At 38.6% G+C, this 133,137-nt stretch overlaps 1 long non-coding RNA gene across 1 annotated transcript; it reads left to right on the top strand.

Annotated features, from left to right (window-relative positions):
- Positions 1 to 11,547: 11,547 nt before the first annotated feature.
- LOC116958949 lies at positions 11,548 to 71,478 on the top strand. Its single transcript, XR_004405561.1, has 4 exons — positions 11,548 to 11,632; positions 38,367 to 38,446; positions 70,670 to 70,751; positions 71,389 to 71,478. It is a non-coding gene; the product is annotated as an uncharacterized LOC116958949 (long non-coding RNA).
- The last annotated feature ends 61,659 nt before the right edge of the window (positions 71,479 to 133,137 follow it).

The following is a 133,137-nucleotide window of genomic DNA, read 5'->3' as shown; positions in this document are numbered from 1 at the left end:
CTGTTCCCCCAATGAGCCATTTGGTTTTTAGCTTTTTAACTACCTTTTTTTTTATTATTTATATTGAGGAAACAATCAAACTCTCATCTGGGACTTTTTTTCATTGACATCAGTATGATTGCTTTGGGCTTTTATAAAGGAGAATTAATTAAGGACACTGATTCATGATTAAATTGGATTCAACTTTGGTGGCTAAAGAGGTTACTGCTGAGGTGATAACCTCAGCTCTTCTGAACCTGACAGGAGTCATGAACCAGAGACCCCTCCTGCGGCAGCTCACAGCCCATCATGTTAACATAAATTGAAATCAATGGCTGTTGGAGTTAATACACCGTGCTGTGAACTGGGATGGCCCAAGAGCAGAGAAACTACCTCTTCTGCCACCCCTGCTGCAGTAACTCCTGCCAGAGGGGTGGGATGGCCATCAGGAAGCAATAGCTTTTTCAGTGGTCCAGAGCCTGCAAATCCCCTTCTGTGTCTTACCATCTAGCTACAGTGTGAAAAGCTGGATATTAAATATTGGACTGCACTGGATTTTTGTTAGCTTTCTGCATCCACTAGGCTTGGCTAGTGCAACTAGTCCGGTTGATCTCAGGAGGAGTTTTGTGGAGGTTTATGGCTCTGCAAAATAATAAGTTATATTCTGTATAATTTTACTTTGAAATAAGCCAGGCAAAAGATGCTCTTCCCAGCTCACATCACCATCCCCTGCACAATAAGTATTTTACGCATGATTTTAACTCGGAGGTGGGAAAAGAGCCAAGAATGAGTTCCCAAGGCATACAAAACCTTACTAAATTGGAGCATAATACTAGGAAAAAAGCACACATGCAGATGTGAATTCAACTGATCTTCAAGGGAACGTTTGCTTTTGCAATCCTATTCTCATTTCTACAGCTGCTGGTGATTAAAGCCTAGACCATTGTAGCTACTGTCAGTAAAAGAAAAGCCTACATTTAAGTAGTGTCTCCAACAGAGGCAAAATTGAAAACAAGGTGCTAGTGTCTGGTTGTTAACACCTTAGACAAAAACCAGAAATACAGCTGGAGAATTTTTTCAAGTGAAGAAGAGACTTTTCATCAGAGAGGAACATTATAAAAAGCACAGTTCAATCTCAGTTAAAGTTAATTGTGAATTTGTGCAAAGTTCAGTGAAGTAGGTTCTGCAGATTTGCTTGGAAGAAAACAACATGTGACTACACTTTTGAAACGTTTCCATTTTTGTTTCAAACTCAAGTTAAATATCTTCATAATGAACCAGGTAAAAGACATCCAAAATAAACTAGATAGTTTAGGTACTTTTGAAGGAGAGCAGACAGAGACAGGAACCTTTTTTTCAACTGCTTTTGCTTTTAGACCCTGACTTGCACACATATAGAGTACCAAATTGCTGCAAGTTGTGCCCCTTTGCCATTCAGCTCAATTTCTAACAGTTTTATATGATGCATACACAGCTATTTATTTTCTTAGCTGAATTTGTCCCAGAAAATTCTACAGGAGATTTCACCGGATATCTGCAGACTGCATTTGATCTCATACCTGCCATGTAGTTATTTCAGTAAGAATATGTCATCGCAAAAATGTACAATGTTCTTATAATTAGGCATCATAAAACATTTGTAGCCATTAGCAACTTCTTAAGAACCGTATCGCAAAGACTCACCCAAGAGAGCAACCTCCATCATTCTTTCTAGCTCACACCAGTTTCTGTCAGGGATTTGGATCAGGTGTGGGACTGATTTGGCATTAACTTATTACTAAGGGCAGCCCTACCTCTGCTTGCTTTTACTGGGAAGAGTGAAGTAGATGAGACACATTCTAGTTCTGACTCATGAATGACGAAATCACTGCAAGTCTGTTTGTTTTTGACAGCCTTCTCAAGACTGCAGTTAAGGACCTTTCCCTGGGTAGTCTTGCATGACTCACCAAACTTAGTACCACTCAGGCCATGGGATTCATTTTAATTTAAGAAATCTTTAAGGTTTTACTGTTTACAGAGGACTGCACCCATAGCGATCATGTTTATATCTGCAATGAGCAATGATGCAATTCTTATTGCTTTCCGAGCAAATGGGAAGAGGTACAAGGAATGGCACTACATTTCTTATTTTGGTTATGAGTCATCAGCTCTTACCTTAAATACTAAGGCAAGGTCTCTCCATCGAAGAAAAAATTGCTCTAATTGGGAGAGAAAAGTAGTCAAGCCTGGAAAGAAGGCTTAAATTGATAGTTATGAGGGGGTTTAAATAATCCCCATGTTAATGAAGCCAAAACCCCTAGAGCAGGTGTTATTTTCCTTCTCTACAGCGAGAAGTCTGTCGAAAAAAAGCAAGGACTCTACTTGCTTAGGCCATCAGGACCATGCACACACCTGTGACTGTGGCGTCTCAAGTGATCAGAAAACTTCTTGGTTTAAGCTATATTCTTGCTGAAAAATGAAAACTTCTGTTTCTCTCCCCTATTACCGAAATCACAGACAACTATATTAGTTACTTCTAGAGCTGCTACTTCTCAGGCTCTGGAAATAAATTACCACTATTCTGAAGCAGAGTATATTTTGGCTTGCTAGACAAAAGCCCTGTAGGATCTGTTGCTTGTATAGAGCTGCAGACAGAAGCCAGTGAACCAGCTCCTCGATGGTGCAAACCTACACTGAACTGTAAGAAAGGCAGGCAGGAACACTGATTTATACCACCTGAAGAGCTGACCCAGAAGCTGGAGTAAATGGGCTTGAGCTAGCAATTCCCAGCATCCTCACACTGCAGCAGTATTAACGATCAATTAGGAGGCACTTTGTTTCCATACAGCATCAGCAATAGCTTTAGCCCTCCCTTGAAAGGGCATGAAAGGGCAGAGGGCAATAGTAGAGCAGAGAGATGACAAAATAAAGTGGGGAAAAACCAGGGACTTTTAGGAACCTAACTGCAAACCTTGTAACAAGATGCAATTGGACAGAAGGGACTTGGTTTCAGATGTAAAGTAAGCTAAATAGGTGAAAGAGTTCTCTTTAAACTGTCATCATTAATTTAAGCCAAACTTAATTAAAAAAATAAACTGAAACAGCTGGGTGTAGGAAGTGGGTGGCTGACCTCGGTGCTGGGGCCATTTTCCTTTTCTCCTTTCAAACCATTGTTTATCAGCTTCCACTTAAAGCAAACCAGAACTGTCTGACTAACCACAATCAAAACCATAGGGCTTGCTTGCATCTAATATTTCTCCTTATGTTATGACATCCATTAAAAGAAAGAAAAGCGTATCATCGGAAAAGTCTCTCTTACACATTCACATGGGGCTGTGCTGTTACCTGAATGAGAGTACCAGTGAAATATTTAAAGCCTCGAAAGCATCTTCTATCCCAAAGGATCCTTGAATGTTCTTATGTGTTTATGACATTTGGAAAACCCAATTTCTGTTCCTCATCCTACATAAACTTCTGAATAAAAGCAAAAATACTGCTTCATCCCTGCCTCTTACCCTAGCCATCCTTTGTCAGCTTAAGATAAATAGTAAGGTCTTTGGGGTAGGTACCATCTTATGTTGTGCCTTTTCAGAGCATCTGCCCCTACATTTCTACCTGGTTTATCCATGCAAAAATGCAGTACAAATACATGCTAACAACTGAAAGGCAGCGTACTTCAGCTCCAGAAGGAGAACAGTCCACAGTTCCTCTTGAGGCTAAAGAGCATCATACAAAGCATCTAATTTACCTGATTCCCAAATAGCAAGAATTTGATAAGCCTGCCATGAAAATTTGCTAGTCTTAATGTCACTCTGCTAGTCCAGTCCAATGGTGAGGTCAATCCTGTATGGCTATCACAGCAGAGCCCTCTCAGAGAAAGGCCTACTTATGGCTCACCTACTATTGATTTTCTGTTGTAGAATGTCCAACTGAACATCTGTTTCTATTTGAAAATACTACAGTGTTTTTGAAACTCATCAATTCTGCAGTAGGAGGAGATTACTAACATAAAGCTCACTCCTATACACTTCAAATACAGATCAAGTGATAGTTTCTGAGAGAAGTTATTCCACAGGTAATCAATTACCTTTGTGAAGGAAACAAGTCTCTCAGCTTTTTTAGTAACTGATGGTCATCAGTGCCCTAAAACACATTCTTTTTAACCTCAGTAGGACTTACTAATATGCCTGAAGTTAATAATATGTTTAAGACCCATATTTTGAGAGTCTGAAAGACTTATATAATGTAAATAATCATCCTACCTTTGCAGGGCTTGTCTTAGCTTAGTTGGAGCAGGCATCAGAAAGTCAGTCAGGAGGTTATGTTTTACCCCACAGAGAACAGAACTTAAAAAAACATATAACACCACACACAAAAAGCAGAACGGACTAATGTGAATTCTTGTGGTAGAGAGAAACCTTAGACTCATTCATCACAGTAACAAAATGGTGGTTAAGTCACAGCTCCCACCGCAGAGGGAAACACTGGTACATACACAGATGCCACGTACAGACAACAGATTACAACATTTTGCGGTATCTCAGTAACATATTGCCACACTTTGGAATTTTTGAAGACAATTCAAACCAGATATCACAATTTGCAAAATTTGGATGTTATTTCAAAGTCTGTTGGACTTTTTTTTTTTTTTTTTTGGGTTCACTTATGTCTAGATTGCCAGTACCACTGTAGAAAAGCAGGAGTTTCTGGCAGTTTTGTGCAAGTTCTCCATCCCTTTTAAATTACTCTAGTTAATTCATTTTCATCTCAGTGACACTTGTCCTCCCAGCCCACTGCCATGAGCTACCAGAGTTATCTAATGGCTTTGAAAAACCTACTGTCATATCTGGATCATTTCACACATTTAAAACGACCATCTATCAATTCACTCTTAAAAAAACCCACATCAAATTCAAACCCATGCTAGTTCTGTCTGTAGAAAGGAAATAGTGATCTGCCCATCCACAAGGTCGAAGTTACCCCATTTCTTTCTGTTCTGGTTAACTCCTAAAAGTCAACTGTAATCACTATGGATGCACTCAGAAATGTGCAAGCCACAGCAGCGGGTCATGCTGATGGAAACGGGAGCTTGTGCTGTAATGGGCAAAGTGTTTTTCACCGCAGCGCCTGGGCGGTGTCCCACCGTGGGCTGAGGGAGCACTTACCTGCTGGAGCTGCTGGGTTGGATCAGTGATGGACAAGTCCCAGAGCTTCTGTTCCTTCAGTGATGGGGGCAGAAGCTGGGCTTTAAGCCACCTGAAAACATTGGTTTTGCCTGGCCCTTGCTGCAGGGGATCCTAGGAACCATGAGATGAACAGCATGAGCTGCCTTCCCAGGCCCTGCAACACCTAGCGTAGCTGAAGCAGTGGCAGAAAAAACAACTGTGGGATTTTTCTCTAAGAAGCTTTGAAATCAATATCCCAGTAAATCAACAGATTCCAAAGAATAAACAGGTTGTCCCAGAAAGAAGCAATTAATTTATTTTACTCTTTGACCTGTTAAAATGCAAAAATTGCTGTGGAATTTACTCTGAGGTGACTTGTTCTACCAATGGAGCAGTCTCCATTAGTGCTAGTGTTTTTCTAGTTACAGCTATAAATAAAAGTTAACCTCCATCCTGATTCAAAGTAGATTCCATGGGCTGTCAGGTGCATAGGTGATGCAATGCAGAGAGATGGATGCAGCAGCATTTGCATCATTGCATCGACTTACAACTTGAGGGTTAATTATTGCATTCTTTTGCCATGTATTTGAGCAGCCATTTTTAGTCATTTCCAAAATGCTAAGAAGAAACTTGACAGCTTCTTATTAGATTAGAATAGACAAGCTGCTTGAATCAACAATGAAATTTTATTAGGGATGCTCAAGTATAAAAACAAGAGCTTTTCATTTTGATATTGTAGACGTTACACTGTATTGATTTGCTTTTATTGGTTTTTAATAAAAAAGTATAAGTGTTTTTCCAAATGGTGTAAATTAATTGTTATTGTGCCACAGAAAACAGAAGACTGCACCTCAGTAATTAACATTTCCTGGCAAGGAATCTAAGCAAGCTTGCTGCTGAAATGGGCTTTAAAGCATATTTTGACAGTACCAGAAATGCTAGCATATGTCTGTGAGGTGGCGGCACGGCAGGCATGGCAATCACTTTAACAACTCAGATAGAAGCAGATGCCCTGCTGGGTACCCAAGGCCTCATGTCCGTGAGCTCAGCTGAGCGATGAATAGGCTACCAGCCCTCCTCAGAGCATCTTTCCACAGCTGTCTGAGGGCAGCTGTGTGGATGAAAGACAGAGTGCACCATTCATGTACCAGATACTTTGGAGACTACTTTCATCAAACTGCGGCGGTACTGCCACTCTACCTTTCTGTTGCCTTCAGTTCTTGGCATCTACCCTCTTATCTTTTGCCATATTTGAGTTGCCATCTTTAGGCAAAGGGGGCTTCCTGATTGCCGGGCACACACAGGGGTCCTCACGCCTGGCTGGAGCTGCTGGGTCCTGTCATGGACTGAGGAGCTTGGTCCTACCAAACGGGGGGAGATGAAAAAGCTGATACAGCAGGCATCTCCAGTGTCAGCAGGAACATGGAAACTGAAGGGAAGCGCCTCTTCTCCTCCATGAGGCACCTTGAGAAAACATTGATAGAATGAAGTCAATACAGCTAACTCCTACAGGAATACAGTTTAAGAAAGAAGATAAAAAAGGCACCTTCTTTCTATGTAATCAGTAAGGAAAGGGAGGCACAGATAACTGAACAGATTAATTAGCAGCTGGGAGATTAATGCTGCAACTTAAACACAACACAATCCCTTCTTTTGAGACCATCTAAGTTGCAGAGTAATTATAAGATATGTGTTACAAGAAAGGAAGGTCTCCTTAAATAATTTAAAACACATCAAGTGACAGTGATAAATCAATTAATAAAAAGGAAAGCTCTACATACCTTTTTTCACACAAGCAAGTTTTCTTATTTGGTGCTAAGTAAGTTAAAAAAAATTTTAGTCAAGTAAATAATATTTTATCTTAGAAAAATGGCTCCAAATCAGTTTATCAGTAGAAAAACAGGACCTGGTCTTCATATACTGTCAGACAGAATATAAAAAGTGTTGGAAAATACTCACCCTATAGCTAGAAGTAGCAGGGCATGTCTTCATTCAAAGAAAACTCAGTATGACTAGAGAATCTTTGCAGGAAGGTAGAGCCCGAAACAACACTGACTGCTGTAACCATCCAGGTCTTCAGACTCACAGCTAAAAGAACAGCTAAAATCCACCATTTAACTCAGCATCCTTTTGCATCTCAGGCACCTGGTTTATATCTCTTGTCCTAATCTCCTGTGCCAGGGATGCTCAAACTATTAACTCTTTGTTTTCTAGTTATCAGATGAAGACCCTACATATAGACAGAAACTGGAAGACATTCCGTAAACAGGCAGAAGATGGCCATAATCATGGGTTTTTTTTTCATTGAAAGGGATATAAAAGTGAAAATTGGTAGTGCTTTATATTTTGTTTGGGGATAACGTGAATAGGTAAATTTGATCTTTCACCTTCTTTTCCCAAAACTGTAAATAAAGCTCAGGTTATTTCTGTGTACTCTACCCCACAACCATCTTTCCTTCTTGTGCAGATCCCATGTGAGGGTCTTGCTGTGGCATGAAAATCAGACTCAGAAAGACTGTCCATATGTTATTTATACTTTGGTATGTTTCATCCAAGCAGTACCAATCTTTTTGTAAGAGCACCAGCGTGGTTCAACTATCTGGAGCAGAATTCAGTTCTGGGATGTGCTAGAGGCTCCTTTTTGAAGTTTCTATTAAATGTGTTTCAGTAATTTTGGACAATTGAACTAGATACCTGTATCAAAACAAAATTCTCTGGTAAGGTAGTATTTTTCTATATAATCTTCCTATCATCAATTGTTAATTTTTGCATAAGAAGGGCAGTTACTGGTGTACACATACTCCCAAATAGTTCAGACATCCTGCCTCTTGGCTGTTTAGAGATGATCCCAAATCAAAGACTCAGATGCCCAAACCTTGAAATTTCAGATAGATTTAGGAATGAAGGAAAATAAACCTTTACACCATCAAGCTAGTATTTATATTAATGAGATTAGTTATAATAAAAAAATACTATTTTTGAGTACCATTTTCTGCTCTCAGTGAAGTTTCCAAAAGCCCTGCTACAGCGTGAATAACTCAGAAAGATTTAGACCTGAAAATCATGGGCTATATGAGCAGCTGGCACAAATTAAGGGAGTTGTGCTGTATTATGTCAGCTGAGAATCTGACATTCATTTTTTTGGTGTCTTTTTTCATGTAGCTGTATTCAATATTAGGAGCGTAAATATGAGAAATTATCAGCCAAACTCTTACTGATATCAGTGGAAGACTGAGATGGGCAGGGCTGCCTTCAAACAGGCTTGATAGAAGTTATCTGTCACAAAAGTGACAGAAAGTATTAACAAGCACATGAGCTAGAGGAGACCTATATGGCAAGAGCAAAGCAATGGGTGGTTCTTACTCTGCTTGCTAGAGCACTGCATGATCACAACTTGCTTTAAAGTTTAGGAAATTGTATCCCAATGGGTTTGTACAAAATATATCTACACTGTTAAGTGGATTAAGACATTATGGTGTTAGTCACGCAGATAAGGTTTTGTTACCCTTATGGTGATCTGTAGGAGAAAGAATGTTTGCCTGCAGAGGAGATAAGACAGTAAAACTGCTCTGCTCTTGTATTGCTGTGATTTAGTGGTCAGGAGGTATTTCCACTACTGAAAAGTTCAGGTCCAACAAAAATCCTCTGGCAGTCTTAGCTAGTGACTTCATGATGGCTTCAGACAGAGCCTTTTGCTCGAGATAGGATATGAATTGAAACAATCTGGTAAAGAAAAACATTGAGTCAAAATTCAATGCAAGTGCAGATTTAAAAGTCTCCCCCCACCAGCCATATTTAATGAATGCATAGTTACAGGTTGACTATGTTATCTCACTTTTCTTGTGTCATTAACTGAGAAGAGAGTTTTAAAAAAGTGTCCCCACAGAAATCTTATTCATATGTTTTATTATATGCTTCAGCACGGGCACCACTTTAGTTTAATGGTGTGTTGGATGATGGTACAAATTTATAGCCAAAGGTTTACATCACAGACAGCTGGAATGAATAACAATAAATTAATTTAAAGTGCTACAAAAGTGCTCCCCATAGTATGCAGTGCTTATGTGCTCAAGGCTAATAATTTATAAATGCACATCTTTTATAATCCTGATCTAAAGTCCTGAAAGCAGCTAGTTAAAAAGCAGTCACATGACATAAATTATTTTTATTAATATTTCAAATGCATGATTAGGGTGGGCACCATGGTCATTAGCATTAGATAGCTTTCGTTTATGACCAAGTGCAATGAAGCAATAGCCAGAGACAGAGAAAGTAGCTAAGCAATGGCACAACAACCATTGGGAGACTGGGGGTGGTCATATGCTGCTTCTTCTTCTGCATGATTTTTATATGCTAGCAATCATCTCAGCTATGGCTGTTTCCTTTCCTTTTGCTGCTCTGTTGTGTTTATCACATTAGATACTCGTAAGGCCTGAAGAATAAAACTATGTGCTGCTGAGTGCAGGCAAAAGCAGTTGTGCTCCTCTATGCGGTTTTCCTTCCGTCCCTGGACAGTGACCAGCAGCAATGCGTAACGCAGTGAGGGGACTGGTCAAAGGATGCTGTAATGACTTCCCTCGTTACAGCAGCAGTGCTAATTTAACCACTGAGCTAATACTAAACTATAATACAAACTCTTGCTTGGATAGGGTAGGTTGCCTTACAGCATTTTACTTGGTTTGAGAGGAAACCACCATTTTTGTCAGGAGATTAGAGAAGAGTCATGCCTCATGGCAAACAAGTATTTGCAGAAAATCACTGTGGAGACTAAGGATAAAGCCAAGCCATAAATGTTCTTTTTGGTGTGAGGGACTATTTTTTTTCATTAGTGTAATCCAATACCTAGCTGCAGTCTTCTCTACTGAAAGAGTATATTCACTGTTACTGGTGAGGGTAAAAGAGCAACCGGCTCAAATAACTTGGGTAACATTGCATCTTTTTCCCCAGTGCAGCTCTTGGGCATACCTCACTGCAGGGATGTCACTTGTCTTAACACCACCCTTATTTTCTCCAGGCAATTTTGGCTGCCTCTCACTTTTCTTGGTGAAAATCATTTACTTCTTAAATGCAGAGTCATTAAGCTGAGGTTACAGAAGGAATCTTTCACTCTGAAAGAAGGATCATGAATAATTTCTGTGTCTCTCTTTCTGGGCCACTGCCATATATTAGACTACATATTTGAATCCTGGCAGACTGAAAAAATATGCACCACAAGCAACCCCATTCACTTCAGTGGTTCTTCTAGCAAAGCAAGCAGAGTGAGACACAAAGTGGGCAAGGAGTATCATCATCTGGTCACTCCAGTCTCTCTTTAAAGAATATAAAAAAAAAAGCTTTCTGTATTGCACAGAATGCAAACTTCTAAGTAACCATTCATGATTAATTTTTTTAACATCACAAACCTCTGCAAACTCATACTCTCTCTCCTCTTCCTTTCAGGCTTTGAAAGTACTTTGTAATGTACCACATTTTTCCAGAGGTCAATGGGGGCATATTTGCATTTTGATACATTTTAAATTTTTGCCTCCAGCACACCATTCAAATGCACTGTGCTAATCAGAAGCAAGTAATGATCTCCTAGATACTTGAACCGGGTGACTAGGCGTATAAAAGCACCTCAAAATGCAAAATTAGTGAAAGAGGAATACACAGTAAAAATAAATAAATAAAAAAAGGGCAATGATGCTGGCAAAAGCAGTTTAGATTTGTAAGCTGAGGGTTGTGCCTGGAATAAGCAGCTAATGTGTTTATGTGCACCACTGAAGTGATAAGGGGATGCGGGGGGCTCCTGCATCAGCTGGCTGCACTGATGGGCTGCGGGTTCCTGCGAGCATATCACTTGTACTTCAATATATTCAGATGATGCATAAGCATTTCTGAGAGCTTTTTATATTGTCAGCAATACCTCGTGTACTGAACCACTCAAATCCAAGAATAGGCAGGATATAGAAAAAATGAGGCAGTCCCCAAAGCAAGGGTTTATCTGTGTGGAGTTCTTTTATTTTTAGCACTAGTGGTACGTTAACACTCAGATATACCAGCCCTAAGGGGGGAAGGGTGATGGAGGTGTGTGGGAGAGAAAACCCACCCAGAATGCAAGAGATCATTTAATTTTTAAATTTACTTTTGTCTAAGCATGAATATCTTTGTCGGACAGAGTTGCAAGTAAACATGAGCACTTCCTCGCTAACCACCGCATCAGAAGAAAAACTCCTGACAAGCAGATGCTGCTTCGGCAGGGATCAGCTAGGCAGCATGTGTGTACGGGGGACAAGGATGGAGATACAACCAGGCAGCGTATGTATTAAAGCACTGCGGTGAGTGTGTGTGTGGCTGCAAGCGATGGCAAGCGTGTGTGAGAAAATGACACATGAGCAAAACAGAGCTGCTCCAGTGAGTATTTTGTATGTATTTTTAAGAGAAGACGAGAAGCAGCCAGGGGAGAGAGACTGAAAAGATGAGGTAGGAATGACCAGGCAATTGCGTGGCTGGGCTAACAGCAGCACAAGGTAAGGAATCCAGGCATCAGGAAAATAATTTAAAGCCATATTGATTTGCTTTGGAGGTGAGAAAAAGCAGATGCACCCAGCTACTATGGAAGGGCTCTGACAGCAGCCACAGCCGCTTGATTTTATTTATTTATTTTTATTTTAACGAGTTGCATTTGCAGAAAGCCCGCACTGTAAACCAAAACCAGCCTGCACCCCTCGCTGCATCCCTCTCTCCCCCCAGCACCGGAGCTGGGATCAAAGCCTGCCCACAGCAAGGCAGCCCTTCAGCCAGCCAAGTGAACCCTCAGGCAACGCAGGGAAGAAAGAGGGAGAAAGAGAGGGAAGGAGGGAGGAGAGTGGATCAATGGCTGCGATTCAGCGGCTCTGGCCATTTCGCGGGAGCTGGGAGCATTCAGAGGCGGCTGGGCAGAGCGGGAGCAGAGCCCATCCATCTCGGTTGACAGACAGCACAGCGGCGTCCATCGGGAACGCCGCCCGGCCTGCCCTCAGCAGCGCACAAAGCAAGGCTGCAGAGAGAGAAGGAACCAACCCTGGGTGGTGTTGGTCCTTGCATCTAGAAAATAGAAGGGGAATTAAGACATGACATGGGAAAATGTTTTTTTTATATCCTGTAGGCGTTTTATATTCTGTGGGTAATGTCATGTTTTGGGGGAAAGAGCGAGCGAGGTTTGCCTCTGCGGAAATACTGGCAGGTGTTGCCTGCACTGCTTCCAGTGGAGAAAGCACTGCAACACGTTGGGGCCCTGCTCTTTAGATTCGTGCACATACCTTAATTCAGCCAGTCCTTCATATATTTATCCAATGATATAATTATAGAATTAATACAGAGACGCTGTGGCTGAAATCTTCAAAATATTGCTTTTCTGGGAGCCAGATACCTGTCTGGCCTAGTTGACTTATCCTTAACCACAGAGTGAGCCTGATCCTCAGCTAAGGTTTCTGAGTCTTCTTCAGATTCAGATTTTTCTCATGCAATCACCTTATTCACTGTGAAAGGCAATTCAAAAATTCAGTTCAAACTTCATGAACAGTTACAGCTATGCAGTTCAACATTTTCTAACTTTAAAAATTGTTATTTTTCATTTAAAAAGGAACATGACTTCAAAACAGCTAGGGTAAGGGATGCTCAGGAAGGTTTCCTTAAGAGTTGAAACAGTACTATTTTATTTAATCTGAAATGAATTTTGGCATGGTTTTATTTTCCTGCAAACAAAAACTAGGTGCACTACTCAATTAAACCCCAATTACTCTCATTGCTCTCATACCACCTTAGCTACTGTATCCTCCTTCCTGTTTTCTACACCAAGAACCTCAAAGTGTAACCACACGGGGATGCAGATGTGCTTGCTCACTGGCTTGCTCTTTCCTGAACATCTGCTGAGCAGTGTCTTATTTGTATGAATTATGAGTTTGGCTTAAAGCAGGTCAGAAAACTTCCATCAGAGTAGTTTTCCTGAAGAAAACAGCTTTCAGGTAAATGGAATTCTTTGTAAAAATATAACATTAGGTTTTCCACAGAAAATTGGAATTCTGTTCAAAATTTAATATACACTTCACTGAAGATGTGTGAAAAAGATTAGAAATTTTTTTATTGGAAATGAAGAAACTTCCATCATATTTTCAGTGAAAAAATAATCAAGCAATGTCCTAAGTGGTATTAATTCATGTTTTATATTTGTTACACCGATGAATGTAAATCCGGAGTAACTCCCTTGGCCTCAGTGAAGTTACTTTGATTTATACTGTTGTAAATAAGATTGAAATCTCAGTCTGGGTAGTTGGTTGTTGTGATGAATATCTTTGCCGCCTAGGTGTATACATACAGAAAAAAACCCGAACCCAAAATACCAGGCTTGAAGGATTCTGGGTCAGGACTGTTATGAAAAGTTCTAACTCCCTGTGGGTTTGGTTTCAGTAGCACTGGTCAGAACATGTCAAAATGTGGGAGCTTATACATAAAGGTAAGAACATATATACAGCCAACTATTTTAAAATAATTTAAAACTATATTTTTATCAGCTATAGTTTGAAAATTATCAGTTATACATAATACTGACTCAATTTTAAATGTGTAGGTCCATTTCTTCCAGTAAATTGAACACATTCTAAAATACCCTTAGAGCTGGTGACAGATGAGTTTAAAAGCATTTTAGCAATACTGAAAAGTCTTTATAAGTCTTTAGATTTATTTGTAGACCAATATATTTTGTCTTTTACTTGTTTAAAAAAGAAAAAACGATCCCCCTTTATTTTAGATAAAGAAACAAAAATTGCTACAAGCAAAGGTGAGCATCTTGCCTTCAGAAAGCTACAAGCCATTCCCACAGAAGCCAAAACACAGGGTACAAAGTCTTTGTATTACCAGAAATACTTCAGGATCTGGATTATGAGTCAATGGTAGTTACACTGCATAGATTCAAATGGAGAAATTAGGTAATTAATATGTAAATGCTACTTTTTATTTTTAATTCAGCTGGTTTGCAGGCCGGATCATTTAATCTAGAAGTATCAATTGAAATAATCACTAACGTTGCACTGCTTTAGGTTAACAGATATCAACTTGAGCAGGAACACTTGCAATCAACTTTTAATGCTTTTTTGAAGTGGTGCCAAAGTTTTAGACCCGATAAATAAGTAATTGTGGGTAAATCTGGTTTTCACGGGAAAAAATCAAGTGAAGAAGACAAGATGAGGGCAAATTCATCCTTGGTGTAAATGCACTGACTTCAGTGGTGTTACACTAGAAACATCTGTGGAGTAGGATTTCTTATGCAAACGGTAACACGAATTGTGTTAAGTAAGAGTGTTCCTTAAATCATGCCTTGGGCAAAATAGCTCGGTTAATCCTAAAATGTTGTTTCAAGATAATTCCTTCCTTTCCACAGTGTTCTAGGGGGAGGTATAGGGCATGTTACATAGTCAAGCTTTTCCAAAGTATTTCAATAAATTATTTCCTTGTTTGAGATCAACACAATTTTTGTGAAGTATTTTATTGGTTAATTTTCATATCTCCCCTCCCCCCCAAACCCCACAACCACAAACCAAACAGATTTACAAGGTTACTTAATGCAAAACTTAATGATTTTGCCAGTTAGCTCTTGCATATGTTACAGAAAATGTCAACTCTGCTTCCCTGTCTGTAAACACCTAAAATAATCTGGTGCCCATGTTAAATTTGATTGTATGAAGTCAAGGGACATTTTCCTAAAGTTGCCTGAACACTAAATAACACAGCTGACCAGGAATAATATATATATTTTTTTAAAAATTTATTTCAGTATATAACAAAACCGAAAGAAAATGGAGTGAAAATGCCTGGAGTAATGAAAAGTTGACATTGTTTGCTTTGACTCACTCAGAAGCTAGGTGCTGATTTTTATTTTCACTTTTCTGCTATACACTTTCTAAAATCGTATGAGAGGAAATAAACACTGAGATGCCAATATTGAAATAAACCCTGAAACATTTCAGAAAAATCTCTACTGTGATTTTTTTTTTTTCTCCATAATTGACATATCCAGGGGTAAATTTTTTTTGACAAAACAAAGTTTACAGACAAAAAGAAATCTGTCAAATAATTTTCAGCGAGCTTCCAAAAGCAATACTGCTGTGGAAAAAAAAAAAAAAAAATCAAGATTTTTATTTCATCCTGCTTCAAGAGCCTGATGTGTCTATGCTGTGACCATACCCCTTTGTGACTTACCCTAGAGCCTGACAGTTTCAGGTATGCCCCAGTGCTGAGTAATCTCATTCTTTCCTAGTAATTGCTCTTGTTTCTGAACATGGTGGCTTTGATGCAAGCAGAGCAGCCTGCTCCCTGTTCCCTTCACAGCACTTCCATGTGCAGAACAGCAACCACAAAAGTCCACTCGGCTTTGCTAGAGGTGTTCCATGCACCAGACCTGCTCACAATGCCATCAGTCTGAAATATTGCTGAGTAGGGGCAGCAGGAGCTGGGTCTTAATGATTTGCTCCCTCCCAGTCATTTGGGTTCATTGATTTCTCTAATTAAATATGCATTCCACTTCACCATTATTCCCAATGATCCCATTTAATCTCAACAACAGGGCCAGAGACATGAAGGCCTTTGCTTACAAACTGCTTTTGGCAAGCCCTTCTATTCTGTAGGGGCTCTTGGAAACCTCCAAGTATTAGTCCAGTGCTATTTGGCTACATCCTCCTTTCCTCATTGCCCTGTTTCCACCTGCCTTTTCAGGCTTCTCTTCCTTCTCCCTTTCAACCGAGCCTTCCAGCTTAGCTTCAGAGGGCTGGAGCTGCAGTTCTGATTGACAGTTGTGTATGTAAAGCTGATTTATTTGGCTGGCATGGCACTGCGCTGGGGAAGAGGCCGTCTCAATGGTGAAGCTGTTAAGAAACTAATGGTGTGATGAACTGCAGTTATAGGAGAGTCGTTTAGAGTGTTTGCTTCATCTAATCACATTTTCTACCAAGAATTTTTCTTGTTTGCCCCTTTTCCATTGTTTGAATTGGAAGAATACCAGGTTTACACCAGGGAAGCACTCAGCTGATCAACTCCCAAGCCTTTAATGTTAGCTTGTAGGTCCCTTCATTTGTTAAAAGACTCAAACACTGTCACTGCTGTGAGTGTTTCCTTGCTTTCTCATCTTGGACTGGGAGGCTTTGAACTTGCTAAGATCTAAGTTCAGCTCTCTGTGTTTGTTCTGCTTGTGCTGATGAAGTCACTAATCCCTAAATGAAGGGCAGGGAGCTGTTGGTGTTAGCAATTTCATCATCTTTAACAGAAAAAACAGAATCCCTCACAACACAGGTGAGTTAATGTGAAAATTATTTCCTTCTGCCCTGCTTTCAAATGTCTTTCTGAACAGTGGGTCTAAGCTGAAACACTGGATTGCAAAATACAAGCCTGTGGGAAGAGCGAAATCAGGCAAGAACTCTGTGCCACCAGATCACCTTAAATTAGGTCATGCTCAGTTCCTTTGCAAGCAAACACACCTCATTAGACATTTACCTGACAGAAAAGCAGCCATACTGCAGCTTGTCTTTGCTGTTTCTACCTAGGGAAGATGTGCTGGTAAAGGGTGGACCTAATGATGTGCTAAACACTTCCCATTCTCAAACTACAGCTTCCATGGGGCCAGTGCCAACCACTTTTCTCCAGTCACGGGTGCCCTGCAGTAGCAGCAGAAACACCGCCTCGGATAGTCTGTCACTTTGCTTGCAATGCAGCATTGATGCTGTTTGTGTGTGATCACATTTTTCATTAGAGAGCCTTCTGTTGATTTTGTTTATAGATATCATGTTCAAGTCAACATTCACTCATTCTAAACTAGACCAGCTTGAGGTGAAAACTTTGAGTTTCTCCTGATTCCAGTGCAGAACTTTCTCCCCAGTCACTGCCTGCCCTCTGGGAAATGCATACTGAAGCCTGAGCCCAGGCCACACACTGGCACGGGGCAGTGGCTGCAAATGGCAGTGTGGATATTTTGCAGAGCCCTTGTAAGAAAGAGCTTTAGAAGACAATCTTATTTAAGCCACTTTCAGGTAACCTTTACCTCTTAAAAGTATGTTTCAAATTTGACATGTGTCATTCAGAATCCACTTCTTAGATGGTGCTACTCTGTATTTTCCTTTGCATACAACAGAATTACCCTGCTCATGTCATTCCTTATGCCCTGCTCCTTTCCTTTTGAGGCCAATGGAGAGTCTCCAATTGACTTTGGTGAGCAGTGAACCAGACCTGCTAAACTTCAATTGTTAGGGCAATTTCCTCACTCCTTCATGGTCTCATTCGGCAAAGGCATACTGAAAGCAGTGTGCTTGCAGGAGTCTGCCTGAGCAATAGGAGTTGCATCCTCTCAAAAGCCAAGAGCTTCAAATGGGAGCCTGCACTCAGTGCTAAGAAACAGCAGCAGGCAAAGGAAAAACGACAGCTGGAGCTCAAGGAATATGAAAGACTTGGGGAGCAAGGATTTCTTAGGAAAGCAGAAAAAAGGAAGTAATTAAAACAAGATCATGACTTGAGGCCTACTCTGATATATCAAATCATAAATTATAGTGGAGAGGCAAAGTTTGGTTGTCTTGTGACATTGCACATTAATGAGCCAGGACTGCTCTGTGATATTCTGCACAAACTAGACCTTGCGTGGCCCTCCTTGCCCTAACCATGATATTTTTCAGCTCAAAGAGAGATTACAGATTTGATAAACAGGAAAATTATACAAAAAAGTCAGTTCAGGAAGGAAACCTATATGCTGCCTGGTGGGATCGTGGTAATAGTAGATGTAGGCTTTGTGGAACACTGTAGAAACAGCACAGAATTGAGCCGGTGGCCATACCACTGCACTGGTGGCAGCTTTGAAGAAATCAGATGAATATAGTAGATTTCTTCTAAACAATCAGTACCAAAAGTACAAAGTGAACAGACATACAGAAACCCATTTTCCATCAGTGGCTGTTTGTGCATCCCCCTCCAAGCCCTCACATAGTTTGACTTGCACATCCTCCTCACATACCACTCTCCCCCAAAAGATTAGAGGCGTTTATCTCACACATGAGCAGGTTCACATGCACCCAACCAGCTTGGGCAGGGAGTTACTGTCCAGCCCCCAGTCATATTTCTGGGTCCTCCTTAAAAGCAATTAGCAGCTACCTCCTTTAACATCAGAGAGCAAATTCAATCACGGAATAACTCTCCTGCAATCGGTACAATTAGCAGGAATGTGTTTGACCCCGGCTTCACCTTCTCTGAAATGCAGTTCCTGGTACAAAGCGTTGCACTGCATTTGAGAGTGACATGTTATGAGTAACTGGATGTCAGGATCATTGTGTGAAAACAAACAAATCCCCAAATAACTGGGAAGTCTTGAACCAGAAATTGGCATAATAAAGGTAGAAATAATTCCCATTGTCACATGTTACTTCTCCTTTCTCATGATACAAAAATAACAATGTGCACCACAGACCTAACCCTGAACATGCACTATTACCTGTAAGATCTTACAAAAGCACAACCAAAGGGCAGGTTTGGTGGCTGCTGCAACGTGGAAACGTAAATCTCTACTTGCACAGAGAGAATGTCTGAAACACTTCTCCCTTATGTCACAAGGAAAGTAAAAATATGTATGAAACAAAAGGTTTTCCTTATGGAGAAGGATATTTTTAAATTTTCTTTTTTAAAATATATTTTTAGGAAACAACAACAAAAAAATTTTCTGCCTAGGCTTGCACTGCTTCACTATTCATATGTAGATAAGAACCATCTATCTTAGAGCTGGGAGACTAGGATTCCTAAGAAAAAAAGCTCTGGATGCCCAGCAGACCTGCATGGCTGCAACATGCAAGCACATCTCACCCGTGATTTACTCTGGGAACAATATTCTTATTTCTTTAGAATGATATGGCAATATGTGAGGCACTTACTTTTCATTAGAGGGAAAAAAAAAAAATCCTAGAGGGAGCCAACTCTGTATCTGCAGGGGAGTTGAGGTCAAGATGACAAACTATCTCTCTGAGATACCATTATTAAATTATTGCTCAAAGTATTTGTAAAAATGGTAAACTAGTAAGTGGCACAGTGCTCTGTTCTGTCTGAAAAGTTTAGGTGCTTGGTTGTAGAATAAGCTGTACTTCTTTACTTCAAAATACAGCCATTTATCTCTTTCTTTACTTATTTTTGCTCATGTGAAGCCTTGTATTCCAGCCTCACTTATACAACTGTAGTCCCTCTTCTCATTTTCTTTCTGACTTTCAAAGAATCCTTTCCACTCTGTGTCACACCGCCCTGCTCCTTCCATGATGTAGGTACAACAACCTCTCTTCTCCGCGTCATATGCGCTCTAATCCTTTTCCTTGAGCATCATTTGCTCAGTAATCCTTTTCCTTCTGCGACACAAACACAAAACTCCCTTTCCTCCACTATCACTTGCAGAACAATCCTTTACTTCTAGTGGCAGCAGGCAGTAACCCTTTATCTTCTGTGCCAAACACAAAACAATCACACTCTATCTTTCCTTCAATATAAGATCAACAACTCAGTCTTTATGTTAATGCTGTGAACACACTGCTGTCCTTTTATTCCCAGTTTATCCAACTATTAACCTTAATCTGACCAGTGAGCAGTATGAAATACCATGGTGAAAAAAGCAAGGTATACAGCCCATTTTTTTTTCTATGTTTTGAAAAACCTCAAGAAATAACCCCAACTTTTTGAATTGTTTAAAGAAAGAGACAAAACCAAGTATATGGATATTCTAGCATTTTCCCTATTACTCTTTTTTTTTTTTTTTCTCCCTTTTTCTTCCTTCTTTTTTTCAATGATATAATGAAAGAAAAAGGAAGGGGATGGAAATAGGAGGAAGGAACAGAAAACTGGAAGTGACTCAGAACTTGAACCCAAACTTAATCTTCTAAATAGCTCTGGCTTGTGTACTTTACAGGTGAAAATCTTTTTTTTTTTTTTTTAAAGTTAAAAAAAATGAAGTTAAAAAATGTTTTGGCTTAACACCCACCTTCTACTGCAGCAGACTGGTTGCCACAGCAAAATCCTAGTGAGAAGGCAAGAGACTAATGATCAGGCCTGCCAAGTATCATCAACTGAACAAATCTTTTCACCTCCTTTGTTTTAAGCCTTATCCAAACTCAGACATATACCTGTTCAAACTCAGTTTTGCAGCCTCCTCCAGCCAGGACAACCTTGTCCGTAGCTCATCCCCAGGGCAGCTGCAGCAAGACAAGAAGCTGATGAGGCTTGGTAACAATTACCCTAATTTGATATCCCTTTACACAGCAGTGTTGCATTTGGTGATGATTTGGGTTTAAAATTATCCTGTTTCTTTTTTTGGCCTGCCTATTTCCAACCTAATGCCACAACTTGCTTTCAAAACAGGGCTCCATTAATTAAATGCTAAGTCTGACCCTTTGCAGAAAGCTTACATTTAGACTCATTGATTCCAAATTGGTTTTGTCTGCTATTGGAGTGGCGTATGTTTGCTGGGATTGGTTTGACACAGTATCTTTGGTTAGCTACACATGAATTCCTTGTAACAGGAACACTGGCTAATACCTCTAGGTGTTCCTGTGTTTGTAATATGCTGTGACATCCTATGTGGCTGGTGCATTTGAAGCACAAGATTTACTGTGTTTGCTCCTACAGTACCTGCAGTACGTGCCATTAGCTCCTGATTGGTATTAGCCACAACGGCTGCTTGAACAAAATTCAGGGTGGAAAACCACCACCACATTTTTTGAACAAAGATAGTAATTATGGTAATCATATCACTTCAGCATTTCTCTTGCCTGTGTTTATGAACAAGTGGTGTGGGCCAACGAGAACAGCAGCTTCATCCCTTCACATTAATTCCTGCTTTGGAATATCAGGATAGATATGATAAGGCTTTCAGTTTGGTATGTTTTTTCCTGCATCTTTTCAGTGGTGCATTACACATTCACCACAATTCTTCACCTCTACTGTCACTTTTATGGCAGTGTTTTCCTTTTCCTCCTCTTCAGTCATGGGCATGCTAATCTTTTGTGTCACAAGCAGCACAACCCCTCCTTTATGTGGGCCCCCTCCTCCCTGTGCACAGTCCTGGATTATGTAGTTAAAAGAAAAAAATAATTTCACCTATGAAACGTAAAATAATGTAATTGTTGCTGTTGCTGTTTTTATTTCCATTAACCACTAAACCCAGTCTGGACTGAATAATTAAGCAGCTATTTGTGTCATGGGTTTCAAGGCTGAATGTAACCCATTAACCCCATAGGAGCAAGGTCCTTGAATTCTGAATAATTCTGGGAGTAAACTGTGATGAATCAGGGATGAGATAAGAGCCAGGCATCTTTAAAAAAATCTGGAGCATGTTCTTGGCAGTCAAGGTTTGTTCTGTGTTGCAAGCAGTTTCTGCTCTTCCTTTTTTTTATCTTCCCCCATTCAAATGAATCCCATGGGAAATGTAGAGAGACTCTACTTAGAAAAAGTGTTTGTTATAGTTAATTCTATTATTTTCTGATTTTTTTTTTTTATCCTCACCGAAAATATTTGTATATAAAGAGCACCTTACCATTCTTTGGGGCTCATCTGTTCGTACTGCTTATTCTGTACTTGAAATCGTCATAAATCTCACTCTGGTCTCATTTTTTCTCTCAAATAGAGCCTTCTTAGCTGTAACTAGACTTGGACATGCTCCTCTGATATGGATGCAGCTGATATAACATGGTTCAGTGAGCACAATCAGTAGCAGTATTCCTGGTACCAGTGTAAGTGTGCTGGCCTGTCCTTACCTAGCAAGTTGTGTAGCCATACTGGTCTGTAAACTAAGGGTGGGCAGCACTCTCCTACTTCACCAGCTGCTGATGGAAGCAAAAGACTGAACGTTTTTCACATGAAACAATGCATTTTAGGATCTCTTCCTGAGCAGGTACTTGGGAGGCAGAATGATAGCTCTACCTGCAGATGCACAGCTCTGCAAAATGAAAAAAAAAAAAAAAGAGTACTCAATTACAGTCTACAATGCATGCCTATGGACATACATACCACCCTCCTCAGACAAAAAAAAAATGTGAGGTTAAGAGACCAGCATTTAATCTGCATAAAAGCAGCCATACAATTAATTTGCCCCATAATTTCTGTATCGGTCCAAACCAATTCTAGTTGAATCAGACTGTCCCTTTCTGAGAGACGATTGGCTCTGATTTAAGGAATCTGACTGATGGAGAAGTTTACCACATCCCTTTGTGATCAATTACAAAGTTTAGTGACTTGACTGCTCACTGTTCTCATGGCTACAAAATACGTATCAGTCACCTTGTGCATTGACATAAACCTCATGTGTAGTCAGCAATGTGAACAGGGCTCTGTACATGGGTAATGGTGGTGAGAGCAAGCCCTGTGCTGGGCCTGTTGATTCAGGAAATGCAGACTTTCAGGTTCAGAGGAGGAACTCAGCCTGGGATTGCTGCTGGTCAGAAGGACTGACACCACCGCTTCAGCCAGTGCTCTTCAGTGTTGGAAACTTTTGTCCTTACTAACTCATCTTCCCTTTCTCTGTCTGAGACCACAGGTTATTTCTCAAATTTAAAACTGCTTACCTACTCTGGTTGGGGAGCAGATCAAAAAAGAAAAAATGAATAAAAATGAAAAGCGCATTAGGTATAATATCCCCATCTTTCAATGCTAGCTGTGTCACAGGGTAGACTATCAGACAAGGGGCCAAATCCTGAGCTGTGGGGAAGCAGAACTTGAAGTATGCAAATATTCTTTCTATAATTTAAGAAAACAGGTACAAACTGAGAAAAGTAGCTACAACATTAAAAGATAATGTTACAAGAAAAATCACAAGCATATTTAGATGTCTGAAAATATATCCTTAGTTTGAAAAACACAGCTAGATATAATCAGTTAACATTAGTAATGCTATGTAACCTGGGAATAAGCGCCAACATTTGATGATTAGTTATGAGACATATGCTAGAATAGAGTACATAATATTGATCTTTGGTTTTATCACAGGAACATAGTAACTGATAGGGACAAAAATACTGAGGACAGGTAAAGGAAGAAAAGGGAACCACTGCTTTTCAGGTCACAAAGGGTCTTACATTTTCTTATATTATCTTTAAATGCAGTCAGTTTTGAGCAACTGGTAACCTAACACTATGCTGGACAGCATAGAACTGCGGCCTAATGATGAATGCAGGAATAAGGCCTGACTAAGGAAATGTGTGAACATCTGCAAGAGAGGGACCTTTGTTTCTTTATGAAAATTTTGCATTATAGTAATACAAAGATAAGTCACTTGTGATATCTAACATGAAATTGATGAGTACGCTGGTAAAATCTTGTAGTGAAGTTTAGAGATCTTTGCAATATCCAAAAGCATGCTTACCCCTTTGTCTTTCTCTCTCTTCTTCAACATCTCCTTTTCTCTCCCTGAGGAAGAAACAATAATTTCACTCTGACTAATATACAGAAAGTCTCCTATGGCCAGGATGGTTAATTTATAATGAGATGCTTTATGAACCACAGCCTTGACTTGACTAAATGCCTTCTGTACACCTTTAGTTTTGCTTTACAGTCCTGAAATAACATACTTAAGGCCTTACCATGTAAGCAGGAGCTGTAGTTGGTGCTGGAGAGTGAAGGGGCCTCCTGAAGCAAGTCACTGACTTGCAAAAGACCACTCCCTTGGGAAAACTGCACTGGTGTGAAACCTAAGAAGAAAACACAACCACAACAGAAACCAGCATGCACATCTGTGAGCTGCCTCCTGCTCCTCAGAAACAAGAGCTACAAACTCATTGCCAAAAACTGAAAAAGCCCTCAAATAATCCTCTAAAAAAGACCACTGTAAACAGCTAAGAGAGCTGTTGTTTGACTTGTACAGGAAACCCTGTTTCCACTTTCTTCATGGAAAGAGCAGGAATGGAGAAGGTCTGGTGCTAACATGCCCCATCCCCAGCTGTCTGAGCCCACCCACTTGCTAGGAAGGCTTTCATTTGACTTCAGCCACCCTGGAAACACAGAATAGCTGAATCAAAATGCTATGAAATGAAGCTGCTGATGTACTCAATGCAAGTTGCTAGTGGCCAATGGCTGAGATGGCCAAACTTCATGAACCCCAAAACAACAGGAGTAGTGCCAAGCTGGGGTCCCCCTGCGCCCTGCTGGGGCAGTGCTGGGAGGGGTGGGTGCTGCGCTGCCATGGGGCTGTGCCAGGGCAGCACTTGCAGGTTGGGTCGCCCTCAGTGGCTTGTGTGCTCAGGGTGACCCCCCCTGATTTTTGCTTCTCTAAGAGCCAGCTCATCCTCTGAAGCAGTAGAGGCCTGTGCTGCTGGCTGAGAAGGACCCTGGCTCAGCCTTGGGTGAAGATGGCAGGTGCCACACCTCCACCTCTGGTGCTGCCAGAGATGTCACGCCCAAGGACCTGGTGCCAGTGGGTGTTTCACTAAGCAGGGATGCTGTGGATGCTTCTCGGGATGTAGGGTCAGCAAGCTGTGCCTTCACGCAGGGAAATGCAACACATGCTTCTGAAGGGCTGGAGATTACTAGTGAGTGTCCCTAGGTTGTACATTACCTGCTGCAGTGACAGGTTCATATCTAGCCAGATAGATGCGTGTTTCTCAAGGAGAAGCTTACAGCCTGGGGAGGCACTCTGTGGGCTCAGTGTTTACTGCAAACAGAAGAAGGCCTCAGTGTTGGAGAAGAATCACAGCACAGTTGCACATGAGTCAGTCTGGTGTCAAAGTATTAGAGAATAAATTGCACTACCCTCAACCTTAAGGACTGCAGTTAATGTGCCGCAATGAAGTTTTATCTGTGCTCAAGTACATATTTTTTATGCAGCTAAAGCTATGTTGCAGATATTCTTCACTAGAATAGCTTTTGCCTTTGCTAATCCTGTATTAATCTGCTGGTAGAGCTGTATCTGCGTTATTACCACTGGGCTCCTTGCGGAGAGGAGCCACTGCTCGCTGGGGCACGGTTCCTCTGCATCTCCCTTTGCAGAGCAGCAGCTCGGAGTTCAGGCGGGCTTGTGCTGGGGGGAGCACCTCGCACAGCCCCCGTTTCTTTTACCACTGCGGTGCTCTGCCAGGAGAGGGAGCTAGGACTCTGAGATTCAGTGGCCTTTGATGTTTTCTGTTCACAAATCATGAAGGTGTTACAGCTGTCCAACACGAACATAAGCTTTCCTGTTCAGCGGGGTGGATATTCAGGGGGCTCATGATTTTCCATGGAGACTACACACTGCAGAAGGGGTTCGGTTCCTGCTGGATCCCAAAGGACTCCAATGCTCCAAACTGTTTTCAGGCTCCCGGTTGCTTTTTCTGGCTGTTTCCCCAGGTGAACTCCAATGGGAGTTTGGACTCCGTGAAAATGAAGCCTACAGATGCTGGCATCATGATACAGGTGCAAAACCACTGAAATGCAACCACGGCTGGAGTGGAGGTGGCAATCAACGGATGCATAGCAAGGCAAGCAACAGCTGGGAGGAGGGAAAAATTTTGTTTAAGGCTACCAGGTGGCACACAGATGTTTGACAACATTTCTTTTAACTTAGAAACACATCAGCCTTCTTCCCCCTGCAGTGTATGTGTTTCATTTTGAACAAGTAACTGGCAGCTGGAGAAAGTTATTAGAAAATGCTAAGTCTATGTTCCAGCACTTGCAACAGCAGCAGAATTACCTGTTTCCTATTCTGCCCAAGCTTTCTGTCTCCTTTTTCAGATATTGTTGGCCTCAAGTCAAGCTTTCCTTAAGTCATGTATCAGAAGAGGAATAAGTGGAGCTCTAAGCTTGTTTAAGGAGTAGAAAAGGGAGTTTAAACAAAGCTGGCAGAGATACCAATGCAACTATTATCTAGGTTCTGGATGTGGTTGGGCCTGCTGGTAAGAAAACAGGAAATAAGTGAGAAAACAATTCTTGAAAATGTGAAAACCAGCCAATTCTACAGGGTTCCACTCTGTGCTCAAATGTCTGTAAGTGCTGATAAAAGAGTGCACGTGATGAGAATGTGCTGTGTCATTATCAAAGGCCCTTTCTGTCTTATTTTCATTTCAGTTTTCTTCAAGTGCTGGAGCCTGGCAAGGGAGGGAAAATAACCTAATTTCCTCTTTGACTAATGAAATATGGTCACTGACCAATCTACCCTCTTTTCATTCAAGGTGGTTGACAGAGATTTGAGCTTCCCTCCTATTTTCTACCTGATTTGAAAGTAAGGACAGAAACATTTGGTGACAATTTTGGAGGCTAGAAGAAGAGCTCCTCAAATGGTGCTGGGCTCTGTTAGCCAGGATGTGCCTAGGAGCCAAGCTAGAGAAAGGATTGTTGGATGATAACGCGGTATGAGCAACCACTGGAAACTGTGAATAGTGAGGGAGGCTCCTTCATAAGAAGTACATTTCATTGGATCTGTTATGAGTCAGAAATATCCTGTGATCTTCGGATGCCCTCAGCCTACGTTACCCGACGGTCCAAGGGGTCGGCTTTGCCTGCTGGCTGCTGGGAGGCACCAGTGGACACAGCAGGAGGCTGGGGCACAAGCTGCTGCCAGAAGCATGGCAGGTGGCCATCAGGGTGCAGGAAATGTTTGGTAGCCAGGCTCCCATGTTTACAGTTCTTACCATTTCTGTCCTTGCAAAGGGCTCTAACTGATAAGGATGAATGAAGTGGACTTTTGCATGCAGGAGCTGTGGTTGTGACTTCCCATCTCTGCACCAGCCAACAAGTTATTATAAAAATAAATACCTCAGCGGCAGCAGCAGCATCCCCAAGGGCCTGTTAACTTCCACTGGCATAAACTAATTCCTGCAGAGGCGCTCAAGCCAAATCCTGCAGAGACCAGCAGGAATCTCTCCAGGCTCTTGCAAATGCAGTTTGCACACTGGAGAAAATGTTGGTGCTTCATCATACTTATCGCTATGTCAGTTAAAACATGTTGTCAGTTAACACCTTTTCTAACACAACATATATTTTCTAAAGCTGAAGGGAAGTGAGCTTTTTTACCTCCTTTTATTTTTCAACTAGTTATTCTGATTTACTTCTGAAATTGCAGAACACACTAAATGGTGGTTCATGGAGTGGCCAGGGATCAATTATTACTTTTTCATGTGCAAACTGATCCTAAGGTGTCTATCAATCTCTTATAGTCTTATCTCCGGAAAATATGCCCAATTTCAGAAAACTGAAAACATATAAAGGAAGCTAAGGTAGGGCGACATTTGCTTTCCTTGGCTTGCTCTCTAGAAGATGCCTGATGGGTGAGTTTATTATCCTCAGGAAGAATGAACAAGCCAATACACCCTTTTCAAGGTTTGCAGGTGCCTTAATGTAACTTGCTCATTTAATTTGGATCTATATACCTCATGAGAAGGGCAGAAGATTTTCACTTTCAAGGCCTTATTTAACCATAAAACGTGTATCACGTTAGGTGGGAGCAGGTCTATGAATTTCATTTTATTTGGTGACAGGAAAAATAAGGATGTATATATCACCCTTTCCATAACTGCTATTAAAAGGTGTCTGCTTCGTGAAGAAACAGTGTATTCCATGTCATAACATCTTTTGTGAAAAAATAATTCAGGGTATTTGTAGTATATATATATATGAAAATTATCAGTTCACTCATATGTTAAGAGTATGAGGAAAATATAAGCCCCTTTAGTGACTGGAGTTGGTCACACTTGGAAAATTAAGATGGATTTTGCTGTCTCCAACAAAGTCAGTAGGAGATTTTCTATGGCCTCAATGGGGCCAAATATTCTCCTAGATTTTATACTATTACAGATATTGTACAATTTAGCCACCATTAAAATGCTATAATCCCCAGTGTGATACATGATGGGAGAAAAACATTTACAAAGGTATTGCTTTCTAAACTGGTGTAATTATGGTAGTAATTCCCAAAGAAAGCATATGCAAAAGTTTCTCAATTTTTTTGTCACTGTTCACTACAGTAGTGATATGCTTGTGTCTAAATCTTGTTGATGTCCTTCCAGACGGCACTAAAAACCCTAGAGTAAGTAAAGAAAAATTTAGTTGGTTATTCTGACTGACTGCTGAATTGCTGCCTTTCAAGCACTGTCCCTCAGCTCATAATCTATAATGCTCGCTCTTATACTACACAGACTACTTGCTCTTTGTTTATATTAACCCACTTACAGTTTGTCTATCATAAAGGGAATTAGGGGAAAAAATAAAAGAAGCAGGCCCTCCCCTCACCAAACTTGGAGGAATTGTGACTAACAAGCCTAAGAGAGCTGTCAACACTTTGCTGTATTTCAGTCCTTGGGAAGTTTGCAGCTGAGGCGAAGCCACTCTTTGGGGCAGTGCAGTGTGTGGGACAGTGGAGCCTTGGTGGGATGGAGGGCTGGCTTTGGTGGGCTTCCAGTGAGACTGCCTGGGGCTTGGGCACCAAATCTTGGGCAGAGGGTCTACCCCTCCTGGCAATGCACAGGATAGGGTCCTGAAAGCCTCTTAAGGCACCAAAGAAACATATTGATTCATGAACCTTCCTTTTCCAGTTTTAAGAAGAGGATGGACATACAGGTCTCTGAATTATGGCAACAAAAGATTCAGGCTGAAATAAAAACCAAAGTCTCACATGGAGTGAGAAGAGTACTTGACTGTTTTCTGACAGCAATCTTTTCAACAGTGATGAAAATCAGCTAGAGGCAAATAAAATTAAATGTTCTCTTTATGATGAATGAAAAACCTGATCTTAAGGCCCACTTACTTTTAACCTCGCAATTGCATTGTATTCCTTGACAACTGGCATGAGGCAGAGGTGCTAGAGGCCCTGGTATTTTGTTTTTCCCAGGGCTTGAAATTGGCCTTGGTTGCTGTTTACATGGGTGATAAATGTGTTTCCATCTTCTCTGAAGATGTCTAGCATCTGCATTTCTCTTTACTCTGTAAAGCCACCTCCTTTACACTGCTTAGCTAAGCTCTCAGATGTTATTTGAACAAAGATAGTCCTGTTCTTCAGTCAAGAAAATCAGAAAAAAGCCCAGCGTATTTATTCTCTTCCTTTGAGTGTGCCAGTCCTTTGACTAATGATGACAAGATTTCTGTTCCTGTTGAGTTGCTAGCTTCTTCACAGGTGCTACCAAATAAATACATCAGTTTGGGAGATGGCTTCTTACAACTGTCTGGCAAATTGCAGTGACACAGTCAAGTAATTTCTCAGATGTCTTGATGAGTTAGCTACCAGATTAAAGACTAAATGAATGACATCTCCTTCGATTAGATACCAGATTAAATATCAAATGAACAATACTTACTTGGGTTAGATTTGAAATGGTCAGTGGGTTCACTGTGATTTTATATCTTCTCATTAACCCCTGGAACTATCCAGTCACCAGCATAACACATTGCAAAAAGGAGGTTGGTGTCTTCTAAGCTAGAAGGAAACCTGCAAATAACATCTCATTTAAATACATCCCCTGAAATCCTGGTGGTGTCTCATATAGATTACCAGTTTGGACTTTCAGAAACCATGCAAATTAGTGTTTCTTATGATGTTCCCAAAAAATTAAAAGCATACATTTATATCTCGTGATCTGATAGAATCTTTTGTAGTAAAGAAACCCAGGAATTTCTATTTTTCTAACAGAGAATTTTGCTGATGTTTAGAACATTAAGTGCATATAGTACACAAACAGTAATTCATGTTTGCAACTTTTTTGAAAGTCCACAGTTAAAGAGACATGGAGGCGACTGGATGTATTACTGAGCTGGGATTCAAAGCGATGTTACCATGCACGAGAACAGATAACAATAATCTGTCTGTAACAGAAATATTTCTTCCACAGTTTTTTGGATTAAAATTTTTTTTCTTTTTGACTTGTGGTCTTTTGGTTAATACTGCCAAGAAACAACTGCATTCTAGGCCAGGATCCCCAATATTTACATGGCAGATGTTGCAGCCCCTTGGTGAATGTGGCAGACAGTAGCATAACCTTCTGGAGGACATGACAAGATTTAGTGTGAATAGTTCTATGGTTTGATCCTCCAAATAATAATTAATAAAATACATAGTAATATAGGTTATCAGCATTATTCTCCAGCCTACAGGCCTTCTACACTGAAAGAAATTTTGGTGAAGTTACAGGTGGCCTAAGGCTGACTACAACAGCTGTTTCTTTGGCCTGAAAAAGCTGTGCAAGCATCATTGTTAACATCTCTGAGTACTTGATTAACCAAAATGCTCGGGTAAAGATTAATTACCCAAATCTTTACTTAATGAAAATGAGAAAGTACACATATCTCAATTGCTTCTTACTTCAAAAGAAACGCTCATACCAAAAATATTTTGCAACAAAGCCTCCATCTTACAAAGACTTACAGAAGAGCTAAAGTTGTGGCCTCACCAAAGAATAGGAGATGACTCTGAGGGCCCAGCTTCACAGCAAGGATTTAGCAGGTAGTGACGGCCACATAGCTGAATAGTACATAAATCAAGCATTTTAAGTAAGACACTATGGAACAGAGGGATGAAGTATATTTTAATGTCATAAAAGGGCTCAAATCTCACTACTGGTGGCTTTGGTTGCTATAATAACAATTATACTAAAATTAGTGCCTGCTATATTAAATAATTATTTAATGATAAATAATCTGATCAGTTCTATGAGAAGGACAGAAAACCTCATAGGATATATAATCTACTGGGACAGCAGGAACTCTCTGTCATTACTAATGTATCTACATGGGAAACAAGAAAGCAAGAAAACATAGTGCTTCAAGCATATTCTAAAAGGATTGTTGTGCAGAAAAATTCTCTCAACGCAGATATCAAAAGATTTATAACAGGGAGAGGCAGTACCTGCTCTGCAGTGACAGCTTCATGTTTATTTATTCTAGAAAAAATAAGAAGGAGATACAGAAGTAAAGACAAGATAATTTTATTCCCAGATCAAATAAAGGAACACAGAGTGTGTTCTCATCAAAGTGATTACTTTAGGGGGAACTAATACAATGAATGTTATTAAATGAAACAACTTCTTTATAGGGCATCTCACATTAAGGATTTTAGTGTAAGCAATATTTCTGTCAGGCAAAGTGATGCAAGACAAAACATCTTGTAGAAAATATAAAAAAGACCTTTAAAAAGGAGCTAAGTAACAAGACGTGACTATGAACCATTGTGAGAACTCATTTAAGATGGCATTTTCTCAGAGTGCGCATCTATTTATGCATCCTTATAAACACATTCTTGTAAAAATGTATTCTATTTACTATACTTCCTCTGCAGAAAATTATTCCTTTGCTTAACAGTTCTGAGAAACAAGGATGTTAGGAGCAAAAATTACTATTGTCCTTTCACTAGTTGCTTGAAATCTTTTATTTGAATTCAGCTTTTAGGTGCTGGTATGCATAGAGCTAAAATAAATGGCTGCTCATCACAGACAGCTGGGACAAATCCTCAGCTCTGTAGGAGCTGTCTTCAGTGCAAATCTAAAAGACTTGCGTGTCTCTCCTTCCATCACACTGTAAGCCTTAGGAGTAAACCTTCACAGTGCTGGGCATGAGGTGCAGCCAAGAAGGTAAGTTTGTACAGATACTATGCTTTCTCAGTACATGTACACACATTAGCACTGGCAATCAGAGCTAAGATATGTGGACTTATAGTATCTTTTTGTATTCTGAAATGGATATCCATATATCAGCACACTTGAAGACCTACAGCTACATTTTATTATCCTAGAATCTGAGAAGTCTCAAGGGGTAATTACTTATAAAATGACTAAAACATCTTGCCTCAGGTGCAGAGTTCTGGAAAGCCATGTCTTCTCTAAGGGTCATGAGAGTTAGAGATGAAAAATCCTGACTGCATCATCTTGTATTGTTCCCTTCAGTGCCTTTGCTAGTAATTTATCAAATCTTTATTTATCTTAGTATTTATATATGGCTCCCATTGCACCACTTTGCAATATTCAATTCCTTTAATCTCACAAAGGCCCTATCTGGTATATTATGCATCATGTCTGATACAGTCTTGAAGAGAAGGTTCATAGCAACAGAAAATGTCAGGGATGTAGTCTCTTTTCCTTAGTTGCTACCTCACTCATTAAATGGTGGATCGATTCTCATCTGACAGGACTTCCAACTCTCACACAGGAAAGATGAAATGAGTAGGAGAGTAGGTGGGAACTGAGTTTTGAGATGTGAAGGGCTCAGAGTTGTCCTGTTTTCTGCTACTTTCTTTCACAATATTCAGGACTTTGCAGGAACTAGAGAATTTTCAATATACCTCACTGCAATTATATGGTCAAGTTTTATGGCTTTTATTTTTCAGGAGGTTTGATAGCAAAATGAACATGTGCCTTTTGTGCTGGGATATAATTTTGTTTTCTTCAGGTACTTGCTGAAGTAAGACTTACATGTTTTAACCCAAATTTTTTGTTTTCTGTAATACCTTAGATTTCTCAATAAAAGTCTACTAAAAAAATAAAACAGAAACTCCAAAATAAATAAGCAAGCAAGCAAATAAATAATCCTTCAAAGCTTGTTGTTTCTCTCTGCATTGGGAAGTTTTTATAGATCTTTTAATCCTTGCTATGACCAAATATTGCTAACTACCAGTGCTGACATGAAATCTTCAGTGGCCAGATGTAGAGATACTAGAGATTTCCTCTCCAATCCAACTCTTCTCTGGAACAAGAGATTTTGAATCTAGGTGTTTCCTGGTGGTACCAGAAAACCCCAGAGAAAGGCTGTTTAGGTTGGGTACAGAATCAAATCAAATTGTTTGGCAAGTCACTGTTTGCCTTTTTTCTTTACAATTCTCACAAGGAGGGAAGCACAGCACATGCTAATAGCCATTTGTGCTCATTCTGACTTGAAAATATCATGGATGGACACAGTCAAGTGACACATGGGAAAACAGGAGCAGAGAACTCTGCTGCCCTAGGAGAGCTTAAATGATAAAAACACTATCCAAGCATAATGGAGGGTGTATGGAAAATATGTCTTCTGTAGATGTAGACCCACTTCATTATTAAACTTAGAATTCCCTATTGCCAAAGAGTGCTATCTTCAGTTGCAGCACTTACAAGTAATGTCAGAACCTGCTGGCACAAACCACCAGTTCTGGCTTGAATGGCTTATCGGTCACTTGTAGAAGCCATCAGTGGAAGTACAGGGGAATAATAAAACAGAATATAAGAAAGGCTGTTAGGACTCTCTCAAAAATGTAGGAAGTTACCTACAAATATAGAAAAGGAGGTGCAAACACTGGCACTTTCACATCTAATGCTCAAACAGTCATTATTTCCATGTCAATTTGATAGTAATACAAATTTTGAATAATACATTGAAAGGACTGTGATCTTAAGGACTTGTTACAGACATTTTCTCAACAGCCACAGTCCAAACTGGAGGCTGGAGGCTTTGGCTACAGACTGATGGTTGATACTTGTTTATCCTCTGGGCACTTTTCACAGTTCTGGCAGTAGAAAACAGCCTTGCAGTGTTTGTAAAATGTGGTATACATTTGCATTGTAGCAAGTGAGAAATAAGTCCCAAAGTCTTTAATGCTAACGTTGGTATGAATGTAAATTTAATAGACTTGCAGCTTTTTCATAACAGCCCCCATACTTTCTCTTTGTGAGTCACAAGAGAAAACAATCATTTGATAAAAAACATTTTTACCTTAGAACCATACAAAGAAGTATTATCATTCATTGGGAAGAAAAACCCATAAATTCAGTGTTATTTTCCATTTATTTTTTATTTTACTTTTTACACATAACAATATAAGTCTTCCTATTATTCCTATTATTAGCATACGGAAATGTTCAACAAAAAAATTGGCTCCAGTGATGAATCTCTCCAACTTGTTCTAAACCACAGATGTTAATTCCAACACTAGTCCGTTAGCTGTATTTTTCTTTCATTCATGAATGTGTAATGATAATTTCTGGGGATACTTAACCTCCTTTGACCACATATTTTGAGATGAGATGAAGAGGAAAGATGCTGATCTGATTTAAATGGTCATCTTTGCAGACTTTGTGTTAAGGGTTTTGCAATGCACATAAATGCTTTTATTATAAATAAATGCACCAAAAGTATATGTTAAAAAAATATCTAATTTCACATATCCATTTCACATCTTGTATCTTATTTGAACTTAAATTTAATCATGATGAATGAAACTGGATAAAACATTCTCACTAGTTTTGTAATTTCACACAGATTATTAAATTTACTTTGTTGGAATTTTGTCATGGACAAACCTGAAGGAGTAGGATAAGAATTATAGACTACTAGGTAGTCAGTGAAAGTTTCTTCATGCCACGTAAAGAACAGACCTAAAGACTTTATTATTGCCTTAAGGGCCACTCTTTTCCATCCTAATTTTTAAAGTTCATTCCTCAATTCAGGCAAAGTAATCATGCAAATAAATAAAAAATGATATGTAAAGTTTGTAAATTTTCTGTACTTAAAGCAGGTTAGCTTTGTCAGTACTTCAAGATGCTTGAAAATTGAGCTATAAAGGCAACTAGACACCCAATCTGCAATGGAAATATGTAAGATCATGATTTGGATTTAATGGGCTCCAGTAAATCATAACATTAATGCTATTGCATGATACTTCACCTTAGCACCAGATTAAAGAAAACCCATCTGAAGTTGAAAAACATATGTTCCAAACCCTGCAAGTTTGAGAATAGAGCCGTGCAAGCCATTTCCTATGAAATCTATAAGCATATGAAGCACATCTGACTTGGTTTCAGTACAGACATGAAACTTTGACGAAATATTCTTAAAAATTTTAGTCTTTAGAATTTAACATAGGAATTTTCAAGACTAACAGACCTTTACAGATTAGCATATTCATAGCAGTTTTAGAAAGAACTGAAGAGAACATTTGCTTTTTTGGATGAAGAAATGTAACCAATTTCACAAATCCATCTTACCAAAACATCAGTCCAGCAGAAAACACAAATATCACGAAGAGAAATAACTTAAAAATTTATGAGTTGTGAATCTTGGATTATTAACATCTTAAAAAATTTTGCAAAGACTCAGTACCTTTATTAGATTCATTTATTTTGCCTGTATTTTCTATCTGGAACTACTATCCCTTCTTTGAAATCATCTATCATCAAAACAGAATAAAACTAGATGATAAAATAGGGTCTCATTTGTTTAAAGTCCAGTGTAGATTATTCAGAGAGCTTTTTCTTCTGTCTTGCTTTTTTTTTTTTTTTTTTCCCCTCTCTTATCATGACTACAAGTGAACTATCTAAAACTGTGGTTGCAGTAGAAGTTTCTGTCATGTGGAATGGAAAGGAAAAAATATTTTGGGAACTGACTGAATAACTTTAACCCAGAGTGTCTCTGTTATTTCATGTTTGGTCAGAGTATTATTCCTAAAGTTCATTGACGTGAAAATGAAACCACCTCTTTGGGAGCTTCCAAGTGTGAGCCGAGAAGGAGTTTCATACAATTTTCCAATTGCATTTTGAAGGACAAGGAAATTGTAGCATTCACTTATTTCTGGCATTGAATCTCACTTCAGAACTATAGAAGACAGTTTTTCAATCAAGTGTTGCACATATCATTAAACATAACTCTGAAAAAGACAATTAATTTGTCAACCTGGAAATCTAGCAAAGAGAGAGAGATTAAAAAAAAAAAAAAAAGTAACAAGCCATAGAAAGGTTTTAGAAGTACAGGCACAATTACATAATACATATGGTTAGGAGAACGATAATCCAGAAATTCTCAGTTGTACTAAATATAGAGATTCAAATGAGAGAATGACGTAGAAAGCAAAGCCTCCAGGACCAGATTGCAGTGAAACAGAAAATTTCATCAGCCCTAAGCTTATGTTCGGAAGGGCCAGGCATGTGCCCTGGCACCTCTGAGCTTCATTGGAGTGTGCTCAAAAAGCAGTTATGTTTGAGCACAGAGAAGGTAACTCCTGCCTCTACCCACGTAGGCTCTGGCTGTGTTTCTGGTCCGTGGTGTCTCCCAGGAGCCACAGATCCATTCCTTCCCCCACTGGAAACCTTAGTCACTTATGAACAGTCATGCAGAGGTCTACTCTTTTCCCCTTGTTACCAGACCAGTGTGTTATTAGAGACTACCTAGCACACAGAAAGGGAAACAAATAGCACACGAACCTCATGGAGGAAGTTTTCAGCTACAGTGGAAAAACCTAAGCCCTCAAAAAGTCTTAGAACACAGGTCTGCACATGCACATGCTGTTTATGAGCAAACACTCAACTAACAGCCACGTTCTTGGATGAAGTGGGCATCTTTTGGGTTTGTAATTCCTCTGAGGGATGCTGAATACGTGGCTTCCTCTGCAACAGGACAGATTTCCTGAAACAGCCCTTTTCCAAGGTTTTGAATGGTTGGATGTGGGAAAGACAGCATCGCTATTTAGTAAACTTTGGCTGAAGGAGATTGTTAAATAGCCATAAGAGTTAAAGAATTCACTGTTTCTTATTTCTAGTAGAAATAGAGGAGTTTCTTCATGCTGCTTCAGAAAAGGGGAATCTTTTCTGGCAGAGAGGGAGTGGGGAAATGGGCAGCAAGGACAGAAACACAACAGCTGACTGTTCAATTTATGGCATGATTTTTCAGAGAGAAGTACCCTGTCTGTGCAGACTAAAGAAACTGCCAGCAGTAGAAACAGGCAGGGCATTTTTTTATACTTGGAGTTCCTGGTGACATTTCCCACTTGAAGCTAGGGACAGAAATGTGGGGTGGAAAAGGAGTGGTAAAAGTACTCCCTGCCATGTTTAAACATGGTTTTATCAATGCTAGGGTCAGTGCCACCTAGGACATCTACAATTTTACTGCAACTGGGCATTTGGTTTTAGCATGTTCTGAGAGTTCATGCTGAGAATTCCCATACTTGTTTCATCCTCGCAAATGCCAGCCTGATTTTCAACTGTCAATACATGAATGGTGAATTTGCACTCTGATTCGTGTGTAAGAGACATACCAGAAGGTGGATGAGTTTTATCTTTGGCAGTGCAGCAGAGCTTTTAACATGTGGCTCATTTACTAGCCTGGCACCAGCCTTTAAGAGCTGCTGTGGTTATTCTTTATCCCCCAAATGTGATGTCTTTTCCAACTGTCTTGCTGGGTATGACAGAAAAAGACATTACTCAGGTTTTGCCTTCAACATCCAATTAGTTCAAACGAGTTAAAAAAATCAATAATTACAAGCAGGAAAGGGAAAATCTCAAGCAAAACCCATAATTGTTTTCTCCCACCCAAATAGACTTGCTGGCATTGTTACCATTAGGATAATATCTGGATTTCCCTTCCCCTTATACAGTTTAAGCTTTTTACAGTTTTTGTGCACCCAGAACAGGAATATCTGCATCTTTTACCTTGCAAATACCCTATAATAATTAGAAATGAACTGACATTATAGTAGGATGTTGGCAGTTTCCCAGTGAAACCAAAGATGTGAATTGCTGGGAGAGTTTGTGGTGGGGACCCAGCTGGTGGATGCTGTGACCACACTGGGCCGACAGCACCACTAGAGCATCGATTGCAGGGTGAGGTGGAGCAAATGAGGGGGGGAGGTGGCTCTCAGTCAGTTCAGAGGTGGGAGCTTGGGCCCTGCTCTGCATGTGTGACAGGTGCTGCGCTCAGCCATGGTCACCATGCTGAGAATGAGGAGGATGCTGGCCATATAACTTCTTTTTCATGTACCACCAGCCACAGAGTCAAACCAAGCAAACCCAGAAGACTGGTTAAGCTTTGGGCAAGATAGAACAGTTATCATACCAATAGATCATATTGTAGTCTGGACCTTGATTTAGGAAGACAGTGTTTTTTGTCTAAGTCACTCCAACACTGAAATATGTGCTTGACTTTAAGCATGGAACTAAATCCCACTACAATACTGTTTAGGACACATAGTAGTCACCATGAGCAGTCCTGCTTAAAGCCAGAGTAAATTTAGAGTGAAGATATACACAGTTTTTAATAAACGGAGGTAATGAGACCTAGCAGAACAGCAAGAATTGTGCCTAGCCGGATGTGTTTGTGCAGCCGAGTTATAAGAAAGATCTAAATTCAGATAAGAGCAAACATAGGCAATATGTAGGAAGATTTTCTAGCCCACTCATTTATATATGCCATACTTTTGTCTCACTCAGCATCCTGCTCCCATCCCAAAATGTCAATTTGGGTGCTGCTGTTTTTTTGTTCTCCACTGAAAGCACTTAGTTTTCAGGAGGTGCTGAAAGTAATCTATTCAAATTTATCTTCTGCCAGGCATCCACACAATGGGGGACTCCAGCTATGGAAGTGATGACCCTGTTCTTATAACTTCATTACACAGACCGGTTCAAACTGTGAGTGAGTTGTTCTGCGATCGGGAGGTATATGTTCATGCCAGCAACATGCATTCAGAAATCCAGATTTAGTCTTCCAGAATGATAAACCTAGTCTATAATGTTCTTTAATAAACAGATGTTTGTCTTGACTATCACAACCTATACAGAAACTGAGCTCTTAGTAAGAGAGAGAAGCCTTTGTAGGTTAAAAGAAAGAAAAAAATCAAGGCATAGTTAAAACTATCTTGACATTTAAAAAATTAAGGAAAGAAATGGGAAAAACAACATTATCTATATTGTAAATATTCTGAATTCTTTCCTGGAATGGGAAAAATGAGGACAAAAGGCTCCTCTGTAGATATATGTAAGAAGATGAAGGTTTTGATTTGATCAATTACTGGCACGATGTCATAAATGACAAGATTCTTCAGTAACTTATATTATTCAACACTAAAATCCTGATATATAGGATTATTTAGATCCAAAGTCTTGCTGAAACCAAAAGAATGTAGGATCTAGTCCCTAATTCTATTTAGATTTATAAGGTAGGAGTCTCTGTAGAGCTGAGAAATAATCCTGCAGACAGGTAGTTCTGGCACTGTTCCAGCTCTTGTAAAAGCTATGATGTCTTTTCTGAGAGGTCCAGAAACCCATGCAGTTTCTGGAAGTTCGTCCTTTTGAAGATACCTACTGTGGTCACAATATCACCTGCTTCTTAGACCCCACTGAAAGAACAGCAGCTCTTAAAAAGTCTGCTGATAATAAAGCCTCTGTCTTAAATGGGGATTTAGCTATAAAGTACAAAATGATCTGAAAATTCACAGCTTTTACTATCTCCTTCTACATGCCCAGGACACACAGTTCCACAATATACCTCTTCTTACAGGTAAAACAAATGGTGCACCCTGTTTCTTAAAGCTCCCTATCTGTGCACTTGCCTTCATTAGGAAATTTTGTTGTATTTGGACTTGACATAATGATGATCATAACTGACCTGTCAGTGTAGATCAGAGCAAGTCATATTCAGCATGGTAGGTAATTGTGATTAAACCTTGGTCCTATTTCATAATACAAACATGCATCTCAGGACCTGACTTGGAAGTGTCCTAATAATCCGACATCAATTTTCAGAGGTACAGAAACTTTGTCAATATAAGACAATAATAGAGAGATGAGAATTTTAAAAATCAAATTAATTAATATGATGCATATACTGCAGACTGTAGTTTAATATTCGAGAAACACAGGTATCTGCAGTATTTTTAGAGAGGAATATGAGAGATTTTTAACATAACAAACGGGAAAAGAAGGTATAACTTCCTTTCAGAACATCATCCTGTACCTTTAAAATCACTGTTGGAACAAGCCAGTGTTTTCAAGCTGCTCTCTGCCAAAATGCCTAATGTGTCCTATTATCTGCAACAGTGTGTGCTATTCTTTCCCAAATCAAAGCAGGTATTCAAAACTAGACACATATGAGTAAAAAGTAGAATTGTCACATGCAGTATTTTCTGCATGTGAATGGAGCAGGATCTGAATATAGCCTAGGAAGGATTTTCAGTATTTTAAGATCAGAGCATTTCATTCTTTAGGAATCTATTTGTTGGCACTTGTTTTCTGTGCAACATAATATTCTCAGGTATGGCTCAGAAGATAGCATCGCAACATATAGGAGTGAATGGATCTACGTCTACATGGGTTGACTAGATATTGATCATGTCTTCTGGGAATATGCAAGAAAAGAAAAGAAGGATTTTTCCCTTTTAAATCTGCGTTAGGAATTATACAGTTCTCCAGTAGAGCCTGTAGCTGGCTGTATGTGCTTCTTTGTTTCCTGTAGGGAGAGGGATATAAAAAGTGCAGATAACGAAACCTAACTAGAAGGGTAGGCCTCTTAAAAGTATTCATTGTCTGGGGAAAGAGGGAGGAAGGAACTCACCTGACCTTGACCACCCAAGCTTTTAACACTCAAAAAGACTTTCAAAGCTTTCTGAGGGAGTTTTACAGCCATGAAGGCAGAAGGAATATAATTCGCCTTTGCTTCCTCCCCTCCCCCAAAAGCACCCAAGTCACTTCTGCATTTTTAGAAATTTAAATACATTGTTTTGGGAACTGATCGTCAGAATCAAAGGAATTAACACCCTCACACAGTCTCTCCCTCTAAATTTCTAGCACTTCTCTTACACTGGCTGCCTTTGCTGTGAGAACCAGTGTCTATGTCCCATCTCTCTGTGCTCTCTTAGAAATTAACACATCATCCAGGGTCTGTGGCTGGTGCAGTTAACACATTACAGCCCTGACAAGTTCCTAAAAGCCCTTTTCTTGCTGATAAAGGTAGCTGTTGTGGGCAGGCCATAGTTCTCAGCATTCTGCACTCTTGTTACCAGTAACAGTTCTGTTTGGATGCCTCCTTACTAAACTATGGCAATATTATTGCTGGCATTAACCAGGTTCAGATAGGGTTAGAAGTCCACTGTGCTGCACAATCAAAATTCACAATGTCTAAATTTTGTCTGATATTATCACTGTGCTAATACGTCCAAATAGCAATAATGAACAATGATATCTTCTTCCAGAAGTAGTGAGAGAATTACTCCAGTCACAGCAGATTTTCCTTGGAGCAAGTTCAACCCTCTGGTCAGACCTCCAAGAGAAAGACTTCTTGAATAATGGGCAATACACAAGCAAAGCTCCTTGAATTATCAGCATCTAAGGTTCATGTTTCACTTTTAATATACACAAACACAGGATTGTTCTGGTGGCAAAAGCAGGTGCTTTTTTATTCATATTGTATCTGAACAATTTCAGGGTCTTTGGGGTTTTAGTGCCTCAGGGTACAAAATGATGACTCAGTGCCTTGGAGAATGTATCTCTAGCAGTTTCTTCCAGTCAGAGATGCCACAAAATCAGAAGTTTTATTTTTTACACTTCTTTTCACGCATCAAGGAAATGATTAGAGACTCGGGCAGCTTCTGGCAGGTGCAACTCCCAAAGGGGCCCTGTGCTACTTATCTCCGTGGTAGGTGATGTGTCAGATACCATGCTTAACTTCTTCACAGAGTCCCAGCCTGTCTTACCATGCTCCTGTCCAAAGAGATGTTTTGAAGTTCACTGAGGATATGAAAAATCATGACAAGCTACAGGAATGTGATCTCTTGCCTTCTCCACTCTCTGCTATGATGTATTTTAATGAACATCCTGAGGTAGATCAGTAGAAAATCCCTGAATATAAGCCTGTGTGAAAGGCAGGAATTGGAGATCTGAACTTTGCAGCTGACTTGTACACTTAAAATATCAAAATCACAGGTAGGATTGTGTTCCCTGATTTTTGCAAAAAATTGTACAAATTTACTTGCAAACTTTACAGCTAGTATCTTCCTGAATTATTTTCTTCATTACCCTGCTTCTTCACAATCAGTATTCATTTCATAAGTCAATAACATATGGGATGTATCAATATACTCAAGTGAAGATGTCATGTTCATAACTCATGCAGCTGTTTTTTCACACCTGAGACAGAATATAATGCTCCATATCAGTGCTCATCCACAGCTGTACCACATAAATAAAAAAGTAGAGTGTGAGGAAGAAAGAAACAATGATTTAAAAGAAAATTCAGCTTTCTAACCACATGTTTCTGCACTCTTAGTTAGGAAAGCTAAGAATCTGTTAAGCACAGTTGTGAGAAGTTATTATTTCCAGATTAACTCATTCTCAGGGAACACTGCACTGCTGACTATAATCTCTGTAATTAGAAATGAAACATGTAAAGTGACACATGTGAAAGAAAGTATCACGAGAAGAAATGACTGTGTCCCAGGCAGGGAGTGCTCTCGGGTGCCATGCTGCATCCTCCAGCGTCAGTGCTTTTTAGACCAGGAGAAAGGCATTGTAGATTTTGCTGCATGTGTCTGGCACTTTACTGAGGCTCGTGTCTTCAAGTCGTGAAGCTTATGTCCTCGAGACCTAGCTGCAGTTCTCTGTGGGGACTCAAAGAGCTGAGACCCACATCCCTCACTGCCTCCCTTCCCAGAGCAGAGCAAACTTGTCTTTTCACCATCAGCCACTTCTGCCAAATGCTAAAACCTCCCCTTTCTTCTCTTTCCTCCCCTCTCTTCAGCATGCCTTGCACCTCAGACAATGCTCAGAGACTTTGCTCTCCTGGCAGCACCCAACCTTTCCCCTGCCAGTGGCCCTGGAGCGGCAGCAGCTCTGCTGTGAGCGGGTGGGCAGAGCCGGGACGGGGCCCCCAGGCCTCGGCCCCCCCACAGCTCCCGATTTCCAGCAAGGCTCAGTCTCCTCTTAATATTGTCACTTGGCTATTCTACTTAAGCTTCTTCATCCTGTGTAATTGTGGGGGGTGATCACTACAGATGGAATTCAGATTATTTTGTTCAAAGTACACAAACACTTCAAGATTTTTTTTTAAAGTGGTTTCCACTCTTTTTTTTTTTTACCAGCACTCTTTAATTTAGAAAGATCATCTGTGGACAGAAAGAAAAGAAAAATATGTATTTTAAAATATATGCCAACTCCGAGATTTTAGAAGAGAAAGAATTAGCCACTGTTTATATCAAACCTAGCCAGGACCAAAGCTGTATGTTCTTGCAGCAATTATGTTAATAAATGCCCTGATCTCAGAACAGCACTGGCCTTTGTTGATCATGTTCGTGAACAAATAAAGCAGCAAACAGAAAGCATGGCAATGATCACACTCCAGCAGGAACACCCAGACGGGAATCAATATTTGCCAAGTAGATTGGGAGACAACTGAAACTGACCTTTCTCCAAACTTTTTTCAGGGTCTAACAAAATAACAGAGGCAAAAATAACCACTAGTAAAATTCATCTACTTAAGGGAAAAGAAAAGGTTTATGAAACTCCTTCCTGTTCCTTGTTCCCTGCTGTCTGTTAGAATCTATTGCGGGACTGTGACAGCATTTAGGAGTTTAATGCCCATGGAATAGCAAGTTGTCACAGGTTGATGGGCTCCTGCTGCTAGATAGTGTCCACATCATTAATCATGGACACTTATCTCCTTCGCCTCACAGGAGAGCCAGTACTGACACTTGCTCACTGTACAGTGGAGGACACCAAAAACTATAATCTACCAGTGCTAAATTTACCATGAGATTGTGACAAGGATCATAGACAAATACGGGCTGCCTCGCAGCTCAGGAGCACATTTATCACTCGGTGACGAGGACTCTGGCTGACCTCTGCCCTTCCCTACACATCCCCACTCACACCTGGAGACGCGACACGGTCGCCTGGCCCCCGCGCTGGGAACTGCACGGGGCGCAGCTGGGCCTGCTCCCGTAACCGAGCATCTCTGTTCCCAGTTCGAGCTGATAGACCAGTAAAAACAATAGACAAGTTTACTTTTGAATAGAAAGGAACTTTCTTCTTTGCATTAAAAAAAAAAACCCCTTCACTTTCCTTTGACATAAAAGAATTATTGTGTGAAAAAAAAAACAATTTGCTTTATTTTCTTAAAGACATTCCTGATGAAATTAATACAAATGAAATTGAAAGTTTAATTTTACGCTGCAATCACAAGACTGAGGTGGAATGAGGGGTTCTAATACTTCTTAGACTCAGTACCCCAGCTGTGTAGAGAAGTAGAAAATGAGTCAAAGATGCTGGAAACCCAGATTAGCTGAAGTTCTAAATAGGAATTGAGTTTACAAGCACATTTTCTAAAGACTATTTTAACTAATGTATTATAAAATATTCTAAATGCTGTTAACAATTTCTCTTCGAGCTGCTCAACAGTATAGGGAGATTTCTTAAATATTCATTTAGTAAGAGAAGAAGTGGAAAACAGGTACTCCTCTTATAATCTGGTAGTCAAGACTTTGAGATCTGGGAGACATGCATAAAACTCCAGCATCTACATAAACCAGAGTAAATATCTTAATCACATTTTACCAAGCTACCAGGAAAATATGCAAAAACACACATTATAAAATATTCTCTGTATTTCTTTAGCACTACCTAGAACGGGGACAGGAACCCATTGCATAACTTATTCATCATAAAGGACAGAATAACACCACTGTCATTCCTTCCATCTCTGTTTTTTGGTGCTCATCCACAGAACTTTAAAAACCAAATTCTTCTGGCAAGTGCAACATAAATTATCCAAATGAGATGAGTTATCCTGAAATCATAGTTTCAGCAAATACAATGTGGTTAAGAAGATAAAAAACCCAGTAATTATCCACTTCTATGTCTTATTGGAAGGAAGGTATATAGTAGTATATTCTGTTTCTTGAAATATTGAAATCAAAGTACTTCTACACAAAACATACCCAGAAATTTAAAACAACTAGATTTGAATATCTGGGGAGAATTTTCCCATAGGAGGTTGAGCTAACTCTCACCCCTCAAAGGTTTTTTAATCAGTTGAACAAGACTTTGTTTCTATATTTGAAAGTTTTAATGTTCTGTTGTATGACTCACTACTTACTCAAAGAAAATGAAAAATCTTATGCATTGAAACAATGTAAGCCTAACATATTAAATGGTGTTTTTTTTTTTTTTTTTTTTTTTTTGTTCTAGAAAATACTTTTTCTGCAGGCAATACTTATTTATAGATAGCTGCTAATTTACCTTGGACGTTCCCCATTACATGAACCATCATTTCCTTAAGGTCTGGCAAAGTACTAATGAAATATGACATGTTAGAGGCGAGCAGCTCTCTTGATACTTGCAGCTCCTATCAAAGGGCTGGTCAGTGTTTCCTTGAGCTCCTTTGGATCAGCTTTTGCATTCGATAGGCAGAAACCAGACATCTTGAACACCAAAGCGTGTCATAACTGATTATGTAATCTCAAAGGGAGTATTATTTTTCTTCTTCATTATTGTATTCTCTATTGCTTTTACCTGCTTGTATGATCTATAATGTGACCCATAAATAAAAAAAAAAAATAAGCCAATCCTTATTGCTTTTTAGAATTGAAAAAAGATCATGTTAGATGACTGTTCAAACAAATGTAAAGAAGAATACATTGATGAGGATAAAGTACTTTGAAATGATTTTGCTTAGAATTTACTGCTACAAACACTGAAGGTGGGATTTTGATCCCACTGTGGCTTAAAATTGGTATAATTTTGCAGAGTTAATTTGGCTATATTGAGACATAATGGAGGTCAGAACTGCATCTTGATGCTGTTGTGAGTGAATAAAGGATGAATCAATATTAAGTTTGTTCTTTCCACGTTTGTGGTTTTTGATGGCCTGTAACAACGAGACACCAGTGTGCTGCCATTATCCTTCATAAGGAAAACTTATGTCAGCTCGGACTTTACATTTCAGATGTTCCTTTTGATATTTCCAGATAGTTTCTCTGCAAAGATATGCATAACAGTTACATTGAAAGGGAGCAATAAGATATTGTTCTAGCTGAGATGCTGACAAAGCTAACTGATGCCATTTATTTTTTTCCCAATTTTGCCTTCATGAAGTTCACATTACTTGATCTTTTTTTGAAAATGAAGTAAACTCGGTGATATCAGATCATAGAAATAAAAGATCATTTTTCTTTCTCTTTGTAAAACACTTAATTTTTTGCTGTATAGCATAAAAGGAAAACATGCAAAGCACACACAAAAGAAAAAAAGATAAAAAGGGGTATGTTCTTAGGTGATTCTGATCTGATCAGCTATGATCATTTAGATACAGCATATATCTCAATCTTTTGTGCCATTGGATATCCATACTGTTATATTACCTAACTAGAACCAAAATAAGTGACTAGAGAGAAGACTTCTTTATAGCAAAAATGAAAATATATAAGCAGAAGATAATCATCAACCTTTTAAAAATTTTTGAATGTTTTGTTATGAACTAATGTTGAGGTTACGAGAAAAATTCCAGTCACTTCCATACTTTCCCAATTTTTTCACTAGTTCAAAATTTTCAGACATATTAGCCTGCTGTAGATATGTTTGTAACCCCCCCATGCAAACACAGCCTAATACAGAAACTCATTTCTTGCCACAAAATTAATCTGAAAGATCTGCTTTGCACATATTAACCTATTTTAATGTCAAACATATTGAAAACTTTTATTAGTGATTATGGGTCAGAGTGGTAATGAAATAGTCAAGGCAGAAAGCAGGAATACTTGTTCACCTTGAATTTATTTCAGGTTTAGTAATTTTTCCCATATTTGAGTCTGTCTCTCTTCATATCACAAACCCATGAATGAAACTTAGAATTAGTGCACATGAATAATTTGATGCAACTGCATACAGTATGCAAAAGCAAAGTCCAGGAAGAAAGAATAACATGGCATGAACACACCTGCCTTTCTGACTTCAAATGTTCCCCTGTACTCAGCACTGGTGAGGCTGCACCTCGAATACTGTGTTCAGTTTTGGGTCTCTCACTACAAGAAACACACTGAGGAGCTGGAGCGTGTCCAAAGAGGAATGAAGCTGGTGAAGGGCCAGAGCACAAGTTGTGTGAGGAGCGGCTGAGGGAACTGGGGTTGTGTAGCCTGGAGAAAAGGAGGCTCAGGGGAGACCTTATCGCTCTCTACAACTACCTAAAAGGAGGTAGTAGCGAGGTGGGTGTCGGTCTCTTTTTCCAAGTAACAAGTGATAGGACAAGAGGAAACATCCTGAAGTTGTAGCAAGAGAGGTTTAGATTGGGTATTAGGAAAAATATATTCACCGAAATGGTTATCAAGCATTGGAACATGCTGTCTAGAGAAGTGGTTGAGTTGCCATCCCTGGAGGTATTTGAAAGATGTGTAGATGTGGTGCTTAGGGACATGGTTTAGTGGTAGACTTGGCAGTGCTACGTTAACAGTGAGAATCAATGATCTTAAGGGTGTTTTCCAAGCTAAACAATTCTGTGACTCTATATATTCCACTGGTCTGATAAAATGTTATATTTGTAGTGCAATGCTCTGGTAGCTATGTGCTCCTATATAATTCCATCCAATTTCTTAACCACAAAGAATACACCAAATCAAGGAACTGCTCATGCTTTCTTTATCATATTTTACTTGAGATATTTTATTTACTTCTAGTTATTTTCAATGCTTTTAAAGATTAAAATGTGGGATATCAATAAACTGTTACCATATTTTGGGATAATTTTTTTTTCTTTACCATATTCTGTGACACTCATTTGCTCTCAAGTTTAAGAGAGCTGGTGAAAGGCAGAAAAGCTACATCCCTGGAGAAGGAACAAACACAAATCTCCATTCCCCCTGGTCACCTGCAGCATTTCAAGCTCTGTATAACTGTCCTGGTTGGGGCTGGACTAGAGTTCCCGTTGGTCTGGCAGCTGGAGCAGTGCTGCAGCACCCTGAGACCCCAGGGGCTCCCCAGGTCCCAGTGCCCTCACCTGTGTGTGGGGGTGGGGGGAGCACAGCTGGAGGGCTGGGCCCTGATTGGCGGATAGCCCATGTCATGTGACCTTGTGCTCACTATATAAAGGCAGGAGTGGGCCAGGAGGGGCTCTCACTTCCAGGAGCGTGGCTGTGGGGCCATTCTGTTTGGGATCGCTGGCCGGGAGCAGGCAAGTGGTGATCAGCTGTGTTGTACATTACCTGCTGATACTGCTGTCAGTGTATTATTCTGTTACTATTATTAAACTGTTTTTATCTCAACCCGTGAGTCTCCCTTTGCCCCTCCGATTCCCTCCCCATTCTCAAGTGGGGGGAGGGTGGGTGAGCGACTGTGTGGCATTTAGCTGCTGACCAGGCTCAAACCACAACAGTCCTTTTTGGCGCCCAATGTGGGGCACGAAGGGTTGAGATAATAACAGATTTGATCTGTGGGTACTATCAAGTTTGTTATAATGCTGACTGCCCATCCTGTTATAATGTCATTTGCTTGGCTCCTAAAATTGTGGGTTTTGTTGCTGCAGTTGTGTTATACATCACATTACTTACCATATGTAGTCCCCATGTTGCTGCTTGTTACCCATGGGAATTGGATTAAGATTTTTGCCTTGCTGTATTATGTAACTCTAATTTATGGCATGATAAAATCTTCCGTCCTGGGAGTAGTGGGGCACCTACTGGAATGGGTTAGTAACTATACCCTCCACCTTTTCTCCTTGGAAAGCCCACCCAAGGGGGAGATACCTTTTGCCATCTTCCCCTTCTCCAAGCTACTTGCAAGCATACTTGGGAATTCTGAGAACTCTGAATATCCATGGAATGCTCATATTAACGTTGTTGTCTTGTTTCTGGAAGCTGTAGTGTTCCTGAATGTGGTTCAGGTTCTGTTTCGGGTTAAGCAACTGTTTCTGAATACCACCCAGAGGTCTACCCCAGGGTTGCAGAGTTATGAGTGGCTGGGAGTGTGGGGTAGCATGGGCAAGTACCTAGGACAGTGGGGGCCTCCAATGTTTTGGAACTTCACCCCTGAAAAGTGTGGGATCCTGAGAAATTAGTAAAATATTTAGAAAAGTTGTGCTGTCATCCTGACACCTCAAGAGAGACGCAGATCATTGCAACGTGCTGGGGCCTGGCCCATGCCTACTGAACTCTGCTTGCCACCATGCAGTATCCTCAAAAGGAAGATGTCTCGGCATCTGTGAGCAAAACAACCGGCACTGCAACCACTCTGACACCCCCTGAACTATCCTCCTTGCACTGAGGTGCTCTAGATTGTGACCACAGGGGTAGGAAGTTAGTTCAGTTTCTGTCTATTCAATTTTAAAACTCATAATTGTGTCTGTTTAATCATGGCTTCTGCTGAGATATGATCTTTTGATCTTATAATTTTCTCATAGCCTGACAGTAATTTTATAAATCATCTGAAAAATTAAGATAATACGTTTCCTAAACTCTCTGGATTAAAGAAACCCCTAAAGAGCCAGAAAGGTAGATGTGACCAGAATAAATCCTACTTTACTACTCAGACTAGAATTGGGGAAACTCCGCCTACTTCTATTTACCTTCTATTGAAATATTGGTGTAGTCTGTATGGTAACCTGCTGGACATGTTGGCCAAGCACCTGCATTTCAAAAAGGATGCTGAAAAGCATTGGAAACCATTTGGAAAAGAAATACTAGAATGATTGAAGTATATAAGTATGCATTACGGGTATACAGAGAGGTAGCATATAGAAACTGAAATCTCGCTAATTCTGACTAACAGAAAGTAGAGCTTTTAAATTTACAAGATAATTAAGTTGATTTACTTGTGAATGTGGTAGATTTTCAAGTATCTAAATCCCATAAATTAACACTTGGTGTCTTGCTAAGAGATCTCTAACAGGTTAAATGTAACAAGGTACTAGTGAGAAAGAAGTAATAAAAGGGGCTTAAAATGTAGCACTGTGATATCCCTTTGGGTAGGAATTGATATAATTCTTTAAACTATCTGAAAGATGTGTCCATCTTATGTCTATTCATACAAGAAGCCACAAACTCTGTATCATCAGGCAGGTGCCCAGCAGAACTGGTCCCCAGCCTCCATGTATGACTGCAATACAAACAAGACAACAGATCCCAATGACCACTCCTGGGATTTGTTTTCACCAGAAAATCAAGCAGTCCTGGAGGAATGCCACTAGCTAATACTATGTGAAGCACAGCGTTCAGTGCAGAGAGGTAGAAATTTCATTTAATAGGGTATCATCAGCTACTTTTATTTTAAAAGATCAGCTGCGGCATAACTAGCAACAGCATTTCTCGTGCTTTCCACCAGACTCTCAGGCAATCAAAATCCCAGAGAATTTAGTGCATCTCACAATACTCACTTGATTTCAAAGTTTAAAGATTCACCCCTCAAGAAATCACTACTCTTTAGCTGGGTTTTGATACATGAGTGTTCCAGGTCCATCTCAGCACAAAATAAGATTGCTTAAATTATCTTTTCACAATAAGTGAAAAGAGAATAACTTTTTAAAGAGCTACAGCAATTTCAGGAGTAAATATGGAATAAAGCAATAGAGTTTTAGGTTGGGACTTTCAAAGACACTGGGGAGAATTTAGCATCTTGATTTTATGTCATTTCTGCAGGCTTACTTCTCTGAAAACCAGAGTCATGTATGTGGAAAAACTCACCCCATATTCTTCTGAATTCTCACAGAGATTGTACTTTATACAATTCTTTTACGATCCCACTACTGATAGGAATGAGGAAGTCTGTCTTATAGAGAAACCATATCATGTTGGATGCTTACAGCCCTCCATAACAACAGTGTTACATGTTCAAATACTGAAAAATTTTTGACATCTTATCTATTGTTTTCCTGAGAGACCAAGCTCACTTAAACTCAGATAAATATTTAGTTTATCTCAAGGAAGATTGTGCCCTAAGGAATAAAAACTAATATGAAGCACCAATAATCAGAAGGTTATTTGTGAAACCTAATCACATTTGCATTTTTTTCCTCTGTCAGTTGATACAGAGATGTGATGTAGCATTTTAAGTTTGCAGATAATTGAAGGGAAATAACCACAATAATGAAATCACTGCTGGATTACATTTTGATAGGTGACAAATCAATTCATTTATGATACTACCTTTGTCATACTGAGCCATTTTACTGTGCAGAGGAAACCTCTCAAATTAATAAAACTGTTAAATCCATAAAGTCCCATGTACCAAATAGCACATAACAGAAAAAAGTATCAATCATTAAAAGAATAAAACTGATCAATGCCAACAGGAAATCATCTGGGAAAAGAATCTTGTTTTTAAGAGGATTATGCTATAACAGTAATACACCACAACTTGTATACATGCTTATGTCATCAGCGTGTATACATCTATAGATATATACACATACAGATATGTACACACACTGTTGTGAGCATCCATTATGTATTTGTTTCATAGTAGCTCTGCAAGCGGGTACTGAATACATGGTACAGGGAAAGAACATAGTGAATTCCAAATGTTTGCGTCACAGTGTTTTTTAATAATGTTTTTGTGGTGCTTTTGATTTTTAAATGAAATATGAATTAATATCAAGAAATAAAGCTGTTACTAGTCTCCTTCTAACATTTTTTAGCTCAAATGGAATTTTGTGAAATTTTTAAACTAGCATGAAAAGGAAAGACATTAGAAAGACTTAAAAATTATGTAATAATGTATTAATTCATTCCCCTGCCCACCTCAGCCTGTGTACATTTGCAAAAGACTCATTCATGTTGCATGATACACTTTAAGATGTTGTAATGAAGTCATGACACCAACCACCTTATCAAAGATACTGCACAGACAACCCTTGCAAATGTAGAATACAAAAACCTCTAAAGCAATGGCCTTAGTATTAATGGTCTTGCTTTGGCTATCCCACTACTAACATTCAGTTATTTGGTAACATTGAAGGAAATCTTTTTTTCTTTTCTTTTTTTTTTTTTTTTTAAGACGGTGCAAAGAAACAAAGCAATAGGGCACAAAGGTGGGTGTAGGCTAGGGTAAAAAGCTGAGAGAAATGACATATCCTGAAGAAACAGAATTATTAATTACTGAAGGATTGAAACCGTGTAGCAAATAGGTCAAGATTAACTCCTAATTATCTCTTTAATGCATAGTTAATGTTTTTGCAGTTTGAAGGCTTTCGAACTGCTTGAGACAATAGTGCTCTCTAATATTTTTCAAAGAATAGCTTTTGTGCTTTAAACAACAACAACAAAAGACAAAAAGGCTTTTAGTTCTTTAATTTCAGTACTTTTTCCCAGATTTACAATTTTTCCAATTTGTATGATGTGTTTTCAGTTTACCACTTTTTTTTTAATGGAGTAATGGATGGGTGGACAGATAGAAGGGGAATAAGGAATCCCAAAGCTCACTCTCAATCCTGACTACACTTCACAGTTGAATAAATGATGAAACCTACTGAAATTTGCCCAACTCTTAAAAATTGAGATAGAAATGTCTTGGGAAATCTTCATAGCTCTTTTCTCCATTGTTCAGACATCTCTACTTAGATTATGTGCTTAATAACTCACCTGAACACCAGGCTCAGCAGCAGTATGAATTCTGCTGGCCCAGCCCATGGGTTGTCTGAAAGGAAGCAGCAGGGTGTGAGGAAAGGCTGCCCAGCTCCAGGCAGCTCTCCTGCCTGCCTTCACTTGAAATCTCAGTAATGGGGGCCTAGACTCTTCAGAAAGGGATGAGAGCCTCAGCTGGAAACAGCCCAGTCTCCTCTGAGGATGAAGGAGTTCCTTACTAAACCAATAGCACTGCTTTCTGTTGGACTCACACCTATGAAGCTGTCAACAGAGGTGGGATTTATCCTGTTGCTTTCCAGTTTGTGTGCAAACCCTTATTATGCAGAGACAGAAATCTGGATGGCAGGGATTCGTACACTTGTTAGAGGCTTTTTGTGATCCTTTTTGGATCAGGCATTCTTATGTTACTTGTCATGTCACAGGTTTACCTTTTAAGTACTCTTTGAAACTGTCATGTCCTGTTTGACACTGATATATTCCCAAGTCGATGTGTATAAGGTGAGCAGATAGGAAGAGCAGTATTTTTTACCATATGCATAAAAATTCCCAGCACTGGCAAAAAGACCAAAGACAATGCATGCATTAACACACTGAATAGGCCATGAAATTTTTTTTCCACAAATTGGAAACACTTGCTAGATAATCAGTAGCTTCACAGAAAGTAAACAACTAATAGTTTCACAGTGATCAAATGATTACAGTATCCATCCATCAGCCCTAAAACTGAAGCCTTGTAGTGCATCCTGGGCCATGGAGACCAAATCTTAATCAAAGAGAATATACATACACTCAATAAAGCAACAGCTGAAAGATGAGAAATTTCTATGATTTCTCTTCATTAAATTGATGCTCTGTAAATATGCTTAAATATGATGTCAAAAGAATCTCAGCCTAACTTAAAAACAGTCAAGCTAAACGTAAATTGTACTGTGGCACATCTGTTGGTGCTGCTGGTACAGGAGGCTTGGCTTGTTGGACTTTGCTGGGATTCCAGGTACCATGGTCAGCCTCAATTTGCACAGACATAACTTAATTTGTTGAGTTTTAAAACAGCAGAAGCATATATAATTCACAATTAAATACATTTCTGTTTCTAAATGGCACCATAACAAAGGAAATGCCTTTATGCATTTTTAAAAAATTATTTGTATTATAAATGAAAGCACAAATTTTTTTCCATGTGTTTACTTCTAATGAGGCAGTAGTGGCAATTGATCTGATTTACAGGAATCTATAGGCACATCTTTTGTAAATTCTACTCGCAAAAGTAGTGAGTTAAAAGAATTAAGAGTAGGGGAGGCTCTACTTTGCATCACTTGTGGCAGTGATCTGAAGGGAGGTGACAAATAGGCATATAATGAGACACATAGCTTTATACCTGACAATCTCACACATAAAAAGAGTGTCAAGTGTATTTGACAGAATGAAATGAAACTAAAATGTTAGCATTAATTGCTACTCAGTGCTGTATTATCAGCCCCACAATCCAAATCAATTATGAAGATTTGTACCAGTTGTGAGACAAAAAAGATTTTGGAAGCCTGTCAACTCTAGGGTGTCATTACCTAATGCTGATATGACTGCTCTGGGCTCTGTTCAGAACAGGGAGAGTCACAACCACCCACTTTCAGGACTGTAACCAAAATGGCACAACTGAAGTGTTTTAAAGGAAAGCTGACAGGTGTACGGCTAAACATCACAGGTTCGAACAAAAAGATGTACTTCCCACATGGAAACCTCAGATTGCTTACTGGAGTACACCCCATCCCCACCCCATCTAAATTAAATGAGAATTACTTCTGTGTGATACTTCAGCAGCCATTGCATTTATTTGATTATCAAAATTATAACATTGATATACTAAAAATTTATATACATATTTTTTCTTAATATTGGGTAAAATTTTGGTACCTTAAAGAAACAGTTGTGTGAGAACTTATCTAGGTTTGCTGCCTTGATGAATTAGTCAAGGGAGTAGCTAATCAGTGGTGACAGTAGAGCCTGATAAAACCTTATAGCACATTCCTGTTAGGTGAACTTCAGGCTCGCTTTTGTCACTGAAAAAAAAATCCATCTTAGGAGCCATGATATGGGACCTTTGTCACTTCATTCCATCAGTGAGATTGAATAGTTGGTGATTTAGGTAACAAGAGGAATGTTTATGTTAAGGATGCTTATGGTAGATGTGGCTCTTCCCATGGGTCATCCCACTGTGTCTGCAAAAAGATACATAGGACCATACTGAAAGGACTGATTTTATTCAAAATGAAAAGTTTCCTCCATTTCAAGGGAATAAATTGCTCTCATTTTGCAAATGTGAAATGCACAAGACTGTCTATGAAGTGTTGACTCCACCATCCCTGGTGGGCAGCATCTAATCTCAGTGCACTGAACTCCTCTGTGTCCCTACTGTCATGTTTCTTTTGAGAGATGTCTTTCTTGTACATTGAGAAGAGAATATTAAGTAGAGCGAAACATTTTCTGCAGAATGGAAGAAAGGTAAGAACAGAGGCCCACAGGCTCAGCTACTTCCCACTCTCAGGGTTTCCCTTCCAACTCAGCTGAGCTGTGATGAAACAGCAGTGTAGACAGTTACTGTTGTGTTGATCATTGGCCTGATGCACCAAACATAATCTAGTTTGAAACTGCGGCTTACTGCACAGCATTAAACAAAAACAACTAGTTAAATTACACAGTCTCTGTGTCCTAGTAAGAATAACACACCTACATCCACAGGAGAAGGGAAAGGAGAAGAACCTATCATCGAAGCATTATTTCCTGAGTTCCCAGTGGTTTTTAATTCTTTTTCTTCTTCTTTCTTTTTTTTTTTTTTTTTTTTTTAAATTTTCTTATTGTAGTATCTGAGCCTAGATATGTCCTATCTTGTGAAACACGTTTAAACTATCCGTATCCGTCTCTCATCTAGACTCTACATAAAAAAAATAGAAGTGCCAAGGGAGCAGTCTACCATAGGGCGAAAATATCCATCAGAGAGGGATTATAATTTTAGAAATATGTATCTTAAGAAAAAGAATGTTTAGCTTTTCTTCCAAGTCATCAATGCATATATTATTCTTTAAAGGAAAAATGAGGAGAATTACTTCATGTTATTTTAGACTTAGAGTTTACCCAGAGTTTACCAAATAAGGATGTTATTTGGATGGTGCTGGCAATGAAAGCATTAATGTCAATGCTGAATGAAACAGTGTTTTACCATATTTGATTGTTGTTATAGGACGCAGGCTCTTGATTTGTAGCTTGGGACTGGCTCATTAGCACTTGTCCCACCCATCAATTATCAGCCTGCAATATTTTACAGATGTTGACACTATATTCTGGAAGACAGCAACTGTTCAGGAAAGATCACTGAGTGAAGGAACAGTATCCTTCATGTACCGTAGCACAGAAGTCCACTGTGCATTTCATCTCCCTTCACCAATGTATATAACTGAGGTCAACAAGATCTAGTATTTTAGAGTATTTTAGTCAGCCAAAGAGACACTAGGAAAAGTCAGAGAGAAAATGAAATCAAGAGCCATATAACTTATGCTTGGACCATGTTCAGTGGAAAAAAGGACACGAGCCCATCACATGGTAAAGCTAAGTTAATGTTTATATATTTTCAGTGGTTTTCAATATGTAGGCAGAATAAAGACTAGTCACATAAGACTTGATTTTTGCCCTTCAAAGCCTCTACACAGACTAGCAGTATAGAATACTGATTGTTGAGCCCTTGTGACAGCTGGTTTCTGAGACTACTACAAACCTTGAGCCCTACTGAAAATTGTTTTTTATTGAGCTACATTCAAAACCTGTTTTAGCAAAGTTTTCTAGTTCTCCTGGCTGCTTTTCTTCTGAACTGCAAATTCATCATTAGGAAAACACAGACAGTTTAATTAGGATACATATAAATAGTAATAAACCTAATAATTAAAAAAAGGGATAGAAAAAAAAAAAGTAATTGCCTTTTAAATAGCATGAAAATAAGATACAAATGTACAAAAGTGAAAGACTTACAGTTGTGCCTTCCAAACTGTATGCTACAAAATGTACTAGAGTCCAAGTCTGAAACCCGGAACTTATTAATTCTAGTAGTCAAGGACATAAAACTATGTACCAACTAAAAAGTCTTTCAAAAATTTACCAAATCTTCATAATGCCTGTTTATGCTTATATTTCAGAGTAGTGTTACTAAAGTGATCAGAGCTAACTGACACTGGTTACCTTTGAAATTTACCTCGTGATCAAAACAATAACAAATTTTGCACATGTTTTCATGATAAACAGCACAACATGGCTGGTTTTCTGGTAAAATTACCTACCTACTCCTTCCTCCTCTACTCCCCCAACTCCATAAAAAGTTAGCACTGTTCCTGAGAAAGATTTTTAATGGTTACCATGTAATTTTTTTTTTTTTATTATTTCTTATCTTGCATGCTTTCAGAGAATATCTGGTGCTTAACAAGAGACTCTAGGGAGAATGGCTAAAACCATGTGTCCCACTAACTTTCCTGTGATTATAGGGTATTCTACTAATCAAGAACACATTCATTCATGAGTAATTACCTTGTTATAGACTTGCTAAAAAACCTTGTTATATAGGGTTAAATCTTCAGCTAATAAGTGACTATTTAGGTTTCTTCAGTAATTCCTGAAGTCCTTGGGGCTTCTTTTTTGATTACATCTTTGAGTTAAAACCAAACCTAATGCAGCAAGTACAGCTGTTTACTAGAAGTAGAGTCATTCAAATCTGGCTACCTCTGTGTGCACAAGAACAGACTCTGAGGCACAGCAAATGCTTCAAACTACCTCAATTTTATGGCCTCTCAAGATTGAACGGTGCATTTTAAAGAATAAGATTCAGAAATGCACCCAGTTTTGAGGAACTGAGCATCGTAACACTGGGTAAAACAACAGAGTCTCAGAAGGGTGAATAAGAATCTTTGCCCTGGCCTTTATTAAGTCTCAAGGGCTTTGTAAAATTTTGCCAGGAGGGCAAGTGCAGTTATCTTTTCCATTATAGCATTTGAGCCTCATGCATCCATTATACTTCTGGGCATTATTCACACACTGCAGGTGACAAAACTTGGCGTAAGCCTATTCCAGGGAGACACCAACTGCTTTGCGTAAACCCCTGCACTGGGATCCCAGTGCTCCTAAACCCAGCCAAACCTGGGACGTGGCTCTTGGCAGGCACAGGCCAAGGGGTTGCTGCAGCAGCACCCACTGATCCCTCTTGGAGCACAGCTCTGCCTTGTCATTGCCTCAGATCATCAGCAAGCACTTTATTCCTTCAAGCACACATCTGCTTAAGATATATTCCCTCTGAATTTCACGTTGTGTTTGAAAAGATTACTCAAAATCAATGTGGAAGACAGGCTAGGAAAACAAGTGTAGCCAAGTAATTTCTTAAGCACGGTTATCTTTACACGGAAGAGAACACTAGGGAGTTACTAATCTTTACAAAACAAAAAAGATCCCTGGGACATGCTGTTTCACTCTGCAGCCCTTCAGCTGATATATGAGCCCAAAGCCTGGTCAACACTTAAATCCAGACAGACTCCCTCTTGAATTTTCTGCTCAGGCTGGCTGTTTTTCTGGCAATTTGCAGTGGCTCTGTATTCAACCCAGACAGCATCTTGTCTTAAATGCATCTTTTAATCCTCTTTTGCCACATATTCAGCCTGCATAATTTGAATCCTGAGCCTGGGAAAGCAACCCAATAGAATAATTACTGAGTCTTTCATAAGCAATGCATCGGGCCAGGCTGCCTCAGTAAAATCAATGTCTAGTATCAGCTCCCAGTCTCTGCCCGTCCTTCCCCCAGCCTCTAAATCTAGCTAGTTTTTCAATAAAAAAATGCCCAAATGACTCTTCAGACAACCAAACAGTGGATTAAGAAATAGAATTTACAAACCAAAGCTGGGGTTCAGTTTGATACAAAAAACCCGGCTAGATGTACAAGCTTTGCTCAGCGTACTTGCTGACTGCTTCTGGTCAGTAGAAGTTCCCAGGAGCATTGGTGCCTTTTCTAATCCGCCATATTTCAGTGTATCTCATAAAATTCTCCCTTCCAAAACTGTCTGTTCTCATTTCAACTAGATACAGTATTTATTTATTTTCAGAAGAAAAATTTCTGTTCAAATTGACTGTTGCAGTGTATGTCAACAGCTTCTCCATTTGATTCCAAGGGGAAGAAATAGATATGAAGAAATTCTGCTTGCTTCAGAAAGAGTTTTGAAACTCTTTAGTAAGAGAAATCCTGAAATAAATAATTTCCATTAAAATGGCCTCTACAAAGAATTTTATCACAATACAGGCAGTTTCAAGAGAAGTTTACCTTTAGGTCAACTAGGTAACAAAAGGTATTGCAAAGATTTTAGTGATGACAGCTAGAATGGTCTGAAGAATGGATAATGTTGATGTACAATTTATTCAGCGATCTTTTCCTATCAATTTTGAAATAAAGGGGTTTGTGAATAAACATTACTGTTTCAGACAATATTTCTTTGTGGATTGATATACCTACTACATGGCCTATTATTTGAGGTACTGTTCAAATGGATGCAACAATGCAGTCACTGTCTCAAAGAGCCTACAAATAACCTTCCCCCGCAACGAACCTACTTATTTTTTGTCAGTTTTATTCTCAGTATTCAACCAGTTTGTGGGGCTAATTCACTTCTTCAGTTCCTATAAATTGGAATAAAAAAGGTGAAATTCAAGACTGCTCCAATATCCCTAATGCTCATTTTATTTTTTTCCCACGTTTCAGGACAGTGATGGTTAGAATAAGCACAGAACGCATCATTGTTTTAACTCACCTCACTAATTATATGTTTTAAAGATATACAAAATCACATTGTCTTGTTACAAGTGTAGGGCCTAGAATAAACTGTTGTAATGAAAAAATAGCTTCTAGATTATCATCATAAAATAGAAGTTTAAAATCCATTGAAAAATGCAAGTAATTTAAAGATCCTTTTGAAAAACAAGAGCTACTCTGGGCAGATCAGCATTGTATTTATTATTGTAACCATGGAAACAATATAAATTCCCATCTGTTGAGGTATTCGTTTGCTGCCTGCAAATGATGAATATACTGTACTCAATAGGTGAATGAAATAGTTACAATTTCAATAAGTAGCCAGATTTGTGATTTTTGTTCTCTGTAAAACAGAGAAGAGAGCTCCTTGTTATGTTTTAAAGCTCTATGAAATATTATTTTCCTGGTTCCAAAGCTTTGTGACAAACCAGAAACTTGGACTCTGTCTTCATGAAGGTTCATGCTAAGTTTTGAGAACCTAGGGGGAGAGGGAAGGGAAAATAAAAGGAAAGAAAGGAGGGGGGAAAAAAAAAAAAAAAAAGCCAGTTTAAATAACTTTTGTGCCATCACAAGTTGTGTTCAGTCAATCTGGTCTGCTTGCCTGAGTCCTGCTTCAAGAGTTGGACTCTCATGCAGTGTGTGACTAGATCAGAAGCGTCTGCTCTAAACTCTTTTCTGAACTTTCCAGGTGCTCAGAGCCAGAACAGAGTTTGGGATTTTAACTCCACAGCTCAATCGCACTGTAATGGGCTGAAATGAAACAGTTAAACTCAGAGCTTCAGAAGTGCATTCAGATTGTGGAATTCAGGCCTATTTCTGATTCAAAATTCAAGTCAGAAATTCAGCTATGCACTTTTTATTGCTCTTCTGTGGGCACATTTTGAAATATGTGGCACCTTCCAAACATTCAAAAAGGTGTAGACTTCGTCTATCTGACAAAGATAGACTGTGTTCATCTGACTCTTTTGTCCTAATGGAGCCAGAAGCTAAAAGATACGGAAGCTGACAGAACTAAAGAAAGAGGAGAAAAAAGAAAAGAAAAAAATAAAAGCATGTTTATAAAAGTCACTAAATTCTATGTAAGCATAAATGTTTCCTTGAAAGAGATTCCTGGCAACTTTTGGGATTTTTCAGATAAACTTCATATTATAATACAGGTGCAATATGGAAAAAGGGTGGCATTTAGAAAGAAGCCCAGAACTGTTGTGTAATAATCCTTCTCACTCTGTGTACGTACTTATTTTTCTTAGTATGGAATAGTGATACAGGATGGAGGGTTCTACTGGGCAGGATTTTTTTTTTTTTTTAATGTTTAAAAAGATTGCTATTAGTGATCAACAGTCCCAGCTTTGAAATACAGTACTTGTTACTTCTGGGGGAAATCAATGCTGCCAGCAATGACTCTGGAACAGTCAGAGGTGAAAATGTTGAAACTGTCTGAAGAATGCATCGATCGACAACTTCATTCCCTTTCATAATATCACCAATGATATTTACTGTTAAAAAGCTACTTTAAATGTACTGTGTGATGTTACACACTCTCATTTTACAGATTATTTTTGGTTAAAAAAATTTTGAATGTCAAAGAATATGAGATTGAAAAATAGCTGAAAAATGACAATGCAAAAATTATACATTTCTTATATGCAAAATCTCTTTGTGTTTTTCAATCAGCCTAAGAGTGAAGTTTTATGATAACAGATAGTCCCATATAAAAATCGTAAGTATAGACTTGCAAACTGGAATCTGTTTTGCTTTTCACATCAAAGGAGTTATCAATGGAAATCAGAAATGATAAATATTTTTGGTAAAAATTTCAATACAAAAAGAAAACAGATTTGTTTTTATGGAGTCTAGGGATCCAGAATCTATGGAAAAAAACCATAATCCTTGGGTTTTGGGATAGAGCATGGGATCTGATAAGCCACTTGAAAATAAGCAAGCATTAAAAACATTCTTTATACTTATTGTTGTTTGAGAAATCCTCCTGCTTGTTCTTACTGTACTTTTAGTCTCTGCATATATACAGAACTTGAAATCTAAAAATAGTTGGAAGGAAAAAAAAAGAGTGCCACTGGAGTGCTGAAATCCACATCCATATTTAAAGTTAGAGGGAGATTTAAATTTAATGGTTTTAAGCAGATAACTTTGAGAGTCATATGCATCATAACAATCCAGAAAGTACATCAAGATCCTGTTGGCTTTGGTCACACGTATACTATTAAATTAGAAAACACTTTCCTTAAATAACTGTCAAACTTTTCATGGAACATCTTCGGAAAATTTGTTGAGCGTCTATTTGTACATTCTCTTTGAATACAAATGAGTATTTACATGTGTTAATGTGCAGTTTAATGTATAAAGATGCATTTGGGGAGCAGCAACAGATTTTGTGGGCATATTTAAGAATGTTAATTTGAAAATGTGTGCTATAAACTTTGGTAATTTCAGAACAGACCCTAGAGAACTCTTAAGTGGCAAACACAAAACACCTACTCGAAAAGAAAAACAAAGAGCACATCAACTCCATTATAGCCAAGCAAACGGATCAGAACAGGAACATTACTGGGGACAATTTCATAAGACTGAATACCAGAATGCCTTGAAAGCCATCATCTACTTACCAATCGCAACTGGTTTATTGTCTGTGGAAGGACATGCTTAACTAATATAGAGGGAGGTTTTACATCCAGTGATAATTGCTACAGTAAACATGGAACAGATACTGGTACATTTTGATTTTCAAGAAAAACCCGATATTCAGTTCCAGATCAGAGATTTCTGGCTTTGTTACTGAGACATTAGGTAAGGTACAAAACTGTTGGGTAGGGAGCTGTATTTAGCAGCATCTTGACAGAAACACGAAGAGAAACTAACACAGGATTAAAGAAAGATTCCCCTCTCTTTGGAATAGATACTATTGAATGAGCCAAAGAATGACACTATTAGCTATGAAATATGAGCTAATGACAATTTTAATGTTACAACCAAAATAAACTGTGTCCCAGAATATTTTCTTCATGGTGCTAGTTGTACCAGGTGAGGAAACATAGGACTCCAAATATTTTATGCACTCCTTTCACTGAAAACTACTCATGCATTTTAAAAGATGGACAGGCACAAACCTTGTTCAGATGTAAAGACTGAAACAGGCAGTCCAAGTAAATAACAAAGGTGGAATTGAAATACATAGAGGCTCTTCTGAGTAGTCCTATCTATTCTTCTTCGAATCAATATACCATTACCATTTCCCTCTTACTGCAAACTGAAGAACAGATGCAGGTTCATTTGTCACATCAGCCACGTAGACTTGGTAGCACTTTCAAACTGAATTCAAGACCTCTAAACCCTTTCTGCATCCACTATCTCTTTAGAAATCTTTAAGTGTATGAATGTTAGATATAAGTAATACAATCTTTCTTCAAAGTAACTGGAGAGAGAAAATCACTTTACTTCTATAAGATCGTGGAAGAGGGGATTACAGTAAGTCAAAGGCTTTTATCTTGACTGTTCTGATCATGTGTTCTAATATTTTTTTTTCTCTTTATAAAACACAGCCGCTGTGTCTTCAGTATTTATTACTAGTAAAATAAATTATTTATTTTTAAAATAAAAGGTAGGGCTAAAAATAATGCCTGCCTTAAATTCACAACGTATCTGTAAATCACTAATACAAAATATGTCTCAGACTCTTAGCTGTTTTATAATGTACAGGAATTCTCACAGGGATTCTTGCTCCCAGAGTAACTTTTTTCTGTACATAGCTAGGTTATCCTCTTAGTAAGCTGTTACCTCCTTTTTGCCTCATCAGGTGTTACAGGCTGTTCTCTGTCTTTCAGGGGTTTCTGAATAAATGTAGTCTTTGAACTCAAAGATTTTTTTTTTTTCTCATTAACATTACAATCAGTTAATCTCTCTTCTGCTTCTTTCTTTCAGAGAACCAAATTTGTTTTTCTCTATTCCAAAACCTGGAGAGGAAGGGAAAGGACAAGGTCTTATGTTGCAACACAGATGAGTTTTTTAGAGATGAAGCATGCTCTCTAATGCTTCTAGAAATCTCTCATGTTTGCATTCTAATGGAAAAAACAACTCCTCTCTCAAATCCAAATCTCAGGCATAGGGACTTTAAGCAGACTACAAGGGAAGAGAAATGAAAATTTACTTGGGTTCTCTATGACCTGGTGTCGGGAGAACTGACAGAGTCCCTGCTGACTGATGGCATTTCTCTGTTGGGCTTGGCTCTGCGATAAAGGCAATAGGTAGGTAGTCTCCTCTGCTTTCAGCCTTCTTAATGATTTATTGCATGTTTTCTTTACCTCATCAACTGGCAAAGAAAGTAGAAGTTTCAGATGAACCTGACTTAGGGAGTGTGTGCAACATGTACTCAGCTTGCACAATAATAAAGACATGTGCAGGCTAACATATCTTCACAGAACAATAAACCCAAACCCATTAGCTTACTCTCAAAACCACTTCTGATTTCACAGCTAGCATAGCTTCTGTTTTGAGTCTCTGTATTGCTCACCACTGCAAGACATGCACGCACCCTCGTAATAGGTTTATGTCTGTAAAATGCTTGCAAAAACATGTTATTGGTCATGGTTGCTGAAGGAGCTTTTGCTAAAAGTAGAGCTAGCAGTTACCTAAGGCCCCCAAGACCTGGGGAAATAGTTTGTACTCTGACAAGATGCTGAAGCTGTGAGATAGGGCTATAGTTTTTCAAAAGACAACTATACACAACTAAGCAGATGCTCCAATGTGTGCAGGAAATTGCATAAACTCACATATCTGCCATGTCTTCCTCTCCCTGGCCCTTGACCAAAATGTCAAACTGTCTCTTCATGGAAGCCAGATAGCTGAATGCTTACTTGGACCCTGAAGTGCAGAATCACAGAATCTATTTAGCAGCTGAAGAACTTCAGCTCTTGACTGATCCAGTTTATGTAGTGTAACTCCTAACAACACTGAGTAACGTTATTTAACATGGTGGTATTACAGGTTGAAGGCTACAGGGAAAGGTGTCAGAGGGGTATTTCTGGATAAACACGAATGCCCTGACAGCCAATGTGTTCCTTTGAATTGCTAGGGAAGAAATAGGGCAAGTCTGGGCAAAGCTGAGACTGAGCCAGCTGTATTAATGTTTTTAAAAGCCCAGTAAGAATGAGCTGCTTTGATGAGGTCACTTAGCTGGATTTGTGTGGCACGGTGCTTGAAAGCAAACTGTGGGAAGAATGAGAGAAACTGATATGATACTTCCATGCTAAGAGGAAGGGGTCTGGTCAAGGGTGCTCTGTAGCGGCTCCTGAACTATACCAAGTTCCTGCTTGAGGAGCAAGAGTCAGGAAAAATGGGGACCCACTGCTGGTTTTACTTATCCCATCTGGTGTGCAACAATGGGTCATTATTGGAGTAAAGCCAGAATTCAGAATTTACTTTGGGTGACACAGCTAGGAGAGAGTGACAGATTTCTCCTTATAAAAAGAAAGTTAAAGGGCTTAAAAAGACAACTGGATCTTTGCAGAGACATAATTAACTATGAAGGCCAGAAAATATGAGAAATATAGATTCTGGAAGGAGGGAAACTCCAAAATATAAATGCTAAAAGCAGACCTCCTGCATGCAGCCCAGTAGGCAAAAATCAAGAGATTTACCTGCCACAAATGCTTGCTTAAACACTGACATCACCAGCGGATAACAACTTGAAAGTTCATTTGGTGTGTCAGAGTCTGACATACCAAAAATTCATATGTATAGAAAAGAACCACCAGAGGAAGGAAACTGGAGACATCTAATACCAGGCAACAAACCAAACTTGTGTTATGATCACAGAATCAACAACCAGTTTCAGATACCTTCTAGCTAGCCTGTGAATTACACGCCCTTCCCCAAATCTCCCATACCTCAAGCCATGTCAAGACTGACTTATTTCTGACACTGTGCAGAAGGTGCATTTATCAAAACATGTTTTATTTCAACATGAGAATATTTGCAGGTGATGCAAATGTGTGTAAAATTCTCAAGAAGAAAAAACAATGTTAATATAATTAAGGTTATGGCCAGTCATAATTAAATGAAACAAAATCAAATAGCTGGTCAAGATACTTTCTAGAATTACATGTGAAAGTCTATGAACACGCTAATTTTGGCCTATTCAAGTTGTGAGATATTGATGGTGCTACACAGAGATGCCATTGAGGTTGACATCTATATTGTATTCATTCAGGTGTGTGGAGCCAAAGTAAAAAATACCAACTTCTTCATTTTCCACCAATCCCCACCCCTCCCACCTCCCATCTAGCCCCAACAAATCTAGCAGTTTTTACTTGTACCAAGGATCTGGCATAATTAATTTAGAAACTTAACCAACTGCCCAAACATCAACTAAGATATCTTTTAGAAAATTATTGCACAGTGCTAATTTGCTGCCCTTGAGACCTAGAGAGTATGAGGAGGCCAACAAGCAGAGACAAGCAACAGATTCTGTATTGTCCTTCTTGGTTACTGAATGAAAAGACTATCAGACCTTTCAGAAAAGGCTGTGACAGTATCAAGTTGCGACAGAGAAGCCTAAGGGTCTGTATTACACCTCCTGCAAGGGGTGCATCTAGCCATGCATTGACTTTGCATTCTGCTTGTGTTTTTGAGGGTATCACACTGAATTTTGAAGGCATTACAAAGCAGGAAGGCAGAAAGTGAAGATGTTCAGCTAAAGAACCTAAAAGTTCATACAGTGGGGACCCTTTCCGTTTAGCTAAGGCCTGAGTAAAATCTTCCTTTGTGCAGTTATCTATATGGCAACTCATATTCCATTAGGACCGCCCAGACAGATATGCATGTAGTTCCTCCTCTCTATGACATTTCTGGGACCACTGCTTGTCACTAATAGGGATAGTTCCTACCCTTATAGGGGTGGATCCTGACATAGCACTCTGAAGTGATGAGGTAATGCTTCCCCTTCCTGACACACAATATACAAGGCATGAACTAATAATTACTTGGTGTTAGAAACGCCTAAAAGTAGTCCCTAGCAACAATTTCCTCTTGCTACATTACAAAGCACTAAATTTCATGTGTCTGTTGCCATGATTTACCAGCCCCAACATCAATAATTGTAATGTGCCTTCTTTTAAGAGAAAAGCAAAAGATCATGACCTCATTGTTATTTCTAAAACAAGATTGTTTTTTTTGCCTGTGTTTTGTAGTGGAAATCCCTGGTATTACTCCCACACAGTAAAAAATACATCTACTCTTGTATTAGCTGACAGTTTCTGTATCAGTGTGAATAGCAATAATTTTATATAACAACAGAGGAATATTGCTCAGGCTCTTGCATTCCTAGAAAACACATTCTTTTTAGAAGCTCAGATTTTTAAATGGAAGTAGGGTAAACACAGAAGATTAACATTTAATACAGGATCAAATCTCTCGTAGTTGCAAACTGTTGCCACTTCCTTCGTACTTCTGCAGTTAGATACTGGAGAAGTACCTACTGGAGTTAGCTCATGCTGTTTTGTTCTGTTAGTACAGACAAAAATTACCATACTAGATGAGAAATATGGTCCATTCTAATGTACTGCTTCAGGACAAGGATATTCAGGGGACAGTGTAATTGCTTTGTATAAGGTACTTACAAACTGTTTTAATCAATCACTAATTGTTGGAAATTCTATGGAGGCTAAGGACTGTAACTGCCCATCCATTTCATTTAGGTGCTTCTCAAGGCTTGCTTGATTTGTTGTGAAATGTTGCATATGAAAAACAGATTAATGTCTTGAGCGTGGATGGAATTTTTAACATAAAAGATGATTATCTAGATTATTCTGCTACACTGTATGGTGGTATAATTTCATAACTAAAAACTGGAGATATGGCTTCCTTATTTTTAGGAATATTAAATTTATTATGAAAAAAGAGTTAAGATTGCAATAGTGATGCTTATTTGAACCAAGAAATTGAAAATTCTGTGGCCTATCAAAGTTGTACAGAAAGACACTACTGTTTTGCCTGCAAGAAACCTTCTGATATGCTGAAAGCCAGTGATGATTTTCAGCAAGAAAAAAAATGTAGACAGGATGGTTCATATAACTTTATAGTCTCTCAGGGAAAGCTTTGTACAGAGCAGAAATTACAGAAATATTTTTCCCCCCAATTTACACAGTATCCTGGAATTTGAACATGAAACTTAAGTAATTAAGAAAATATGATTCATGATAAAAATATTGTTTGTTTGTTTGTTTTTTTTTAAATTGTACAGAACACATCCAAGCATCATAATTTATACTGATAAAATTTTCTAGAGGTGTTTATGACTTTCTCTTGCTTTAGATTTTTCTTATGATCCCATAGTCTTATTTAACATCTTTCTATCATATTTTTCCAATAAATATTAATTTGTTTTCAAGAACTGCATACCCTGAATAACATTTGATTAAAAAAGACAGGTGATGAAAATATAAAAACATTTCTAATTTTCTTTTGTGATGATGTTATTTTTTTTCCCTGCAACTGCCCACATCAGATTTGAGGGCTAAGTTACCAATGCATATCATCTTTTCAAACACATGCTCACAATCATACATAAGTATGTCAGAGAGAGAAAAGATGACCTAAGGATTAACAACTCCCATAGTATTTTCTTAAATTTCAATGGCCTTTGACTCAAGCTCTAGACCCACTGTATTCCATTAATTCTAAATAGGTTTCCTTTAAGGATACTCTATATCTATATGTTTTACGGTATGTGGGTACTACCAAGTCAGTTGAACAAATGGTGAGGTACAATTAATTTCTGTTTCAGTCTTGAATTCCCTCAAATCACAATTTACCATCAGTAACATCAACCTATTTCCCTACTAATGCTTTATTAAACCAACATTAATCTATTTTTAACACTGTGCATACTCCTTATTGGCCTGAAAAAGATAGTAAAGTTTTTGAGCATGAAGAAAAGGAGTAGTACTGATATAGTTTATTACTAGTTGTTCTGAAGAACAATTTCTTAGACTGTTTATCTTGGCTTCCAAGTTACTTTTGAGGGTAACTAAATTTGTGTAATTTAAAATATATTTCTTAGACTGAAACAACAAGACTAATGATTCTCTCAAGTGAAACCTTCCATTTTGCTCAGTTATCCATATCTTCAAAAACAGTCCATTACAAAAGCCCTCATAATAAGTCTCACAGTACAGTATTACTTATTTCATTGCTCTAATCCACTTCTGAAGGATGTTTAAGAGGCACATGGATTAAATTTTGTTAACAAAATAGACCTGATTTGATCACATTTCAAGAAGGTCCCTGAATTTTTTTTCCCTTTTCTTTCCATCAAATATCCTATGATTATATCACGATCTAAAATCAAAGAGAAAGTAGACTGAACTCCGCATTTCTAGTACAGTAAACAAAACGTTTAAAGCATGATGATGATTTCTTTTTCCAAAATCTGAATTTAATGTATAAACTGGGAATTCCATTGTAACTCCAGAGTTAACTGAGATTGGGAATTAAGAATTTAAGCACAGTACTCAAACACAGTAAATCTGTACCTCTTCAACAGAGATCTTAGTGGCTGTCTTGTACCTTGCTTACTAGACCTTCAATAGGAACCTGAGGAGTGTTTTTGCTGGTGCAGGCTAAGTTTTCCCTGTATCCTCTTTCTTTACTCCTCTCCTCCTTGGAATTCCTTAGCATGAATGGAAAGAGACCACTTGCTCCCCTATTGCCTTTGGGCTTGAAAACTAGGTTTACTAGAGAAGAACTTCTCTTTGAGACAGATGTATGATAGCTACAGCTCTGGGATTTTAATTCTTTAGGAACAAAGTCCACACCAATGGTTTAACCTTAATGGTGAAGTTCCTGAATTCTTGTCACTACCTTTACCCAGTCTTTGCTTTTGATTTTTTCCAGGAACTAACAGAATACTCCCCAAGCACTTACTAAAGCCTCTTTTCAAGTATTTACCCAATTCCTTACCCCCACACTCAGAGGACCACCTTCATCTCAGCTGCTATAACCCTTTTCTGCACTGATTTCATGACCAGGAAGCAATAACAAAATGGATACAGCTGCTGGACTATTTATCTTTCACTTCCCTCATCTCTGACTTTTCATGAATAACATTCACTGCCAAAGACATAACCGCACTAACCCTTGTACTGTGAAATGAACAGCAAGTGCTGCTACAGATGGCCTCGGAGTGGTTAGCCCTTAGCAATCGTTGGTGTACATGCTGACAAGTGTTATGATTCATTTCTGAGTGCCTGGTTAAGGCAGGTCACTTATTGACAAGGGAAAGAAAAAGCAATCTCTTAACATCCTACCATGTGGAAACAGTAAAGAATTAAATAAGAAAGGCAACAACATTTCACTATCAAAAAATTCTTGAGCAAACACATGCAGATGATCCTTTGCAAAGGGTCAGGGAAGGCTACTGGAGAAATACATTTCAAAAGCAGATGGTTCACTTAAAAGATTCAGTCTAATTTCTGTTCGCAACCCTCTTATGAAAGTAATATATTTTTAAAAAGTGCTTGAGAATTTGGGTAGTCCTCAGTTTCAGGGTTCCCATTTTAGCAAGCTTTTAAAGAAACTTATGTTTTAGAAGAACTGTTTTTTCAGTGTTTTCTGTGAAAAAATAGGTCGCTGGCTTTCTGTCAGACTGGGAGCAGCAAAACGGAACTTAAAAATCCCTAAACCAGGCAGTTCTGAAGATGATGGCATTTGGGGGCAGTAGTTCCCAACAAGCAAGGTGTGATCACATCACAGGAGAGGTGTGGAGTTCCCATCCAGAGCTAGGAGATGACAGACTTGGGGCCAGCAAAGATGGGAGCTGCAGATGGGGTAAAAGCCATGGTGCAGGGCTGGGGAGAGGACTGAACCTGACCAGGTATTTGTGCAGAGTTACTTATCTTCTCCAGAAGGTTAGCAATCACTGACTGAGGGACTCATACCACCTCTCCTTGAACCTGATGAAAATTATACCATTCACAGTAGGAACTAGATCTGCAGTTCAGTCAGTTAACTTTGAATATGCAATATCATGTCTTTTTCACTGCAGCAAAAAGAAGGAGCTACACTATTACATTTTACCATTTGACAGCACTCTAGTAAACAGTGCTCAATAGTAAAAATAGGAACACTTTTAACCAAAATGTTGATTTACAACTCCAGAGTAATAGAAAGTAGCCTTAACGCAAATAAAAATCAAGTCCTACATATTGACTTTTTTTTTTTTTTTTTTTTTTAATGTTAACAATCTCCATAGCTTTAAGAGAAATAAATTAATTATGCCTGGCCTTACATCATGTTCAATGTATACTGATGCAAATGCACCCTATTTTAATTCCTCTGAATGTTAATAATAGAGTAAATGAGCACTAGATTATGTTATACAAAAGCAATGGAAGTAATTAAACTTCATTTAATAAAATCATCAGGGATACGGAAGCATTAATGACTTATACTCTTCCTCTGCAGGGAGTGGAAGACGTGTCGGTACGTAGGAGCCTGAGTACCACTGAGATGAGAGCAACGTAAATATATAAACAGGAATACTAAAGTAAGTAGTGTATCATATATGAAAAGTCTTAGAGTGAAAGCCCCAAGCTACAATAAATTATTTACTTTAAAGCACCAGGAAATCGTACCATCTCAGGCAAATGACAGCAAAAATATTTTCCATCCTCTGAGAGGCAAAGCATCAGCACTGAATTACTTTTCATGTTCAGAGATGGTTAAATGTTGTACTAACAGTGTTTGAGAAAAAATGTTTGAACTGTGAATGGTTTTTCTCTTTGTACAGCCTTCTGTCCCTCTAAATTTATATTCACAAATAACATTGTATTTGTATGACTCTTGTCTGGAATAGCTGTTAGCTCTGTGAATGCTCTCCCTTGGCCACAAAACCACATATTAATTTTTTTATGACCATGGACACTGCCTGATCACCATTTATTCCTCATTTTCACCCATCCACAGTCATCATTTTTCTGTTAAAAAATACAATAACTCTCCTAGTCAGGAAGAAAGAAAAGTACCATCTAACTTAGTTGATCAATGGTGTACCACAATTGATAAGCTGTAAAAACTGCTTATCAACAAGATCATTTAAAATCAAAAGGAGTTAGATTTGAAAGAAAAAAAAAAAATTAAAAAGCCTCACATTAACCAGAAGTACTATTTTGTCTTCATTATAGTAATGGAACCCACTTCTCTCCCACAGAAGCATTCCTCCAAAGCTTCCTATGAATATTAAATCTCCAATGAAACCTCCAAGAATCTGCAGAAAACAGATCTAAGTAATAATAAATATTTATTTTTCTTTGGACTGTGTGATTCTGTTATAAGTGTCTTGACTATCTACAAAGGATTAATGGCAATTGATGGTAGTAGTGATTGCATTTCTTTAGTTTTTCTGTAGAGAAAAGTCTTCCTATAGGTATGAACCATTCGTGGGAATAAAAAGCCTACCCAGACCGCAGACGTCAGCACAATGCTTCACATTTTTAAAGGTTCTATATAAGTCTGGTTACAAATTTTACAATTCTTTTCAACCCTTTTTCAGAAAGTGTATTCACAGTCTGAATCAGTGCAGTGGCACTTAGCTTCTTTGGCATTTCACTAAGGAAGAGCTGCACTTTCTATTTTTTCATAAATATGGCAGCCACCACCAACTGCTATGAGAACCTGCATATTTTTATTTGATTTCTAGAGAAAATAGCCTTTAATATTTTGTACATTATCTGTCTGTAGATAATAATATTAACTGATAAGATTTTCTTAAGTCTCTCCTCTATCTCCCTAATTTTTATTTTTTTTAAAATGAACAAATGTTTGATGTTTATCTCAGATCAAGTTTAATCTACCTTTTCACATTGGATATATGACCCAAACAAAGATTTACAGACAGGGCTGAAGGGATTTGTCCTGAGTTTAGCTATGTCCATATCCGGCACTTTCTAAAAAGAATTGAAGTGACACAAACTGAGCATAAAACACCTGTTGCACAGTAAGTGGTAGCTGTGTTATGTGATGAGGCTTTATGTGATTTCCAAAAAAACCCAACCAAACAAAAAAGCTTTTAGGAAAATTAAATGTTGGTATTTCTGCTAATAACGTGTTGCAGAAATATCAGTACCTTTGGCATAGATATGACTATTAAGAAAATGTATTGAGACTGTGACATACATCAATGTTTTGCATTATAAGCATCAATAATAAAGAACAATAAATTTTCACTCCTGCCAAATGGCTCAGCACTCTTTGTAGGACTGGTGCATTAGATATACTGCTTCTCATTAGGCAAGAAATAAAGCTTGGAGGCCAGTGGCTGGAGTCTGACCCCCGTTTCACAGGCCAATGTTTGGAGCAATTCCTTCAGCTCCCAAGGAGTTACTTTTGGTTTGCATCAATGTGTCCAAGATCAATATCTGTCCCCACAAGTACAGCAAAGGGTGATTTTCCTTCACTTGATGTGTAAAGAAAAAGGGGTCATGCTGGGAGCACTGTTCTCTTGAGGAAAGACAACAGCAAAAAAAAAAAATAACATCAGGGAAATGTTCAATCAATCCTGTAGCATTAAGGTGGCACATCAATTTTTGCAGCGCTAGTTGTCACTGTGTGGAAGCTGGCATTCATGCCATTGCTTATCCAAAGAAATTTGACTTATTTTGTGAGATACAAAAACTTACAGCACCTAGGACCCCCTTCTCCACTATGAGCAAGCTGCATTATTATTTCTACAACGAGAGAGATCTATTTCAAGCTTAAAGTAGGCTGGATAAAAAGAAGAAGCTCAATCAATAACAGGATTCCTTTCCCACTTATATTAAAGAATGACTGAGAAGTTGTTAAAGTTGGTAAAGACAATTTCAGTAGTATTGCTGAACTGGTGAGAGACAGTATCTGGCTCTTTCAGCTCCCTTTAATCAGGAATTAAATGTCTTCTATTTTGTCAAATATGCAGAGCATGAAACAAGACTGTGGAGGTATCCTTAGATCTACATCAGTGTGATTGTGATCTGTATTATTATCAGGATAGTGGTTTTTATATTGCTGTGCTTCTGTAATTCCCATTGAAGGGCATCTGTTTGAGTAGGTACAGTAAATAGTACCTATTTTGAGAAGCTCCTTACATTTCTCTACTTGAAATATTGATGACTGTTTTAAACTGTTATAATAGCATATCATATTTCATGAAAGTATTGCAAAACTATTCACGCAGATAACTACCTAAAGCAATCTTCAAGGTAAAGATTACAGAGGCTTTTAAGAATAGCAAGAAATTGAGAGAGTTAGTGCCATTGGTATGACTCATTTCAGAATCTGCATGCTGAAGCCTTCCTCCAACACATACGTTGTCCTTGACTCTGCCCCAGTGGTGCAGCGTATCTGGTGTGTGAGGCACCCACTGCCTGGAGAACCCTGTCAGTTCAACCCAACAGAGGAACAAAGGGTGCAGTGTCGGAACAAAGGAATATACATTGAGTCTGAACTGTATAATTCTGTATTTCTGTAGTTTTAACACTAACATCCATTCTTCTACCTCATTTGTAACGTATGATGCTACGTGTACCACTAGATATTTCAGACACTGAAATGGTGGGTGATTTTACAGACCATATGTGCTGTAATCTCTAGACACATCACAGCATGTTAAGGATGGAGAATCAGATGCAGTCCTTAGATTAAGTTTTTGGTTCTTTTGATTTTGTATGTTTATAACAGATTCTCCACAAAGTTAATTGAATTTTATTTTCATAAGGCTTTACACAGACGGGTAAGTAAGAATTTTTCATGGAATTTATCAAGAATGACTTGAAGAAAGAGGTGAGTTAGCCAGCAAAGAATTGTTCAGAATTCAACCAGCATCAGGATGAATCAAGTTACTGGTTGTTAAGTCACTTAGTTTCAAAGTCATCAACCTCTTCCATGTTGCCATCAGAATGCAGGATACTTAGCAGATACTATTAATTTCTATTTTTGTGCACTCTGGCATGCATGACTGGCTCATGAAGTGAAGACTCTTTTAGATTACAATGTAGAAAGAAATCAGTATTACTCTGAAGTCTTAGCCAATTTTAGAAGCAATCTGTAGCCAAATCTTTCTTGAATTTTTGGTAAGGATTTCAGCTTGATTTTAAAGCATTAGCAATGTTAAGAGCTTCACATATGTTTTAGAGAACAAACTGAAGTGTACAGGATTCTTTGCATGGATCCCAGCTCACTTATTTTCATATGTGGCTGCAAGTAATTGTAGATGATTACCTTTTTCATATTTTGCTTTTTACAGTGCTTTTCAAAAAAAGTAAAAAGATTTGACAATTAGTCAAATAATTTTAGATATCATCTTTAAATTTGTGTAGCTAATTAAAAGGTATCTCCATAGACTTAAAAAGGGATTTCTCAGAAGACCCATGAACAAAATCTCCAGTGGAAACAGAAGCTCATCTTGATAACAGTTTTGCAAGACTCTTTCATATCATCATTTTATTACAATAAACATACCAATGTCATGCAGATATAACTCTAGTCTCCACTCCAGACTAACCTGGATGTTAATGATCTATTTTTGCCTTGTCTTATTTGGTCCATTTTGGTAGCCTTTACTCAGTCTAAGTAGTTCTTTTATTCCTTTCAAAAGAACTGTTTCTAGAAGAACACTTCCAGTGTGGTTAAACAGGTCTTGGAAGAACACACTGAACATTTAATAGAACTAAGTATTATAAATATTGAAAGGAATTCCAGATGAAGGAATACAGAAACAGAAAGCTTAAAGTGTTATCAGAAAATTACAACCTAAACAGATTAAAGAAACCAGAGGATTCTGATCTAAATGAGCATTTAGAAGTGGGGTTGTTACCTATTTATACTAGGCCATATCCACTGAAGATAATTTCAAATAATACAAACTCAGCAAGGAAAATTGCAAGCACAGGTGTAAAATCTGCATGTTGAATATTATTCATTTAATGTTTTATGTCCAGTTGTACAATGCTAAATGGTACAATGTTAAAATTGTTGTGACTTGGCAGGGTTGGGTCCCCCTGCCCCCAATGCTTCACTTACACCTGTCTCTTATTGTTGAAATTATAAACTGCACAACTTTGTCAGGCTATCAGCCTGTCAAGTTATTGAGACTATTTATATTGTCTTTAGATGATTATCAGTGCAGCAGGTGGAATGAGGACAGTACACCATGGGAGTGCAACAAATCTGTGGTTCCCAATTTAAGGAAGATGACTAAAATGTATATGTTTAAATGAGACTGACAGTAAGGACATAATTCTCTGTAGAAAAGATTAGACTTCAGTTACAAGACCTTTCACACCTCACATCCAAAAATATCTACACTGTAAGGCAGAAGATATTATTAGTATACTAGTGAGACATGACATGTTATCGTATTATCCATCAAGTGTAGTTTGTTAAACATGCCCTCTACTAAGAAGTCCTGAGCAGAGTTTGTGTATTTATTTAAAAGCACCAAGCCAACCTGATCAACCAATCAAAACCTCAAGCCACCCACACCATCATGATCATTCATTTCATGAATTGCCCTGGACAAATATAAACACAGTAAAAAAAAAAAAAAAAAAAAAAAAATGAAGAGAGTACAGGAAACCTACTCAATATTTCACGGCTGCCACTGTAACACCATTAATGGTATTTCAACAAGTGTGCTGGGAGTAGGAATTGAACTTGGCTCCTTTAATTAAGATATGAATGCTGTCAACCAAGCTGCTGTTGTACACTGAATCAGAGCACCTATTTCTGGCTAGATGATAACCACACACAGGTATTCACAGACGGAGGTTTGATGCTGATGTTCCAGTCTCCAAAAAGTGCTACTAAATAAAGCCCTTAAGCAGTGTTTTACCAATACAGACTGTCCCGATGCTCCAACCCACCAAAACATACATACACGTAAACAGCATCCATCTAGTTACTACTGAGCACTGTGGAAAGGGGTGCTAAAAAGCTTATCAAATCTGCATATGGGAGGCAGCAATCTAGCCTGTGGAATTTCTATCCAGCTTAAGCATTTAAGGCATCTATCACTTTGGTACACAAGTGGTGCTTAGGCGTTTGTGAGCCAGTGAGACATTTGTGGACCAGTGTTATTTACAGAAGCTACAGAAGCATTTTTGCTGAATGCATGCATTTGGTCAAGACACTTCATAGATATTCTGTATATGAGAAAATTTTCCTGACCATGCAAGAACACTTATAGGAAAATGCACATTTATATTCAGCAACATGAACTGGCACAGCTCCCTCCCCCATGCCACAGCCCAAGAGATGCAAGAAGCTGCATAGCCAGAGAACACTCCTGCCCCAACTACACCATCTACCTTTGGATGTTGCAGGTTGCCTGTCCACTTTAATCTGGCCCAAAATAGCTAGGCTTAATCTGACATTGCTATTATCACATATATCAGAATGTTCTTCCCTCTTCATCCTCCTTCCCCCTATTTCCCCTCCCCATTTTTATGTTTGTGAATACAGACTAGAAAGTATAGCTGGCTAAGATGATGTTCTTAGCTTTTAATGTTATTCCATTTTGATATATGACAATTTCAGGGTAGGACTATGCCCCTTATTAGACACACTCTTAAACTAGATGCTAGGTCTTAAATTAGTACAACTTCTTTCTCTAGAGATGTAAGTAAAGCCACATTTTGAAACCAGAAGAGTTAAATCAGCAAACCCCCATATGAATACTTTTATTTTAAGCCAAATACCTTAGGAATTGTTTTTGGCTAAGGTAAAATATGCTACTCTTACAGTACAATCTAGGGGATTTACATCTGTTGAACCAATTCCACAGAAAAACATAAAATGCAGCCGATGAAGCAGTAGACAAGAGTCCTTAATGCAGTTATTTTCATGACTTCCAGTGTTGGTTCAGGTGGTTTCTCACAGTGTAACTCTTGCCCCAGAGTACACAAGGATGTAGAAGCTTTTATTCTGGTGGTGGGAAACAAAAGGAAAGAAGTCAGCTAAAGAAGTTTCACAAGGAAAGAAGAGAATTTCTGGAAAAAATTTAGGCTAAGGTTTAAGTTGTGTGGCTGCCTCAAGTACATTTAAGCATATGTTTGTCACCTGGGAACTAACAGAAACAAGGAAGTTCTACTTACAGCATGAAAAGAAAGAAAAATTATAATTGTAAACTGTGCCCATTGTAAACTAGGCCCACTCAATACTTTTGTAATTATTAATTAACTTTGCAAGTGCTCCAGCAGCACATTCATAAAACTAGTAGGGAAAAAGAGCATTCCCTACAGACTCATGTCTCATGATTCAACTGCGTGCTTCAGAGACCTACAGATCTGATACTTTGACAGAAACAGCTGTGGGTGGGTTTGAGGACTTGCCCTTGTCAACTGGTGCTGGAACTCGGAAATAACATGCCAAAAATCTGGATTTAAAAACTGGAGAAAAAGGAGGAAGAGAAAGGAAAATGCTAACAATACTCTATACCTCTTGCTCACACATACAGCTTAGTAATTTTATTAAATGCCATTAATTTAAAAAAAACCCAACATATTAACGGAAATGGAGAGAGATATATTTAGTCCAAGTTGAAGATACAAGGTTTCAGGAGGGCTTGGAAGCCCACAGTCAGGAAAACACTATAGCTTTTAGGTTTAAATATACATTTATAACGATCAATATTTAGCAAAGCTTACTGTAACACATAGTAAGTTCCACTGACATTAACATAGACTTTGTCCATTGCTTCTGATCTAAGCATGTGTTTAGCTGACCTGAATGTACAGAAGGATTAAGCTTGCAAACAGGCTTAGGGAACATATCTATTAATGGTTTAGTGTATAAGAACACATGGAGATGGAATTAAATTTCTGTTTGGTTTTAATATTCTTTACCATAAACCTAAATGCAAGCATCTCCATATTAAAAAAAAAAAAAAAAACAAAAAAAAAAAACCCAAACAAACAAAAAAAAAAACCAAAACCCAAAACCAACCAAACAAAAAAACCCCAAAAAGCAAAAAAGCAAAACCAACATGAATTTGAATTAGAACATTTCCTCCAGACTTCTCTCCTTAGGGGCAGGTTCTTTGCTGGTGCAAATTTCCATAATTCAAATGAGTTACAACTGCTTACACCAGCTAGACTTGGTCCCACCTATCACCTCTATTATCTAGATAATGTGGAAAATAATCTGTTCAGAGTTTTCATTTCCAAAACAATGTCATGTTACAATTCTCAGCAGAGTCAAAAGGCTCCCCAAAGCCATGTATGAAGAAGAAACTGTAACCTTTCAAGATTTCCTAGCTGCGTGATAAATAATACTGAACTAATAATAACTCAGAGAGAAAGAGAAGTGCTGTTTATCTTATTTTTCTGCTTTAGGGGAAAGAATCTAGGTAGCAGATTTTGTCATGATTTTATTGCTCATTTTCAGTTCTGCAGGTTTCTTTCTTTGTATTCATAGATTGTAATGACTTTTGCAAGAGAAATAAATTGTATTTCCATGGGAGCCCGGAGCCAGGGCGTTAGGCAAATTGCAAAAGATGATGATGAAATTTGGACTAAGCTCACAACATGCTCTAGGTCTTGATGATTTAAAAACATTCCTTTAGTAATAAAAATCAAGTCCTTAAGTGCAATCCTAGCAGCCTGTGTGAAAACAAAAACATACAGAGGATTATTCTGGTTCGATTTATAATGCTTTTGCCTACTGGAAAACTTAGTGTGAGAAGCTTGCCAAGGTCAGTGCTTCTGCTTTCAGATTTCTTTATGAAAAAAGGAGAAAGCAAGCTGCATTTTCAATTTTTTTTAAAGCTCTGGCACAACGCCAGCCACTAGGCATTCAAGAGGTGTTCTATAATGCATTCAACTGCAACATAAAGTTTTGTTATGGTACGCTAGCATATTCTGTGCCCGCTGTGTTAATCAGTAATGTTCCATTAAATTGGTCATTGCCATATTAAAGAAAGACCTGCACCCTTTGTACCCCCTTGTAACAATAATATTTGACAATAATTATAGTGATGCCAAGATGTAGGTGGTCCAGGTGACAAGAATAGCACAATATTTCTCTTTAATAGTGACTTGATCAAACACGTATGGGTGTTTTGTTGAGGCTTGAAGAGGATTATGATAGCCAAAATAGGATGAGATAATTTGCTGACAGAGTTTTTTCTTCTTTAAGAGAACACATCCTTCTGTGTAAGTGTGTGTGTATGTACATGTACATATCCACACACAGCCACCTCCCAGAAAAAACAACCCTTATGTAGCCATGCACTGAAAAAGCGGGTGAGGTGGAGCATTCTGCCAGGGGGAAAACAGAAGGCATGCCAGGCTTTGTCTGTTTGGGAAGAGGCTTTAACAAATAAGGGCACTGCGTTGAGGTTTCTGCCCTCAACTTAAGAAATGAGGACTGTGACATGGCAGATGTTGTTCAGGATATACTATTTTTTAAATACCACAGGGCCACCTCTGGACAGTCATGTCTACTGTGCACTACAATTTGCCATAGGTTACTTCTGCCAGCACAATAATTAATACAAGCCACAGCACTGAAATTATCAACATTTAAGAAGACAACAAGCCTCTTTATCCCCACTGCCCCAAGAAAACAGGAGTGAGCCACCAGCAGCAAGAGCTCCTGAGCCAGGGTGTCCTCCCAGATACATGGATTGCCTCGTCCTGTGCTTGATCCTGACATGCAGGGACATAGCTGTCACCGAGCCAGACTGCTCTACCGTGCAGTCCCATGGCTTGGGGCCAATTCTTACCAACAGTTGAGCTCAGAGTTTCTAATGGTATTCTTAGACTGCTGTGCGACAAGGTCCTTCTGTACCCTTAGTCTGCTTTGGTATGGGTGGTGATGCCAGTGAAAACTGGCAAAAAGAAAGGCTGCTGCTGCTAGAATACGCAGAGTAACAGAAATGGCGTGAGTGGTGGGAACCGGAGTTGTGGATTCGGTGTTGTGTGGAGTCATGCATGCATTCAAAATGAGAGAAACCTAAGCTTTTGGAAAAAATTCTTCAAGAAGACAGAGAAATAGAGAATGGTTGGGGTCCGCAAGGACCTCAGGAGATGATCTAGTCCAACCCACGTGCTCAAGCAAGTCCATCTAGAACTGGTTGCCCAGTACGTTGTTGTCAGGTTTTGATTATGTCCACAGCTGGAGACTCTACAACCTCTGTGTTAAACTCATTCCCGTGTCTGCCTACCCTCACAGTCAGTAAGTGCTTTTTTTGTGTTCAGATGGAGTTTCATGTGTGTCAGTTTGTACCCATTGACTCTGTCCTGTCACTGGGCACACACAACTTAAGACAGATGAATGCTCTGCCGATACACACTGTGAGCTCTGGCTTCGTGGAAACCTGCACAGACACAGCAATTGGCCTAATGAAGAAACCTGCACAGTTACAATCTCTCAGAGGTGAACTGTGTTTTCTCCTCCATTTCTCTCTACTCCTTTCCAGTATCTCTTCTGGTCAGTTTATCAGGAAAGTTTAGTGCAGACATCTGCACAGATGACATCTTGAACATACTGTAGTGCATGGAAGAAGTGCATGTGGGGGTTTATTCATTGGTGCAGCCTGGTAAGGATGGTATGTGGGGCATCTACGAAGATGTCAGTGTTTCTTCAGCTGTACATAAAAGGTGAATCAAACCAATGCTTCAGACTTTAAGTTGCATAGTCAGTTCACAATCTAGAAACTAATTTATACCAGGATGATTTAAATTTGCTGGTAATTTCTTTTTTCGTGACAGGAATAAAAATTAGTATTCTGGCCATTTCCAGGTGTTTTATGCTCTTCTTAAAACAACACCATAACTAAAACTAGCTGCCCTATTTCAATGAAGCCCAGTATTCAATCGCTGGTAGTGTGTACCCACCATCTCTAGCATTTTGCAATGCAAAACAGTCATTAGTAATCAGAAGAGAAACCTTAGCCTAAGCTCAGTAACTAGTATTTCCCATTATACTCACTGGCACTCACAGTACCTTATGGAGTTATTAAGAGATAATGCACAAGTTGTTCTGTGATTTCGCCTCCTTTTCCTCAGTGTCTCACATGCATACTCTTCATGGTATTCAGAGGTCGACATGCTACCCAAGCACATACAAATTGACAGACCTTCACATAACATGAAAGTTGCATCTCATACACACACACAGAAATACATCATGACATCGATTCAACATAGACGCAGAGAAAGACAACTGCCGCATGCTCCAGCATGCCCACCAGTTCCCAGGTGGCCGCTGAAGCTCTCCAGTCCAGCTACTGATCTCCTGACCTGACGTAGTACATGGGGCCTCATGAGATCACAGCCTGAGGTACTATGGCCACAGTTGTTTTTTCTGCAATTGTTCTGTTTCTCACCTCCACATCCACTTTACACCGTGAATTTCCTTCAAGAGAGTGACACAAACTGACAGGCTGCAGAAATCACCTGTTACAGTTTCTGCTCTGACTTCTCTTGTGTCTTTATCTCATGTAGGACAGGACATCCCTTACAGGGTATATGGGGTATAGCTTCTTGCTCCCCCACCTCCCACCCCCTCAACTTTGGAATACTTCTCTGGATAACTTCCAACAACTATTCCGTATGTCAGAATAAGAATAAGCTTTTCTCTTTGTCTTAGAATATGGCAAATTGAAGTGACCATACGAAATAACCAAATTAAAGAAACAAAGAGACAGCAGTCACCAGTGAAGGATAATGCAAGTTGATCACTGGTAAAAACAAACCGGCCAAGTTTTAGTTAGTCTTCAAAGATTTATAAGAAACACTCTACAATACTAATATTATGTAGTCAGTAAGAAAACTTCTGGAAATATCTAGGGCAGATAAACTGGAGATACCAATTCTTATCCTTTCCTCAATTTGTTAGTCCTTAATAATCAGAATGTATGAACAGGACTATTATTAAAGACATCTGAAAACATGTAACTCAATTTTAATTAGATGAAGTTACGATTGTGTGCTAATTTTGACAAATGCTTTGGTAACTTGCTTTTTGAAACAATAAAATCAAAATACTTTGTTTCTTTTTATTTTCAGCATTTTGATATAGTTTGTCAGCTCAGTAAGTCCAGCCCATGGTCCTGTTCCGTGTATCATCTAGAGAAGATCATATAGAAGCACTCCAACATTCATTTTCCATAGTTATAGCTATAAACTTGTGAGAGAGATTTTAGTCACATCAAATAAAGTAATTTGCCCTTTTACAAGATATAACTTATCAACAAAACAGTTCAATATTTGTAATTTGGAAAGGAACCAGATTCAGAATAAAAAGCATTTTTAAATCCAGTTTTTTCTTTATTCATGAAATGTCGTACCTGTTTTAGTAGACTAATTTTAAACACATCTGAGACACTATTCAAAGTAATGAGATCAGATTTTAAAGGGTTCACCAGCCATCATGAAAATCTAATTTTTTCTGTTCCTAATGGGTGCTTGAAAATAATAATAATAAAAAAATCTGGATTTTTGTCCTCCAAAGAAGAACTAACAGTGAACATGAAAGAATAATAAGTATTCGCAGAGGAGCAGGTAGTTCGATTTGGCCCAACTGCTCAAGGTTCAGCTGAAGGATGCTCTAGCCTCCACTCTTCACAACACTGGGCATCTCTTTTGCACAGGTGGTTAAGCTTCATGTAAGGGTTGAATGGTCAGTGAGCAAGGCATCCACCAGGTGGGAAGCCACAGCACAAGCACCCTGCACCCGGCAGAACTTGCCTTTGGCTGGAAAGTGGGAGCAGCTCAGCAAGTGCAAGGCAAAGCTTCTTGGGAAGTCTGCACTAGTTGTCTCAAAAAAGGTCAGCTGGCCACCATCACTGGAAACTGAAGCTAACATCTAATTTAAATCACACCACAGGCAGAGATTTATCTGTGCTCCACCTGTAATATGGGCATGACACCGAACTGTGCAACTTAATGTTTGTGAGGTACCTTCAGATCAGGTAGAAGGCCAAAAGGGAGTACCAGAGATTCTGTAATTATGAAAAGCCATTCAAAGACAAGCAAATGTCAATGTTAGCAAAAGCATCAACTTCCAAAGCTTTTTTTTTTTTTTTTTCCTTTTCAATTAAGGAAAATAATTTACATATGAAATACATCAAATGTATTGTCTTTTGATAACAAAAGATTATCTTACTACCAAGTAAGTACAGATTGCAGAAACCTAATTGGACTTTAACAACTTGTGAAAAATTCTAAATGTTACATTTTATACATGTAACTGTTTGATTTTGTTTAAAAAACAGTCCTCTACCAAAGAAAAATATCAATCCATTTTATGTAAAGGGAGCTAAACATAAATGGCCCTATTGTACGCTCAAATTGTATATGTAACTTCCATTGGCAGAAATGGATGCTGCGTACATATCCAACAGAGTTAAGTATTGTGTTAGCAAGAATCTCACAATTACAGACAATTACCTTGGTTTTCTTGCACCTGGTGCTTACAAGGATTATTTGTTGGATTTCTTGAGGAAGGAAAGATTTTCTGTATATAAATCTCCAATCTCTCCTGAAATTAAAAAAAAAAAAAAACTAAAAAAAAAAAAACAAACCAAACAAAAAATGCCAGCAGAACTGTTAAGAAACCAGAAACAACTCTGAAAACACCACCATGACAAAACAGATCCTCACTAACTTAAATTGCATGAAAGTAGAGGAGCTCTAGGTACAGACAGCTCCTCTGTTCAGAAACAAACAAACAAACAAGGAATACCAAAATAAATATCAGTCTCTTGTTTATGCAAATACATACTGCAGGGAACTGGTTCAAGAAATTTTTCTCCACCCACTTTTCTGCATGTGTGCCCCCTGCAGCTGTTTATAACAGGTCAGGTTTCAGTGCTCAGGTAATACAAGAATTATCCTCATTCTTCAAAGCATGAAAGTGAAAGGTCTGTCAAGAAATAACGACCCTTACTCCTAGATGCTGTTACACAGCAAATAGTGGTAGTCCTGACATCCAGGTCGAATAATAATTTCTGTTGTTAAGGAAACTTATGGTCTTGCTTGAACGGCTGCAACACTTCTACCACTTAAGACAAAATGCTAAAAGTTGACTGAGACAGAATACCTATGAATAGAGACAAGCTTCTTGCTCAGCTTATATATTCCTCTTCCAGTTTGGATAAGTTATTAACTTTTGAACTTTGCTACTTGCTTTTAAGCATTTTCAATATGCTAGAAATTTGGGGTATTCTGCCAAAACCCTAACAAACATTGTAATGTCAGGCTCATACCACTGCCAAAATAGCATCAGTGCCACATGCTAACTGGGAACACCTGGACACTGATACATCAGACAAAGATAGAGAGAGAAATAAAAAATGTCCCCCCACTCCCAAAGCTTCTGCTAACCTCCGTCCACTGTGACACATCTGATCCTGCGGGCTGTACTCCCACTGTGTCATAAGTTCTCTCTCTCCCCCCACAAAATTAGAAGCTTCCTTTGGATTTCCTTGATGAGCATCCAACACTAGACACTCAATCCCAGAAACTAATGGGTCTCTTCAGAATGACAGTTTCTTCTGCTGCAAGCCAATTTCCATTTAATTGAACTAATTTCAATTCAATAGAATATTATTTCTTTGAAAGAGTATAAAATTACATACAGAAAAATATATTTAAAATAACCTTCCTAAAGTAAGTTTAGGTACTTCAAACCTAACAAAGTGGCAGATCAATCTGGCACTTGACCTCAGCTCAGCCCCCTTGCACGTACAGGGTATGATGCAGTCTTTAATTATATGGTTACATAATTATATTTCCACAGAAACACAGATTTCTTCAGTGGAGTGGGATATAGAATGAAAGCATATGGCTTTAAAAATGTATTTATGGTAATTTAAAGAGATTAAAAAACAACCAGTACTGAAAAGATCATTTATCTCAGCAGTAGCAGATGGGGCTCCTGCTGAGATCAGGACTTCATTGTGCTCTGCTCCATACATGCACATTAGATCAGACAGCAGTTGTTCCAAAGACTTTACAGTCTAAGTAGGGCAGTCAGGCAAAACTACAGGAAAAGGAAATATTTCCTTCATGCTATTAATGGAAGTGGACGTACTGAAGCACAAATAAGTTAAAGCAAGGTCAAACAACTGAATTCAGTTTTGTTAAAGTACAAACCAGTTTTAACCCATTATCACTGGATTCCTGGTCTTACACTGGTTAGAGCTACTGGCCTCTAAGAGGAATGTAGTTCTAGGTGTTCACAGATTTTGAGGTTGGAAAGTAGTATTATCATAAGCCAGGTTAGTATCAGTAGTTTCCCAGTATCCCAGACATGTTACTGTACTTGTTTATCAATATTACAACTGCAACAGCTTTGCCTTTCCCTTCATAGCCAAGTCAAGCCAAGTTGCTCAATTAACATTGCCCTAGTAGATATTTTCATTACATAAAATTTAAAATTATCAACTAAGATTTCCTCCCAAGAGATAAAAGTCCATAAATGGCTTCACAAAATAGAATAGGTTTAGCAGTCTTAAAATTAATACCTTGCCTGGTAAACACGTTGCACAAATACGACGTTTTAATTGAATTAACAAATACTTTGCATAGGGGAGGCAAAGAACTGTTAACAGTGTGCTGCAGGTCAGTGCTAGGGATAATTTGCCTCTGCTAAAATCAATAATGCCTAATAAAAACATGAAGTAGTCTAGATTTAGCACATTGGACTTAAAAATTTAAAGTTATGAAGGAAATTTGATGAGAAAGAACCACTGAAGTTTTGCTTATCCAGGAAAAGGTCTGTCAAAGAGCAGAGATTTCCTCTAAGCCACTAAACCCCTTCAATTCACAACTTTTAGACAGTCTGTCAAAAGATTTCTTGGATCTCCTTTGTTTGCCGTCTCTCACCTGAATAGACTGAGGAGCAGTTAGTTAGAGGGAGTTCTTTGGAAAGGTATGTGTGGGTTAGAGGAGATTCTGAACAGAAAATGAGTTAATAATGAAATGTTACCACAAAAGAATTAATCATTATGCTTAGTTGCTTACATGGTCATCCAACCAGCAAAAGCCAGTGTATTATTTCTGCTTTGGGAAAGCTGGAGCTAGAATATTTTTATTCAGTTTTTGGTGTGTGTACCAGGTAAAGTAATTAGATACAACACATTATTTAATTCAATTAGTATGGTTAAAAAAAAAAAAAGTTTTGAAATCCAGAGCTCACATTTCCTTTACAGATATGAACTTCCAAATAAGATTCTCATCTATAAATCAAAATAATCAACTACAGTGCTTTTCAGTCATCAGTGATATAGATAATATAGCTAAACTCATTTGCTCAAGAAGAAATATCAGTCTTTCATATTCTGCATGCTTCTAACCATCTGTATGACATACCTCAAGAAATCTTGCCATTGTAATATTATGGTATTATTGTAATTTGTAAATGTTACTATATCTTTTGAAAGAGAAAACCTGATGCAGTGCATAAGGAAAGCCTTTAATCAAAATAGATTTACTCAGACCTTTAATAATAATTTTTACCAGACCTTGACTCAGAAATAGCATTCCTAATATGAGTATCTTATTGAAATTGTTAGAAAACTCAGGGTCAAGTCTTTGAATCTACAAGAGAAGTTTGAAGCCCAACTCTGTTTCTTTCTCACAGCTCTTTGTTGTAGTTGATAGAAGTGCCAGTCTTCCTTTCCACTTACCCTGCACAGTTCTGAAGATGAGACTAGATGGTTTAAATAGAATAGGAAAGGGTGTGGGGAATTTAGAAATTCACGACGTTGGCAAGATCCCAGCATTTATAGGATGGACATATAAAATCGTTACTTTTGGTGCAAAGTGTTGCAATCAAAAGCAGATTTCAAGAGATATGAAAGTGACAAAAGACTGTCTGAAGTATTGCAGTTGATCCACATTAATCTTAATTTGTGTAAGAACCAGAAAAGGCAAAGAAACTTACAGATACCCAGTATTTCAAGGGATTTTCAAAATTGAGTCCTCTTCAAGCAGCATTAAAACAAATGCCAAAAAGCCTCTTCACCACCAAATTAAGTCCCTTATCTGTGTTTTCTTACATTTAAAAAAATGACCATGGAACTCTTGTAACAATAGGCCTTCTTTTCTGTGATATTTTATTTCTTTGTAGAATTGTTGGGCTGGAAATGCCTATAAAATATCAGAAAACACTGTTTAACAGCTAAAAGTTGCAGAGCATTACAGTGTGGTGTTCTTATGCACAATGAAGTTGTGCTCTACAAGATATTCCTGAACAACAGTATTTGAATTTGCCCCTCAAAACAAAGTTAAGCTTTTAGTACGAGTCCTCAATGCAAGCTTGAAAACTTCAGCAACGAAAACATGAACAAAGCCTTCAAAAGAAAACAGATACACCACTGTCTGTAAAAGATAGTCACATTATTTTACTCAAACAGTTAATCTCTCATCAATTAGACAGAAAAGAGAAGACATTGAACTTTGAGAGCAGCACAGTCATTGTCTTTAACTTGGGGCCAAATTTTGTTACATATAGAGTATTTACTTTATCTATCACTGTGAAACCACTATCATCACGGTCACTACATTGGTTTTTACTCTGAAATTTCTGCTGATTAAGAGATTTCAAATACTATATTAATTTTCTTATCAATTTCTGTCTTTCAGATTAAAAAAAAAATGCCAATCATTCACATGCATTTTATTCAGAACTATGTAACTCCTTAACAGGTAATTATATGTAAAACAATAAAGGAAGCTCATCTGGCTGAAGTGAAGAAAATATTATAATGAACAGTAAGGGATGATTAGCTCCTTGAATGCCAGTAAAGGATACAAGCAGAGAAAGCTTTAAAAAAAAAGCAGAGACACAGCATCATCATGATGCACAGTTAAATCTTTAACATAAAGAAATAGACCACTATGTCTATAATATATATGCACTATAACGCATCATCTATTAGACTGAAGATTATTTAAAAACTGTTGTCTTTTACCCTCAGTATAACTTTTGCTTATTAGATAACGCCTAGCATAGACTTTTTCCTTTACAGTTTGAATATTTATTCCAAAACTGTAACATAAGCTCATGTTGCTTTGATCAACCTCTCTCCAAGCCAAATATTTCAGACTATTTCCAAAGGAACACCTCTGCTCTCAGGACAAAGTCACATCTCGTGCTCTGACCAAGACAGTGGTGTTGTCAGAACCTGCTAAGCAAGTGACAGCCAGAAACTGCTAACAGCAACTCCCCTTTGGGGTGGTCACACCAACTCTGTGAATTAGAGAAGATTAACTGATTTTTTTTTGTTTTGTTTTGTGGGCAGCAGAGGAGTTGGTGGACTGATGCAGTAAACTGGAGAGAAGACGATGGGGGTTATTTTCTAATACCTCAATCCACATAAGTTACACCAAAAGCATAAAGCTAAACTAAGTGAGCCTTACTTTTAGGGTATCTTCTGTGGTCAGTTGTCCACCCTACTACATTTGTATCATGAGTTTTTATTCAGTTGGTAGTGTTTTGATAGTTGTGCTAGGTTATATAATTGCTGCCCCTGTGTTATCCGTCTCTCATGCCAGCACAATCATTTGTGCAGCTGACTTTCTCAGTTCACTTTACTATGCAATCTGATTGAAAGTTATTAGAAGAAAATTTTGTGAGGTTTTTGTTTTGTGTTTTTTTTTTGTTTTGTTTTGTTTTTTGATGAACCAGTTTCCTGAACTTGTTCACTCTACATATACAAAGAAGGAAAGGGAGAATGCAAAAAAAAAAAAAAAGTAGTGATACTGAATGTTTAAATTCTGCCGGACTACACATGCAAAGAAAAGCCTTTCTTGTATTCTCCCATAGAGAATATTCCAAATTCAAATAACCAGCTTGTGGTCACTGGCTCCTGAAGCACTACTCCCTTCAAAAGGCACCCAAAACGTCCTCCAGAGCCAGCCCATCTGAAGGGGTAATGGTTATCACACTGGTTACAAGCTGACTGGTGGAGTGCTCCCTGCACTGGGGAGGAGAAGATCACAGCCCCAGTGGGGTCGCCAGTGCCATGACACGCAGAATGTGATGGGATATCTCAATTTGTATCAGCTCTGGATCTGGTTCAGTGTAAAGGAAGGGAAATACTTATCCTAGACTGGTTCTAACTTCATCTACCTGCATGAGATTTCTCAAGTCTAAGAAGGGCCAACTAAGCAGTGATACACAGTAAGATGACTAATTAAAATGCTAGTGTTGCTAACCCACTAGGAGAGGATAAGCTATAGCAATCTGTTACAGTTAGCTATGTATTTATCCTCATCTTTGGAAGACAGGGAGTGTGGGGGCTTCAATAGCAGAATAAGTAATTTCTGCATTTTTCTTGTGTTTCATCCCTTGCCTCCACTCTAAAGATCTAATTTCTCCTGCTAATATATCTTAAAAACATGACTGCAATAAGGCAGTGTTTTCCTTCAACTAAAATTAATTTTAAAAACAACTCTCTGTATTCAAAATCTAGCTAGATTTATTTTTCTATTGAAAACTAAAGTTTACTCTTGGCAGATGATGAGGGAGAAATGGGTTAGTGGAAAGCAAAGACATATTCTTCCCTTGACTTGTTTTGTCCAGTCATCTTTCCTCGATTTGCCAGAAATTACAAAGTGATTGAGTTCAAACACACCACACATCACTGTGAGTCAGAGACTGGCTTTCCAGAGTATTTACCTTGGGTATATTTGTATACGGGTAGTAGTGAGTACTGTGGTCCCACACCAGACAGGCATGCCTGCACTTCTGCTAGTAACCTTCCAGCACCTGATGAAACAGGAATTCCCTCCTGGGTGGGACTCCCTTAAACCCTGCGCTTTCGGAAGAAAACTCCTTCCTTTTGGCATAAAAGATTCCTCATTAGTACTAAGTATTGTTAAAACACAGCCCCAAGACCTGGGGCCAGCCTCCAGTCTGGAGTGCATATGAATTGTGAGCAATCTCAGAGGGCAGTGCAGCCGCGCGGGTGCAAGCGGGCGGCCGAGCTGCAGCTGCGGGGCTCCTGCCTCGGCCGTGCTCCAGAGGTCTGTGCTGCACGGCCTCGGCTCCAGGGATCGTCACAACTGCTGCCATGGCCTGGGGTAGCAGCAGGGCAGCATAGTGTGCCTGTGTGTAATTAAGCCAGACTAATGATGTGCCTCACCCTGTTCCCCACCCTTGGCATATACTTCTGTCGTTTCGGCTTGAGCCAAACCTTGCACTTCTCTAACCCCGCAGTGAACCTGCTCAGAGCATTACACTGGCAGAAAACTCACCCTACCAAATGAACAAATGAAAACTTGATTAGGTTTCTGCCAGATTTCCTCCCTCCACCACTTCAGCCATGTGCTGGTGTTGTGGCAGCCAGCCAAGGGGTAAGGCGAGCAATGTACTAATCATTAGTTCAGTCACGTTTTGACAGCACTCATCACTGGATCAGCTTGGTTAAAGCATCAAACCACATTCTGATGAGACTCTGACATTCTTCATAACCTGCCATAGCCCTAATGAGGGGATGGACAAACATAGTCTTGATCGACAATGAATGGTGCTCTTGAGCAACATTTCCAACAGAAAAAGCTGCCCTGACAAGACTTTCACCTATAGAGGAGGTTAAAGGTGGCAGATGAGTTTTGTACTCCCTTTCTAAGCAGGAGAGAAAAACAAAACCTCCTAGTAAGTAAAAGAGCTAGAAATAGAGGAGTCTGTCATACAAGACAACATAGACTATGGCAAGGCCATTTTAGAAAGCTTCCAAATTTGGAATTCTTACAATTGTATTGGTGTCCTGTGGATGTTTGAGAGAAACAAGAGAAGACACAGATGTGGAGAAAGCGATAGCCACAAGTGGGAACTCAGGAAAGAGCAGGGAGGGAGAGCTCTGTAACATGAAACTGGCTGAGAAAGTGAACATGGAAGCTAAGAGCATGAAAGTACCCATCTGAGGCACAAGACACTGTCTTTAGTTTTGGTCAATAAACAAAGCCACACGAGAGATAAACACCCAGTGTGCACACAGGGTCCTCCCCTTCTCCATTTAACAGGCACGTTTAGGTCAGGAGCTCTCTCTGGGCTACTTGAGCGAGCCTGAAATGGCAACGCTGCTGTTGGGGAGACTGTTCCCATTTCTTATAACCCTGTGCATTCCCCAGGCTGTAACCAGCACAGGCTCCCTAGACAGAATCTGACCTTTCAAGAGGATGTCATACTACAGCAGAGGGCAACCAAAGTCACTGTTTCCTCTGCTTGCCATCCAAGGAAAGTTAAGGCTCTCGTTTAATTGTTTTTGGATGCAAGCAGCTTTTACTAAACAGCTGCCATTATTTCAGATGGAAAGTGTGATCAGTGGGACTGGTTAGTAACTTGCGTTGTCCTGTTTCTGAATGGTATCATGTTATCTTCCACTAGTGCCTGCAAATAACATGGACACAAATACAGCTTTTGCCAAAACACTATATTAATTTTTGAATTCTTGCATCGTAGCGGTACTGAAAAACAGAGCGGCTATTTCTCTCCATGAAAGAAAGAAGGAAAAACCCAGTGTGTGTGGGGAAATCTCCTGCCTCTAAGGTCTCTGTTTTCCACCCTGACATTTTTTGTGTGTGTAAACTACAGTAGCTTTTTGTATTCTTGAAAACTGGCCACTCCTAACTGATGAGCTCACTGCTGTTAGTGTCCTGAAGAGACATTAGGGTAGAAACTCAGCAACAGCAAATCAGCATAGCTTCACCGAAGTAAAGAGCAGTGGTGATTTATGCCAGCTACAAGTCTAGATTCATCCTGTTTAAAGACACATCTTATTCCAGTAAGGAACCTCACTCAGTTTACAGGCAAGGGATGAAGCATCATTTAACTGGAGTGGGTGGGAGAGAAGAAACCACAGACATTTCCAAATGTACAGAGAAAAAACCCAAACCACTGGACTTGAAAGATATGTTGTAAAGAAGTCACTAGTAACACCAGTATACTAGTCCTAAGAATTTTTCAGGAGAAAAGTCACACAGGCGATGGTAGCATTTGATTGCTTCAAGGAGGATATATAAAAATGCACACGCAGAAACAGCAGCAAAAGCATAGCTCCTCAGACAGCAAAATTCCTTCTGGAACTCACTGATACTGGTAGAGTGAGTAGTGCAGGGTGGAGTAACTGCATATTTCTATATCTACTGAGGAGGTACAGTGCATTTTCCCCTGTGGGAGGAAAGGAATATGTGGAGGTTGACCCTCCTTTCATCAGCCATCTCCTTCCCTTTCCCTTTGGAAGGCACACCTTGTGTTGAGCTCCATCACCCCCTTCCCAACATATATGTGCTGCAGTCTGTACAGATGCCACGTGGCACATGGCATAACATCTTGGGGAAACAATATACTCAATTCTGTTCAACAGGTACTAACCATCTGTGCTCACTGCAGAATCCTTTCTTGGATCAACTGTGCCATTACTGCAAATATCAGTAGGACTATAACATCTCTTGTCACTCTTGCCTGCATTTGTATTTCACTTTGCATTCATTTGTTTGGTGCAGGTTTTCCCACATAATCCAGAAAGCCACAATTCTCATACTTTTACTCAATACTGTTATCTTGGGATATATAACTGTTTTAGGACAGCAAAAACTGTTTTTTCTTTTCCCCTTTCTCTCTTATAGATGTGGTTATTGGTTTAAATACACTACCACTCACAGTTGACAGCTGTGTAGGTTTATTTTCCAGTATTCTAGAAATTACAGTTTGCCTTTCAGAACTCCTACTACCTGCCACTCCTACTGCTCAGTTGTTAGGTACCAAAGCACATTTAAAAAAAAAAAAAAAGGTGAAATAAAGGGTGTCAAATAATCCAGTTAAGAAAAGAAGTTCAGAAGAACATTAACTGCAAAAACATGTCAATTAATTCCGGTTCAGAAAAGGCCATATTCATAGCTGGGCAATGGTGCATTTAATATTGCTACAGTGTGCAAGGACTTTGTGGACCTACACCACAAAGTAACTTGCCCCTGCCGTGCTGTTGCAGGAAAATGCGGTGACACACTGTCAGGCAGTCATGGCAATCATAATACATTGAAAAGTTAGTGGCAAGCTACTTGCTGAAGAAACTAAGTAATATCCTGTTTACCTGGATTTTAAAAACCCATTTTGGCATTTGTCTAGCTAGTAGGACTGGTTGAAATATCCTGTAGCGTAAAGAGTTACTATGTGGAACTGTTCTTTAACTGAAATGGAAAGGGGTTTTTTTCCCCTGGGACAGTAAATATTTATTCAAAGTGGGGGGGTTGCAATAAAAAAAACCTGAATCAACAAAGAATTTTTCATTTCCCCCCACATTCTAGAAGTGCTTTGTCTTGATACATTTTATTTGACAGTCGTTTAGAAATTATTCAGGTCTGAGATTATACTATGGAATAACTTCAGTTTTTCTAAACTATCTTGGGAGGGCAGGTGGGAAAAGTATATATCATCATGCCTTTGAATGACACAGCTTATCATTCCAAGTGAGAATGAAAACACAACAGGGAGAAGAGAAAAGGAGGAGAAGAGAAAAGGAGGAGAAGAGAAAAGGAGGAGAAGAGAAAAGGAGGAGAAGAGAAAAGGAGGAGAAGAGAAAAGGAGGAGAAGAGAAAAGGAGGAGAAGAGAAAAGGAGGAGAAGAGAAAAGGAGGAGAAGAGAAAAGGAGGAGAAGAGAAAAGGAGGAGAAGAGAAAAGGAGGAGAAGAGAAAAGGAGGAGAAGAGAAAAGGAGGAGAAGAGAAAAGGAGGAGAAGAGAAAAGGAGGAGAAGAGAAAAGGAGGAGAAGAGAAAAGGAGGAGAAGAGAAAAGGAGGAGAAGAGAAAAGGAGGAGAAGAGAAAAGGAGGAGAAGAGAAAAGGAGGAGAAGAGAAAAGGAGGAGAAGAGAAAAGGAGGAGAAGAGAAAAGGAGGAGAAGAGAAAAGGAGGAGAAGAGAAAAGGAGGAGAAGAGAAAAGGAGGAGAAGAGAAAAGGAGGAGAAGAGAAAAGGAGGAGAAGAGAAAAGGAGGAGAAGAGAAAAGGAGGAGAAGAGAAAAGGAGGAGAAGAGAAAAGGAGGAGAAGAGAAAAGGAGGAGAAGAGAAAAGGAGGAGAAGAGAAAAGGAGGAGAAGAGAAAAGGAGGAGAAGAGAAAAGGAGGAGAAGAGAAAAGGAGGAGAAGAGAAAAGGAGGAGAAGAGAAAAGGAGGAGAAGAGAAAAGGAGGAGAAGAGAAAAGGAGGAGAAGAGAAAAGGAGGAGAAGAGAAAAGGAGGAGAAGAGAAAAGGAGGAGAAGAGAAAAGGAGGAGAAGAGAAAAGGAGGAGAAGAGAAAAGGAGGAGAAGAGAAAAGGAGGAGAAGAGAAAAGGAGGAGAAGAGAAAAGGAGGAGAAGAGAAAAGGAGGAGAAGAGAAAAGGAGGAGAAGAGAAAAGGAGGAGAAGAGAAAAGGAGGAGAAGAGAAAAGGAGGAGAAGAGAAAAGGAGGAGAAGAGAAAAGGAGGAGAAGAGAAAAGGAGGAGAAGAGAAAAGGAGGAGAAGAGAAAAGGAGGAGAAGAGAAAAGGAGGAGAAGAGAAAAGGAGGAGAAGAGAAAAGGAGGAGAAGAGAAAAGGAGGAGAAGAGAAAAGGAGGAGAAGAGAAAAGGAGGAGAAGAGAAAAGGAGGAGAAGAGAAAAGGAGGAGAAGAGAAAAGGAGGAGAAGAGAAAAGGAGGAGAAGAGAAAAGGAGGAGAAGAGAAAAGGAGGAGAAGAGAAAAGGAGGAGAAGAGAAAAGGAGGAGAAGAGAAAAGGAGGAGAAGAGAAAAGGAGGAGAAGAGAAAAGGAGGAGAAGAGAAAAGGAGGAGAAGAGAAAAGGAGGAGAAGAGAAAAGGAGGAGAAGAGAAAAGGAGGAGAAGAGAAAAGGAGGAGAAGAGAAAAGGAGGAGAAGAGAAAAGGAGGAGAAGAGAAAAGGAGGAGAAGAGAAAAGGAGGAGAAGAGAAAAGGAGGAGAAGAGAAAAGGAGGAGAAGAGAAAAGGAGGAGAAGAGAAAAGGAGGAGAAGAGAAAAGGAGGAGAAGAGAAAAGGAGGAGAAGAGAAAAGGAGGAGAAGAGAAAAGGAGGAGAAGAGAAAAGGAGGAGAAGAGAAAAGGAGGAGAAGAGAAAAGGAGAAGAGAAGGAGAAAAGAGAGAGAAGAGAAGGAGAAGAGAAGGAGAAAAGAGAGAGAAGAGAAGGAGGAGAGAAGGAGAAAAGAGAGAGAAGAGAAGGAGAAGAGAGTGTTCTCAGAGGAATGATTTTGTCTCCTGACTGACAATTAGCTTTTAAGGCCTTTGTATTTTTTGCGCCATGACTGATCTCCTGAATGGCCTTGTACAAGTCAGTTATCCTCTTTATGCCTCAAAGCACATACAGCTGAGAGAGATATACACTAGCTATAACCATATGTCATTATGCCAGTGCAATGCAGTGTGTCAACCCAAGTGTTATCTTAGTCTACCTACATGGAGTACTTCCATGCAGATTTTGCTTACCTAGACAAGTCTCCCATTTGCAATCTGTAATAAATGGGGCAAGGAACATTTACTGTAACTGGTCAACGTTTAGAGGAACAGCTCCTCGCTCCTTCCTGCAAACAGCCATCATCATCTTTCCATCCATGCCTACTTCTGTGGCTCTGACTCTTGGAGCCACAGCTGTACATGTGCTTCCAAAGGTAACGGGTATTTGCTTTCAAATATCCAAGGTACTGCTTTCGGCTGGATAGGAAGTTGTGATCTCCTGTTCTGAGATAGTAAGAAAATTCAATACAGGATTTTACGCGATAGAAAAGAGATGTGATTGAAACGGCAAATATACTCTGAAAAGAACAGACACTTCCTGGGAGGGCAGGAGGCACGAGTATGTGGGCAGCTGCCCAAGGGGATAGGGGTATGAGTGGCAAGACCATATAAATAATGTTTTCAGGTGTATTATTTTCAGCTGTCTTTGAGATTGTGAAGTTGCTACAGCTCTAGTTGCTGCAGCTAAAATGAACCCTCTAGTTATGATGCAGGTTTAGATGAGCCTTCCCACTTGACTGAAAACCTTTCCTACTAAAGAGATACATATGTATTATCAATTGCACCACCCTGGAAACAATCTATTAACATCATGATGTTAGAGGATATTACTGTACACAAATGCAGAGTCAGAAAGGTCATATTAAGCACATGTTATGATACCCAACATTAACTGCGACATGTTTACACAGTATATCTTCCCACAGCTTGCCTGCTTTAAATGCCTTTGCTGAAGTGGCAGGTTTCCATTCCACAGCTACCTGATAGAGATGTGAGCAGGAAAAGACTCTTGAAGCTGCAGCTCTGTGCTAGCCATATGTTACTCACAAATGCAGAAGACTTACCTATTAAAATTCAGAGCAGCTGTGTTCAATGATAAAATGATAACTAGTATCAGCTCTTTCTCCCTGGAGTTGAGCCACCATCATCTGTATAAGGGAAAAACAGTGAACTGAATGGAAAGTCATAGGCAGCCAGGGGAAGGACACAGAATCCCAGGAACTGGTTTTGTTTGAAACATTTGTTCAGGTCAGTTCATGAGGTGAGGAGTCCTTAAAGGACTTGAACAGTCCACAAAAATCAGACTTATTCTAGCACATCAACACTTTCTTCATTCTGTGTGCTTGGAAAGCTCCCTTTTAAAATTGCCATTCCTACTGGAAGCACTTTTACAGTCTTATCCCTTCCAGTTTCAGCCTCAGCTCGGCCCCCTATTTAACTGGCAGATGATCCTCTTTATAAAATGACACATCAGAAGATTCTGGCCTGGATTTCAAATCTCTTAGTACTCAGTGTTGTTGATTCAGTGGTTTTAATTCAGACCTCTTTTTAGAGTCAGTCACCAACAGCTCATTTCACATCTGGATCTCAAGTTCCCTCAACCAAACTCCCTATATGTTTGGATACACGGTCCTTAACCTTTTTAGTCTGAATCAGCTCTTACCAGCCCCTCACCACGATGACAGATCTCTAGTATCATTTGGTTGTGACTTCCAGTATTTGCCCTTGCTTTGCTCTCACAACTGCTGTTGTCCTTTCCACTGTGGCAAGAAGAGGGTGTTGTGCAGGCCAGCTGACCCCTTTATGCTGGGCTGCATGTGTGCCACTCCTGATCCACCTTCTCTTGAGTGATACTGTTTTCATTAAGGATACAAATCCATTAGTGGAAAGAGGATAGGGACCTAATGCATCTTTAACGTGTTTCTTTTTGTGAACACTTATTTCCCTCCCCTCTTGTAATTCTTCAGCTTACTTTAATTAAGCCCTGAAACACTAAACCAGTCAGACTTACTCAGCAAGAGTGATTGGTGTTCCCACGCTGAATCACCAGTAAAGCTACTAGCATCCAACCTGGTGGGCATGTATGTCAGCCTTCTGCTGCTGAAGGAGTTAGCCTGGCATGGACTGCCAGGATTGGAGCAGTAACCAAGAAACTCCTTTTTCATGTCACTGTGCACAGGCAGCTGAAGGCTGTGCTTTCCCCTATGAGAGTCTTGATGATTTCCTTGTTAGTGCTCCTCTTGAGCAGTGAGTCCAGGGCGGGGTGGCAAGAAAGCAGAATGACTCCTCATTCTGTCTTCTGGCTTTCGGCACAGCAGTCTACACTGTCCCAGTGCACAGGGAACCTCCACCTAGTTTTCTTCAAGATCTATGCTCTCCTGCTGTGGAAAGTCTCTGCTGCTCTCAGCTCACTGTGAGCTCTGGATCCAAAGATGTTCTCAGGATGTGTCTGGAGAACATTAAGTCACTATCAACAAGCTTTTGATCCATACTTAATCAACTGCACATCTAAAGTCTCAGCAATGAAATATTTTCCCCCCATGCTGTGTTTTTGCAGTCTCTAACATAAACGTTAAAGGCTCCAAGAAATGCAGGTGGGGATGAATGGCTCCAGTGGTCACGAGACCATTCGTACATGTATATTTTATATGCAGGACTGTTGCTTTTTAAAAATCTCTTCTCATGACAGGAGACGAGACTCACAATCCTTTCTTCATTTAAATAAGTGTTATTGCCACAGGACTTCTAGGTGATAACCTAGGCCTTTCCCTGTTGATATTATTACTCTGACCAAAAGGTGAAGGTGCCACATGATCCTCTGCATCTCTCTCTACAAGTATATTTTCAGATAAGTTTTAGATAAAAGATGGTGTGGCCAGAAACCTTGTCTCACTTGTTAGTAAATGAGAGTAATAAGCCTGAATAAGCCTGCCAGTAACTGAGAATAATGACCGTTTTCCTCAGGAATGTAGAAATCAACTGACTCGAGGTCTGTTTAGTCCTTGGAATTGCACCATGACAGTAACCAGCAAAGATATGTCAGAGCAAAACACAGCCATCACAAGTAGGCACGTGCCATAAACTTTACCAGAGCACCCAACACCCCTGCAATTGCAAGCTCTTAGAAATTCTTATATTTGATCGCAGCTCAAGCATCCTAATGATGCCAGTTTTGTGCTAGAGTTTACTAAAATTTTGTGACTGTCATCATGAAGAGCAACCACCACTTCTCCAGTTAACACCCTTCAGCTGTTCTCCACTCCTTCTATCCTTACTTTCCTCAAGAGCCAGGAGTCAATTATACTTCTTTTTCTACTCGTGAGACTTAGATCTCTGGTTTTATTCATGTAGCTGCTCTCTACGAGTTGTCCTGTCTCCTCATGTTTCCAACCTACATACTATTTCACTTAATTCCCTCCCCTCCCTTGTAAATCAAGAACATTTTCTGAAGCCTGTCTCTCTTGTATGGTCTTGTGCCAACAGATGACCTGACAATGAAAACTCCACCGCTTTTTGGTTTTCATAGGAAGCTTTATTACTTTACTTTGCCCTTACCAAACAATCAAGCAATGCAAGAAAACCTTCATCTGTGCCTTCTGAACCAGGGTTCAGTATTGTTGTATATACAATGAGTCACTATCTGTTCAGAGAAGCCATGAAAAAAAGAGCAAGACAGAAGAGTCGAAGGGACCAAAATGTGCATTTAAAATCAGGGAAGCAATGAAAAGGCCAGCTGAGTGAAGTTAGGACTAGTCAGGAGACCGTCTGACTCCTGTTTGTATTCAACATGTATTTCGTGTATTCTTCAGGAAAAAAAGTATTAATTTCTAGTGGCCTGAGAACACTCCACTAGCTGTTAAATATTATGTTTACAAGGTTATTTATTTTACAGAATTTGTAATCTTTCCTTCTCTTTGCGACACTGAAATGTAAAACCTGAGATATATCAGATTTTTACATACTACTGAATCACTTCAGAGGCAGAAGCACAATGCAACTTATATCTGAGCAAAGTTGTAATAGCTAGAACAAACTGAACACACTTTAAGACTAACATGTGCAAGAGTATGTCATTTTTATTAGAGTAAATTTTGGGAACAGATTATTATTTTTTTTTTTTTTTTTAATTCAAAGCAGGTTCCTATTTTCTTTTGAGGCACAGCTAATCTGAAAGTGAAATTTAGAGGTCACAGTGTGGGAAGGAAGATGGGACACTAGCCTTGCTCCCAGATCATTGTTACAGAGAAGCAAGAAGAAAAGATAGAGAAATATGGAACTCACGGACTACTTCTGTTTGCTTTCTCATTTTGAACTCTTGCTCAGGGACAACCATAGCAGACAATGCTGGAGTTGGATACATTTTAAAAATTATAAACAGAAGGTGCAATGAAGCACTAATGTCACAGTTGCAGAACATAAACACACAAAACAAGGACAATATAAATCTGATCTAAATCGTTACACAATCAGTGGAGATGGAAAAGATTAAAATTGCAAGTAGGACAAAGTGAAAGAACATGGATTACCAAAGCATTAATGTGCAGTAAACCTATAATTAATTGCTAGTCTCTGAAGATGTTATCACATGTTAAAACAGGAGCTGAAATTCTCCAATTGTCAATCTGGTTTTGTGTGTAAATTGACTAACAGGAACAATGGCTGCTTTAAAAAAAACAAAACAAAAACACAAACAAAAAAAACCTAACAAAAAAAAACAAACAAAAAGCCACCCCCCCCCCCCCCCCCCCCCATAATTTTAGCATGATCCTGTAAAATAGAGTCAAGATCTATAATTAGAAATACAGCCCTTATTTTTGATTACAGTTTCTTTTCTGTTTTATAAAGTGCATAGAAGACACTCAGAGTCTTTGGGGAGGAGAGAAAAAGCAAGAATCAAGTATTTTCATGATCAGAGAGTTTTGGACATGGTCAAAAGATCTGGCAGTTCAGACACAAAGGAGTCTGGAGGCGAATGTTTTATTTGCTCCTGGAGATAGTCAGAATTGTTCAGAAGCAGAAATTTAGTGCTGGCACAGAAAGGACGCAGCTGATTTTCCATTATCCACTATTACTGGGCAGTGGAGCCATGAGGAAATAAAAGCATTCAGGTCTGCCAGATCTCTGGCAAGTTAACCTCAACCTGAGCTCCCAGAATTGCAAGCTCCTGAAAAAGATCAACACCCTCATGGCCTCACCTAGCCCCACATCTCCATTTCCTTGTTCGAATGGCAAGGGCAATAATGCAACAACGCTTCATTATCACACAGGGTGAAGAGTGGAGGGTGAGGCTCAGCTGCAGAATAGGAAGGGAGACCCATATTATGAAACTGTGAAGCCACACACAGTGAGCACAGGATGTAGCATGACTGACTTTGTTTTCCTTTTAAGAAGGAACCAAATTCTTTTGTAAAGAACATTTGCATCAGCCAGCAGTAATAAACTCACAGAAGGCCTTGATGGATCACTGATGCTGCCCTTATTCCCTTAAACAATGGGGCACACTGCAGACCCTCAGATGAAAGCAGAGGGGATTTAGAGAAAGGCACACAGGCCAGTATCAGGTTCCAAGGCAGTGGTCAGACTCTGGAATCTCAGCCAAATCATGTACATCTGGCTTTTCATATCTCACTCAGCCAGAAGACTCCCTTCTTCTAGGCATCTAGCACTAGTAAAAATAAATCTCCTCAGGACTTAAAGTGAAAGGCTAAGAGAATCGTATGCCACCAAACTTCAGTGCAGGAAGGAAAAAAAGCAGAAAAAGGAAAAAAAAAAAAAATGGAAAGGAAAAACCCCACCACAGGTGAACTTTAGCAACCTGAATTTTACCCTAGAGGCACTGGGGGTCCCAGTCCTGGCCACCTAACCTGTGATGAGAGCAGAGGAGTCAATTAACTCACAGCAGCTGACCCAATACCCTCGAAGTCCAGGGAGCACAGGCCAGTTAGTCCTTGTGCTGCTTACAGAGACCATGTTAACTCTTTCCTTGTCAGCTTATTATAGGAAAACATTATTTCTTACATGGACTTTTCAGCACATAACTAAACTGGTTTTGGAGAGCTTTATTCAATCAGAGATACTATGCTCAGTAAAATACTGTGGGCAAAGTACCTTAAATTCCAGTTTCTCCACTATTTGTATTTGATCTTAGCCCAGTGCAGTGGCTGAACAGAAGTCTATACATTTGCATTAAATGTGACTGGTAGTTATGTTTGGATTGTCTTGTGACTCTTGCACAAATTACAGAGCATATAGCCAACTGTTCATTTGGCTGACTATGCAGATAGATGTTGTCAGTTATTGAGAAAGTTTTTATTGATTCAGAAATGTCTGTATTAACGCATATGATAAAGCCTACACACACAGCAAAAGGAACTAAGGCAACTGACAAGTGTCCAGGCAGCCCAGAAATCATAGAGAGCTCTGCTCCCTAAATAGGCAGCTCTAAGTTACAAGTCTGATGTTCCACAGTTCCCAAGTTGTAAGAACATCAACTGCTAAACACACTACTTTTGAAAGGAGAATTTTAGTTATGAGGAAGTAAAGGGACACTAATATACCTGAAATCCTAAAGGCATACACGATTAATTTTACTCTTGTACACAACAGCAGTCTCTGTAAATTGCAGTTTGCACAAATGAAACCCATCTTGCATCACAGCAGAGCTGTTTGAACTGGTGGGCACAGACTCCATCTTACCACATGCACCAATGTGCACAGGTGCAGAAGAACTGCTCCATGAGCACCACATGCTGAGGTCTGCAAAAGGTGAGGCTACTACTGAGTTCTGCTAGCTCTGGGAAAGAGCTATATATCTGAATGCTAGCACTGTAAGGCTGAAGATCAGCAGAAGATGCAGTAGCAGTAAGGCACCCCTTGTTCTGTATTTCCTGGACTCTCTTTTGCACCATCAGTCCTTATGGCTGAAGGTTTAGACAGCTGTACCATCCTAATGCCCGCTCTTACATACATATCCCAAAGAAATAACCCAAGACTAGCTCCCCATCAGGATTAGTATTGTATGACTCAGCCATATACCACTAAACACTTTTCAATATCTATATTTCAAATTCTAACATTGCTATTAAGGGCATGAGATCACTAATAAAAGAACAGAGAAGTTTAATTTATTTATGACTAAGAGCTTAGCCAGTATTAGTTAAAACTATGGTCAACATGTTTTTACCACCCACTTGCACTATCACTTGCTTTACATATCCTACACTGACAGATCTCATGGTGCTTCTGCTCATGTTGGTAAGAATCTCAATGGAGAAAAAAAATGTATGCAATAAAAGTCTACACATCAGACCTTTGCCTTTAGCAGAGAGTTTACATCTGTTCCCACCTCACAGGGGGCAAAAAACAACTGTTCAATAAGCAACTGTTCAAGGCTAAGAAACAGTTTGAGATGAGAACTGAAGAGACACTGACTTTCTAACACCTTCCACTTTATTCAGCTTAATTTCTCTCATGTTTCAAAAAAAGCGTATGACAACATAAAGTAATCCACAATAAGTATCACAGCCAAATATATCACTGGTCCTACTGGAAGGGCATCAGGTAAAACAACTGGTACAAACAGTTTGATAAGATAGGTAAAAATCAGTCTACTTACAGTTCTAGCAGCCTTCCATCTTCTACAGCAAAGTGGCTTCCAATTAAAGTTACATATTTTAGTAAAGTTTGCTGTCTGTGTTTAAAAAGAGCGCCAAAAAAAAAGCACAGAAATCTGTTTAGGATTAACCCCTACCTTCAAGGGTGTAGTAACTTTTGTATTCCAACTCCCTGCCTCACACTACAAGGCTCTGAAGAGCAAATGAGCTGTGTCATCTCTCACATGCAGGGCAAACTCACAACATCTGGCTAAGCAATAAGATATTCTCCCACCAGAACCTCATCATGCAAAGCTCTTGCAATTAAGACAATCTGTTTTACCTCAATACTGCTGTAGCTCATCCCCACTGTTACAACCGTTTCTTGTTTGTATTCTTTGTGAGGGTCTTATTTATACAATGTAAATATACATTTTATAGTCGATAAGTATAGTTATTTTCTGAGAAGGGATTGTGTCAGTTTCAGATAATAACAGAAACATGTGAAATGAGCACAGAGGCTGAAAACTGAAATTACATGTCAAAGCATACATTAGAAAAACATCCTGAAGGTTGTAAAGCCAAGTACTTTGAAAGTTACACAATACTAAAATTAAATTTGCTTATGCAACTTTTTTGGGGGTTCTTCTTGTGATTATATTGTATGATAAAATCTTTAATTACATGATCACATACAGTTGTTTCTCCTGGACCTCTGTCCCTTTCGCTGCATAAAATAGACAATGTTCACTTAACAAGAAGCTATTCAATCTTTTTATTCTTCTATAATACTCAATATCTGATCCATGCCTTACAAACAGCATAATAGTATAGCTCTGCTGTTAAGGACAGAATTCTTCATTTTCTCGTGGGCTGTTATATCTTGCTTATTACACCGGCATCCAGGTGTCCCACTGGCAAAGAGGATTTTAATTCTACAACATACCCCAGTATGAGAATGAATGAATCAGATTGCAGATGCAGAAGTGGGACAGGAATTAATAAAATAGAAAATACACCGTACTTTTAGGTGACTGGTTCAATATGTGCATATTCTGATTTTTATTTTCATACCCTTTTCTTGATGACTGTTTACACAGATTAAACCAGAAGGTGGTAAGCACAGAAGTCCATTTAACCATCTGAATATTGAAAGTGAAAGTTCAAATGAGCCAAATGTTAATGTTGCATCAGTTTTATTTTGTGAGAGTAAGCAAGGTTAAATGCCAATTTAGGTAAACTAGTGCAAACTCTTATGTGGACACCACCACAGCAGTAAAGTGCCTTTTGGTATTTTTATTATGGCTGCAACAGCTAATATAATGTTCTTTGGCAGTCACACCTCAGTTTTTATTTCAGATCACTGTAAGGTATGTTCAAATTGCTGTAAGGATTTACATAACCAAGATACATATTAAAAAATATTTCATAACTGAGCCAGATTGATGTGACTTTGTGTATGCCCTGCAAGATGGTTTACTTTCAGAAGTCTCCATTTAGGTCAGTTACTAAATTCCCACAAAGTACTCAAAGCAAACCGTTCCACTTCTAGTTTTAATCAAAACCTCAAATATACCTGAGCCTGTATTTTCTTTATTCTCTTCTTAAAACTAGTTTCTGATATGAGACTGTTGCAAATATATCAGTCACAGTGTTCCTGTTCCAAGTGCTTTTGGAGTAGATGTCATTGGAAGTTCCCATCTCATGGGATCAGGAGCTCAGGATGGCACTGCATTATACACCTGCAGCTTAGCACACTTCAGTTCAGCCAAACTGTTCAAGACGCATTTGACACAGCCCTTGATAAATGGGTGGCTGCCAGAAACAGCACAGTGAAAATCAGAACACCGTCTGAACACAAAAATTGCTAGTAAGGTAGAAGATTGCAGAGGTTTCTGGGGATATTTTCCAAATGAAATATTCTCATGTACTCTATGAACCCGGTTCACACCTCCCTATCACTGAACATGAAGACTAGCTTTAGTCATCAGTGATTTATGTGATTTTATATTGATCCAAAATCAGTGGCCTGGAGCTTTTCCTTAAAAATCATTTAAGAACCACAACAATGTTTTCATCTCTGCCTTCAGTCTTGGTTCTCCTAAGACAAACAGTAACAGCTTTCAGGAAAATGTCCTTTGGGTAATGGGGAAAAGAGGAAATATCCTCTCTTATTAGGAACAGAATCACTGATTCATAGAACCATTTAGGTTAGAAAACACTTTTAAGATAATTGAGTATAACTATAAACCTAGCACTGCCAAGTCTACCACTAAACCATGTCCCTAAGTACCACATCTACACATCTTTCAAATACCTCCAGGGATGGTGACTCAACCACTTCCCTAGACAGCATGTTCAAATGCTTGATAACCATTTCGGTGAATATATTTTTTCCTAATACCCAATCTAAATCTCTCTTGCTACAACTTCAGGATGTTTCCTCTTGTCCTATCACTTGTTACTTGGAAAAAGAGACCGACACCCACCTCGCTACTACCTCCTTTTAGGTAGTTGTAGAGAGCGATAAGGTCTCCCCTGAGCCTCCTTTTCTCCAGGCTACACAACCCCAGTTCCCTCAGCCGCTCCTCACACAACTTGTGCTCTGGCCCTTCACCAGCTTCATTCCTCTTTGGACACGCTCCAGCTCCTCAGTGTGTTTCTTGTAGTGAGAGACCCAAAACTGAACACAGTATTCGAGGTGCAGCCTCACCAGTGCTGAGTACAGGGGGACGATCACTCCCCTAGTCCTGCTGGCCACACTTTTTCTGACACAAGCCAGGATGCCATTGGCCTTCTTGGCCACCCGGGCACAGTGCCGGCTCATATGCAGCCGGCTGATGACCAACACCCCCAGGTCCTTTTCCACCGGGCAGCTTTCCAGCCACTCTTCCTGTAGTGTTGTATGGAGTTGTTGTGATCCAAGTGCAGGACCTAGCACTGAGACTTGTTGAACTTCATACAATTGATACAGTTTCAAAATTAATGATAAATACAGTAGCTTATCCAATACTTTGGAACCAAAAGATGCTTTGTCTTGTATGCTTATCTAGGCACCATCTTGATTATGATGCATTTTATTTATTTATTTTTAAATGAAGCAACTAAACTGTGATAATAAGTATAATGCAAAAGCAGATTACTAAAGCAGGGAAATGGTGGGTAGTTGAAGCACAGAACAAGGGCTCAGGAACCAAAACGTCTGTCCTGCCACCCACTTCCCAACCATGGACATATTACTTCCCCTTCCTTGCTGCTTTCTTTCATATCTCTTGTTTGTCCTGGTCTCTGAATCTGAATGTTCATTTCAAAGTCAACTGATGCTGGACTGATGCAGTTGAAAACGTTTTGGATCCAGCAGTTGGAGAGTAAACTGCATTTAGGAGAGCTATATTCAGGGATAACTCCATGTAAACCCACAGTAATTACAGGTAAGATTAACTCAGCCAGTTATCTTTAATTTAATAAATTATGGGCATAAAATATGAAATAATGCAATTTCCAGTGCATTGGTTTATTAACTAAGGTGAGCAAGTCCACTAAATGTCATAACAGCTTATTGTTTTAAATATCAAGTAGCAACATCTACATTCATAATGGATTCCATGTCTATGGTCAAGTGCTCATATGGTAGCAAGATAAAGCTTATGAGTAGGATTTTAAGGAAATAATTTAAAGCTGCCAGACTCTGGGAGCTAAAATAGCAAAGAAAATTCACTGCCTCTCAGCACAACTTGTTATACAATTAATTTGATCTAGAAACAGAGTATTTACAGGGTAATTTGCAATACGTAAACTGTTAAGCACAAAATGGCACTCTTTAAGTCATTAAACACAATTCACCTTCATTACAGGCACAGTTGGGATCCAGGGATTTCTTTTTTTGTGAGTGTGAGCAGAAAAAAAGGTTGTTGTCAGGAAGATGACTTCTGTAAAATGTAATCAAGTCTAATACCAAGTATAAGTGATCAAAATGATGTTTGATCAACATGACTCACAAAATACTTAATCTCAACAAGACTCTGATATAAACTAAGCTTATTAATGCACACAGGAATTCACCTTTAAAGTGTAACTCTAGGAGCACAAAGCAGCTAATGTGATCACAGTCAAATAGCAATTAGGCTTCATCAAGACAGATATAATGGTATTTTCCTTCATGCAAGATAAATTGTTAGTTAAGGGACTATATCATTGTTTCACATGCTCTCTAGGTTTAATAAGAATACAGACTTGAAAAAGCCCAGTAGCAGCTGCTTTTTAGCATGTTTTAATCAGCCCAAGTAGTAATTTCTAAACTAAAGTCTAAGGCTACCTATAGATTTAACTGTTTCACTGGAAGGTTTTAAAGATTCAAATTTAGTTTTTCTTCCCCTGATTTATACACCTATAAAAGCAAACATAATTTTCCTAAGGAACCTTGATCCAATTAAGTATAAATCGTCTTTCCTTTTGTGAAATTCATGCTGATTTCTACCAGCAGAATGTCTGAATGCAAGTGTCAAACAGTACAGTCTTGCCTGTAATTTTGAAAAGATGCACGGGCCAATGGGCAGGTTCATTCGTGTGTGCAGTTTCCAAGAAAGCTTTCCCAAACTGGATAATTGCAACTTACGCATGTGATTTCCTGTCTGTGTTGACAATCTAAAGACTAAATTCAATGTCCTTACAACACTGTTGTTTTGTATAAACAACAGAAACAACTCCAGTGTCAGTACTTATCCAGAAGGCCGAGGGCCTGAGTCCTACTCATGTGGATGACAAGAAGAAACAAGAAAAGTGTTTCCGACTACAGGAAACCCTCAAGAACCAGGTCAAGACAGCATCCTGTAAGGGCTCAAAAGGATTTCACTCTGAAGTGTAAGAGGTATAATAAGAAAGTAGAATTTTATTTTCCTGATAGATGTGAAGGTGGAGTCACCATTGTCTTGCCTTCTAATTTGGAGAACCTAGAGCAAACAACTCAGAGAGAATTGACAACTGACAGTAATTTTGATTAAGTAACGGGGAAGAAATAACATTATTCCCCAGCATCCAGGTGAAATACAATTCTTAGCTCCTGGACTTCAAGAAATAACAGGAAGTATTTTGATATCTTCCTTGTTTCTTTTCTAATTTTAATTGAAGTATATAGTGTATCTTGAAAACATTATTTCTTTCACTTCATGATTATGGCAAGACAGTTTTTAAAAAGTTTTTGTATCTTATCTTATAGAGTTATTAATGTCTCTAAGATTTTTATTTGATGTATAAAAACATAATAGAAAGACCCATTTTTTTTAGATTTCCATGTAAATTAAAATCACAGAAACACAGGACTAGAAGGGACTTCAAGAGAGCACTTAGTCAAACTCCCTGCATGAAGGAAGACTCAAAAATACTTAAATCATCCCTAATATATTTAAATTGTTCTTAAAATTGCTGGTTAAGGAGTTTAGCAGAATGTTGCCATGTAAACCAGGGCAATCTACAAACACCCAGAATTCACAAGTTAGGCAAATTTATTATTGCCATCAATTCAGGCCACTGAACATAATTATTCTCAACTTTAAAATATCGGGGTAATATTTGAAAGATCTGTATTTCCTGTAAGTCTCCTACTTTCTGTGATAATTAAGCAGTGTTTATTCAAACTTTCCTTATATGCTATGCTTCTTAAACATATCATTGTTGCTGCTTCCCTTACACATTTTTCTAAATGTACAGATCTTTTGTAGAGTGTGGTGTCCAGAACTATATACCAGCCTAGGCCTCAGCCATGCTTATCAGAGCAATACAGATACCTCTTATTTCTAATACATTGCTTCTGCTAGTATAAACGAAAACAAGAGCTGTCTTCTTTTGCAACATCATCATATTCCTTGCTTATAATTTAAACTGTAATCCATTATAACTCTTACCATGTATTCTGAACTTTGTAACTGCTCTGTTTTTGGCTGCACCTATTGATTTAGTCTTGTTGACACTAATCCATTTCTCCAATTTATCCAGATGGGTTTGAATTACAATTCTGTCTCTCAAAGTGCCTGCAGCCAAACCTTTGTGTTTTGGTGTCACCCACAAGCGAGGTAACTATATTCCGTATTTCACTGTCCAAGACACTAGTGAAAATGACAAAAGAGCTGAGTGTAGAACATGTCCCTGTAGAGATCCACTTGAAATTCCCTAGTGTTTGAGAGAATCTTTTAACAGGCTGTGCATTCCCATTACAGTCTTTGTATCAGAATTATACTCTTCCAGTACCCTTTGAGAAAGCAATGCCAAAAATTACCAGATTCTTTATGAAAGACATATCACATCTACCACTTTCCTCTGAATCACTTACCACAGTCTGACAAAACAAGAAAACTGTATTAGTTTGATACAACTTCTTTCCCATGAACATATCCACCTACATTTTAATCATATTATTGTCTTCCATGAAGAAAATAGTTTCTTATAAATACGTAATTTTAGATTATTTGTGGAGATTGAAGGGTTTATAATTACTCATATCTTAATTTTCCTGCTCTTTATTTTTGAAAGGGAGATTCTGTGTTCATTCTTTACCAGTCTTCCACAAGTTTGCAAAATTACTCAGAGATTATTTTGGTTAGTTTCCTTAAGTACTCCAGAGTGAACATCCTCTGTTGACCTGAATCTTGTCTAAATATTCTTTAAAGTGCTTGTTTTCTCTTCTGATTTTCATGTTAGAAATCTGGTCAGAATAGACCTCAGAGAAGATGGAAAAGGTGGCATTGAAAGTTTATATCTGCCTATGCTATTAGTCAGCATAGCCATTGCTTTACTGTTCTGTTACAGATGTATCTTTCCTTTCTCTTGCAGCTCTCTTTTTTATCTAATACTTTTTAGGCCACTTGCTTTTTACCTTTGAGATCTTTTAAAATTTATATTCATGCTAACAAGTTAATGAATAACAAAGGCAGTTCTTCATAAATAGCATTTGCTATCTTCTGGATGCATTGGAAAACTTAATGATAAACTTACTTTTCCCTTGTCTAGTTTTGTATGATTTCTCCTTCTACAGTTTATATCAAGACATTTTATAAGGTCTCGGTTTCTGGTGACATGCTTTCACTGACTAAACGGAAGAAGCCTGGCTCATATTCATACTGTTCCATAGCTCATGGCTCCTTACTCTCAGCTCTGCATCATGCAGTAGTAGTACTACAAGCACAGGTGATTTTACACACACTGTATAATACATAGCATTTATCTTAAAGCCATATACTCTGCAAACTAGTAAGTATGAGAGCATCTTCTTGTTTTTGGTTTTAACACACATGTTTCACCCTCTCTGGTTCTGTAGAAAAACACAGTGTAAATAAATATGAAATGGCAAACTGTTAAATACTTACAATAAATGTATGTATTTACACTGATAGCTTGTGTGAAGTTACATAGGAACTTGGGAAAAAAAAATTACTCTCCAGTTACTACTGCAGTGGTAGAACACCATTTGTCTGGGAGAGAGAGATAGTTAAAAGCAAGGCAAACTAGAAGTCAGGATAACAGACAGTGTAGAACAAAAAAGTGCAGATTGTTGCTTTTGCACTGCAGTAAGAGTGCAACTGAAATTCAAAAACATTATTAGTTTTAAGTTTAATTAATTATTTGGTAGTAATAAAAATAGCTTCAGCTGATACATCTGCCCTAGAATTCCTTGATAGGTTTTTGGTCTGCAACCATGTTTTTGTTCTCTATTTAAAAAAAATTTGTCCTCCTTGTCTCCCCTCTCCTCACCTTGGACCACAGATAGTATACTGACTGAACATGGAGGGAAAAAAGGAGGAAAATTTGTCATGCAGCAATTGTAAGGAATCTCTTTTTTTAACAGCAAACTAGAAACTTCATTAAAAATTGGAAGAACAGGATTTCTGGTACCATTCCCACTTGCAAAAATTCCCATGGAAATTTCTGGATTTTTAGTTAAAGAAAAATTTTAATTCCTCATGCTTTTTCTCTTGGAAATATACTCTTGATAACAGAAAGTCTAGTCTGAATGTTAAAGTATTTCTAAGTGTTACAATGTCCCTTTATTTAAAGATGGCTGAAGTCCCAGAATTTCTCTGCCCAATGAGTAGAGTACAAGTGTACACGGTTAGACTGTTTTGTACAAAGAGATTTATAAAAAGTGAGGGGTAAGGAAGAGGAAAGGTAGGGATGGTAAGAGGATGGACTGACACTCTCTGTGTTGTGCAGAATGAAAATAAAGAAAACTGCCTCTTCCTTCCTCTCAAAAAGTCCCCAAACTAAAAATAAAATCAGACAAAGAAACACTGCCAGAAGTGTTTACTAGCAGTTTTTTAGTACTTTTTCCAAAAATTATCTGTTCACTTTTTACAAATCAGATTCAACAGTCTCTTCTTATACAGTAAACAACATACGTTTAAATTTAGACTCATATGTAAGGCCTAATGATATCAATGAGTTTTTTCTAGAGGTTTTTAGTTACAGATGCTTTCTCAAAGTAACCAGAAACTGTTAGCATTTGGCATTAACTGTTAGCATTTTCCACATCCATAAATATTCAGAGTTTAAAGGTCTAGTTCCTCATCTACTCAGATGATAATTCCAGTCATGTAATACCTCATTGTCCTATCCCAAATCAGGTCTGTGTAAGCATAAAGTGTGTCTGGCCACATATTCCCTGAAGTTATATGAATGGCATGTCCCTGTTTCCAGCCCTGAACTCCTGTGTGATTGACCATAAAATGTCAAGTTTCTCAAACTTATAAGTGGCTATATTTCAGAGAAAAAAAGTAATGTAAATGTAATTCTATAAGGAAAGTTGGGTTCTTGCAAGTACAGGAATAGAGATCAACACTGGGAATTATTTCAGGGGCTAAAGTCACAGTATCACAGATATTGTAGACACTACAGACTTTATAAATGATTGCAACTTCAAAAACCTCTAAATATTTCATGAACTGAATTGTATAATCTGGCCAACATTTACTGTAAACCAAATAAGTAACTAAGATGCTCATTAATTCAGAGAGCAGAGTGTGATAATAAAACTGCTCTTAAAAATAGGAGTCGTTGTGAATGACTGCTTTTAACATTTTAATAAGCATCATTAGTTTCATATGAAAGGTTTATAAACATTTACTTTGCAAAACTTCTCTACTTGCAAAAGGATATATTTTATTGCTTGTTCTTATAGAGGCTTCTTTCTTAAATAGTGAAAGTAGGCAGCGTGTAGCCCCAAATTCACTGCAAACCTTCAGACTGTGTGAAATATTATAAACCTTCTTCCATTCCTGGGATTTAGCTCCAACACATGCTATAAGATGGCCACATATATTCAAAGGAGATCACTTTGTTTTGGATATTTTCCTTCTTTGTCTGTTGCATATCAGGCAAATCCTTTCTTCTCTCCCTATTTAATGGAATAAACCTATTAGCAGTCAATCATTAACTCCTAGGGGCTCAATTCAGTAAAGGAAAAATTACCTCTACAGTTGCCTGCTGTGAGATCTCCTGATGACTCTGCAGCTGAAGAGTCTGATCAAAATAGCTTATATGGAATTAATAAAAGGAATACATTGCAGTTACGTGGCACTTCCTTACTTCAGAATCTTCAAGTATTAAATAATGAAACTTCACAACACCCATGTGAAGTAGGTAAAGACTATAACCACTTCATGAAAGGATAACCAAGGTATACTAAGTTGAAAAGTGCTTCCAAGGGTGAAATGTAAATTGTTGCCAGACCTGGGATTAAAGTTACTCAGGAGGTCATTTGGTCTGCCTATGCAGTTCCTCACAAGGTGCTGCATGTCTGCAGTTAAATGTTTTAAGCATACACAATTCTCTTTTTCCCCTTGCATGATGAACCTGAGTTCTTCACTACTCTTTCCTATGTCCCTGTCCTGTCCATGTCCACCTCAGGGCAGGTGCAGAGTCCCTGATAAACAGAGCAATGTCGCTGAATATGTCATCATAGAAGTCTATTTACCATATATACAGCACTTCCTGCTGAGTGTTATGGAAACAGGAAATTTCAAGGAACACTGAGTGCTTTGTGTGCTGGACTGGATTGGAAATAATACAAGTTTAATGTCACAGAATTTCTAATTAAGTCATTGCCCTTATTTGTTCTCTACAGTGTGGACTGTTGCTGCTGGGAAACCATTTTATCTGCTAATCAAAATTAGGCCAGGAGTGCATTTTTGCTGGTACCAAGGACACGATCCTTTAAGATTTAAGAAATACTGGCAGAAGTCTTACTGTAGACAAACCAGTATCAAATTAAAGGTACTTTTGTCAGTATTGATTGTTTTGCTCACAACCTCCTGTTATCAATTACACTGTTAAATCCACTTTTTTTAGCCTGGTTTCTAAGGAAAAAAAATTGCAATCATGCTACCAGCCTGTCTGTCAGTCCTAACCCTAATGATCTTGAACCTGCCAGCCAATTTCCACCACATCTGAAAATGCCTTCAGGATAGAAGTCTCAAAAATCTTCCTCTCCTAGGAATTTAATGGAAATCAGGAGTTGGTAGACAAGAGCAAATGACTGTATTAATCCTTTCTCTGAGGAAAAGACATGGAGAAAGGAGCTTTTCTTCATTCAGTTGGCAGCGGCTAGCTGGGTACTCGCATGTGTGTGTGGACTGCCTGATCAGCACAGCTTGCCAGTCAGCACAAATATACATACTCTGGACTTGTCACAGCAGAAATCAAAACGTATATATAGAAGGAGGACAGAGAGAGGGTGAGAGGGGTTGTAGAACTGCAGGGAGCAAAGGAAGAATGTGTGGCTTTGCAATAGGGGGTGATTTTAGGAACATGAGATAGGGGGGTATGGACAGGAATTTAGGAAATGGGGGGTAAACTGTAAGCATCTTGGGAAGAGGGGGAAGAAATGGGACATTGGGTTTATGGAGGAGACCTGCAAATTGTGTAGGCAGAGCTGTCATGGGCTGACTCACTGAGTAGAGGAGATGTAGGTTAATTAATCCTGCTGCTTCTGGAATCATTTATTAAATTACATGCAGCTTCTGTACTAGAAAGGTTGACTGGTATATGCCTGGATAGCATATTGTGTAGAACAGGCTTTACACAGAAGTGGCTTTAAACTACAATAGGGGCACTAAAGGACCTTGCCTTTTTTCCTTTTTTTCCATGGTGGGCAAATAGGCAATGAGTCAGTTCAGCTGAGGGGAATGATTTAGTGATTGATTTAAGTGTCAGGTTTGAAATCACTGCTGTAGACTCCTTGAAACTACAAGGTCATCTCAGCCCTTCATCGTTCCAAGGAAGAAAAATTAAGTGCCATGCAGTTACCACATCTGGTCCTTTGACTGAGGCCTTTAAAAATGAAGGCCTATTTGTTCCACATGGATTTGAAAGATTCTGAGGTACCTGCTCACATTTTCACACCCTCTAGTGTTATGTAGCAACCTGCAGATTTGTGTATTTACCTACAACCAGCTGATAAAAAACATTACAGATGGATAAAATATATACAGATATGTATTACAAATAGATCTGTAATATATGTGTTACAATATGAATGAGTACATGTATTGCTCTGAGAAATGAGAGACACTGTTAATACCAGTGCTAAACATTAGTTCACAGTGTGTGAACGGAATTCTAGTTCACTGACAATTCACCCCTGTCCTGATACACACATGAGATTCTCTCATTTTCTTGCTTCTTTACTAGTACTCAGAGTAACAGTAAAATGTTCAAGTCAAATATCAGAATAAATTAACAGACAAGCTTTGTGCCATGATGGCCATCATATAGATTCAGCTGAAGTTAGCATGACAACAGAGTTTTATCTGAAGTTCATCCAAAGCCACATATTCAGTTTTTCATGAACTGCCATGTTCAGACAGAATACCTCGACTGGAAACACCCAAACAGCACTTGTTCATCAGCTCTATACTTTGTGTGTCAAGGTGAGCTGCACACTGGCCAAACATGTAATCTAAACAAGTCTCTTATTACTGAAGGTTACCTTGCCACTGTCTGTTCTTGCTTCTTGTCTGTACAGTACACAGGGTACAACAGGTCCTCCTCAATGGATGAGGCTACTATGTACTCCAGAAACTGTACCTGCTCTACAGTACTAATAATAACCACTGGCCTTCAGAACTGTCAGTGCATCATCTTTCCTTCCCAGCAGTACTCACTATTGTCAGATTCTCATTTTTAGAGAAAGAAATCAGATTCAACCATTTCACACTGAAAACTAATAAAAAAAATACAACCCAAAGTGGAGAAATTAATTTCATGCCACTTTTAAAATAAACTTAACAGAAGAGAGAGTAAAACAAGTAATAGCTACTTATGTTTTCTGTAAGCTACTTTGACAAGAAATCAAAGCAAGTCAGGGAAGCATGTTTCTCCAATATTGAGAATGTAGCTATAATAACTGTTACATTAGCCAACACAAATTGAGAAAGCCTCCAAATCTGTGACTTGTCTCCACATGTCAAAAGGAGCATCTGGTCTTGTGATTTGCTGGGAATGAAAAATACAGCTTAGTGTAGGAGGAGGGCTGTAAGTGAATTGTGAACAAAGGACACAGCTATCTGAGTGCAGGAGGTGTCTGGTTTAAGTTCAGCTTAATCTTTGCTCTTGTGCCTTCTTTGTTTGAATGTATCCCTGCAGACAGAGGAGGGGAGAAAAAAAGTCTAAAGGAAAGGAACATAGGATACTGGTGAAACTCATTTAAATTGCAATCTGCAATGGGTTTGGATTTAGATTGCTGACACAGTTATAGCATCCAAGGGACATATAGACAGGAGCCTTAGCACAAATGTGTGTGCTTTTGATCCCAGATAAGGCTTGACTATTTTTTTCTTACACCTTTATGAAGGCATTGCTCCTGAAAGAGATAGATTAATAACAATGAATAGAGCAAGGCACAGAGCAGACAGGGAATGTGCAAATTCCCCACACACAGTCCTGCAGGAAACCTGCACTGCTCCTGTTCTTCCAACCCAAAGGCTTATTGAGTTGGCCTGTGCTTCCCAGCTCTCCCTCTGAGGGGAGGGCTAATAAATACACTGTGAGAACATTCACATGAAGGTTTACTCTTGAATAGCTAATGTACTTCAAGGTATTGCCAGGTTATCCGCAGTTTGCTTATATCCTAAAACACATTAGAATTATCTCTGGTTTTCAAAACTCATCTTGTACTATCTCTACACCTCACTTACAGCTTTGTAACATTTCAAGACCAAATGTTAACATTGACCTATAATTTCTTTGCTTTTATAGGAATCCCATTGGTTAGTGGTTATTGTTTGTTCTCATCCTGTTTTTTTCCACTTACCCACAAAACACCTTCTCACCTTCCTACTCCATACCATTGATCTAGTTCTCCTGTAAAACTTTTCTGTTTGCTTTAACCAATGACTGACCCTATTTATCTTTCCTTTTCCTTTTCTTTAGAACTAGCTTGCAAAAATCCTGCTTGATTGCATTTTTTTCTCTTTGAAAAGCTAGTTTTCTTTCCTTGTCCTTTGCTCAAGGATTCTTTTGAGATGTTTTTCTATTTGTGCAAAGTTGAGCTTGCTGTACCCAGCTCTCCAGAAGTAGTTTTATTCGTTCACTTATTCTGTGAAGGAATAAGAGATCTCTGTCCCTGACAAAGTTGGTGGGATAAAAGGTAAAAAGCAAGTGAAATGTAGTGACATCCTATATGGAATATGAAGGAAGAACACTCGCGAGGAAAAGGAGTCTGGAGAGTCTTTGTTGAGAAATCAGAACATGTACTAAGGGCTAAAAAGATAGATGCAGTTGGTTTCTTCATTAAAGAACACCTTCAGCTTTACAAACATGGACTCTTATGCTATTTTCTAGGAGGGGACAAAAAGCAAAAATATGGAAAGGTATGTCCTTATTCATTTTAAGAAACCTCTTAACATACAGCTACCTTAAAGCACACAATTCTCTATTCCTGCATTTCCCAACATACTGAATCTCTTCTACATTCATGTGTTTTTGACTAATCTACAAATAAAATAGATGTATGCATTCTTTTTTGCTGTCCTCATCTTGCTAGCCGTACCTTTTCACAGGCTTTTAGAGGTCAAACATCAAGACTTCAAAGTTTAGCTGCAACCTAGCTTGTGATATGTATTTATGTAAGGGCTAGTACTGAAATGCTTTTAGACTGAGACTTGGAAGAGGTTAGAAACCCTTCAGTGATTTGTATGTACTGTTTCACTCAACTTTGTTCCCATTATCCACAATCTTAAACATGCGACTACCTTTATTTAGAAAAGTAATTTAAAAAGTGCTTCTGTATTGTTTGACCATGTTGTAATTCACACTGATTTCAAACAAGAGACTACCCCAAAAAAGGGGAGGTAAAAGAACACACATAAAATCTTCAGCTGGTGTATACAGCTATTGCTTTACTGAAGCTGACAAAGTCATGCTAATTTACTCCACGTGAGGATCTAGACCAAAACTATGCTCAACATTCTCAAGCTGAATAGGGTGTTTCTGGATGTGCTTTCATATGGATAAGAAACTATTTTATGTGCAGTGAAGATATCATGACTTGAGCAAAAAGCACACATAATGCTTTTGAGTTTAGATATGAAACCACTTTGTAGCCACATTTCATTAGATTTATTTCACTGCTGTCTCCCTTCCTGTACATTCAATCTAATATTATAAAAATCAAACTCATCTTATTGAAAGAGTTGATATCCTCCAAAAATACCTGAAAAGAAATGCTACTAAAAAGATCTCCCCTCCTCCTAAAGCAAAATAGTAAATGGAGCTTATTTTCTAAAATTATTTTTCAGACAGTTCTACTGGTTGATTTTAGAGCATCCTGTGTGAATAACAAATTTTATAGCAACAGACGGTCATTAGCCCATGTCTTTTTTAAGGAGAAAAGATAGTGCAATCTAACTACCAGTAGGTTAGTAAACATTTCTATGCAAAGAAATAAGACAATGGAAAGTAGAAAAATTCAATGGAGCGATGCTTCTTTATGCACTTCAGATATGTATTACTTTGTCTGTACATTGATTGCCTTGAAACAGGACAGGGACAATTATCCTATATATAAGACACTATCAGCAGTTAGTTGTCTTATGTGAGCATTTTATTAAGATGTTGATGTAATTTAGAAATATGGCTATTTATTCAGGTATAGTCTCTTTTTTCTGGTACTGTCTGGACAAGGAGCCTCTCACCCAAAGAAGTGACCATCAGTGTCACCTCTCCAATAAAAAGTGCAGTGAACCAGGTTTTTTCAAAATGCAATAGGATATTATATGTGCTCCACAAACTGCTGTTCTGACTGGGGACAACTGGTCAGAGACATGGGAGTCCAGATATTCAAAGGCATCCGAGTGAGACCGAAAATAAAGGGTTACCCCTTACTCCAGGTACTTCAGCCCTACGGTTCATCACAGCAATTAAACACAGAAGAATACATCCAATTGAAATGCCTCTCTTGTCTTGAAGCCAGTGTGAGTTTTGCCATTCCTTGAGTGAGTACAATGTTTCACCTTGAAATATACTTAAAGGTTACTAGATACTGAAATATTTTGCTAAGTCCTTGCCTTTTTAGGCAAATATGAATGTTGTTTTTTTGATTTTTTTTCTTTCCCTCCTGTCTCTCTCCTCTCCCCACCCCTCCAATAGGAGATTGATTTCTGTAGCCTCAGTCTCATGATACTGCTTTTCTCATTTTCATGAGAGAGTTCAAATTTGTCTGGAAAGTAGCTAGCACTGGGACTAATGAGAAACATCTGAGAAATGCTGCTTTCTTATCACAGTAGAGCCAAAAAACCTGAAACAAAATAAACTAGCTCCTTTTTTGGGTATGGAGTAGTCTCCTTTATAGGAAATGTTTTGCATTTTATGTGTTCAATGGAGCCAGTCAAAAACTCAAACCAGATAATTTTCTACTTTTCTATACATCTCATTATTTGTCATTTGTGAGACATTCAGTTAACTGGTGGTTTATTTGAGACAGCCTTGGTAAACCTACAGAAAACAATTTAATTTATTCTAAGCAAGGAATAATTAAAATAATGATCCTAAAAATGGCATAAGAGCTACTTTATCTTTCCTTAATCAGTAATGTGGCGCTTAAAATGTTTAAATGATCAAATCAGAAACTAGAAACAAAAAACTGTTTGACTTATAAGACCACCAAAAAGATAAAATTATAAATAGCCCAGAGGTAGAAATAAGTTTTATGAACTGCTTAATAAATATAAATAGTAAACATATAGAACCTAAGATGTTTGTTAAAAGTGGAGTTGGTTTCCTATAATAATTTATTTGTATGAAATAGTTCAAATAAAATGTAAAGAATGCTGACAATAAACATTTTCTTAATCCTTTTGATAAATTGAGAGTGAGATAATAACAGATCTTTAAATAAGTAAAAAGCAAATAGATTTCATATGAGCAGTCACTGTAGCTACCACATTGCCAGAGCAGCAAAATCAATTAAACATCTAAAATTATAGAAGTTAAACAAAATAAGAAAAATTATATTTTTCTTCAATATTTTAGCATGAGAACCACTAAGATGAATATTCAATTTCAAAATTAGGATATTTTATAATGGAAAACAGGTTATTTTAAAAGAACAAGGAAAAATATAGGAAAGCTACTAAACACTTGCTGATCAGAGCAGGACCACACTTTATTATTTCCAGACCACATGTTCCTCTTACCCCAGCTCAATTCCCATATCCTTTAACTCAAACAAAACATCATTAAGTTGTTGCCATATCATTATGCTGCTCCAATTATTCTTTTAAAACAGAAGTTCCACTAGAGCACATCTTAAAATAACCTCCTTAGCCAACAGTGCCTCAGTGCAATCTTGCAGGCATGGGTAGACCTAAGCTCCACTCCAGAGGATGGCCAGACCTGGACAGCCTTGCCATACCTTTTGAAATGTCGTTGTGGGAGCTGAGACACCCCAGCGCAGCAGCAGCACCCTCCTTTCTGGCTCCCCAGCCCCAGGGAGAGCTTGCACACCATGGCTGGGCACAAGGAGGTCTCTGGGCTGCACAGGGAGCGGGCGGGAGGCAGCACAGTGTTTCCCCAGCCCCGGTGTGCCAACGGCCCCAGCTCCCAGCGGGGGTAAGGGCTCTCCCAAGGCATCCTAATCTTTCTCTTTTACTCCCAATGTGGCCACTATAGAACTTGTGCCTTTCGTTGCACCATTGCCCTGATCTTCTCTCGGAGATTTGTGACCTTGTTGATTAATTAGCGAATCAGAAGATTCAATATTTTGAGTAGAAGTACCAAATACTTAACATCGAGGGGTCTTTACTAATCTGGACTCAACATCATTTCCAAATAAATTTCCAAACATTTACTTTTTAAATTCCAATTTGTATCTTTATATCATATTCTTTTATTTACACCTCAAAACCACTTCTGTTCCCAAACCAGATAATGCAAAAAACAGGTGAATTAGGAAAAGCTCAGTGACCCGTGTTCTGTAATTTTCAGTACAAAACCAATGAGGTTCCCACTGAGTTTAGTGGAGATTGCTCTTGCCAGCCTACAAAACTTGTCCCCTGCTAGCCTGCTGTTTTTACAATCTAGGTACAAACCAGACTGCCCTTTCTTTTTGTCTTAATTGTAGACAATCCCCAAGATTTTGAAATAATTCCTAGTTTTGTTATACTTATTAAATTTTCAGCCTTTTCCCCCAAACCCAGGTCCAAACTTCTCTATCCCATACCACTCACGTATGAGCTTATAGACTTCCTCCTGAGCATAGCCTGAGGCCACTGTTGTCTGTACAGTTGACTAAAGTCAACTGGAGGTTGTGTGATTCTCATTTTTTCACTAACTGTATTTAATTTATCTGGAAAACAACAAAGATTTTTATTATATATCTCCTAGTCTCTGCTGCCATTGATTTGTCAGTAGAATGGAATGGAAAGTGTTATCAAGCTTTGGCAGCTGAACTGCAGTGGTGATGAAAGGTTGCCCTGCTTTTACTCTTTATTGCACCACTCACTATCTTTCCAATGATGATTTGTGTGCACTATCATTTTTACTAGCTGTGGTGCAAAGCACAAGAATACTATTCTCAGGTCATAGCTAGAGTGGAGAAAAAAGTAATCCTTTCATTTCCATCAAGGATTTTCCATACTAAAACTAGCTGAGAAGGAAAATCCTCCCAGTTTAATTTCTATGGAATCTCTTGTCTGGCTATACAGCACTTAAAATATAAATGTTGTCCAAGGTTATGGTTAAATTAAGCTAGCTGAAAACAAGACAGAGAGAGAAAAATGTTGGAGAGAAAGGACAAAAATTGATAATCTGTTCACCATGTTCTTATCAAGATATTTGGTGCATAAACATTGGAATTATCCCTTAAAATTTGATCAATTTTTGATAAAAAAAAGCTGACATATCCTGAAATGCTCAGTGGTAGAACATATGTTTATGCATATTTTTCATACAACAGTAGCAAGAGAGAGATTTGGGAAATCATTCATAGTTGCAAGTAGTCCGTGTCCATAAGGATCAGTAATCTCACTGCCTAGAGCTTGAGCCAAAGTTGTTCTTTATTTCACACTGCATCTCCTCCAGATCAGAGCCTCTGGCTGAGCGATTGAGGAATGTAACAAAGACATAGGTTTTGGATTGAACATGTAGTCTAAAGTAGCTTCCAGCTTTGAAAAGGTCTTTATTTCTTACTATATTTATGGGCTTTTGAGGGGCGGGCAGGAACATTGTGCTCAGTATGAGACGGAGGGAAGATGGAAAAAAGTGTGCCACATACGGGTATTAACAAAGCTCTCTGCTCTGTTTCATATGCTTGAAACTTGGGTTTGTTGCCTGGGTATTTACAGATGCTGTGAAATAAAGATATAGACATGTCTGTTTAAAGTCTACTAGGCTAACACAGATAAAGGACTTGGTCTTGTCAGGATGAAGTTATGGGAATTTTTATTCTGAAGAGCAATCCCAGTGAATGCAACAGACATGCTCAGAGGAGTAAAGCTACCACAACACTGTTGCTGTGATCAGATTCATGCAACAAGACTCCCATGTGAAATAGCTGATAGGAGAGGTGCATGTGCCAAGCAACAACTGATAGTGCTTAATGAAGACTATGTGTATTACTAGGCCTGAGCACAGGAAATGAGAGATTTCCCGCTGCTCTTCTAATGATGTCTAAGAGCAAATTCCGTGTAAAGAAATATTTCTTTAAGAAATAGCTGACTGACTGGAATCTTTAAGAAAAAAGGGACAGATTTCCATTCCTTTTTCCTTGGATTAGAGGCAGTCCTGGTTTCTGCTGCCTTCCCAGATTTCTTAAAATTGTTCTCCAGACATTCCCATGGTGCTAACCTCAGGCCAATATCTAATAACTTTTTCCTGAACTGATTATATTCTAACACAATATCTTTCAGTTCAAAGGACATAAACCAATTGTGTTATTCTCCTAGCCAACACTCAGGACATAAAGAAAAGCCTTCCTGCTTTTGACTAGTAGCAGACACAGGTCTTATAATGGATTGAGACAAAAGTTTACAAATACTAACAAGTTTTCATGATACATCATGAAACAACTGGTGCATATGTTTCAGTTACAGACACTAATCCATACAATAAGTTTATAATGTAAACTCATGAGCAGTCCAGGATTAGTAGTACAAAAAATTTTGTTTGTCACTATTTGTAGCTAATTATCCAACAGAAGCTGGAATATTTATTCTTGCAGAATTGTCTATTGTCACAAGCAAAACTTCAAGAGTAGTCATAATTTTTTACTGTTATTATTTATTTTATTGCCCTATCAACATAACTTGATTTTCTTGAAATGTGTTGTTGCACTACCAGGCATTAGATATAATTATATGAGGAAAAAAAAAGCAAGTTGTTCCCAACAGCTTGTTTATTAGACAACATATCAACTTCCACTAGTAAATAAGACAACTTATTTCGGTTAAGCAAGGCTGTGTACAATATTTATAACCCTACTAGATATCCAATTTTAGCATACCTGCTAATAAAGAGATCTTAAGGGAATCCAAAAGCTTTTGTAGCACATTCTCATATGTTAAGTGCCATCTATCTTGGAATACCATTATCTGTATTAAGATAAAGTCCGATATTTGTTGTCTGCCTTTCATATCACATTAATCAAGCTTTGTCTCTATTTAGTTCAAAGCAGTCCAAGAATTTCATATCTGATCCTAGCCTAAATCAGGAATAATGTAGATCTGCTCTTCTAACTGTTTTTATGGCTCTTTATACTTTACCTGTTCAATACTTAGTAAATAATATGAGACAATTTCTGTGAAAATATTATCACATGACTCTTCATAGAACTGAAATTGTAAACTTGACTGCTCATTAAAAAAGATGTTTCATGTTATTTTCAGGAGTTAGAACAGATATACAATGTGTATAGCAAAAATGTCAGAATACAGTTTATTTTAAAATCTGTTAAAAAGCTAATAACTCTCACAAAGAAAAGCTAAATCAAATACAGTGATCTTCAATTTTTTGTTGCCAACCTTTAGAAAAACCAATAAAAAAAAAATTTGAATATTCCTGTAGAACACAGTGATAGTCAAACAAAACTACAGAGACCAGCACTCACATAACTGATTCCCAAAGAAGTTTTGAGGTTACCCCATTCAAGTATTTGGCCATGCCAGCTTCAGTCTATATTGCTATGCAAAGTTCCTAATAGCACTTAGCTTGCGTGATCTTGATGTTAACCCAAATAAATAGTTGCTCACATGCATTACAGTTATTAATCTGATTTTTCTTCCCTTCATTAAAAGGAGTTTCTGGCCCTTTCTTGATACCTTATCTTCTACATCAGCTCCAGATCTGGGCAGGAAAGATACCCAGCTTTCTTTGTAAAAGTGAACCTTCAGAAGCATGCAGATTCGCTCTTTGCTAGACAAATCACTATTTACTTATAAGTTTCAAAAGAAAACATTTAATATGTAATAGGTTGTTGAAATACTTTTTCAAAACCAGTGTTTTCTTAAGAGAAACATTATTTTTGTACAAACTTCTGAACAGTAGTAGTTTATGCCACTAATAAAACGATTCCCTCATTTTTAGGATGTTGTTGTCAGATATGATCAGCTGTTGTTGAACAGTTTGCCAACAGGATTCCCAGGTGCATCCTAGAGAAATTTCTTCATAAAGATTGATGGGATATCTTCCAAGACTGTGGAAGTTGTTCCTGGAAGTGGCCAAGGCTGGAATAAGCAAAGCTCCAGTTTTCCTAGGTATGATCTTGTAAACTTATCCTCATATTTCCACAAGATTTTAAAAGCATAAAAATGATGTAATAGGTAATATGATCAAAAAAGAGAACACATTTAGTCCAAAATGTGGACACATTCAATTCAATGTTCAAAAATAATGTCTTTTTTAACCTTTTCGCAATTCAGTTACAGCAACTGTTTTAAAGTTTTGAAGATACTAAGGAAATGACAATATTTTGCTGTGGCCAAAAATTTATGTTTTTAGTACCATAAGGACTTCTATGATCAATTTGCTAGCATTTGCATATGGCTGCAATTAAGATGGAAAAAGTATGCCTATAGAAACTTTTTTTTGTTGATGCTTTTTAGCAAAGACATTTAGTTTTGAATATGAAAATATATTTAATGGAAAATGTTTCATTTAAAGTACTACAGTTAATTTTGATGGACCACTATTTATACACATGAATAAGCCCAAACTCTAACATAAACCAAAATCTTTGTCTTTCTTTTAATTTCAATAGGAAATGGTTTGGGTTTTTCATACCTCTCTGAAAAGTCTCAAATTTTTAAAAGAAAATCTTACAAAGTAAGGCAGGCAGATAGGCAGCATCACTGTACCCCTAACTATGGTGGAAAACCATAGTTTTTTGCATTTTGACACATGCTTTTGTGGCAGAAGTATCAAAATCCTGCCTGCTGTTACTCACACTGCCTTTCTGGAGCACGCTGGCTCAAAACCCATGGGGGGAGCTGGGTCTGCCCTCGCGTCCTGCCTGGTGCTGTGCTGCTTCCCAGGGAGGCTGCAGACTCCAGTGGGGCACCTCACAGAGTAACGCAGCGGGATCCATCATTAGATACTTTTGCCAGGGTCACACAGGGCCAAGGAAATTGAAGCACTTTTTATATCAGGAGGCTGGCAGTTTTGTATTTTATAATGCCCACATTAGGCTTCAAAAAAATACTTACATGTGTTCTTAAAGCAGATGTAGAGTTCAGTCAGGCAGCAGGCATGAGCTTGTAGCCTGGATTTCAGGAGTAGTTTTAAGAAGCTAGATCAATTGATATATTCACAGTAAAGAGAAAAAACCCACCCCAATAATTGCAATTACTGTTATGTATTTGATACTACTGGCATCATTATAAATTCTCTACCTAAACTGGAAACATTAATGTTTAAAGTAAAAAAAAAAAAAAATATATCCTAATACTGCAACTAAATAAAGAATGTCTTTTTTGTTTATGAGAGCTAGAATCAGAGACACTGCAGTTTTTCAGATGGTTCTGTCAAGTGCCATTCTAAGACATAGAACAGGTAAGATGGTCTGAACACAAAGACTAACAGGATGTGGAGAAATGAGAAAAATATATCAGTTATGTGTCTGAATTTCTTCCAGTGGTCACAGTGCTTCCTCATTTCTTATAAATTATTTAATCTGTTTGAAAAAGGCATTGAAGGTCTTAAATGGAGATTAGAAGGGAGGAGAAAAGTTGATTTCCTAATGGGTATTTCCCAGACTTTTGCTCTACTCACACCTTAAACTGTAATTTCCTTTTGTAGTGAATGTTCCTAACTGCAATCTAGGCAGAGAAAATTACTTCAAAGTGTGTTTGTTACCTAGAGTATAATCTGCTTAAATGTCTTGGAATTTTTAGTTGTTTTTTGAAATATCCAAGTCTGAACCTCCTGAACAGTCTCTCAGATTCGATCTTCTATTTATACCATTTGCATTCTGATCTCTTTAAAATGTTTAATGAGGTTTGGATAGTTTTATGTGGATTTTTTTTTTTTTTCTTATTTTTCCTAGACAGGACACATCTCTGGGTTTATCTTCCACAGTGCCCTGGTCTATAATTGAGCAACCAACTGCAGGTCTAAGTCTGATCACACAGCCCTGTCTTTGGGCCAGACTGCAGTAGCTGGTGCAGACGATGTGCAGGCCAATTGGCCTGAGGTGATGCAAAAAGAACCACCAAAGTTCACTCAGTGAAGTGACCCATTTTTTTCAAATTTCTCAGGTGCCAGAGACATGTGACACACGCACTAGGGACAATGAGATAACAGCATCCCAGAAGTTGTGTGCATCTGTGTCATTTCATTTGCTCTTACTCCAGCTCTGGGGACCTGGGATGCTCCTCAGACCCATCACTGACCAGAAGGTTAGTCTTGGCAGACAGATCCCCCTTTGGATGCAATAGCTGGAGGCAGCAGAAGGGAGAGGTGTGCCTCATTCCACGCACAGACTCCACTCTCCTCTGTGAGGGTCAGTGCCCTGCGACAGAGCCCTGCAGAGAGTCAGAGGCTGATCCCTTCCAAACCCCTTCATCTATTAGATATTTTACTGTAACAAAACCCAAATAATTTTGAACATGATGGCAGTTTAATAATTAGCTCACAGACTCATCTAAAGCACAGATCTGCAGTAAGCAAAGGAAACCTTTAGGGGCTTATTGGTTTCTAAATGAGCAAATACAAGGTATGCCAAAATATTCAGCAGGTTGAAATCAATTTGTACTTTTGCAGTATAAGTGGAGAAAAGTTATTCTCAGAGAACCTCATACACAAGCAGCAGAGCTCATGCAAAGCCTGGGGCAGACAAATACTGAGGCAGAATGGAAGTGGGATACCAGGTGCCAGGGAGAATGAAATTTCAAGTTTAGATTTCAAGAAATCACCCACTCTTTTTTTGGGTGGATGATAACTGTACAGCATGAACAATTTAAAAACTGGGCATTCACTGGAAAAAATATAATCGCATATAAAACCAGAGAAACTAATGAGAAGTAATGAACTATACCACAAGTTTGACATGCAAACACTAGAATAAAATAATTTAAGATTGTAAGTAACAACTTAGTTTCATACTACCAAGTGTTTTTCTGTATCAAAAGGGCAGAGCAAAGGGCTGACAGATTAGACAGGAATCTAGCCCTTCTGAATGTCCTGGCATAGGGCACTTTTGGTGCTGGCCTTTGGATCTATCTCCTAAAGTCTACACCCACTCTCATTAGAGAATCTAACTGAGGAAACACACAATTTTTGCAGCTTTAAACTTCTGAAACAACCCAAAAGATCACAGAGTCGAGCGAACAACTTTTTGGTTATTGCCTCAGGCTCTTCAGAAGTTTCTCCTGAAGTGCTAATCAGCTGGGATGGCTCCAAGTGTCAGGAGTGGCACGGACAGAGGAACCCCTGCACCTTGCTGCAACAGTGAGGTGCATTTTCATATAATTTTCCAGGTACATCTTCAACATGAGAAAAGGAAGCGCAACACGTGCCAGCACATATGCCATTGCAAAGCCTGACAGTTCAGTGTTAGCGTAACTCAGCCAACATTTTCAGCTGAGGCCCTGGACTTTCTACTGAAGAGTTAAAATATGGGCACTAAATTCCTTCTGCTGAAAGTAAAGGGAAATATCTGGTAGAGAGGTAGACTATATAACTGAGATCAATATACCTTAAACTTCATTGACAAGATCTCTGAAAGCTTACTGCCAGAGCTAAAGCTAGTCAGATGACAGCAAGTTATAGAGTTGCCTAAAATTTACCTCTAGTGTGTTATTTGCACACTGACTCCATTAATTCAAGAGACAGCCTTACCTCTACTAGGATACAATGCTCAGAATTAAACCAGGAATGTCTCTGATGATATCTATTTACATCAAGGAAAATTAGTGTCATTATGAGTAGTTCAAGAAAAGAATATTAAAAAAAAATAATTGAAAATGTGTTTTACTGTCAGAAAAATTGCATCCTGCTATAGTCTAGCATTCTCACAACAAACTGACACCCTTACACCAACCTTAAACTTCTCATATTGTTCCATACAAATGGTAGAATGAACATCAATAATTTTTAAGAAAAACAAGCACAGTAATTCCTAGGATTATACTTAGAAGATACAATCAACATCCTACAAATTTATACTTCTTTACTTCTTAATACTATCATACCCTGTATAGCAAGTACTGTTTCTTCTCCAAAGTCCATATTTCTCATCGGGGTAAATAACTTTATGAGTAGTTTTGAATGCAGTTTTCTTCTTTGCAGGATGACTACTCTGAATTTCTGTGGTTTTTATACATTTTAAGCAAACAGACCTTGCTTCAATATGAAACCTTTCATTTTGTTATGGTTCTAAACTAATTAATCAGGTTTATTAGCCAAAAAAAGTGTATTTTCAATGATGTTTCAGACTAAGGTGGCTTGTTTGAAAGTGAGCCTGACATTGCTCTTTTTGCAAGCAACTATTAAATGTAACAACCAGTATCCTAGAGGCTTTCCTACAAATGACTTTGTCTGTACAGCTGAATGGAAAGTATTATTTGCTCTAACTGCTGCTTGCAGATGCTTTCTTTGTGGTTTCATAGCTTGGTCATATGGCAAACCTTTTTAATTTTTATTTTGTATTTTTACAGCTGTTTAATTGGGACAGTCCCCACTCTGGTATTTATTTGTGATGTTTGTTTACACAGAAGGCTTTTAGGCTTGCAAAGGCAGGGTTTCGCTGGTTGGAGGGGCCAGGTAGAGTGTTTATGCAGCTGGTCACCAGGTAACCCTCCCAAACACTGCTGGAGACCACTGGAATTAAGTGTGGCGATCAGTAATAGTGTTCTCCCTGGGACTATTTGCATTGAGCACAAGCTCATATGTTTGCTCAATTTTTTTTTGATGTCAGGCAGAATCATAATTCTGCTTTGAAAAGATAAAAACTGTGAAGCGGCAATTAACTCTCTTCAATAAGTACATTTTAAGCAGAAGAAAATTAACTCTTTTATTGCCAAGTGTGGCTGGGGAAAACCAGGATGGTTTATTAATGAAATTTCTTTGTATGGTTGATCCCATGCAGCCAAAAATCCTAAGTCAGACACCAAATATCAAGAGGCTTAAAAAAGAAAAAAAAAAAATAATTCTCAAATAATGAGTTTGGAACTCTTTCTTTGCTATGATTTTAGAGGCTTTAGGCTTAAATGTTTTTGAGTTTTTGTCTCTCTAGGTGAGGCAGCTAATTACATGGGCCTGAATCTCAGCACAGAATCTGTCTCCTGTCCCCAGGATTAGATGCAGTATGTGTGTAATTCACAGCCAGTTCTGTCTGAAAAGTGAGGTCCTACTGCAAAGCAAGGCTTGCTAGTCCTGGCCGAGCTGGGAGCTGGAGGAGCCCTTCTGGAAGTCATTGCTCTAGCCCAAGCACTGCTGGCTGTTGATAAAGCTCTCTAAAGCTGGCAAATCTTCAAACCTAGGCGGAGCACTAACAAGAATATGTTTGAAGTTTATACCAAAGTGTTACAAAATATCCAGGAAAAAAGAAATACCAATTACTGAAGACATATGAACAGGTTGAGCACAGTTTAATCTGGTTATGACCTTTTATGGCTCTGAGCATTTGTGGATCTGGACTGTAGTAAAACCCTTAAGAGAAACGCAGAGAAACTCTCCCACTACCTTCATTATGCACTTTCTGTAAATATTTGCTTTAATTTTAGTATGTATGGATTTAAATAACTTCAAAAGCTCAAAAAAGAGTTCATTTGGAAAGGACGAGTTCTACCTTTCTGGCTTTTAAAATTTATCAAATGTACCTTGCATGTAATTTCAGAAGCAATGTTTCAAATCAGCTAAGGCTGCCTCTAAAAGCTAATCAATGCTAACAATCCTTCCTGAAAATTTGAGATGAATGAAAGTCTGATAAAAGAGGAAGACCAACAAGATGCATGTATTTGGAGACAGAAACATATAATGCAAATGGACACACATACATTTCACACTGCTTATACAGAAAATAACTACTGTTTAAAATGTGCACATGAACATCACAGAGGACTTATGCTACACATGGCATATACAAAGCAGGGTTCTGCCATTTCATTTATATTGCATGTTTTAAGAGATAAGTGGTTTGTTACAAGAGCTTCATTGTCAGGGATTCCCCAATATCTGATTTCTCCTAAGCATTTCTCATGGTATGTTTTAGATCTTTGATTGAGGAAAAAAACCAGAAAGTTAGCGCAGACCAGAAGAAGTGTTAGGATGATGCTGTAGGAGGACAGCCATAGACTTTTTCTTTGGCTCTTGCTACTTGTTCAGTATTATGAAGAAGATTTTTGGGCTGGTTGACTGTTTGTTTTAAAAGCAAAAAAGTGCCACATAAGTGGCACTTAATCAGAGATTTAAAAAGAATGATCATATACATTCACGAGTGTCTTAAAAATAATCTATAACATAAGTATGAAATTTTCTTTCTTTGTTCCCTCCCTTGAGCCTGTTAGAAGACATTCATTCCCAAAATTACTCAGGGGTGGGTGAGTGTGTAATGATAAAGACAAATTGTTGAGATTTTTAGGTAGTCATATGCTTCCAGGAGCAGCAGATTTAAAAAATATCTCTCACCCTGGTCACGTCTAAGTGGGTTGGAAACTGGTCAAGCAACGGGTTTATTTGGAACCACAGGGAAAAACAATAAATGGAAATAATATTTCCTTTTGTACCTTAGGACAACCAAGAAATATCAAGAGAGTACAATACTCATTATCAGGACTCTTATTTTTAACTTTTATGTGATTCTGCATTTCATTGTGCTTGACATGTTTACATTTTGTATTGCATCTGTAGTATTTATAGTCATCCCTCTCTGAAATCTGCACTGTTCTAATCACACTGCAATTCTGCATTACATGTAAGATAGCCACTCTGCGTATGGAAAACTGACTTAGAAGATTCTTAGTCTTATATGAAATATACTCTATAGAACATGTTTGTGTGCATATGCACACTCCCCCAAGGCAACAAAACAGCAGAAAGACCCTGTCCTTAAGGACTACAACAGTCACATCCCTCACCCTGAATAACTTCGATGGTGAATGCTATTTGGTCTGTATTTCTATTTTCTTTTACCTGGATCAATCATTGTGAGCATTTTTCCCTTTTATCTTATAGTCACCTCCTGTGCTTTCATCCAGATATAACTTCAAATAATGGTTTCCACCAGGGATTTTTTCCTTTCTCCTTTTCAATGTAGAGAAAGAAGTTAAACAAGAAAAAAGGGTTCTGGGCAAATCAATGAAGCTGAGGTTACTGGCTTTTAAAAATAAATCTTCCTGTACTACTTATACTAGTGGGTAATGGTAACCTACCAATTTGTTTTCATTCCCATAGAAACTATTTTAAGTACCATGGTAACAAACCGAAACAAACATAAATATTATCTTTCCTTCTGGTCCCCAAATTTTCACATTTAATGCTGTCCTAAGAAAAAGCTACTGTAGCAGTTCTCCAGCTATTGTTCACAAAGACATGCTACAGTAAATAGATTCTCAGTGTGCCTACCAGAATATGCAAGCAGTTGCAGTGCTTAATAAATAATATGTGATTATGCATACATAATTGATTTTATTTAGCAATATAGGTACATGTAGCGGTAAGTAGCATATGTCAATGAAACAGCATTTTAAGTAAAATAGGTTTGATGAACTTACTGGCATGGCTTATCAGTTTATTTGATAGTCTGAAAAACTAGAGCTGTTTTCCATGTTCGCAATATTATGTGATTAACTTATGATTGTAAGGAAAATAAATGCCTTTAAAAATTATTATTCTAGTGGAAGTTCATCTCAGAGCTCATGTAGGCACTTAGCTTTTTTCTTCTTGATATGTTTCACAATGTTATAAACTCATTACTTACTCACAGTTCAATTGTTGTTTGGTAGTTTGATTATGTCAAATCTTAATTTTTTGATACAAATATACCCTGCTCCTATGTGCCAACTGAGTTTTTGAATAGATGCATCCTAAAGGCTTTGTGAGCAGACAGAGTTCCTGCCTCGGGAGACCTGTCTTTATGATACAGTGACCAGCTGAGGACTGTCCAGCTGGCTGTGACCAAGCCTCAGGCTGCTCTTACCAGCCAAACCATCTCCAAGCAGTGCCTCACCTGGGTGTGCTGCACTGCCCTTCTCAAAGGACTTGGGTCAGCACTGCCAATTTCAGGTAGTTGTCAGCATATTATAGACGCAGCTCATCTCACATGCATGTCTTGCACAGGATTCTGATCAGACTACTTGCTTTTTAAATGAAGAGGAAGATGCCCCAATATAGTGATTCTTTAGAAAAGCAGTTTGAATGCGATAGTTTTCTCTCTCATGTATCCTTCCCTTGGAGATCCAGTGAGTCTGTGTTCAAAAAGACAGGGATACACCCTGTTTTATGAGGCTCCTGGAATATCTCCACCATAAAATAGTAAAATTGGCCTCCAGAGCTGGGAGACTTTTGCCCTTTTGTCATGTTCCAGTCTGCCATCACGTGGGCTTGCTCAGCATCTCAAAGCAAGCACAGACATCAGTGCACAACCTTGTTGATAGGTGATGTCTTCCCCTTTAAATCCATTTTCCAAGGTAAGACTTGCCCATTCTTTAACCTGATTTGATTTCAGGGGTAGCCATCAACTCAGTGCCATGAGTTTTCTTCCTCTGGCCTTTAGTATTCCATCATGGAGGCAAAACCAGAGAATGAAGAGCTGAATATTCATAGTGAATTGGGGGATTTGATTAAAACACATGCAGAGCCCTCACAGTCTCAGACAGATTTACACCCACTGAGGAAAATAGTTCCTAACCTGTGCAAAGGGAAAGGGCAGAAAAGACAAGCTAAAATATGTAAGTGCAAGGCTCATGTCTGCTATGTTTCCAACAGGATAGCTGAAGCTACACAAACACATTGGCCTTTGACCCTAGACATGTTTGGGTTGGAGGTCTAACACAAAAGCTGTTCTCAGGTCTAGTCAAGCTGCTCCTTGGCTTTGGGCATGACCACAGCTTTGCGTGACCTCATTTCATCTGGAAAACACTTTGAGTTCTGGACAAGAACAGTTAGTCTTGAAATGACAG

This window comes from Tyto alba, unplaced genomic scaffold (genome assembly GCF_018691265.1).
Source record: "Tyto alba isolate M040663 unplaced genomic scaffold, T.alba_DEE_v4.0 Super-Scaffold_1, whole genome shotgun sequence".
NCBI lineage: Eukaryota > Metazoa > Chordata > Aves > Strigiformes > Tytonidae > Tyto > Tyto alba.
The sequence above is the reverse complement of the archived record's forward strand: the minus strand, read 5'-3'. Positions and strand labels throughout refer to the sequence as shown.